Source organism: Bidens hawaiensis, unplaced genomic scaffold (genome assembly GCF_021521415.1).
Source record: "Bidens hawaiensis isolate Kalapana, Puna unplaced genomic scaffold, B.hawaiensis_p1.1 tig00016943_1, whole genome shotgun sequence".
In the NCBI taxonomy this organism is placed as follows: Eukaryota; Viridiplantae; Streptophyta; class Magnoliopsida; order Asterales; family Asteraceae; genus Bidens; species Bidens hawaiensis.
The window spans coordinates 399,626-543,804 of NW_027492567.1; the positions used below are offsets into that span (position 1 = coordinate 399,626).

General features: G+C 37.3%; 5 protein-coding genes, 1 long non-coding RNA gene, 1 other non-coding gene and 3 pseudogenes across 8 annotated transcripts in view; 6 read left to right on the forward strand and 4 right to left on the reverse strand.

The window, feature by feature from the left end:
• The first annotated feature begins 6,665 nt into the window (after window positions 1-6,665).
• Window positions 6,666-9,447, forward strand: LOC143552543 (protein CPR-5-like). Its single transcript, XM_077042733.1, has 5 exons — window positions 6,666-6,866; window positions 7,643-7,699; window positions 7,987-8,022; window positions 8,111-8,803; window positions 8,899-9,447. The coding sequence occupies exons 1-5, from the start codon at window positions 6,666-6,668 to the stop codon at window positions 9,421-9,423; spliced, it is 1,512 nt and encodes a 503-aa protein (XP_076898848.1). The 3' UTR covers window positions 9,424-9,447.
• Window positions 9,448-10,188: 741 nt separating this feature from the next.
• LOC143552535 (nuclear transcription factor Y subunit B-1 pseudogene) lies at window positions 10,189-11,454 on the reverse strand (annotated as a pseudogene).
• A 30,749-nt stretch (window positions 11,455-42,203) lies between these two features.
• On the forward strand, window positions 42,204-48,513 carry LOC143552554 (E3 ubiquitin-protein ligase RKP-like). Its single transcript, XM_077042741.1, has 11 exons — window positions 42,204-42,399; window positions 43,166-44,768; window positions 44,850-45,683; window positions 45,773-45,933; window positions 46,031-46,169; window positions 46,260-46,343; window positions 46,438-46,719; window positions 47,322-47,453; window positions 47,539-47,738; window positions 47,818-48,022; window positions 48,089-48,513. Exons 2-11 carry the CDS (start codon window positions 43,269-43,271, stop codon window positions 48,368-48,370), a joined length of 3,819 nt encoding a protein of 1,272 aa, XP_076898856.1. The 5' UTR covers window positions 42,204-42,399; window positions 43,166-43,268; the 3' UTR covers window positions 48,371-48,513.
• A 3,135-nt stretch (window positions 48,514-51,648) lies between these two features.
• Window positions 51,649-51,801, forward strand: LOC143552560 (U4 spliceosomal RNA). The gene has a single exon (XR_013138678.1). It is a non-coding gene; the product is annotated as a U4 spliceosomal RNA (small nuclear RNA).
• A 5,329-nt stretch (window positions 51,802-57,130) lies between these two features.
• Window positions 57,131-57,954, forward strand: LOC143552544 (G-type lectin S-receptor-like serine/threonine-protein kinase SD3-1). The gene is made up of 2 exons (XM_077042734.1): window positions 57,131-57,202; window positions 57,430-57,954. The coding sequence occupies exons 1-2, from the start codon at window positions 57,131-57,133 to the stop codon at window positions 57,952-57,954; spliced, it is 597 nt and encodes a 198-aa protein (XP_076898849.1).
• Window positions 57,955-58,316: 362 nt separating this feature from the next.
• LOC143552546 (annexin D5-like) lies at window positions 58,317-60,244 on the reverse strand (annotated as a pseudogene). The gene is made up of 6 exons (XR_013138674.1): window positions 60,169-60,244; window positions 59,565-59,710; window positions 59,127-59,344; window positions 58,790-59,005; window positions 58,608-58,697; window positions 58,317-58,523 (listed from the first exon to the last, which is right to left on the reverse strand). The product of XR_013138674.1 is annotated as an annexin D5-like (transcript).
• Window positions 60,245-62,318: 2,074 nt separating this feature from the next.
• LOC143552547 (uncharacterized) lies at window positions 62,319-63,659 on the forward strand. The gene has a single exon (XM_077042735.1). It carries the CDS (start codon window positions 62,319-62,321, stop codon window positions 63,657-63,659), a length of 1,341 nt encoding a protein of 446 aa, XP_076898850.1.
• Window positions 63,660-81,943: 18,284 nt separating this feature from the next.
• Window positions 81,944-111,641, reverse strand: LOC143552548 (tubulin alpha-1 chain-like; annotated as a pseudogene).
• Window positions 111,642-130,738: 19,097 nt separating this feature from the next.
• Window positions 130,739-133,392, reverse strand: LOC143552556 (gibberellin receptor GID1C-like). The gene is made up of 3 exons (XM_077042742.1): window positions 132,968-133,392; window positions 131,146-132,138; window positions 130,739-131,066 (listed from the first exon to the last, which is right to left on the reverse strand). Exons 1-3 carry the CDS (start codon window positions 133,004-133,006, stop codon window positions 130,929-130,931), a joined length of 1,170 nt encoding a protein of 389 aa, XP_076898857.1. The 5' UTR covers window positions 133,007-133,392; the 3' UTR covers window positions 130,739-130,928.
• Window positions 133,393-143,779: 10,387 nt separating this feature from the next.
• The window catches only part of LOC143552536 (uncharacterized), a 997-nt gene continuing 597 nt past the window's right edge, over window positions 143,780-144,179 (forward strand). The window contains exons 1-2 of the long non-coding RNA XR_013138673.1: window positions 143,780-143,834; window positions 143,919-143,981. This is a non-coding gene — a long non-coding RNA (uncharacterized LOC143552536). The remainder of the gene's footprint in view (window positions 143,835-143,918; window positions 143,982-144,179) is intronic.

Sequence of the window (144,179 nt, forward strand, 5' to 3'; positions counted from 1 at the left end):
CATCGACTCTTAAAATGTCTCACCTCTACGCAACCTACCAAGTCGACTATGCCCAGCTCCCACTGTTCCTGTTATCCCAACCCATGCCACACCAACACTCCATGAGATGAACCCCACTCGTACTATCCCGGCAAATAACTTTACCCAACACGAGATTATGAACCTCTCAAATGGTGTACCACTAATCACCACCAAACAAGATATAACTTCACAATTCCAAACGAACAAGAAGTAATAATCACAGTTTCGAAACCAGCTAACAGGCAAACAGCTATAACAACAGTAGAACTTTCATGAAATCAAGCGGTACCAAGGGTTCTATGACCGTACACACGATCAGTTAACTCAAACCCTAACCGAAAGATCATCCAAACGAGCAATAGTTAACATGACTTGCCACTAACCTCATTTTTTTTTTCACTTATGCCGTCACCAGCACACCCGCTGGTTCCATTTTCTCCAAGTTTATCCATCACCAGTACTCAGACTAATCTCTTGCAAACAAATCTGAACCCGAACCTAAATGGTCTTCACAAAACCCGGTTCCCTGAAGCCGAGCAACCTCCAAAGAAAAACCCTAAAACCCGAAACACCCGACCCGGTGCTTCACCTGCAACGCCCGAGTGAAACCTGCAACTCCAAGAAGTCCAAAACAGGAATTCTAATTGCAAAATCACCCGGAAAACCGTCCCAAACAGCCCTGAAAAACAGCCCCGAACAGCCCTGTTAACCAGAAAAACGAAGATCTCTGATAATACTGTTCACCGCCGGAATCACTGTTCACGGCCGGAAACACTGTTCATGCCGGATACTGTTCACCGCGGCACTGTAGCGGCGGCACTGCAGCAGCCCTTCTCAAACCAGCCTCTTCTACCTTTTTTTTTTCCGATCGATACCCGTGCAAAACCGTGTGTAAACAACGAGCCAAAGCTCTGATGCCACTTGTTAGGAACAAAGCGGCGCGCGGAAGCGAAACAGCACACACATGCACAACGATAAACACACATAAACGAAAATATAAACGACACAAGAATTTAACGTGGTTCGGTCCCCGCGAGGGGACCTACGTCCACGGGCTGCAACTAGGTTTTCTTATTAGCTCAGAACCAAGATTACAATTACATGATGGGATATATATAATAAACAAGATTAGGGTTAAACATAATTAGGAGCCAAAACCGGGCCTTCTAATAAAACCGGCCCAAAGGCCTTCATAACCCAACATTATTTTGGCTCAAAGCTTGGGCTATTGCGGCGGCCATTTCCTGGGAACGTTGCTGTCTACGCATGCGCGAGGCTTCTCTTCTCTGAAATCGGCGAGATAGCGGAGGCATTCTATAAAAATTTTAATTTTAGTTAATATCTTGGTTTTAGCACAAAGTATAACCTCGAAAAGCTTGGTTTCACGGAGTTAGATACTATCAAAAGTTAAAGTAAAATAAATGACCCTAAATGCAGACTTAATAAGGGTAACAAATTCGAATCAAGAATCGACAATTCATGTATCACCATGACTTTCCGAATTCCCAATTTAAAATATACGAGCAAACGAGTATTGGAGATTGACGATTCATGTATCACCATGACTTTTCAATCTTCAATATAAAACATACAAGAAAATGAGTATTGGAAGTTGACAATTCATGTATCACCATGACTTTTCAAGTCTCCAACCTCAGAACATAATCGTAAATGGGAATTAAAAATCAACTATTCATGTATCACCATGACTTTTCGGATTTTTAAACCCAACAAACGAATATGTAAGTAAAATCAATAAAATCGAAATTCAACAAAAATCGAAATATCGCGAAATAAAACATAAAATCATATACTGCGCAAGCGCGAGCATATTCATAAATAACGAGTAATTAACAATAAGCGCGCAAACATGAGATTTCTCTCCTGCGCGAGAAGGGACTCTTAGGTATTCTAGGCCGTTACGTCTAACCACCTATCCTAAAGTCAACGAGCTCTGATACCAATCTGTAACACCCCGACCAAAGGCGGATTATACATCGGGGCGCCACATATTGTTTCATTACTCGTGACACTATTGGGTGTCAATATTTAATAAATATATTCATTCACGCATGCGCAACGTATACATAAGATATAAATAAACCAACATAAATCAATATATTATAAATCAAAATATTCGAACAGCAATAACTTGTCTTGATACATTTTAATCTAGGTCCAAAAGTAAAAACGTCCTATGTGTCCACAAGCTCCAAAACAGCTACTGCAAACCTGAACATGTGTTAAAATAAACGTCAAACACTTGCGTGTTGGTGAGAAATCAAGTTTAATACAATACATAGATAGCAATAAATCTGCGCGCAACACGTGTATGTCTGGTGTTTAACAAGGGTGCAATCAGATTGTGATCAAGCCTAGATAGATCATAGCTCATAGTTCATAGTTCAATCCGTGCTCCCAATTGAGCACAAAAACGAGAAAACATCTGTGCAAGTGTAAACAAAGAAAACCGTAAACGATAGGTCTCCCGTGTTCATCTAATGGATCCATGAAAACTTCGGAATAGGCCGAACAAAGCGGTTAATGATACACACATACAAATAAACAGCCAAGTAAACGTCCTCAACACATGGGATACTGCGCGACTAAAGTTCATAAACAAGTTTAAGACTCTAAGTTTGTATGAACACATGAACATCCCAAAACATTAAAAATAAAAAGGGATTAGGTACGAGATTACTCACTTGATAAACGATGCGGTGTAAGATAAAGCAAGAACCAACTTTAAACAAGCACAAGTTAACCTATAATTAAAGATTATTGTTTTAATGATTTGTTTTTAAGTCTTGATTATAAGTTAGCATAAGTAAATTATTATATATAATATATATATATTACCGGAAAAGCAGGGCAGAACAGGGAGGAAGACGGAGGCAGAGAGGGAGGCGGCAGAGAGAGTAAGGAGCAAGAGAACAGGAGAGATTAAGTGTTTTGTGTGTGTAGTGTTATGAAAATATTATTATTATTTATAGAGGAACCCTAGGAGACATAAATCCAGAAAAAGGGGAAAAGATCTTTAACAGGATCAAGCAAAGGATATCAAAAGCATAAGAAAACAAAAGCAAAAGATATAGAAAGATATGGCAGCTGCAGGGGGCAAAGGAAAAGCTGTCAGGGAACAGTAAAAAGCATGGGCGGGTCAGATAAAGGTACTGGTCAAGCATGGCAAAAGCAGATCTCAAAAAGATTGTCAGTCACTTTATCTGCCAACCAATGGGGTTGGCGCGCATGCTGCGCCGAAAGTAACTTTTCAGACATAAAGCAGATTAGGTCAACAGCTCAAAAGATAAGACAACACAAAAGCAAACGGCTAGATTCAACAGAACTAAAAGGGTTTAGCGCGAGAAGGCTAAGGCGCGAAGGCAGACACAGAAGGTCAAGAGAGCGCGAGCGCGAAGGCAGACAGAAACAACCTTAACGCGTCGCGGAAAGAACTACATTTCTAAGCGCGTCGCGGGAAGAACTACCGTTCTTAGCGCGCTGCGAGAAGGATTACAATTCTTAGCGCGCTGCGAGAAGAGTTCGTCTCGCGTATCGCTGAAACAGGTGGTCTTCACGCAGGATTCCTTGTAAGGGGTCTGGCGCGTAGAGCTGCGCAGACAACCTTAGGCGGGAAGGAACAAAGGACAAGCAAAGAGTTAGAAGAAAAAGAGGGAAACAAGGCTTAAGGGCGGGACGGCGTCAAGAGGGAAAAGAAGGCGGAAAGAGAGAAGGAAGAGGGACGGGACGGCGGAAAGAAAGAGAGAGAAAGAGGCGGGAAGGAAAATACATTATTATTATTAAAAGTAAAATATAAGTATAAATAAATACTAAATCATAAAAGAAAGAGATCGGGTCAGAGAAACGGATACCTGGGTCGGGTCGGATCGGGGCAGATGTCACACTAAGTGCCTTGTGCGTGTAGCCTTGCTGCGCGGGTGGCCTTCCCTGATGGCTTGTATCCGCAGCTGCGGGAACAGGCGGAGTACTTCACCATTGGGAGGCATTTCCTGCGGGAACAGCTTGCGTACTGCGCGTAAGGACGTCACGTCTCTGAGCATGGTGGGTCCTGCGGATCCAGTTGGTTTCTGCGCAGACGTCTCTCTTCAAGAAGAGTCCTGCGGGTCCAACTGGGCTCTGCTGGGACCTACCTCTTCATGGTTTAGCTGAATGACATCGTCCTTTGACGTTAATGGTTTAGCTGAATGACATCGTGTTATACCAAAATACTCCTAGTGAAAACTGAAGACCGACATGCAAGCGCCCATAACGACATCTCATTTCCCACAAATGTATATATCAGTTATATAAATTTTAATACAAACAATTTGCGATAAACATGAATCTATGTTAAGGGCTAATATGTATCACTGAGCATGGCCTTATATTTTATTATAGACATGTATTGTGGATCATATATTATTCTAGTTTACTAACGGGCCACTTTTTTTTGTTACCAACCTTCGATTACTAATACAAATTTGTCTTGTTTTCAATTTTACTTTATATACATAACCAAATTTGGTTAAAGAATTTTGTGGATCACTATACTTATACCTATACCTATCGTTTTAATTGTAAGTCTTTTGAAATTTTATTTCTTTATCTTGCTGTATGTGATTATTTTCTCTATAATACATACAAGTGTTTATATAATATTCTTGCAGTTCTCTATATAAAACTAGTTTTTGTCATGTTTATTTTGCATCTCCATTAAAAGTAACAAAACCTTTTTAATTGCTTTCCAAAGTCAAATTTCTTGGATTCAACTTGTAAATTCAGTAAGCAGTGTTATATAGAGCTTGCAAACGTATGATACTAAAGCTATTTTTGTCACAGCCCCCGACCCCTATACCCTGGGATGGGAAGCCGTGAACATTGATTGGTGGCATCGGTGTTTATTAAATTATTTTGCAGCGGAAAATTTCATCAGAACCGTAGTTAGGAAAAATGATCAGAGTTATAAAAACACCATGATTATTATATTGATAAACCGGGAATTTAATCCCTTTTAATACAAACATAAGTTTTATAGGGTTAACCCTAATTTACAAAACACGTTTCTTTATTCTTGTGACAAGCCACTTATTTAAGCTGGAAGCCCGCATGCATCATTCCTTTGTCTCTAACAAGTCACCTGAAACATGTTTAAAATATTTGATCAGCAAGAAATACTGGTGAGTACATTCATTTGTAAATGACACATTTTACAGTTACAACATTAAGATGTTTTTACATCTGCCTGCTTACAAATTACCGAAAGGTACTTGTCACTCGACCGTATCTATGACTGTGGTCATATTACTTATTGGCTAACACTTGTCCAATAAATAGCGTGTAATAGCCCAGTATGCAAGCCTTGTATACAAAACCCCACAATACCAGTAGCAACCATCCCGTAAGTCTACAGAGACTTAATCACTGTAATGTATTTAAAATATTTTTAAAAATATATTTGAAACATTTAGACCATCTGTCATGAGTTTTATAGGTTTTGAAATTATCATGACAATGTCGGAAAAATAGTGGTCTCACGCAAATGTGAGTTGTACAAAAACTCGAATTTCTCACCTTGCAAGTTTATATATTAAAGAACACCTCCTGGTATTAAGCACCTAGGATAAACACAATGCGTATTTCTAGATTAGTATAAAACCAATAATCATAACGATAATCACGAGATTAGAAACTTTACACAATGGCACAAATGTCTTACCTTAACAGGCAGAGCTTTTGGATTCGTGTATGTTTATTTCGATCGGATAGGATATCGCTACGATAACTTGGGTATTATACTTTATAAAATACTTATGTGTGTGTGTTTTCAGAGAGAAGAGAATTTTGAGCGAAGAAATGAAGTCCCGATGCCTTTCTATTTATAGCATATTTTGGACCCCATCGCGGTATGTGATGGCTATAAATAGAAAGCCGTCGCATACCGCGAAGCATCTATAGCTTCGCTGAGTCAGCCCTAGGCCTGCTACGTGGCACGCCACGTGGCAGGCTACGTGTCTCGCCTGCGTAACCTCCACGTCGCGGTACGCGATGGGAAATCTGAACCCGTCGCGTATCGCGATGGAAGAATATTTTTTTTTAATTTTATTTTTCTTAATTCCCAACAAAAATACTAACGTGCGAAGTGTAAAGTGCGCCATCAAAGCGCTACATTGCACCCATCGCAATTCGCCCGAGCCCGTGCGTGTGCTTCGCACCCTCCGCTAGGATCACTGGGTGTGATATGTCTTATAAGAACATTTACATAGAAATTTCCTTTCTTAAGAGTTTACAAACCTATTTATACTATCCAGCTCAGGCTACCTTTAGTCAACAGAGGCCGCGTACGGAATACCCGCGTTACTTAGTTGGCCTTTCCATGAAAAAAAAAACAATAAACAACCCTAATCCAGATAATACACTTGGAATGATTTAGCATATTGAGTTTGAATCTTGAGTGGATTGACTGATGATCTAGTTATCCAAAATCTAAAACCTCCTCGTACCCAATAACCGAAACCACTTCCAACTAAAAACCCCACCAACTACGGAACCCATTTGTCCGTTATTATTAATCTCTACTCCATATAATAAAAACTGCCGCAGCAATAGCATAACTTTCAAGCTTCCCACCACCACCACCCCTACCCATGGAAAGACTCCACCAGCAACCGCCAGTTCACGATGACGTCATCTCCACCACCGTATTGAATTCAAGACCAAAGGGTATTCGTGTATCCACCAGCCGTAGAAACCCTAGGGTGGCTTTTAATTCCAAACGACGGAATGGCGGTGACGCCGACGCGCTTGCTCTTCCTCTTGGAATGTCAATTGCTGCTTTTGTTGCTCAGGTTATTATTTATTGACTTACTGTTAATTGTTATACTTTTTGGTTGTATTTGATCCAACTGTTGGTAACCCAGAAACCCTAAAGATTGCTTTTTTATTGTGTGGGGTAACATTCTTTGAGGGGGTTTTATTGTTTATGTTAAAAAGTTTGAATCTTGGTTGAAAAAGATTACGAATTGTTATTGTTTATATGTTTGTTTGTTTACAGTTGGATTAAAAGATTGGTAATTTGATGAAATTTCTAATGAGTTGCTTTAGTTAATAGGTAATGTTTGTAGGTGTACATTTACCATTCGGGTATGGTTTGGTTGTTGGGTTGGTCTGGTTCCACTTCTAGCTTTTCCCAAGCTTAATCTTGGCTGCAAGATGCAAAGAACCCGTTACAAGGTGACCCGAACTCCCTCAGTCAAGACTTTGAGCCCTATCTGTGGGATATGTCTACATGACTACATGTAACTTAAGGCGTAAAGATGGCAAAGTTATATAGTTACTTGATTTTGAGAAGCATTTGTAGTATAGAAGTTAGGTTGCTAAAATACCTTGCCAACACTTAACGTATGATCTACCTTTGCATGTTAATAGTTTACTGTTTTCTTTAATAAGCATTGCCCTTGATTTATTTTTAATAATGGTTGTAAAGATTTGTTCTTTTAAGTGCAGCGCCAGTAGCGGTAATTATTAAAACCGCATTGCATCAATCTTGTGCACTTTTTCTGTGTCTTTTAATGCCAGTACTGTTTTGTTTATCACTAAGCATGTCACAACTCTAATGTTTCAGGTGTTGGAGAAGAAAGATGCAACTGGAGAAAGGTTGTCTGCAGATCGTCTCTCTGAGGTATTTGTAATATCATATTCTCCGAATGTATTTAGAATCAGAAAGTTTCATTTGGTGCATTTGTATCTTCTTGTGCTGCTCATGTGGACAGCTTTGGCTGGAACATCCTGCTGAGAACTTTCAGCTATGGATTATATAATTATGTGCGGTTGGTACGTTTAGAGGTGTGACAACTAATTGCGTGGTTTAATGATCCCATTGTTTCTGTATATTAATGACTTAATATATTCTAGATGTGGTAAGTTTATCCAGTTTAAGTGTTGATTCGTGTTATTTTTACCTCACAGATATGCGCTTTGGCGGTTAAAGAATCATTGTCCAATGTAAGTATTTCCGCGTTTACCACTGTAAATAAATTATCAGTTATTAATGTACTTCTTGTAACAACTTATTCTCCTGTTATTGTTACAGGTTTTTGGGGACAAATTCGACTGCTTTGTAAGTAACTTTGAAAGATCATTTCAAAGCACTTTGATGACACTCAGAGTAATCAGCGAATCATCAGGAAACCGAGAAAGATATTATTCGCACGGGGAAAGCAGTTCAAATGATTTTCATTTCAATATGAAAGAGCACACATCCACAAGCAACCTTCAAGAACAAACACCCGTTATTACTTTAGATGAAGACAATAATGTACATAGAAACCCTATTTACAACGACCTTGCAGTTGCTTACGGCCCAATAAACGGTCGAAATAATCAACAGCTGGCGTCTGTTCCTCCGAGTCGACTGCATTCCCAGTCGTCTGCACTTGCCACTTTTGAAAGATCTGTAAGCGAGCAAGGTCGTGCTAATGATCTTAAGGCAATAGAACTTGGCCTTGATATGCAAAAGTTGAGACTAAAAGAAGCAAAGATTGCTGTTGACTGTGATTCAAATGTTTTGGAGAGGTTTAAGTTGTCAATGGGAATCTCAAAAGCAAATTTTAGAGCCGAAAAGTTTAAAACAGAGCTGCAAGATACGAGACATGCTCAGTTGCTTAAAAAGTGTGTTGACTGTCTTGTTGCGGGTTTGTTGATTATGGTAGCGTGCCTTGCTTATGGAACTTATATTCATTCCCATCAGAGACTCGTTGAAGCTAACGAATCGTGTATGATCAAGGTATGGATAATGTTGTTCATCTTATTCTAATGATTCTGAATTAACTTTTAAAACATGTGTCCAAACACTAACTAATCGTCCTCTTCGTTTTCCAGGAATCAAGTTCATGGTGGATCCCAAAACCAATGGCATCTTTTAGTTCAGGGTTCCAATTCCTCCGGTGTCAAGCTCAAGTTATAAGCCGAATGCTTTTCGGAATATTAATGATTATTGCAATCGCATTTCTACTCATTCAACGCTCGGGAACCACAAATCAAACAATGCCAGTTACATTCTTAGTTTTACTACTCGGTGTCGGCTGCGGTTTTGCAGGAAAATTTTGCATAGACACGTTGGGAGGAAGCGGGGCTCATTGGCTGTTTTTCTGGGAAATTATTTGCTTGCTGCATTTGTTTGCAAACATTTGTACCTCAGCGTTGTTCGGTATTCTACATGGGCCTGTTACAGTGGTTGACCAGTCAACGAGGCGGGTGGTGTTCCCGTACTGGTTCAGGCGAGTGGTGTTTTACGCCGCCTTGTTGGTGTACCTCCCGTTGCTATGCGGGTTGATCCCGTTTGCTGGAGTTGGAGAGTGGCTTGAACATTTTGCATCACTGGTGGTTGGTCGTGTATCCGAATGAATGTTCTTTTTATGTTTTGCAGTTGGTTTTTGTAACTTTGTGTTTGTAGTTATTTGAGTCAGAATAGACCAGCTGTTAATTATTATTAGATGTGTTTTAATGAGTGTTTTGTCTTGCCTTTGTAATCTCTGATCTGTTTGTTTTACTCTGTTGGTTCTGATATGTTTATTGTTGTGACTTGTGACATAAATAACTTTATTTATATGTATGAAGTTTGAAACATATTGAAAATAAACTTAATGAATGAAAAAACTTGTTAAACTTTGATTTATTATTATTATTATTATTATTTTTGTATTATTTGTTGTTTCCATCTTTGGTCTATTTATTATTATTATTATTATTATTTTTGTATTAATAATAATTATTATTATTATTAATATTATTATAATTAGTAGTAGTTTTTATATAACTGTTAAACTTTGATTTCCTTTATTTTGCTTCATACACATGTACTTAGAGCCGAGGGTCTCTCTGGAAGCCACCTCTTTATTCCTTTTGATAGAGGTACGGTGTGCCTACATCCCACCCTCCCCAGACCCTACCTATAGCTTTGCTGTCGGTGGGATTTTACTGGGTATGATTGATTGATTGATTGATTGATCTTTGGTCTATTTTTCTTTTTTCTTAAATTATAACAACTATATTAGTGTTGATACAAGTTACAACGTATCGTAAACCAAATAAACCATTGCGAATCACCTAAAATCACACACTTAGACATACCTTAATGTTAATTTAAATGATCAGTTCCAAGTATATAATTATTACAAATACGAATATCGCAAAACTCATTCCGGTTTATGTAGTTACTACATAAATTGTTGAGCATGGGTCGCCACGACTGTGTTAGCATCATGCAGCTTAACCATATTAATCAACTCATCATGATACCCCACGACACGTTCACGATACATGTCATCAGAAACTTCAGAGACCGGTTGTTTTAGTGTCCAGTTAGACACCTCACAACCGATCTCAGTAACACCAGTGACAACATCACTGGGCGTGTTAGAAGTACCAACGTATTGGTTCAAGTAAATTTTCAAACTACCAACGTAGTTCTGAAAGCCTAAGGTTGTCATGGCCCACAAGAGATCCTCGCCATTGATCGTCTTTCGCTTCTCTCTTTGGCATCTATCCTAGGCTTCACCGGTTATAAAACTAATGAACTCGGACACACATTCTTGGACGGTCTCTTTTGCTTCTTTTGATATTTTGGCATTCGCGGGGAGTGACTTTTTCATGATGCGCCCAACGTTGGCTATCGGGAGAAGCCGCTCTTGGTCTTTAGACGAGCTTTCGGAGGACGGGCTACCTGCCGGGCTCATTGGGATTCTTTTTCCGGGCATGGTGTTTGTTTTGGAGTCTTAAGGGTGATAGATTATGGGCTTTTATGGTGCAAAGAGTTAGTTAACAAACATTATTAAAAAAAGTGCAAAGACGGTTTGATTTAGACAAAAATTATATAAATAAATTTTATGAGAAGAAGCGTTAGTATATTTTGGAGCCGACTATTTTGCATTATTATATTTTAACTCGTAATATTATATTTTAAATATGCTTATTTTAGCCTTTATGAGTTACTAGATCAATTAGTTTTGTACTAGTTATAAACTTATCAGCAAAATGTTTATGATTTTTTAAACTAATTAATTATGAATAACCTGAAATTATCAAACCCTTGACCAACTAAATAATGATTATCAGACCGTCCGCGTCGCTAGTAGCAAGAGATTTAACATTCACAACCGCTCTCTCCTCTCAAGTCCTCTCTTCTCTTCATGTCGGACTTGTTTAACTTTCTTTTAGCATCGGACTAAGGGCGATTGCGATAGAGTTGATCTTAATTGTAACTTTAAGCAATAAGAGTGCATCTAAATATTATATATCATGACATTTGATTGATTGTGAAGTTGACGTATAAAGATTAAGTGCAGAGTTGTACATTTTTGTTTCTTAGGTAAGAATCCAACGTATATATGTTGAATGGTGATGTTAGAAAAGGATCAAATATTGTATAATCATTTTTTAAAAAGTAGGTTAAAACATATGTTAGAAATCTTTATGAATCATCTAAAACAAATTAATATTACGACAAACAAATAGTTTAAAGCAATATTACTGAAAGTTCATATGCAATTTAGTTACTAAATATATTCAAAGTTGTACGATTTACAAAATTAAATATCATAATATGCATTTTAAAATTAAGATTACTAATTTATAACATCTATATTAAAAAATTAAGGGGCATTTACATATTTCCCCTTCCTTAACATCCTTAATTACATATTTCCTCAATACTAAAAAAATAATTACATATTTCCTCTTCCTAACACATATAAAAAGGGGAAATATGTAATTGATTTTTGGGGTTGGGGATATATGTAATTAAGGGTATTTAGCAAGGGGAAATATATAAAAATTCCAAAAATTAATATGGAAAAGCTGAAGCCTGTAGATTCTTTCATATTGTAAGTAGAAGTATTTAATTTATTAAAATGTTTGACGTTATTATACCACTAGTAGGACATTACAAAAAAACAAAAGTTATTTAATTACTCGATCGATATTATTCATATCAGCCCACAGTATTCATCAAATATGCTTCCAACGGAACATTATATATCGTATCAGACTATGACTATCAGACGACAAAATTGTTGCTGGATAAATGTGGCTTTTTAAAGTTTTTATATATAGTAGATTAGCAACAATAACAAATATATATCAACTCTTTTTTCATTAGTGTTATTAATTGAATCATGTAATCTGTTGTTATTGAATCATCACTTTACTATATGTTTACAATCTCGGTACTAACAATCGAACACAAAGATAATTATTATAAAATGTAAAGCTAACTTTACATGTTCACGTCATGACAAATAGAAACAAGTATCAAAGTGAATCACTACAATAGATGTTCATAGTAGTGTACGTATTAAAATATCATAGGAGTTAGGATTTATAAGATATCATTCTGCTTTAGTATATTCTAAATAATTAACCTTTCAGCTCCTTCTAATACTTCTATCATACCGTTAAATAATTCTCTAACATATGTACTATACTACTTAAAAGTAAATTTATCTATATCTATATCTATACTATATATAATACATCAAACAAGGGCAAATTAAGACATTTATTTTTAAGTAATTTACAACACTTAAAACATAAGGTACATGTGTTAGCAAGGGTAAACTTGTCTTTTAAACACAATTCATTCAACTTACAAGTTTGGTCCCTAATCTATAACCATATTATGTTTTTAATTTAAGTTGTAAACTAACTTCTCACCCATGATTTTTAAACGGCTATAGCCTTTTCAAACGTTAATATTTTTATAAAAAAAATTATACCATAAAAACGAGCATTTTATTCTCTTTAATTTGGATATGATATTGTTATAATTTTTCATTTTAAATAAATTAATATGTTACGTAGGGGTGTTCAGTGTCGGTTTTGATGATTTTTAAGTTAAACTTGTGAGTTCAACCGTTAATACTGATTTTTTTGTCGTCCAAAACCAAACTCAACCATTGAAAGTTGAAACCAAATCGTTACTAACGGCCTGGTTCCAGTTTGGTTTCACAGTTTAAACTTTAATAGTAAATTTAGTTTAAAATAATTATTAATTTAAATGTACCATCAATTTTAACTAAACACCAACATAATATGATACTTGAGAGGATCATAAATAAAAAATAATAATTTTAGCCACATAAATGGTAAATATTAATGGAAGATCTATGACGTGAAATCATAACAACAAAGACCACAAATGAATCATACTGCAATTAGGTTAATTTAAAGTTGTATAGCCAAGTTATTTTTAATAAAAAGATTATGTTCAGTTAAATTTTAACTATATCAAATATATATTATAAAACATATCTAATAATTAATAATAAAAAACATTAAAATGCATTCAACATTTACAGTCTGGTCTGGTTTCTTATGGCCGGTTTCCAGTATAAACTGCGAACCAATGACCGGTTTTAAACGATTTTAAGGTTTTAACCGAACCATAAACACTTATATTTTTTACGTGATTAACAGGTTCAAACACCTGCTACATCGCGCGGTCACTTGTCTAGTCTTCAATAATAAAACAAATAAGCACATATCTTGAACGGGTGAAGAACATTCTTGTATATCTTTTTCTTTCAATTATCGTTAATAATAAAACAAATATCCACGCACTAATTTAATTAAAAGTTATTCTAAACTTGTATATCTTTTTCTTTCATTTATGTATAGACATTCTTTTTATAAACAATATTAATTTAAAAACTATGAGAAATGCATAAATCAATTATACATAGTACTTCAAGTATAATAATACACAAGGTGTTGACATAATTGTCTACCACGCCATCTTTCTCCCCCATGATAAATATCTACTAATGTAATAAAATAAAAGTATTTTTAGACAGGTGTAATTCTCACAACAGCCTTCTCTTTATTTTCACTTCCTATTATTGTGACATCTGACTACATCACAGGGAGAAACGTAGATTTAGGAACACAACAGTTTCAAACCAATGAGATTAAGAAAGTGTTTTTTTTTTCTTAAAAGAAGGAACCATCTACAAATCAGCAGTTTCCACAGGCATCAACACACCATTTGAAGATGAAAAACGCACAAGATTAGGGAAGAAATTTTCAATCGAATCACACCTCATCTATCGGCAAGGTGTTAATAAATTTCAGTTATCTATTTCTAAATTTCGATCGTTTCACAAGGTTTTGTTTGATCGATTTTAGCAACTTTCCCAGTGAAATCGAGGCCATGTGCAGCTAACTAAGCAGCCTCTTTTCTATAGAGAAACAAATCTCTAGCATAGAAAGCACACTTTATGGCAGGCAACGCATACTTTACAGGCTGCTACACATAATATTGTGACAATATCTCTTGACAGGTAAACAGGGGCATGTATGTAATTAGAGGGACCGTAAGTGGTGCGTTGCCTTTTGAGCTATGGTTTATACTCTTGCCACATAAGTATATAAAACACTTATGTCACTTAATTACATAAAAAAACTTACTGTAATTCGATCTTTATATTCTTTAATGACATCAGTATGATAAAATGCATAAAACAGGATGATGTTGATAGAAGAGTTCTAAAAGGAATGGATTGTTCAGCAGCCCACAGATATTAACTACAAAACCAAAATTCATGGATGTAAAATTTCCATCACCTTTGCTTTCAACATCTATTATGTTGGTAGAGCTCGATTGTTATTCAAGATTCAAGAGCATGTGATTAGAATATAAGGAATATTTTATCTCAACAAGTCTACGAAACCACTTGGAACCCCAAATTTGAGGGCTGTTGAATATGGTGAATAGCTAAAGTATTTAATTTTTTTAATTCTCATTTTCTTTTTCATCATCGATTTGTAATTATAGGTATGAACTTTGTCTCAATGACGATATGGTTACTCATTGATGATACGGTTTCTTATGCTCTTTAAGAGTGACGATGGCATGCAAAAACTATGGCGGTGATGTTGAAAGTGATTCCTTATCACAAGGTTCATCTTCATAGCCAATTTTTTCTTCTTAATTATCTTTTGTATAGAATTTATAGGGTGCGGATTAAATTTTAAGATCTGGTGGTTCTAAAGGGCACGGTTTGTTTGTTTGTTTGTTTGTTTTTGTAATTTTTGTTTTTTTTTTTGTTTTTTAGTGTGAACCGTTTGGGATTGTTCAAAGTAATAATCTAATTAATCTGAAAGATAGCATTTGGTAAAGGTTGGACTTTTCATTTTTTTCAATACTCTCGCTAATGCTTGGCATAATAAATGTTGCTAAATTCCGTGTTTTTACACAATTCCGTGTCTCAGTGTATCATATGAATTTTATATTTGTAATATATATTTGATGGTTTGTTTTTGCTAATGTATGTTAATCATAATTTATGTTTAGTTCATCTTTTTTGTACGTAACCCCGTGTAATACACGTGTTATAACCTAGTATCATTAATATTTAATACGCTATGTACAAACGCTTTTTATGATTCTCACATCCTTTACAACATTTTATATTTCCAAATATATAAATCATAATAAAATATATATATCTATATCTATAATATATAAACGAATACATAAAAATCCTACGTGTCGCGATGTGGTCGCTCCCCTTTTTTTGGAGTCACCAGATTTGCTTGATTTTTAAATGAAGGCTTCTCATGCATTTGACTCAAATTCATGGGTATGGGTCTTACCAAACCCAGATATTTCTTAAACGGGTTATAACATCTCATTAAATTAAAAATTATTCTCACCAAATTATTGATGTAAATATCCTATAAAATAGGATATACTAAAAATTAATATCTTATTTATTTTAAAAAAGATGTATATATTATTTAAATTGAAAAACCAATTTGATAGTCTAAAAAATAAACGGGTCTCGGGTCTCATAAACCATATGTATATTATTAACTTTCATAATTATTATTTGTAATTAAAACCCAATTTTATAGTAAAAAAAATAAGCGGGTCATGGGTACCTTTTATCATGAAACCATAAGTATATTCTTAACTAACATACAATAAATAAATTTAAAATTCAAAAAATATATATGGGTATGGGTCTTACCAAACCCAGATAAAACGGGTTATAACATCTCATTAAGTTAAAAATTATGCTCACCAAATTATTGATGTAAATATCCTATAAAATAGGATATAATAAAAATTAATATCTTATTTATTTTAAAAAAGATGTATAAATTATTTAAATTGAAAAACCAATTTGATAGTCTAAAATATAAACGGGTCTTGGGTCTCATAAACCATATGTATATTATTAACTTTCATAATTATTATTTATAATTAAAACCCAATTTTATAGTAAAAAAAATAAGCGGGTCATGGTACCTTTTATCATCAAACCATAAGTATATTCTTAACTAACATACAATAAATAAATTTAAAATTCAAAAAATATATAAATACTAGAAACAAATAATATAAAACAATCCCCGTAGTACGGGGATAAAAACTAGTATATATATATATATATATATATATATATATATATATATATATGGTTAGTTTCAATTAAGAACTTCAAATTCTTTAAGAACTCTAGGAACCAATTTACACCACTCATTATTTTTAAATTTTAAAAATTAAAAATAAAATGAGAAGGGTATAATAGTACATTTAAAACGTTTCTCTCTCCATTTAATTAATTAACTTTATTTTCTCTGTGCTGTGCTGTCTCTTCTCTCCAATTAATTTATTAGTTCTCATATATATTGTTTTTTGTATGCACATAAATCAAAAATATTAAAAGAAATCTAAATAACAATATTGATTGCAAATCACCATGTAAAACATATATGCAAACATACGTGAATAATTTTACATTCACGTATGGTTATTTACGTATATGCAATTATGCAAACAATTACATGTATGTTAATACTAAGTTAAACATATTTCAAACTAATAGTGTAAAAATATAATTCAAAACAAACATTAATGTTTTCCAAAAAATGTATATGAAATCAAAAGAACCAAAACATAATTCAAAACAACATTTACACATATGTAAAAAAGATGTTTAAGCGTTAAAATAGATGTTTACACCTGTGCAAAATAATTCAAACAATTCAAAAGTAAATTAGATTAATGTTTAGTATGATATTAAATAATTATGTCGTAATAAAAATTATTCAAAAAGTATATTTGATGATAATATACTATGATTAACATATATGCTAATTCAAAACGTATAAGTGCGTCATTATACTAGATGCATTAGCCATTCACAAATAAAGATTAATTGTTTTGAGAAAATTTTTTGATATAATTTACTTTTACGTTTCATTAGATGATTAAAAGAAAATAAATTGTTTAGAATTTAGAATAATTTCATTAAATGAAGAGTTAATTTAGGAAAAGAATCTTACGGCTTCTATCTTAGTTTTTGAACATGTCTAAACTAGCCTTCTTTGCTTTATTAATTTGTCACTAAATATTACTATAATTACAATCATGCCATTATCGTTTTAAACCATTGATCAAATGATCTAAGGGCTATTATGAGTTCTTAAGGTTCTCACAAAAATGAAGGGTTCTTAAATGATACTAATCCTATACATATATATATATATATATATATATATATATATATATATATAGAAAAGGGTTCAAATAAGAATAAAGAGTTTCTTAGGAATGGTAAGAACCAACAAATTTTTGACATTTGGCATTACAAATTATGGTGAAAGAACAATTCTATGAAACTATGTCGGTTATAATGATTAAAGAGTAATTCTAGGAAACTATGTCGGTTATTGGTGATTTTAAATCTCAACCATTGATTAACATGATCCAATGGCTATGATTTATTCCTAGTCTTCCTAGAAAACTACTTCTTTTTAGTATAACCCTCCCCTATATATATATAGGGAAATGATCAAGAGAGAACTCACTTTTAAGGAGAGAACTAAAGAACTCCTAACTATAGGGTTATAATTGTAAATTTGATTTTCCAATAAGTTTTAATATACGTCGGCTTTCCCTGTACGACCTTCCTATGTGCGATGGACTTTCCCCCTAAATCCTACAGATCATGAATCAACACATATCGATGATTAAGAGCCCTAAATCATTGAATATCGATCTTCTATTTGCGCTTAATTACGCTTGTGCAACCGTTAGTTAGATACCCAGCTTTGATTTCAGCCACTGAACATGAGAATTGAAGGTATGATTGAATTAAGACTTCTATCTTCTTTATTCATCTGTGTTTCTGCCGATGTTCATCGTTTCCATGTTAAATTGATTTAATACTGTTTTATCTGCAAGTTCTACAGTCAATAATTAAACTATAAGTCCATAATTTGGTGTTTTTAAGTCAAAACCGGCTATAATTTTGTGATTCTAAATATAAAACGGCCATAAATTGCAGATTCTAGATTAAAAATTGTCATGATTTGTTGATTCTAGGTCAAAAACAACTATTACGCATGGTAAAAAAAAGTAAATTGTTTGATTCATATATTGATTTGATAGTTTAATTGATTAATCACTGAGTTAATAGGTTTTTAGGAGATATATGAGTATTAGAACTAGGTAATACCCTGTCATACATACAGAGTATTGCATATGTGTAATACTATTAGTATTACATATGTGCAATACTGTTAGTTTTAACACATATGTCTTAATTAAATAATAAAAACAGAAATACCCTGTTATGATGCGGTATTATAGTGTTATATATGTGTAATGCAAGGTCTCACGTATGCATAATACCGAGTAGGGATGAGCAAATTCGGTACCAGTACCGATTTGATACCGTCGGTACCGAATCGGTACCAAAGTTTTGAGTTTCGGGATCGGTGCCATAATGGTACCGATACCGATACAGTAGGGTACCTGTATATCCCGATTCGGTACCGGTATAATCCCGGTACCGTACCGATACCACGAATTTGCAAATTTCGGGATCGGTATTTTTGGTACTGGTACGGTACCGAGCTCATACCTAATACCGAGTTTTGAGTATTTGCGTATGTGTTAACTAGGGGCGTGTAAGTTACGGGTTAGAGTCATGAAGCCCGTGAACCCGGTTCACATAAAGCGTTTAAAAGAATTGGTATTTAGAAACAAGTTCGGTTCCGGTACTGGTTTTCAGCAACAAAATTTGTATGCTCCGGATATGCACTCGACGGAACAGGTACAAATCCGTGAACACATGAAAATCACTTGAATAATGCTCTTTATCAGCTATGGTGAAGAGAATGGATAGGTAACTAATCTAATTAACTATTGCCATATCTCTTTCACTTTTACTTGAATAATGCTCTTTATGAGCTATAATTTTACTGTTGTTACGTTGTTTTTTTTGTTTTGGAGTTAGGACGATTCACGTGGGATTTCTACTGGAGAAAAATTTGTTCAAGTATTACTTAATCAAGATAGAGTTTCTTTAACACTTACAAGATCAATGGATATATTGTAAACCAAGTGTTGAGTGATGTTTTGCCTATTCAATCTGTCGTTGTTAGGTAGATTAAAATGTAACAACTTCACATTTTCAAACCAATATTCACTTATACAAATTAGCAAGTAGTAGTGCCTAGATGTGCCTGATTAGTTATATTTCTACATATTGTAAATTATATTTATAACATGACAACGTTATGCAGTGGTTGAAATAGGTATCATAAACTCTGGGCCGAGTGTGCAGTACATGCACTACAGGTTGCAGCATGTTATTTCCTTTTCTTGCAAACGGCTCCATGAAACCCGTTTAAAACTTGTTCCATAACCGGTTTAAAACCCGAGCCAGCCCACGGGTCAATGATCTGCATATGGGTTGGAAAATTCCTTCTACACGGTTCCCGTCTAGGTCGTACCCGTTGCACACTCCTCAAATTAACACATTTTAAACATTGTATATGTGCATTTATTAATATACGTCATTCGTGCGATACTATATGTTTGTAATACATACATTCAAAGTATATTTGTATTGAATATATGTATTGAATGGTTGTATTACATACGTGCATTTGTTGTTTTACTTGCATTTAAATATTGTATACATGCACTCGATAAGATACTACATCCGATCAACATTATATGTTTCTATTGCATAAATGCAATGTATGTGTGTACTGCATATATGTATTATATGCATTTATGCACATATAAATATGAGTTTGAACTGTAACAGTTGGCTACAAGTTTCACACTTTGATTTACAAAACCACGTAAATATACCATAACGTTCATGTTCAAATATTATCACAAGTTCTAAAACTGATACGCAGGTTTCATTAAATACAACAACATGATAAAACTATTAGAAAATCATCCATTTAACTTGTCTCAATGCATGTTCCATTTATGTTTTTTCTTGCATCTTTAATCACTCATTTCTTGCATACATTGACATCCGAAAGCAAGATAATCATGGCATATAGTGTTCTAAGAAGCTTTGACTGTTCAATCTTTCTAATATCTTCATCGCTGAAACCAGGTTAAAAAAAACTTCATTCTTACCCTTGAAACATTCCATGTGTCTCGTAGCAAGCACACCATACTTCGTGAAGTTGTCATTTTCCTATTAAAACACATGTAATGCATATATGTAAACCATCATAAACTAGCATTGCATATATGTAGTACAGCAAAGGTTACATAACTCGCTAGGCGCTCACAAGGCGGCCGACTAGAAAGTTAGGAGTACTCGGCCTAGACGGAGAGTACTTGGACATGGTGAGTTATAGAGGAAAATATTTTTAGGAGATTATATTCATGTCAAAAATTATTAATATTAACAAAACTGAATTAGTATTCAACTGTTTAGTATTAAACTTATTGTAATCAAACGATTGTTATAGCGTTAAACTAACTGTTATTAAGGTACAACTGTACAAGTTAGATTTGTTAATTTACACACCATGTCACCGTCAATAATCAAATAATTTTATTAGGACAAACCTAATATATAAATATATTAATTTATATAACAGAATATTTAAAATGCCATAATAACATAATCTAACTAAGAAACTTAAAATGACACAATGGCATAATCTAGCTTAGGAAACACAAAATGAACGGATGAACACATGAAACCATAAACATCATAAACACACAAATACAAAATGTCTAGATGTTGTTGCTAACTTGCTACTGCAAAAGCCTATACAGAACATCATGAGCACACACAAGTACAAGGAAAATATAATTTGTACCTCAAACCCGTTGGATGTGTAAAACGATCAAACGACCTTCATACTCGTTAGAGAATGGACTAAAACGTGTTGAAATATGAAGTGAGAATGGTGTGCTGTAGGTGAAATTAGTTTTTTTTTATTGAAAAGTCAAATTTTATCATTTACCGCCTAGGCCGATTCGGATCGCCTAGACGGTCCGCCTAGGCCCGAGTAGGACTAATTTCGACTATGCTCGACCGCCTAGGCTAACTTTCCAACCTTGATTACAACGTAGTTAATATGTATTTAACTCTCATAATTGAATATATGTAATACAACACCTTGAAACAATCCATATGTCGCAATCCATGAAGTTGTTATTTGCATATTAAAACAAAAGTAATGCATATATGTAATACCTCAGACAATAACATTGCATATATGTAATAAAACATAGCTCATATGTATTTAATAGTTGATAACTACATATATGTAATACAACAGATAATAGCAATGTACAAATGTAATGTAACATATTTCATATGCATGTAGTATTAAAGCAGTGCATATATGTAATACAACGTGGTTAGTATGCATATAATATCGTATAGTTGCATACTTGCATATATGTAACACCATATAGATAACACTTTTATATGTTATAAAACACAACTCATAATCTCATATGCATGTAATAACTAAGTGATGCACACATGTAATACAACATAGTTCATATGCACGTAATCGTAAAGCAATACATGTATGTAATACAACATGTTGCATATATGTTAAATAGAAATTGTAAATTATATATATATATATACATACCATACCATATATGTTTACATTCGCATGCTCGTATTCATCGTCTTCGAGTGTCATATGTTTCACCTTCTGTGGCCATTTTGACCTTCTCATGGTCTTCATATCTGTAACATAGATGCAGTATAATTGACTTAAACATATGCAATCACATTACTATACACATAAAATGTATCAACTTATGTAAAACCTACCATCAACACTCCTACATTCATCATTGTTTTACGAAACAACTTCAGTTTCGTTTTTTTGTAAATTTCCCCTGTTTTGTTATTAGTCTGGACACTATTATCCTTAGATATACTACATATATGTATTATACCTATGAAATTTTTCTAACATAGTTATTGCATCTGGACATTAGTATCTTAATATGTAATGCATATACGTATTATAACATTCCCAAAACATGGGAAATTTACAAAAAATTACAACCATCATCTCATTACATGGGAAGTTTACAAAAATTACAACCATCAACTCTGGAACAACCCACAATAAAATTTTCAGATGCATTACATATATGCAATATTAAAAAACATGCCAAAAAAACATTACAATTACTATGTTCAATTGTGCATAAATGCAGTTTAACTAATAATAAGTGAGATACACATTCATGTGTTATATTTATTGTAATAAAGGACTACTATCGATGTATGACACTAAATATACAAATCGCTCATAATCGAACTTATAATGCCTGGTCGACACTACACACACAAATAGTTCAGATTCGATGTGATAAACGCCTAATAAGCACTTATAACATACCTAATCGAGACACTACATCAACAAATTGTTATGAATCAACGCAATATATGCCCAATCAGAACTTATAATATGACTAATTGACACCGCGTATGCAAATCGCTCAGAATACACGCCATGTACACCTAATCGGCATTTTAAAATTTGAAAATCAAGTATCACGATCGTTTACCTGCTAATGATCTTCAGTTTCGTGCTTGATTTTACCACCGATTGTTCGTTATCAGAAAACCCTAAATGTCCGTTCAAGATGGAGAGGAGACTATTTGATTTCTTTTTCATTTTTAATTTCAAATTTGCCCTCTCATATAAAGCCCCACCTCCTTTTTCTTTTTATCCATTCTACTATTTTTAGCCTTTAATTTACTAAATCTAATGGTATTATTAGGAGTTCTCTAGTTCTCTCATTAATATGAGTTCTCTCTTGATCCCACCCCTATATATATATATATATATATATATATAAGTAAGTAAAGTAAAAGAATAACTCAACGTAAGTAACTTTTCTAAAAAAATGAATGTATTGTCAATAAAATAATCATAATACGATTGAAGAGCCACAAGACGTTCAAACAATTGCTTAGTTACCAAATTATGATTACATTATGATGGATACACTACACTAGGGGAAGGTTCATGTACATTTTGATCTTAACATGAGAACGTAAGAAATAATGCCAATTTATTTAAAAATGAGAACGTAAGAAACAATACCAACTACAATACCAATCTACATAAACAATGACTTATAATAACAAAGAAAAAAACCTAAAAATTACAACAAAAGAATCAAAATCAAGAACAAAATAATAACAGCATATACCAGCAAATACTTATAACAGCAAAAGAAAACATTTAATAATAACAAGAAAATATAAATAAGCAAATACTTATAACGTCTCATAATCTAAAATTAGCAAATACAAACAAAAAATAGCAGCAAACACCTATAAAAATAAACATAATCATAACAACAAATTGGTTCTCACCGTTTTCATGTTAAGAATAAAATGTATGTGATCCTGTTTTCACTACACTAACCATATATCTATTCCGCTTAGTTACCAAATTATTACTACACCGATGATGATTGTCAAGTGTATTGACAAAATCTTACTTTCGATTAAGCTAGCATAAAAAAACATTTTGCAGCCGATGACAAAGAAAAGTATAAACACGTTTGTAATGGTTATTTTATAAAAAGGTTAGGTGAGTCTATATTGATATATTTGTTTAGGCACACTTCCGTGTATATGTATATTTTTGTATATACATGTATAGGGGAGGGTTATACTAAAAAGAAGTAGTTTCCTAGGAAGACTAGGAATAAATCATAGCCATTGGATCATGTCAATCAATGGTTAAGATTTAAAATTATCAAAAACCGTCATAGTTTCCTGGAATTACTCTTTCACACTATAACCGACATAGTTTCTTAGAATTGTTCTTTCACCATATGTTGTAATGACACTTGTCAAAGTTCTATTGGTTCTTACCATTCTTAGGAAACTATTTCTTTTTATTTGAACCCTTTTCTACATGTATATGTGTTGTATGACTATAACTCAAAGCTAATAACTACCTAATCTTTATTAAAATTAATATTGTTGTTGATGTATTCAAAAGTAGCCATTTGGCATATGCTGCAAGTAACCAGCCGCTTCCCATTATATAATTTTCTTCAAATGCCTCCCAAACTTCTTGCCCCCTCAAAGTATCAACAACTAAACTCTAAAACTATATTATTGTTTTTAGTTAAGCTTATTAATCATATAAGTAAACTTCTTATCATTTAATAATAGGTCATCAACAACTAAGTGTATCTTTTTAATAAGATAATGATACATCACACATACAATATTTTTATGTGCTATGATAACATAACTCTCCTTTCTAGTGATGACATGAGCATTTACACAACACAAAAAGAAAAATAACAATAATAAAACAAAATTAACTCCGTCAAATAGCCGCTTTCAGATTCCGTATATCCACCATGACACCATCATATTCATGATATGAAAGGATAAGTTTTTAATTTGTGATCATGTATTTTTTAACATCGAATATTCATTCATGCCTTTAAATTTCGGCTGTCGCACATATTTTATTGGCTCAAATGCGGTCTGACCCAAACAAGGGGTCCAACCCATGAGTTAGGAAGGGATTGTCAACCCAATGGAGTTGGTTGTGGGCTTAAAGGGTTTTTAAGGTTATTCTTTAATGACTAAGTTAGGGTGATGGATTACTTGTTTACTAAATTGTGTAAACATTATTAATACGTGATTGAGTCTCGGGTTTTATAGAGAGTTGTAATCAAGATTTTTTAATTATATTTCCTTGATAAAATACTGAGAGTACGTTATCCAGTAAATCGTTTGCTTTATTTGGTGTCTATATCGATTCGGGACTTAATTCTTGTGTTACATTTCAAATACAAGTGTGGTACACTAAATATTCCATTTGTTTTAGAATAGTCGAAACAATAACAATTTCTGCTTTTCGTTTTGAAGAACATTTAGTTTGTTTCTTCGCTTCATATTTCAAAAATCTTTACTTTAATACGGAGTAATCAATAAGCAAGTAAAATCTTTAAGCATGATCATCTATTTTCTGAATCTTTATTTTCACTTATTAATATATCATATTTAGACTTTTAGATAAAGATTACACAACTTGTTAACTTTTATCATGTGAAGGAGTTTAATGATGCATCATTGTCTTCAATAGTCGTTAAACATCTTCTTTTGTCTCGTCTTTGATTGATCTCTTAGGGTCGTTGGGCCATTTCTTGGTTGGCCACAATGTCAAACGGCAGGCTACTTAAGCAGTTAAGCAACAGCCATCTTACAGAAAGCCAACAACATATTAGAAATTTGTTAATAGATCATGAAAATTCAAAATCATTCTCATGAGTCATGTCTAAATGATATTTTAAATTAATTTCTTAAACTTTCAATTATCTACACCAACATATAATTCAATCTTTTAAAATAATTCTAATATATTTCTCATTCTCATGTCCAGTTTTTTAGTTCATAAAAGCAGTTTACAAAAGAAAATGTGAATAATATATTAATAACTTTCATATATAAGTAGTTGAAGTTTTAGTTTTATTTTAAAAGCCAATAGTAGCTATCAAACTTTCATTATTGTTAAACAGAAATCATAAGGTTATTTATATTTTACAAAAATTATTAACAAATAAACAAAAAATGTCAAATGTCAACGAATAAGCCTAAGTTACACGTATTGCAAATCCTTTTTTTTTCCTCTTAAATAAGTTAAGCAATAGTTGCACACCTACTAATCGAGCAACGTTTGATACTATAATAGAAATGAAACACATGCAATTTAATTTATAATAGATTCTATAAGTCAAAATATTTTTTATATCTTTCCAAATTCTATAAGTCAAAATATTTTTTATAATAGTTAAGCAATTGTTGCACACCTAGTAATCGACCAACGATTCGGGTTTTTCCGCCTACTTGAGCACATGCAAAGTACCTATTTCAAAACGGATACTCGGGAGAACCTTTTAAAAGATGCTATCTCCGAGGATTTGGACCTTTTTATAGATGTTGAGGAAGCCCTTCGGGCGGGGGATAAATGGTTATGTGAGAGGTGCATGACGTTGCATGCCCTAAGCAGGGGGTGCAAGCATGTTGATGGTGTCTATTCTTTTTCTGTGGATTCTGGAGATGCTGGAGAATTTATCGTTGGGATCCAGAAACCTAATCGTGTGTCTGTGGATAGGGACCCAGGTCCATCTGTAGGAGTGGTTGGGGATGTATCCCTTTTGGAACGGGTTTTCTCCCTTCCCATTCAAACGGTTAAGAGCATCCCCCCAAGTTGTCGTTTGGCGTTTGCTCAGACTTTGTCATGTGCTTTACGCAAGGTAGTGGATTCACCAGGCTCGATTGAGAATTGGGTCAAATTACTATTGTTGCCGCATTGTACTTTAAGGGTGGTGAAACCTTCCACTAGGCAGGAACGCAGGTCAGGGAATCGAAAGTCTTTGCAATGTAGTAGCATTCAGCAAGCACTTGCGGTGTGGAAAGATGGATCTGGTTTTGCTGACTTGGTTCTTTCTCTCTTTGATAACGTGGGGGGAAGCACTTTTTCTAAAAGAGAGGTGGGAGGGGAGGAGGGTTCTGAAAACACCTCAATATTAAACAATGTCTCAGGAAAGTCAGGGATGGTCATTTCACAGCTGCAGTCAAAGTATTATGCTCAAGTGGGGTTGCCCCTCTTGGAGATTCAACCATGAAAGCCCTCATTGATAAACACCCAGTGGTGCTGCCTCCGTCCTTGCCTTCTAGCTCTGTCGCCCTGCCTACTCTCTCTGTGGATGGGGACTGTGTGCTTAGATGTGTCCGATCATTTCCTAAAGGGACCTCATGCGGGAGAGACGGGATGCGGGCGCAACACTTGTTGGACGCTCTTAGTGGTGAGGGATCAGTGACTTCCATGGGTCTGCTCTCAGCCATCACTGAAGTCGTCAACTTATGGCTAGGGGGTCTGTGCCCCCAAGGTGCTCGCTGAGTTTATTGCTTCGGGCCCCTTTACCCCTTTATTAAAGCCGGAAAATGGAATTCAGCCCATTGCTGTGGGGGCTATCTGGCGTAGGTTGGTTTCTAAAGTGGCTATGAAGATGGTTGGGAAGGAAATGACTCAGTATTTAGGGGACTTTCAGTTTGGGGTGGGGACCCCTAATGGGGCAGAGGCGGTGCTTCACAGCGCGAACTGGTTTCTTAACTCCTTTCACGCGGACGGTTCTTTAGCTTTGCTTACTGTGGACTTCTCCAACGCCTTCAATATGGTCGACCGCACAGCCCTTCTCCGGGAGGTTCATCATCATTGCCCGTCTATCTATCTATGGGTTCAGTTCCTTTATGCCCAGCCGGCTAGGTTGTATGTAACATCCTAAAATTTATAATGTTGAATAAAGAAAGTTACGTTTAGTGATTTCCGCGTTATTAATTAATTAATATCGAGTAAAGAACGGATCATGGATTTAGATTAATTGAGATGGGTTAAATGAGAACGGGCTTTAGGTCCATGGGCTTTAAGGGATATAAATATCCCCTAAACCAACCTAAAACCCTAAACCCTCATTTCATTTCCATCATAATCTCTACACACTCCAAAACACACACACACCACACACCGCCATATACGGCCGGCGGCCGAGGGAGAGAAACGGGCAAGATCCGAGAGAGAGTAAACGATTAGTTGTGATTAAACAAGTTAAACGAGATCCAAACGAGCACAAAAGGTATGTTCTTGACCTTTAAAGTTTATGTTTTATTGAATGTCCTTAAGCTAAGATCCAAGCTTTATAGTATATACGGGATATATATACGAACGAAATGGTTAGGGAACGTTAGTGGGTGATGTCGAACCATAACAAGGGTATTAAAATCGCCAAAATGCTTGATAAAAACCAAACCCGTAGCTGAACTGGGCAACTTCGCCTGCGAACTGGGCAACTTCACCTGCAAACTGATAACTTAGCCTGCAAACTGATAACTTCGCCTGCAAACTGGTAACTTCGCCTTCAAAGCTTAACTTCGCCATCAAAGCTTAACTTCGCCTACGGCCAAGTTCGCCTAGTTGGTAACTTCGCCTAAAGCTAAGTTCGCCTAAGGTTTAACTTCGCCTAAAGCTAAGTTCGCCTAAGGTTTAACTTCGCCTAAAGCTAAGTTCGCCTAAGGTTTAACTTCGCCTAAAGCTAAGTTCGCATAAGGTTTAACTTCGCCTAAAGCTAAGTTCGCCTAAGGTTTAACTTCGCCTAAAGTCAAGTTCGATTATAAAATAAATTAAAAACCTAATGGAAAATGTGTTAAGACAGTTAATGTAAATAAAATTTTTCCAAGCTGACCTGGCAGCTCGACCTCAGCCAGGGGCTCTGCCCCTTGGACCCTGCTAGGGGGTGCCGCCCCTAGACCCCGCTGCCAGGGGCGCGCCCCCGGACCCCCGTTCGTTGTGGGTTGTATAAAGATAGAAATACAACATGAGTAGTAGTAGTTAATTAATACATATAAATATTATAAAGTTAGCCGTGCACAGCTCAAGAAGGGAATAACGATTAACGGAGAGCGTAACAGGATTCAGGTGAGTTTCTAGCCCCATTTATGTGTTATGTTTTCGGGGCTGTGTGCATACTCGATGTGTTGTTAATACATTTATCCTAAGTGATAAGTGTATGCCATATGTGATATATGTGATGGATATGAATGGTTGCTTGTCGGTACGCGAACGATCTTCGGATATTGCGCGTACTGTCAAGTCAAAAATAAACGTACAAATATTACATATCGAAGATGTATGAACATTACAAATGAATACTTGTCGGGGCGTGAACGATCTTCGGATATTGCACGTATCGACAAGAGGTATTGTTGTTAAATGAATGATGTAAAGAACGCCTAGAGTGTTCTTATGCTATAATGTAATTATTGTATATGTGAAGTATGTGTCTACAGGTACACGAATGGTATGTGAGTTCTACGTTCGACATAGTAAGTTAGGATGGCAAATCCCTCTAGCTTTTGTCGGACATAGACTCGGCTGGTGATGGCGTGGTTAAGGACTGCGGGCCTTATACGTAATGTAGATGATAGATGTAAACGTAGACAGGGACGGTGGGCCTTATACGTGTTACAGATAATAGATGACAACGTAGTTAAGAACTGCGGGCCTTATACGTAAAGTAGATGATAGATGTAAATGTAGATAGGGACGGTGGGCCTTATACGTGTTACAGATAATAGACGACAACGTAGTTAAGGACTGCGGACCTTATACGTATTATAGATAGGCATCAGCATAGGAAAGGACTGTGGACCTTATACGTGCTGTATTTGTATTGTGGTAGCATAGGGGAGGACTGTGGACCTCGTACGTGCTATGGTTTAGGTTGCAACATAGGGAAGGACTGTGGACCTTGTACGTGTTGTGGATGTAGGATGGTATAGGGAAGGACTGCGGACCTTGCACGTACCATAAATGGTGAACATAGGTAAGGACTGCGGACCTTTTACGTGTTTACGACCTTAAGTACAGGTATAGACGGCGGACTATGAACGTACTCTCGGTAGATTGAGGTTAGTGATTGTAGATATGTATGTATGTATGGTAGTAAGTATGTATGTAGAACAGAAGGGTAACTAGTTAGGTATGGATATGTATCTTCGGATATGTATGTATGTGTATGTATTGTATGGCGTCCGATTAACTAGAACTCACTCAGCGTAGCTGACTTTTAGTATGCACGCAGGTGAGTAGAATGAGACAACTAGCTTGAGCGGGCACATGGTGGGCGAATAGGAGACTGGCATTTGAAGACTCAAGATGTTTTAATGTAATTGACGTTTATTTTGAAAGACAAGAATGTTTAATTAAGGTAAGTTTTGGATTGTTGTAACGTTTCATGAAAGTTTTTATATTCCGCGAAAGTTTTAATGAACTCTGATTTGTAAGAACTGTGTTTATGAGTAAATCCGACGCTAAAGTAAGGCTACCGGGTTCGGGGCCTTACATTGTACGTTGGTGATGACTGTATAGGAGCTAATACTGAGGTTCAGCAGGGAGGCCCCCTTGGGCCCCTCCTCTTTGCCTTAGCATTACACCCTCTTGTTCTCCGGGTACAAAATGACTATAACCTCCCATTTCATGCTTGGTACTTGGATGATTGGACTATTATTGGTGGTGCCAACGAAGTCGCTAAAGCTCTAGACATTATCAGCTCGGAAGGGCCATCATTGGGGCTGCAACTTAATATTAAGAAAACCGAGGTTTTTTGGCCAGCGTGTAATGGGGTGAAAGTCAAAGATGGGCTCTTACCTAGTGGGATTGGTAGACCAGAGAGAGGGGTAAAGCTCCTTGGAGAGGCTGTTAGTCGAGATCCCTACTTTAATAAGGAGTTGGCAAGGCGGAGAGCATCTCGTGCGGTTGATCTTATGAAACTCTTACCTTGCCTTAGGGATCCCCAGAGCGAACTCCTCCTACTTAGGTCTTGCATGGGGGTTGCTAAGTTGCTTTTTGGGTTACGAACATGCCACCCCACATGATGGATGATGCGGTATCCTGTTTTGATAAGGGGCTTCGAGAAGCCATCGAAGACATAGTTGTATGTGGAGGCCCGTTCTTTGGTGATCTTCAATGGCGACTTGCATCTTTACCGATGCGCTTAGAGGGTTTAGGCCTTCTTTCGGCTCATGATGTTGGGGTTTACGCTTTTGTAGCGTCGAGGGCTCAGTCTTGGAAGCTACAGAATCACATCTTAAGGAATAGCGGAGTTGTCGACCTGGACTCAGACTACGTGCAGGCCCTGGAACGCCTAAATGGCACTCTCCCAGACTTTGACATTGGCGGTTTCTCTAATATGGACACCGCCCCACCAAAGCCTCAAAAAACTTTGGCGAATGCCCTTTTTGGCAAAATCGCTCAGAGCCTGGGAGAAGTTTTTGGATTGTCCCCCCGACAGAAGGCGGTTATTGAATGCTTACAAGGTCCTCATGCCCAAGATTTTCTGACCGTTATCCCGATTGATGGCTTGGGCCAAAGCATGTCTGCGGTCGAGTATAGGGCCATTCTTAAGTACCGTTTGATGGTCCCAATGTACCCAGAAGACGAAACATGTCCGATCTGCCATAAGGCTTGCCTGGATAAATTCGGAGAGCATGCGGTTCATTGCAAGGAGATGCCTGGGTTCAAATACCGACATGATTGGGTGCGGGACGTTCTTTGGGACATCTTAAGGCGAGCTGGGATATCAGCTAAAAAGGAAGCCCCCGTAAACTTCTTTACAGACCCCACGGAAGGAAGATCCACTCTACGACCGGCAGATTTGCTCGTCTTTGGTTGGGCCGGGGGAAAACACGCTTGTGTTGACTTCACAGGGGTATCTCCCTTAGCTGGTTTGAGGGATAATGGGTTTGTAGCTGGGCAAGCAATGAAAAGTGCTGAAACGAAGAAGGTGGAGAAACATGCTAAAGCCTGCGAAGAGAACCAACATGTTTTTGTCCCTTTGGCTCCTTGGCACCGGAAGCTACCTGTTTCCTAACCAGGGTCCAACGGGTTATGCATAGCAATGTGTCGACTCCAAAGGGGCAGGGGTATGTCTTTAGCAGGTTAAGGTTTGCAATTCAGAAAGGGGTGGCTGCGCAGCTTGTTGCCCGCCTACCTGTTATGTTGATGTAATATCTATATTTCTATATAATGAAAGAAGTAAATCTAATTATTACTCAAAAAAAAGAAAATTAAAAAAATGAAACACAATTAACCTTGCTTGTATATCGTGAGGTACTCGGTTGAAAATAGCAAAAGTTTAAAATACCCGGTGGCATTATAACTTTAGATTAAACTATGTCATAATTAACTTAAAACATTTTGCTATTGTTTGTATTGAACTACCATATGTAAAATTTTAATGTATCAATGTTTTCATTTATCATTGAAATAAAATGAAAAACCTTTCCCCCGTACATTGAGTTGTGATTTCATTTTAGATAGTAATTAAGATCATTGGTTTAATTGCTATATCAACTTTAGATTTTGGGATACTATGTATTTGCTTCGGGGATGGTTTGTGTGTAGTTGCTTTGGTTTACAAAATCATTTTTTTGTTGGGATTTAAGTTTATGGAGACCGGAGATGATATCAAATGATCCATAGCTGGTAGACGAGAGTAGTGGTGACATTATATAGTACTGACGGACAGTTAGCGAAAATTGTGATGGTCAACATTGATGGTGGTAAAGGTGACAATGGTCAACATGTGATCCAAGACTCAAGAGGTTGTTGAGGACCGATGATCCGTGGTTGCAGGGCCGGCTCCGAAAAAACAAAATTTTTTTTGGGCCTTAAATAAAGGAACATTTTTTTGGGTTTAAAACATTTAATTTTAAGTGGGCTTACTTTGTTATGATTTGAGTTGTGTAAAAAACTTGTATATAAAAATAAACATAAAAATGTTTCAACTAGGACTAAAACCCACAACCTCTTGGTTAGATATCATACATCTTTGCCACTAGACCAAGCTAGTGGTTATAGAATTATGTTAAAACATTGTTTATTGATATAATGCTAAATATATATGTTTCTCTTTTATATTTTATTTAATATTTTAATAGTTTTTATTCGTTTTTAGTCGAGATTTGTATACTACTAACGTTTTTATGTTTTGTAGGTTCCGGGATTTGATCGTGATTAAAAAGGGCGAAAAACGAGCTAAAACGAGCCAAAACGGAGATCCGGAACGCGTCAGGAAGGGAACAGAGCGGTCTGACCGGCCCCCATGGAGGAGCACGTCGCGCCGCTTGAAGGGGGAAGGCAAAAAGCCCTTAGCGCGGCGCCTAGGCACATCTGGACTAGAGTTATTTCGTTTTTGCTTCTTGTCGGGCCTTGTTTTCGCTATTTAAACACCTTTGACTTAAACCTGACAGAACCTGAAAGCACCAGCCGATTTTGGAGAGTTATTGGAGATATTTTACGCGTTTGCTGGTGATTTTGAAGGTGAGAGAACATCCGGTGAAGAGCTACACGTTCACGTTCGAGTTTACGGGTTTTATAATCTTCGATTCCCCGATTCTTATACTTTCACCATGTTTTCGTTATTATTTGTTTTGTTTGATTTAGATTTTAATATGCTAGGCTAAACTCATAAACTGCTTAGGTCGTGATGAACCTTAGTTTGGTTTGATTTTATTTGGATTTTCGTTTCGTTATGGATTTTATGTTTTAAGTAAACGGTTGAGTTTGATTTAATTGATGCGTATGATTGCTTGGTTTTGTTTACTTGAATTTATTGTTTCACATTGCCCTTGTTGATTGTTTCATAGGATAGGGTTTTGTTAGGTCATTTACTGTGTGTTCTTGGCTAGTTTGTGATTAATATACATTAAAAATCATAGAAACAATAAAATCAAGTAAATAGATAAAAGTGAACTGCCAGCCTAGAAAGCTGTAAGGTGATAGGTTGTTGATAGATCTTTGCTTGTCGGGATTGCTAGATTTAGTTCTTTGTATGGAGTCCGTCTATGTTTGATTGTCAGCTTAGTCTATTAAATTAATTGAGTCTGCTTTGCTATCTTTTGAATTCCGCGTTGTAAGGTAGGTTTTCGTCATAAAAGATACTTGAACATAAATTATTAAATAACCGTAAGGAAGTTTAATTAATAACTGGTGAGTCTTAAAAAACTTGTTAGAAATCCATAGGCGTCTTCTTGAAATTCAAGGGTCCTGTTCGGGTTTTCTGTCAATGGTCTATTTTATGATCCCGGTTCCATAACTTGCGTTTTTCCATTTAAATTAATAATCGTAACTTTGGGATTCTAGCCTAGGTGGTTTTTCATCATCATCTAATTTAAATCAATTAAAATTATCTTTTGTTTATTTTAGTTATTTTTCTTAATTAGTTTAAATTTAGTTTTTAAGTAAAACCCCCTTTTAATAATATAAAATAAATAGTCGTGTCAGTTAGTTGAGTCTAATTAGTTAATTTACGTAATCTAAAGAGTCTGTGGGTTCGATATCCGGACTTACAAAACTGTACTAGAGTCGACCGGTACACTTGCCGGTTAGTAATTTTAGTTAAGTTTACGAGTCTAGAATTTATTACTTAGTGTCTAGATTAACGTGTTTTTATTTGACTACTTTTAGCATATCATTTATACATAAATATTTTTCATAAAAATACATAAACTTTAAAAGAAAAAAAATTCAGGCCTAGCGGGGTGTCAGGCCTGTGGACGTTGACTACGCAGCCACATCCCTAAGCCGGCCCTGCGTGGTCGGTGTCTTAGGTTGTTGGAGTTGGTTATAGATAGTGATTGGTGTTACAATAGTTTAAGAGGACTAGAGAGGGTATGGCTGATTTCTAGTAATAAAAATAACTAAAAATAAAGTTATGCAAAAAGGTAAATTTGTTAGTTTGATATACACGATAATAAAGCATGTAGATTCGAAATATTTTACCCTAATTTTTAAAAGACGTTAGAAAGTTAATAAAAAGCTTCAGTTGCTTTACTAAAAAGATCTTGAAAATAAGAATAATATATTTTAATATCTTAATACAAAGTTAATTTTTCTAGAAGACAGAATTATAAATTTTGTCCTTAGAAAAAAAGCCAAATTACGGTTTGTGTCCTTTTTTTAGTTTTCTTGCAGACGGTATCCTTTAAACATGTTTTTCCTACACGTTATGTCCTTTACGCTAACTGGGTTAGAAAACTAAGTTAAATGCCCTCACGTGAGATGCATGTGAGGGCATTTTTGTCTTTTCGTCTACCCTGCAACCTCTTCTTCTTCTTCTTAATAACACATTTCCCCTCCTTTTTTCTTCTTCTTTTTCTTCTTCTTTTCGTCTATGCCACCACCATCACCATATCACAACCACTCCGGCCACCATACCCCCACCCACCCCGTTGCAGATTCCATTCCATTCCCACAGCCGCCGTCAACCACCCATCTACAACCACCACCACCACTCGGTCAACTCTCCATTAAACCTCCTGGTCGAAACCCGGCCACCTCCAACCCATCCACCACCGGATCCAGCCACCTCCAACCCATTTCGCCTCTACCTCCACCACCACCGGATCCGATCACCTCCAACCATCCACCACCACCGGATTCGGCCACCTCCAACCCATCCACCACCACCGGATCCGGCCACGTCCAACCCATTTCGCCTCTACCTCCATCACTACCAGATCCGGCCACGTCCAACCCATTTCGCCTCTACCTCCACCTCCACCGGATCCGGCCACCTCCAACCCATTTCGCCTCTACCTCCACCACCACCGGATCCGGCCACCTCCAACCCATTTCGCCTCTACCTCCACCACCACCGGATCCGGCCACCTGGCCTCTCTCGGAGACCCATGCGCCGCCGCCGCCAAACCCTCAAATTCCATCAATTCAACTGTTTCCTCAACTGGGTTTTCTTTATTTAGGCCTAATTGATTAGATTTGCATATGGGTTTGTGAAAATTTCATCTTTTTAGCCGTTTCTTGAAGTCGGTTTTCAGTTTAGGCTTCTGGGTATTTCAAATTTCTTGATCTAAGTGGTTGGTTCATGAGAAAGCTTCACTGACCCGGACCCGGTTTTGAGAAATGGATCGGGTGGTTTCTTTGGTTTCAGCTGTTGTTGTGTGGTTTATATTGGTGTAGTGGCGGTGGTGATGGTGTTTGAGGAGTGGTTGTGGTATGGTGATGGTGTGGTAGAACATAGAAAGAGAAGGAAGAGAGAAGGTTGTGGTTGTGGTTGTGGTTGTGGTTGTGGTTGTGGTTGTGGTTGTGGTTGATGATGGTGGCTTAGAGAGAGAAAGGAGGAGAAGGTGTTATCAATTTGCAGGTACAGACGAAAAGACAAAAATGCTCTCACATGCGCCTCACGTGAGGGCATTTAACTGGGTTTTTCTAACCTAGTTAGCGTAAATGACATAACGTGTAGGAAGAAAATGTTTAAAGGATACCGCCTGCAAGAAAACTAAAAAAAAGAACACGAACCATAATTTGACTTTTTTTAAATGACAAAATTTGTAATTATGTCTTTCTAAAATAATCGAATCACATCAACCAAAGAATAAATATGTTACTTTTCCAAATTTGGAACACATTGCCTTTTCAATAACAGATACTCGTAGGAATCATCTTATTGTTATAATTTTAATTAACAATTATTCTTAGTATCACAACATAGTCATAAAATATGTTGATGAAAACGATAAGTTTTTAATTAAAGTATTTATTTCTAACTATTATACTAAAGATAATTATTACATAGATTAAAAAGACAGCTTTAAACACAAGTAATTGAATGTATAACAGAAAATTTTATTAGTACGTAGTAGAGTCAATGAAATCCATAGAACCCAATCAGTAGTTCAGTTCCGCTCAATCGCTCATATCAATGTATTATACCAAAAACATGTTTTATGAGAAAAGAAAATGTTATACAATATACAGTATTATGCATATGATTTCGTTCTGACCCCAAAGAACCAAAATTTTTAAATTTTAAGGTTTAGTTTTTAATACGTGATTAATTGATTATGGGGCTACTTCTTTTCATTTTTTATTTCTATTTGGTTTTAATTACATTTTTTCTTGTATGGTATACAGTTAACAAAGCATAAAATTCCGCTTTAAGAAAATACGAATTTCCTTCCAGACAGTGGCGAAGCTTGGAGAGTTCGTCGGAAAGGCCAGACTCAAAATGAATTTGAAAAAAATCATAAACGAGGGAGACCGGGCTCAAATTTTGGGCAAAAAATGGGTTATTTTACACTACGTATATAAATTTTTGAACGAAAAATGATTAATTTACACTACTACACAAGAAAAACAGGAGCACCCCGAATCCTAAAGAAGCTTCGCCCATGTTTCCCGATGTTAGTAGACTAACCAAAGGTTTCCCTTTTTAATTTTCCAATAGTATCTGGTTGATAATTGTTCTTGCCCATCCCTAATTTTATATTTCACACATTGAATGATCATGGAATAAAATATGCATAATGAGTGTTACCAACTTACCATATTCTTCTTCACTCTTCTCTCAAAAAAGTAGAAACAGATAGTGAAATCTTTACATAAATTCCCAAAATTGTTCAAAATAGAAGAGAGAAGACGGAAATAGTTAAAAAGTGATTTTAATTACCAAACTAGTCCAACCAAACTAATCGGGAACGTGAGATTGGAAATCATGACGTGAGTTTTGCTAACCACTCACAGATTGACACGTGTAAAGGTGACGTGAATTTTACAACGAAATCTGTCTGAGCCGATAGTTTTCTAGCCAAAAGCATCTTCTGAAAAACCATGGTTTTTGTAAGAAAGTTAGCGGTCCCGTGAGTTTTCAAAAGTAATCGGTCTTGCGTTTTTTTGAATTTCGTCGCCTCCGACGCAATTGAGGTGAATTTCGTCGTTTTTTTCATAAAAAGAATAGTTGTCAGAAAAGATAGATTTTGTTACAAAATATTTAATTTCGATGGTTTTTAGTTGAAAGTTATCTTTTTTTCATAAAAAGAATATTTGTCAGAAAAAGATTAATTTTGATATTAAACTCATGTTTTTTTGCATTGAAATTAGTGTTGTCAGATCCGATGAGCTTTGATATTAAATTCATCTTTTTCGATGGTTTTAATATGAAACTTATCTTTTTGTGACAATTGGGCACACGTTGTAAGATCCGATGACTTTTTTTACAAATATTTTGAATCCGATGGTTTTTTGTATAAAAATATATTTTCCGTGAGAATTAGGCCCACGTTGTCACAAATTCTCTAAGAAACCCGGGCTGATCATCTTCAAGCAGGGTACGGAACTGAACGATGTAGGTCTTCTTCCCAACCCGTGACACTATGTTGCCATCATAAAACGAACCTACAAACCCGGAACACGTATCAACAACTTCAATCCTATTACATCTCTTAAATTTCATTGTTTTACAAGAGATTTTTGTTGAAATGGAACAACATATAAAGGAATACATAACATAACAAGCTTAAAATAAACATTATTCGGATTTATAAATTTTTTTATGAAAATCAACGGAGGAGATAAAATTCATAGGTAAATTATCGTTTTTTAAAATTTTTTTTGTACATTTATCGTTTTTTTTAAACTTTCTTGAAGTTCATCGGACAAGCCAATCTTCACTGCAAAAATATCCTTTTTTTCCAACTTTTTTGAAATTTCACGAAGTAGACGAAATTCACCCGAAATGCGTCGGGGCGAATAAATTCAATAAAACGCGAATTTCGGCGTTTTTTGAAAACTCACGGGGCCGCTAACTTTCTTTCGAAAACCATGGTTTTTCAGAAGATGCTTTTGGCTTGAAAACTATCGGCTCTGACAGATTTGGTTGTAACTTTCACGTCACCTTTACACGTGTCAATCTGTGACTGGTTAAGAAAACTCACGTCACGATTCCCAATCTCACGTTCCTGGTTAGTTTGGTGGACTAGTTTGGTAATTAAAATCACTTTTGGACTAATTTGGTCTTCTCTCTCCTATTTTGGACTATTTTGGGAATTATCCCTAAGTTTAAACAATTAATGGATATAAAGAGTCGAGTTGAACTCTATTTGTTTAACTTAGTAAAGCTCGACTGATAACTAGTGGCGGACTCAGGAAACAATATCACTGGGTCGGAAGAGCCGAAGAGGGCCGGTGTCCAAATTTCATAGGGTCAATCGGGATATGAACATTTATATACCTTTAAAGTTATTTTTTTTCAAAGGGGTCGGCCAACACCTACACTTGTAGGTCTGCCACTGCTCATAAGTAGTCTTCAAGCTCAAGTTCCGTTTGCTCGATTATTATTTATAACCTAGTTGATTATTATATCTATATACTATATTGTCATATATATACAAGATAATATATATTATGGTTGTAACTTTATTAGCAATAATAATTATTACGTATATATGTAATACTAATAAAAGTTATATTAATAATAAGTTATTGAGTTTGAGGCCGATATGTGAAATTCAGGCTCAAGCTGTTTTTCTAATGTGCCCCATTATTACATTGTAGGCCCATAGATTAAAGTGTTACACTGATCTCGTGTAACTCACGAACAACACAAATATTTTACACCCTACATAGTAAATATTAGTCGAGTTGATTTTACACTAGACATTTGAATAAAATATAAAATATATGAGTAAGCCTTGAGAGTGGTATAATAGTGAATCTCTAAGTTGTGAGAGAAATCACTTGTTAAGCTTATTAACCTCTCTGGTTCGTGAGCTTGATTAACCTATCAGTTGATGAACTTAGGATTGTTTGGTTGAGATTGAAACAAATTTGTTTGAAGATTTGTATTGTTTTAGAATGACAAATTCACAAACCCGCAAATCCAAAGTTTAAATCTACACACTTATCTACGATAGAACGCTCAATCACTTGAAGTGGAACACCGTTATATACACATATTGAATACCGCTATGCTAAAAGCCCTTTCATTTAGAAAACTTCGTTAATTACTAATAAAACTTTGTTACTAACTAATAAAAAATCTTATGGATTTAAAACATGTTATAGTGACCAAGTATGAGCCCTTCGTTTTTACTCCCAAACAAAACATGTTCCTAAGTGAATCGATAAGATCATGTTAGGCCCAAATAACCTAGAGTTAAAAAATATTTTATTGAGGTCACCTAGACCGAATTTCTGATCCGATTCAGTGGTTCGACCGAAAATATTGTCATTTTCGGTGAATAGCCCATACTTAGTTTTTTATGGCTGACGGTGAACATACCGGTTTGGCCGTAGCAGCCACGGGAAAGCTCTAGGGACAACAAATTGCTGGTCTCCAGTACCGAAAATATGGTCAGATTCGGTGAATAGCCCCACACTCAGTTTTTTCGAGCTGACGGTGAACATACCCCTTTAGCCGTAGTAGCAAAATTTCGAAAAGTGAATCGATAAGATCATGTTAGGCCCAAATAACCTAGAATATAAAGTTAAGTGCCATTTTAGTACCTGTGTTTTGCTCAATTACGCAATTTAAGTACCATTTTTGAATTTATTGCAAATGACTACCTCAGTTTTGTAAAACTTGCAATTTTAGTACTTTTAATCTAACTCTGTCTATTTTATCCGTTAAGTCAGGGGTACTTTCGTAACTTCGTTATTTTATGTATTCTTTTAATCAAATCCCCACCTTCTTTAGATAAAACAAACCCTCCATTAACACCCCCACCTTGCTCTCTGCAACTAAACCCATTCCTCTACCATTACAATAACCACTAACCACCACCACCATGATGCTTTTTAAATACAACCCAAAGTGAATTTTGAGCCCAGGGAAGAGATGGGATCTGAGACCCACCAACCTCCCTCACAACCTCACTAAGCCGGAGACTCAAAAACAGTGACAACATCAAAGGCAGCGCTTCGCCGGCGATGTTCCCCACCACCGCCAAGAAAAGAGGAACCTTAGAGAACACTCCCTTGATGGGTTTCCTTCAAAAAGTCAAAATCACAAAGAAAGTTTGAATCTTGGGTCAAAGGGTAGTCAAAGTCAAATGAAGAGAGTCGGATTCATTTTTCGGTGACAGTTTGTGAGGGCTTGAGAGCATTTGGATTTGAGTTCACAAGCTTGATTCCTTGCTAGACGGGAAAGAGAAGAAAACAGTGACGATGTTAGGTGAGAATAGTAACCGTCAAGGTTCTTGTGGCAAGTAGTTTACACGGTGGCAGTGCATGATCAAGATGCGGGTGGTGAGAGAGAGATTGAGTTGGTTGTGGGAGATGAAGAAGATGAAGAGGATAGTTTTAGGGATTTAGGGTTAGGAAAGTATAAAAAAAGGGGAATTTTGTTAAAAGAAACAGAAAATTATATAAAAATAGCAAAGTCATTAAAGTACCCTTGACTTAACAAATAAAATAAACGGAGTTATATTAAAAGTACTAAAATCATAAGTTTTACAACATTGAGGTAGTCATTTGCAATAAATTCAAAAATGATATTAAAGTTGCGTAATTGAGCAAACAACATGTACTAAAATGACACTTGACTCCTAGAATATATTCCCCAAAACTACTTTTTGGTGTGGTGGACTAGTGGGGACTAACAAGATTGCACATGAGGCACTTTAAGTGACCCTTGGCTTCTGTTGTTGTGGCCAAAGCCATAGAACCAACACTTGTGGGTTAAAGTGGGTGTTCTTTTGTGCTTTTTGTAGCCTTCACATGTGACTTCCACTTCTTGAGCTAGGCAATACAAGCCATTGTATGTGCCTCCACTATTATTAATCCATAGTAAATAACTCGATTCAAGTACTTTTATTGTTAACATTTGTTTTTTGTTTATTAATGTATGGTTTGTTAGATATGTCAGATATAGGTCATAATTAGTCAATAATTGTTAACGATGAAATAGTGATGCACTTGTAGAAGCTAGAAAGTGAGTCAACTTCGAGATTAACTTCATTTTCACTCATAATTTATGTGTATGTGGTTATTAGTGTTACTTGCATTTGCGTTCAAGTAGGGTATTGTGTTTGGGTGTAAAGTTAACAAGTATATATTCTAAGTCTCTTTTATAGGAGAGTAAAAAGATTACATGACAAAAAATATATATTTTAAAAATAGATGGTGTAAAGTTAACAAGTATATATTCTAAGTCTCTTTTATAGGAGAGTAAAAAGATTACATGACAAAAAATATATATTTTAAAAATAGATGGTGTAAAGTTAACAAGTATATATTCTAAGTCTCTTTTATAGGAGAGTAAAAAGATTACATGACAAAAAATATATATTTTAAAAATAGATGAGATATTTAAAATCTCTCCTGTAAATGTACATATAGAGTTAAAATCAATGAATCCAATAAACAAACAGTGTGGATGAAAGAAGGAAGCCGCCGTTTGATCTGGCAAATAGAGCCGCCACGTGTGGGTGAAGGATCAAATAGGGTTATTTGGCTGCAATAGTCAGTCAGTCAGTCAGCCACTTTCACCTGATTCTTTTACTTTCCTCCGTCACTTCTCAATCTTCCAATTTCCCATATTCTGGCACAAGTCAATTCATAATCTATAAACCCTAATTTCTCTCTTCTTCTTCTTTCAATAATAACGGCTTCTGGTTTTTATAATTCCTCACCTCTGTACGATTAACGGACTCCATGTCCATGGCTACATGATTCGTAAGTAATTTGATGTTGAGCTTATTATTGTAATCATAACATGATGATTAAGATTGAACTAGTTATGAGTTTTTAATCTATTATGCCTATTTGTTAGGTTTTATGTTTTTGTTTTAACTTTGATCAATTCCAGCTTCATTTCATTTCAGTTGTTTGTGTTTTTAAATTGAAGCAAACACAAGTCCAATTTCTAATCTGTATGTGATCATGTTTTCAGTCAAACTTAATCATAACTAACATAAGGTCTATGAATTTTTTTATCTATGGAAGATGTTATGTGCTCTGGAGAATCGGATTTCATTTGTTGATTATTGTTAGGGCTGTTGACTTACTGAAAGTTCAGCCAACTGTATGGTGGGAAGTTAGTTCGTTTATTAAATGAACGGACATGAACAAAGACTTCCGTTCAATTAATAATATGAACGAACATGAACAGAGGTCTCGTTCATTTAAGTTCCTTTATGTTAGTTTGGATAAATATTTTTTAAGTACTTAACTTGATTATGGCGGGTTTTATATTATGTTTGGGATTATTATTAATATTATTATTGTTATTATTTTGTTTCATTTTATTATTTTTTGTATTTTCAGATTTATTTGTGTTTATTTATATCTCTATGCTGGTTTGTGTTTGTTTGTTCGTTTATGAAGTTAACAAACGAAGTCACGAACACGAGCAAATGTGTTTCCTTAACGAACAAACACAAACAAGGTCTCGTTCGGATTGGCTTGTTTACAACCCTAGTTTATGTTCTTTAATTTTCAGGGTGAGATTTGATCCTAAGCTTTTAAAATGCTGTTGTTATAACTTATAACTGCTATTGGTAGTGGTTTTGGAGTCACTGCGGGTGACTTTTATTATTCCACCAATGGGTGATGATAGTCAACATACAAACTGGCTTTCTTCTGGTTTAGCTCTAATATTGGATGGTGAAGATAAGAAGGAAGGTAGTCAGAAAAACCGTCTCGTTTCATATTGTGATGATTTTGGTGAACAGTCACTTGAACGAACGCTTGAACACGTGTTTGACCTCCCGTATAAAACGATTAATCTGTTGACCTCTCAAGTTGATGCTGATGTAATCCGTTCCGTTATAAGAAATGATTACTTAAAATATCATAAATCCTTATTGACTGTTGAAACCTCACGAGACGGAGTGTCTGCCTCTGTTGATGGTTCTAGACCTTGCACCATTAAAATTGAAGAATCGAGCGTGTGTGGTGAGTTTCAACTTATAAAACCGCCTTTGTTAGTTGAAAGCCATGCAGTATTCAGTAGTGCACGAGCAAATGCATGTGTATGGAAAGGTAAATGGATGTATGAAGTAACCCTAGAAACTGCTGGTTTACAGCAGCTTGGATGGGTGACTGTTACTTGCCCTTTTACAGAACACACAGGTGTAGGTGGTGCAGATGATTCATATGCATATGATGGAAAACGTGTCCTCAAATGGAATCTGAATGCTGAACCGTATGGTCAAACATGGGTTGTTGGTGATGTCATTGGATGCTGCATAGATTTAGATGCTGATGAAATCTCATATTCTAGAAACGGTGTTTCACTTGGTGTAGCGTTTAATGGAATAAGGAAGATGGTTCCCGGGCTAGGTTATTATCCAGCAATATCTCTTTCACAAGGCGAACGCTGTCATTTGAATTTTGGGGCCCTCCCGTTTAGATATCCAATTCAAGGATTCCAACCGATTCAAATCCCGCCAGTAACAAACTCGTTAACTGTCGGTTTGCTTCATTGTTTTTCAAACTTGTTGAATATGTGGCGAGGGGAGAATAGTAGTTATAACTCTATGGAAAAGCTAAGAAGTTTAAAACGGTTTATGCCTGTTAACGAGTTGTATAATCCCGTTTCTCGTGGAATTTGCATGGAGTTATTCTCGGCTCTTGATGCAAATGCAGAAAGTGTGGAATATATAAGTTGGGGCCCACTTTTGTCTTTTCTCATGGATTTTTTCCGGGATCAAGCACCTCATGATTATGAAAGTTTGGATAGAGTACTTGATGTTTTACTCGATTTCCCTGGGTCCATGCTGATGTTTGAACATCTCATATCTGCACTTTCTTACAAATGTAAGACTGCATCTATTGTTTTAAGAGAGAGTCCATATTCGGGTTCGTATCCATATCTTGCATTGGCGTGTCACATGTTAAGGCGTGAAGATTTGATGGTGGTTTGGTGGAAGATGCCGGATTTTGAATTTTTATTTGAAGGGTTTTTATCTCAAAGATGTCCAAATAAACAAGATCTTCAGCATATGATACCTGCTGTATGGTGGCCTGGTTCATGTGAAGATGTTTCTAATGAAAGTAGCATGATGTTGACTACTAAAACTTTGTCCGAAGCAGTTAATAAGGTATGTTTCCTCTGATCCATATGATCTAGACCTATACTCTTGACAACATAGTACTTATTTTACTTATTCTCCCTTTTGCAGATTGAGGAGAAACATCGGGACCTGTGTTGTCTAGTCATGCAATTCATTCCACCTGTAACGCCACCCCAGTTACCCGGCTCGGTTTTCAGAACATTTTTACAGAATATTATATTAAGAAATAGGGGAGCAGATCGCAACATCCTGCCACATGGCATATCAAGCAATTCTGTTCTTGTGTCTTTGTTTACTGTTCTACTTCATTTCTTATCAGAAGGATTTGCAGTGAGAGGGTGTGGTTGGATGTTTGGTTCTGGAACTAGTGTTGGGCCCACTGTTGGGTTTCTACACAGAGGTGGTCAACAAGGTTTTCCGCTTCCACTTATTCTTAAAAACGATCCTCACCGAGTTGAGATTCCAAGGCTTGGTGGGTCCTACAGTCATGTAGCTAATGTCCACCCTGTAAATGTGGAACCCGAAGCTGAAGTGATTCGGTGGGAAGAAGGATGTGTTGATGATGTGGACCCAGAAACCAGAATAACACATGTGGGGATTAAGAAGCCGTGCTGTTGTTCAAGTTTGGATGTTAATTTTTCAAGGATATCTAAGAATCCGTTTAGATATACAGCTAAAGCTTCTCAGAGCCATTGCAGGTCTATTCCAGAGAGATCTGCTCAGGTGGCAGCTGAGTGCAGTGCTGCCAATTTGAATGATGACATAGCGGATAAACCTAGTACAAGTGACCAGTCAGATTCTGAGTTTGGTTATCGCCTGGTGCAGCAAATGAGGGTTGTAGCATTAGAGAGCACTTCATCTTCCTCAAGATTAAAAGAAGAGGAGCTTTTGGATGCCATGCTTTTGTTGTACCATTTAGGCCTTGCACCAATATTTAAGCAGGTTATATATACGTATTATCCTTTATATATATACATACATATATGCATGCAGATACAGTATATGTCTAACATGAGTTGTTTTGAGTGCAGGCATCAGGCTACATGACTCATCAGTCACATTCAATATCCCAGCTGGAAGAAACAGATAGACAAATAAGAGAACGAGGTGGCGGTGAACAGTTAAGGCGGTTGAAAGAAGCCCGAAGTATCTACCGTGAAGAGGTTATAGATTGTGTGCGCCATTGTGCTTGGTAATTATTTTTGTTTTTTTCTCTAATTGTTTGAAAATTTCCTATTACAAAGTATTGTATTGTATTTATTGAATTCATATCCATGTTTGTATTGTAGGTACCGCATCTCTCTATTTTCCAGCTGGAAACAAAGGGGAATGTATGCAACATGCATTTGGCTTGTCCAGTTGCTTCTGGTTCTTAGCAAAATGGATTCAGTTTTCAGTTATGTACCTGAATTTTATATAGAAACTCTGGTACGCTATTAACCCTTCCATTATATTTTGAAATATATAAAACCCTCTTGATTCAGTGCAGTAAATTAACCGTTTGATCTTTCTTTGCAGGTTGATTGTTTTCATGTTTTGCGAAAGAGTGATCCTCCTTTTGTCTCAGCAGGAATGTTTATAAAACAAGGACTTGGTCCATTTGTATGTTTCCCTAAGTCTCCATCTATTATAATCAGTAATATAAATTCTTTATATATAATAATATAAGCTAATTTTTTGTATCTTATTTCTTCAGGTTACTTTTGTTGTTACTCATTTCAGTGACCCAAGAATATCAAGTGCAGATTTAAGAGATTTACTTCTGCAATCAATTTCTGTGTTAATTCTGTACAAGGAGTTTTTGGCTGCTTTTGAGAACAACAAAGCAGCGACTCGTAGCCTGCCAACATCACTTTTATCAGCATTTGATAATCGATCATGGATTCCGGTTACAAATATACTTGTAAGATTATGCAGAGGTTGTGGGTTTGGATTTTCAAAGCACGGAGAGTCTTCATCGGTTTCTAGTGTGTTTCAGGTGACTTTTACCACATTGCTTTTAGTAGAGGTGGCAAAAATGAACACAAACGGAGCATGTTTGTGTTCATTCGTTTAACTTTAATCAAACGGACGATCGAAGACGAACAACTAAATAAACGAGGTTATCTTGTCCGTGTTCGTTCGTTAAGAAAACGAATGTGTTTATTTTCGTTCGTTAACAGTATAAACAAACAGTTTACGAACGTAAATGAACTGACATACCTAAAGTCTAAACATAGATAAACGAACATAACTGAGCTAAAACCAATGGAAATTAAATGTGAACAACAATGTGTTGGGCCTAAAAAGTTATTAAAATCAGACTAGATTATAACGGGCCTAAAATTATTTATGAATATATTAATGAACGTAAATGAACGAACTTAAGCAAACGTAAAGTAAAGAACATACATGAAAGAACAAGACATGTGCTTATGTTCGTTCATTGAACTAAACGAGCAAGAACCTTAGTTCATGTTCTTTTGTTTATCAAATAAATGAACTTCCCACCGAATGGTTCACTCAACGTTCGGTTCATATACCCTCCTACTTGCTAAGCAATTCTTGATCTTGACTAACATCCACATTTTTGACCAACAGAAATTACTACGTGAGGCCTGTTTGAAAGATGAAGAATTGTTTTCAGCGTTCCTCAATCGTCTTTTTAATACCCTAAGTTGGGCAATGACTGAATTCTCGGTTTCCGTACGTGATATGCAAGAAAAAGGCCAGGTACATATTACAATCATCTTTATCAAACAAATGTGTTTTATCAAGTGATAATTTATTAAATTAAAAAAAAAACACTCTTTTGCAGATGATAGAATTTCAACAAAGAAAATGCAGTGTTATATTTGATCTTTCAAGCAATCTAGCAAGGGTACTAGAGTTTTGCACATGTGAGATTCCCCAGGCTTTTTTGTCGGGGGCAGATACGAACTTGCAAAGATTAGTTGAGGTGGTTGTTTTTGTTCTCAATCATTTGACTTCAGTTGATGACCCGGAGTTCTTTGACTTGTAAGTTTCTTCTTTTTGTTGTTGACTTGTAAGTTTCTTTAAATGCATGAAGTAGTTTCATTTTGGTTTCTTCTAACAGGATACTTAGAAGACCTGGTCAAACTCCAGAAAAAGTCAACCGAGGAATGATGTTGGCACCATTAGTTGGTATCATTTTAAATTTGTTGGATGCGAGTGTTGTAACCGACGCCAGCGAGCAAAATGATATTGTCAGCATTTTCGCCAGCATGGAGTGTGCAGATACTCTTATTTCTGGATTCCAGTACCTATTAGAGTTCAATTGGGTTAGTAGCCTGTAACTTATTGTTGAAATAATATAATATTCTCACATTCTTGCATTACTTTGCCAGGCTGGCAGCTTTAAGGGAGATGTTCATCTCACAAAAATCAGGCAGTTAGAAGATTTTTCTAGTCATCTTATTTCAAGAACATTGTTGAAGAGGGTGGCCCACAAAGAAGAGAGCGAAACTGATGATAATGTGTGTTGCATATGCTATAGGTGTGAAGCGGACGCCAAATTCTTACCATGCACACATGTTTCATGTCTTGGTTGCATAAATCGCCACCTCATCAATTGCGAAAGGTGCTTCTTTTGCAACGCGGCGGTACTCGAAGTATGCAAAAACTTGTGAAACATAACTTATTTCATGAATTCAAGAATCAAATTTAGTTTTATGTGAGCAAAAGGAAGTGGATAAACTTGTAAGACTACTTAGTTATAGAAAGTGTAAATAAATAGACTATGTTAGTGGGTATAAGGTTATATGGTTTGGTACTCGGATGGTTATGAATTTTGTAGGATCCGAGGGCGATTAGTTTTCAGTATAAGTTCTTTATGTCAAATTCAGAACAAGTCAATTGTGACAGTTTGCTACTGCTGAGGTACAAATAAGTAAAGAGTTAATTTTCTGGAAATGAAACACAAGGGTTTAATTTTGTAAAATAGAGTTTGAATAATGCATCTGATGTATCATAGTGGCAATGTGATCTAGCAGGTATGTCATAGGAATATAACCTGCATTTGGATTATTTTGTAGTGTTGTATGTTGTTTACTGTTCTCAATTAAGGTTGTAAGAGAACTGAACGAGCACAAATATGGCTTGTTCTATTCGTTTGTAATGAACAAACAAATACATACGAGCACCTAAATGGCTGTACTGTTTGTGTTATTTTACTAAGAAAATATGTAATATGTTTGTTCCTCAATTCAGTTAATAGATAAATGAAACATGGAAAGTAGCACCTAAATGGCTGTACTATTTGTGTTATTTTACTAAGAAAACATGTAATATGTTTGTTCCTCAATTCAGTTAATAGATAAATGAAACATGGAAAGTAGCATAATATTGTTTGAAATTCTTTTTTAAATATATTATAAATATCTTGTTTTAGTTATTTTGTTATTTTATTCAAATTCGTTAAGTTTAAATCAACTTAGTTTAATTTTCTTTTAGTTATATGCTTCTATTTTATTAGTAACTAGTTTTTAACCCTGTATTACGGGAGTTGTTTTACATTACTCGTTTTTAATATTTATATACTTTTTTGGGTTTAATTTTATTTGTAATGAAATTTATAACATACTTAGAGTTTGATGATAATAAGGTTTCACAAATGACTAAGATGTTATAACCCGGTTTAAAAGTTATTCGGGTTTGGTAAGACCCAAGACCCGCTTATTTCTTTTACTATAAAATTGTTTCTTACTTATAAATAATATTTTTAAAAAAATCATATAATAATTTTTAGTATATCATATTTTATAGGATTTTCAAATCAATAATTTGGTGAGAATAATTTTTAATTGGAAAATTGGATTTTAATAATCCCAACTTAATGCAGTTGGCTGATAATAATCCCAACTTTGAAAGTAGCTGTCACTGGTCCCAACTTTCACACTATTTATTTTCATTGGACTTCCGTTAAAAAAAACTTAACAACGTTATGTTTTTTTCCAAATTTCAAACTGATATTTTAGGGCTTTTGATCGGAATGAGAATACGAGTCGATTGATGTAAAACTTAACTCGAAACGACGCTTCAAACAGCTTGATTTTTGTTAATTAAAAGTTTAAACACCGAAATTGAAGCTTCCTTTAGTCGTTTGGACCACCGTTTGGAAGTAAGTTTTACATCAATCGACTCGTATTCTTATTCCGATCAAAAGCCCTAAAATATCAGTTTGAAATTTGGAAAAAAACATAACGTCGTTAAGTTTTTTTAACGGAGGTCCAATGAAAATAAATAGTGTGAAAGTTGGGACTAGTGACTACTTTCAAAGTTGGGATTATTAAAATCCAATTTTCCTTTGATGTTATAACCCGTTTAAGGAATATCTGGATTTGGTAAAACCCATACCCGTGAATTCGGGTCAAATGCATGAAAAACCTTCATTTAAAAATCAATCAAATCCGATTACTCCAAAAAAAAGGGGGGGGGGTGACCATATCACGACACGTAGGATTTTTATGTTTTCGTTTATATATATTATAGATTGGCAAGTTTATTGTCTATTATTGTATGAATAAATACCAGATTTAATAAACGTATGAGATTTCAGGTAATTATTATCCTATAAAAGAACACTACACTTGGCATATAACTACGCTAAACGTTAACGAATGATAACTGATAATTACTAATAAAACTTTGTTACTAACTAACTAATAAAAAGTATTATGGATTTTAAGCGTGTTATAGTGAGTCAGTGACCCACTGTTACACTGTAGGCCCATACATTTAGAAAACTTGGTTAATTACTAATAAAACTTTGTTACTAACTAATAAAAAATATTATGGGTATTAAACATTAACAGTGACCAAGTATGAGCCCTTCGTTTTTACTCCCAAACAAACATGTTCTGAAAACAGTAAAGAATAATGAGAGAAAAACTAAAGAGAGAAAGTAAGTATTTCATTAAATGGTGTTTTGATTAATTTACAATGAATAACAAGACTCTCTATATATAACTAACTCTAAGAGTTAGTTAGACTTGTAACAACTCAAAGTCAACTGTAACAAACTCATGGTCAACAACAGAATACTTTCTAATATGTTCCAAAGTGAATTGATAAGATCATGTTTGGCCCAAATAACCTAGAATTTATTCCCACAACTACATTTTAGTGTGGTGGACTAACAAGATTGCACATGAGGCACTTTATGTGACCCTTGGCTTCCGTTGTTGTGGCCAAATCCATAGAACCAACACTTGTGGGTTAAAGTGGGTATTCTTTTCTTTTGTGCTCTTCAACAAAACAACCACCTCACATGTCATTCACAGGTCAACTGTGTATAGGAAACTTTTCAAGAATATATGTTTTAAGTTTGGAGTGAAATATTTTACTTTATTGATCAGTGTCTTGGCCCGAGAATAAAAACAATAATCAGATTTTGACTTATTGAAACGAACATAATTTTTCATGTGAATAGACCAAGCACGCTTGGATCGTGCCTTCAACCAGTGATCATAGCACATCTTAGTGAGAAGTGAAACATTATATTTTAGAAATAATTGAATGGCTGAATATGATTGAAAAAGTTATGTTATATCGATGTATGCATCGATCTAGAAGGCTTTATGCATTTAAACTGCAGTGCTTAAAGCTGCACTGCTGCTTATAGTTCTATAGTTTCTAGTTGCTAATAAACCATCACTTTTTAGTTTTTATAAAGAAAATGTCAAGCTAGAACAACATTCATGGATGTTTAAAACAAAAAAGAAGACTCGCTTAATCTTACAAAATGCTGTCTTATTTTGTTAACTTGATAATTATTTGCACATCTGGTGCTATGCTACGTTCTGCCATATAAGTTTTTGAGTTTGTGATTGATCCCACATCGGTGGGATGATAAAATGGAGGCAAGACCTGGTTGTACAAAAGAGGGGTCAGTGTGAGGTTAATAGGCATCTTTGCGCTTGGGGCAATGACGCAGCTAATGAGGTAATAACTGAGGCGCGTCAATTGCTGGTTGAAAACTATTTCCAAACCCCCTCCTTGGCTTTGGGTCTCCCTTAGCCATCGAGAATTTCTGGAAGGACTCCCTCTTGAGGGTAAGGTCCTACAATCTAAGTTTTTTAAAATTTTCTAAATGTGTATTATTTCGCTGTTTAATAGCAGAAAATAAGAAATATAATTTTGTTAAGGGTAAAATGCGGTTTTTGTCACTGTGGTTTGTTTAAATTTCGTGGTTTTAGTTCAATAGTTTCAAATTTGCGTTTTTCGTCCCTGTGGTTTTATTTCATTTGCAATTAAACCCGACTCCACTAACCGTTAAGTCTTGTCGTTAAACCTATCAGCGTGCCCCTCACGTGAGGGCAATTTTTTCGTTTTTTTCCCCAAGTACACCCCAACCCCCTACGTGAGGGGGCTTGTGAATTAGGGCTGTGGGATTATTTGAGGACAAAAACGACAAAACATGGGTTTAACGACAAGACTTAACGAGGTTAGTATAGTCGGGTTTAATTGCAAGTGAAATGAAATCACAGGGACGAAAATTGCAAATTTGAAATTATTGGACTAAAACCGCAGATTTGAACAAACCACAGGGACGAAAACTGCAGTTTACTCTTTTGTTAACTAGTTCTAGAGAGTAAGCATACATACACTAAGAAGTAAACTATTTAGATAGATATGTAGCATAACATAAAACCCACATCAACAGTTTGTTACTTTGGAATAATACAGTTTTCTGCATCTGTTCATCATCGTCTACAACGGAAGCAACATAATCTTGAAGCACTTCTTTTTCAGTAAGAGAATCATCTTCCTTTTGTGGGGTCCATAACACATCAGCTGCCTGTAAAATATATATCAAAAACTTAGCAAACAAACACTAAACACTCATATTATATGATCAGCTAGCACAGAACACAATAGTTGTCACCTTAATATTGTTTGAAGGGATAGATGCAAGCTTTTCCAAAGCTATCTTAAAAAATTCCCTGCTTTTGACCGACGGCAGTTCATGAAAGCCGCTAGCAGCCACAACGATCGTAACCTTTTAACCACAAAACATATGCTATTAGTCGAGGAATGTTTGAAATCTTTGTGTTTCGAGAAAGATTATGTGATAATGAATAATTAGAATCGGATAATTAGTTGTAATAAAACATACTCACCACGATATATTTGTTACAGGCCTCATAATCAAATAAATCCGTATAACTGGTGCACTTTGTTTTCTGATGTTGAAGTTGACTAGAGTCTCCTTATTAAATTTAAGCCTCTCTTCTATAGAAAGTTTATTAAATCGTTTCTCGCATTCGTCTGCTCCCCTCTTCACTTCCACCTGCAAAATGTTATTAAACATAGATTCGGATATATAAGGTCCACGTGGCAGGTAAAAGGGTCTAATGATCTTTGATTATGCAACAAATAGATACTTACCGAAGAAAACCGGAAATGCCATTATCAAGATGTTTAAGCATGGATAGAGTTGTCTCTATAACCAAACATAAATCAGTGTCAATTGCTATTAACAAAATGTCACATCTAGCCTAAATTTTAGTTGCAATGCGCGAGTCTTGGAATATTCCAAACAAAAGATAATTTCGTGACAAAAAAACGGTGTTTTGTAGTAGAAAACAAATTTAAAGACTGAAGTAAACATTTACATACTTGAAGCTTAAGAAGACTTGTCTTGTGACGATCTTCATGCGCATACCTTGTTAATAACAAGTAAATTGCAAAAATAATGCCAAAATCAAGGAGGCCAAAGTTATGATCAGACACATGATGAGTGGTAGAAGAAGAACAACATCCATAACAACTAGAGGATCTTACATTGCAACTTCTCACATGTGAATTATTATGCCCTTTAAAAATATATATTATATAAAGGAAGTTGTGGGACTAAAATGCTATTACTTCAAAGTATAAAGTTGAAGGTCATACGGTCCGTATCTTATGCAAATAAGTATGGCTGTTTCGAAGGCTATACGGACCGTATCATTATGGTCATAACCGGGCCTGAGACCAACCTGCAAATTTTGACAACACATCCTATATTGTATAAAAAGTACATATGATCAAGTACGTGTTAATTATATATTTCTAATAAATAATACGTGAACTCTAGAGTAGAAAAGATCCTCGATGTGACCGTAGACTGATCGTCGCATGCATGCATGCATGAACATATTTTAATTGTACAATTTTCAAGAGTAGATGAGATATGAAAAAGATCATTGACAAGAATATAATGAATTTTAAACAAGTTCAAAGAAATAAAAATGTAAATTAAACAAATTCTTCTACAATTAAATGAAAACATTTTGTAAAACTAAAATATGCATGTAACTGAGCCAAACAATAAGCTAACCGTTCGTAATTCATTCGACACAGTGCCGGCTATGAGGCAGGTCTGGGTGGTCGACTGACTTTGGCCCGACACCCCGATAGGCCTGAATTTTTTTTTAAATTATATATTTTTTTAAATTATCTACTTTACACCTACTTAACTTTTAATATCATTATTTGAATCCATATAACCATTTAATTGGAAGCAATGAAAAACCAAACATAGAGATTTTAAAGAATATATATTCAACTTCAACTGGACTTAAACATATATAACAACACAAATCTTTTTGTTCTAATTTTCTCCAAACATTCAAGCTTTATAAATTGTACTTAGTTAAAGAATGAATGCACATTATTTTGGATTAAAGAAAAAGGAAAAAAAAAAGAAGCCTACATCCCATTCCCTATATATCTCCGCTGCTTTTGCTACAAATGAATCAAATTAAGATACAACCATCTGAAACCACCATGGTCACCAACGTAAGCACACAACTGCTACTGTTTTCACTTTTGTTCATACTCATTTTTGTTCCACTTCCATCATTCTCTTGTCCTTCTCATAAAAAACAAGCACTTCTTCACTTTAAATCCACCCTCACCAACGCCATCAATAATTCTACTTCTTATCAGTTTGTAGAACTAAAATCATGGAATTCGACTTCTGATTGTTGCTCCTGGGAGCGTGTTAATTGCGACAGAACCAAAACTGTCACCGAGCTCTATCTGGATAGCTTAGTCATTCCTCATCTGGATACTAAACCAGCCCATGTATTTTCCAATATCTTGGCTCCGCTTTTCCATATCAGGTCACTTAAAGTACTTGATATCTCACATGATTATTTGCATGGAGAGATAGATCCCTGGAGATGGGTTTGTGAATCTCACCGCACTAGTTCACCTTGACATGCAAGACAACTATTTCAACGGCTCCATCCCCCGCCAACTTTTTCTGTTGACGGATTTACGCTACTTAGACATGAGCAACAATATTCTTGATGGGAAGCTAGGACCTGAACTTGGGTCTTTTCGAAGATTGACGACACTTAATTTGAGTTTGAAATATTTTCAGGGTTACTTCTCAACTTTTCAAACTCAAATCTCTACAAGTTCTTGATCTGTATGATAATGAACTCGAGGGGAAACTAAGACCCGAAATAGTGTCTTTTGGGAATTTGACATCACTATGGCTAGGTAAGAATAAGTTTGAAGGTTCGATTCCTTCTCAGCTTTTCAAACTTGATTCTCTTCAAGTTCTTGATCTAAGTCATAACAATTTTGAAGGGAAACTAGGACCTGAACTAGAAGCTCTTCGAAATTAACTTCCCTGTGCTTAAATATGAATCGTTTGCATGGTACGATTCCTCCCCCGCTTTTTCAACTCAAATCTCTTCAAATTCTTGATCTAAGTGACAATAAATTCGAGGGCATCCTACCACCCAAATTAGGGTCTCTTCAAATTTTGACTTCGTTGTTGCTAGAAAACAATAGTTTCCATGGTCAAATTCCTTCACAACTTTTCAAACTTGATTCCCTTCAAGTCCTTGTTCTAAGCCATAACTATCTTGAGGGTAAAATAGAGCCCGAACTTGGGGCTCTTCAAAATTTGACTACCCTCTGGTTAAATGGGAATCACTTCCATGGTCTCATTCCTAATCAACTTTTTGAAATCAAATGTCTTCGAGATCTTGATCTAAGTGACAATATTCTTGAAGGGGGTTTAAGCCTTGAAGTTGGCAAGCTTCTATATCTAGAAAGACTTTTGTTGAAGGCCGATTTTCTTTCAGGAATAATCCCTGAAGAGATTGGAAATTTAACCAAGTTAAGGGCATTCTATTTACAAAGGAACTTTTTTTCTGGCGAAATCCCATCTTCAATTGGTAAAGCTCAACAAGCTAGAAATATTGGATCTATCTGAAAATTCTCTCTCAACAAAAATTCCGAATTCTATAGGAAGACTACCCAATATGAAAGCAATTGACCTAAGCAGGAACCAATTTACTGGACTAATACCACCATCGATACAAAATTTGAGCAAGTTAGAAGTTCTTCGGCTCCATGACAACATGCTCACCAGAGAGATCCCAGCTTCGTTATTCGAAATTAGAACTCTAAAAGTATTGCACATTGGTGGAAAAGGAAGCAACTTAATTTGGAATCACAAAGCTAATATTGTCCCATGATGTAGTCTACAAGAGATCGATCTCTATGCCTTATTGTGGAATTTCAGGTGAAATTCCTAAATGGGGTTTCATCACAAAAAGATTTGTATTATCTTGATTTGAAGGGGAATCAATTGGAAGGAAGAATCCCAGATTGGCTCCCACGGGATGTTGAAATAATATTTCTTTCCAATAACAACCTCAATGGATCAATCCGTCACAAATATTTGAAAACGTGTATTTATTATTTCTTGATTTGTCTCGGAATAATATTTCTGGGGATTTACCAGAAAATATAGGCAACGCCTCTAGGATGGTAAGCCTATGGTTAGGTGAGAATGAGTTTTCTGGAAATCTGCCTAGCAGTTTAAGTAAATTGGTCAACATGATAATGCTAGATTTTCATGAAAACAATATTTCAGGGAATTTACAAGATACTCTCCCTCAAATCCCAACTCTTGAAGTGCTTATCCTTTGAAACAATTGCTTTCAAGGATATATCCCTATCAACATATCCTACCTTAGTTCTCTCCGAATTCTTGATCTCTCCCACAACAACCTATCGGGACATCGATAAAAAGAAACGTTGTACCTTTGGTATTGGCACCGGACATGTTTCTTGATTTGCAAACCTTGACCCCGTCTTGATCTTGAATAATTTCCATAAACCCTATTGTTTCAACCCAATTGGCCCCCAACCCATAATCAAGAACCCAATCAGACCCCAACCCAAAAGAAGACCCACCCACCTCAAGTGAGGTAGACACAACTGACTCAAAAACGTAAAAAATAAAAAGGTCTCTATTCCTATAATGGGTTCTCACATCATAGTCAAGTTCTATAAACATGTAAAAAATATTTGGGGTGGAGATAAGCGTCCTAGTCGCTATGATGTGATCCTTCCTGAACACCTTGGCTTGACTCCCCATGAGCCCCTTCCATCCTAACCACCAATCACATAACGCAGAAGCAATCACCCGGGTTAATGTACCGGAACAGGTGATCACAAACATAAAAAATGGGTTCAAATTTCCTAAAAAAGGAGTAAAAAAATAACCAAGAAATAAGTGAATTCTAAGGTTAAGGACATTTAGTAAGATCTCTACCCAATGGCTTTTCAGTCTCCTTATTCCTCATGGTTCCCATGACTTCTTTTAAGTTCTGCAAAATCCAACAACTTCCACCTACAAAAATGCATGAAAACACTGTTTGATTGAACTCTGAAGCCTTTTGTGGTTGGAGTTACATGCGCACTCGTGTATCTACACACCGAATGTCAGCTATGCATACCTCACGGGAATTTGAAGCTTGAAAACGTATTGCTTGATGAAAATTTAAGCCCAAAGGTGACCGATTTTGGGATTAAGAGTTTGTTGCAAAGTGAAGGCTCGTGTTCATCTAACGAGTCACCATCCGAGAGAGATATATACATGCTCGGGAAATTGTTGACCGAAATTGTGTTGTTTAGTAGGGAAGAAGTTGGAGACAATTTGGATCAAGTGATGGAGAAAGTGATGCAAGAACAAAAGTATTTAGATAGTGAGGATTTGAGAGGGGTAGAAAGAGTCGTGAGAATCGCGCTGTGGTGTATGCAAAATCAGCCATTTTTACGACCTTCAATAGGCGAAGTGATGAAGGTTCTTGAAGGTACACTTTCTGTTGATAGACCTCCATCTAACTTTGCTTACAGAAATGATGGTGATGCAGAGATAACAGTTGCAGGTGCTGGAGAAATAGAACCAGGGTCCTAAAGGGTAGTTTTGTAATTTACATGACCTTTGTAGTCTAACTTTAGATTGTAGTTTACTAGCTTTTAAGGGGTTCGGATTCTTTTTTTCACAGATGGACCCAAATGAGTATGAATCTTGGAAGATTTGTTGGTAGTCTTGAAATATATAATTCAAGATCTTTAACACACTATGTTGTTAAAGCACATAATTCCCCACTATTCTATTCTTTCAAAACATAATACCAAACACCCCTTTAATATAACATGACAAAGTAAAGTACAACTTGGTGTGCAAATATCCAAACAAACACAAATCAGAACCTTAAATTACACTTAAACACAAGACAACAATTCAAGAAATTACATGGATCATCATTTATCAATCTAATGATGATTCGGGCCAAGAAGCGAGAGAAGGAAAGCCTGATAATGGCCGGATGTTTCAGAGTGAACTGCATCATTCAAACTCTTCTTGTACTTCTTATGGTATTCGGCCTTAATGTACTGCATATCGATTTCAGTTCTTGTCACAATCACCCTTATAAGTGTTGTGTCATCGGTCCCCAAACCTTTCATTGATTTATTTAGCACCTACAATCATTTTATAAACTCCATATAAACATGAGAGTATCATATTATAACTTATACACAACTGTGGTCAACTAAAGATTTCACCTTTGCAAAATACTTTGCGGGATTTTCAGCACATTGTAAGATTGTCAAAAGCGCACTCTCAAATAACCCCGATGTTTCCTTCTTTATAGCCTGCAAAATGTCGTGTAATTCAATGGTTAGCGAAGAAAATAAAAAAAAAAAGATAAAAGAAAAAAAGGAATGTTTTCATGTTTCCTGAGAACCTTTTTGAGTGATCCACCATACATGTCATGGTAACATGTGTTTATAGCAATCAAATGTGCATAGCTTCTTTCACTGAAAATTTTAACAAAAACTTTTTCATCGGTTCCTAGTTTCTTTTCACCAGCTTTAAACAAAGCCTTTGCATCCTTTGCAGCCATTTCTATATCCACTTCCATGCCTTCATAACGCGGGTTCCTTACACAAGCAAGCAAAAGCTGCACGAAGAAAACCAGTTTTCAGTTAAAAGATGTCTTCTCACCACTCAAAAAACCAAGAAAATGACACTATATGAAAAATTACAACTTGGATAAAGCAAAAAAGGGGTAAAGATTCGACCTTTTGGTGATCGCCGGAAGCTTGTAGCTCGATGTCGTCTTCAAGATGAGTTCCATAAGTCGAGTGGTAAGTTGCTTGAGAGTTTGTAGTTGCAAAGAAGTTCGAGAGCATATGATTTCAGTTACAGCTTCAAGATTTATAAAACCTGGGCTCAATGAGTCACTTAATATAGCTGCATCCCTTCCTGCTGGATCATGCATCCAAAGCAGAACTGCAGTCTATGACATGAATTTCAATAGTCAAACATAATGATTTTCCAGATTCAAATTCATTTTGATAGATTTATGCAATGTGATCAATCTTTTTTTAGGGTAATTGTCTTTGTAAAAGACCATCACAGAATGACATCTCTGTAAAGACAGTTATTCTGATTGATTTTGAAATTTATAATTAGCATGTTTGACTTTAAAAGTCAAAATCTAGCTCTGTTACCGTTACCTCTAATTTTCCACTAAGTTCCGAAGCCAAACGTTTACGGATGTCATCGGAATACATTGCTCGGTATTCTTGCTGGATATACGCCCTTTGCGTAGCATCCCGATGAGCAAGAATACCGATCACTGTCGCATTGTCAGACCCAAATCCTGATTCATTTACATAAAAGAACAAAGAAGTATTAGGGTGATCTTGAAACCGAGATAACTGACCCAAAACCAAACCCAAACCCAAACAAAAACCGATGGTTTGGTTTTGTGTTTTTCAAAAAACCAATTTTTCAGTTCGGTTTCAGTTGTTTACATCACTACTTTTAACACGCCAACATTTTATATTTAAAACCAAAACAATCCCAATCAATAAAAACTAAACATATAAATATATAAAATAATAAAAACTCTAAAAAATCAATACATAGAGTACAAAAACTTGGTGAATTCCTTCAACATTCGAAGCTGATGAGGAGTTTGCATAGACCCAAGTGATTTAAGTTTCAGGGTGAACATTTTGGTTAAGTTATTTTTATCATTTTGAAAAACTCGGACTGGAATGAGTATAAAACTAGTTATTCAACCTGGATCAATTTAAAGTTAAACGTCAAGTTTACCTTTGAAAGCTTTATATAACTGAATCGCGTCCTCTCTAGGAGAAACTGGTACCAGAGGAACCGTTAGAGTCACCATAATCGATCAATTGATTAAACAGAAGAATAGAGTGAGTTTAGAGATAAAGAAACGAAGAGATTATATAGAAACTAAGGGGAATTGATTTGTTCAAAGGGAGACGTGCCATTATGAAGTCAATCTTTCTCCACTGTCATTTAATTCGTTTGACCCAATATAGAGGTAGGGTACTGAAAAGACCCAAATACCCTTAAGTATCACCCGTGGGTCAATCAAAAGTCCCTCATAAGGCACTCGCGGGACATATGGACCACCCGCATAATTATTTGAGGAAGAAGCACCCTCACAAGACATGCGGAAACATCCTGGCACCCTCAGAAGTCATCCGCAAGACGGAGTACCTACCCGCGTAAATGACCATGAGGTAATGCCCCGGGACAGCTGTCATTAACCAATAACATTCTAGAAGATCTACCAAGATGCTTTCTTGAGCAATACGTGACCTCTTGACCAATCAGTAAAGGACACCTGGCAAGGCCGTTATAACCGTGCACATGGCCAGGGTTGTCTACCATCCTATCCTATGAAGACATGTGTCCAGGTTGTTATACATGCACATGCAACGTATAAGTTGAACCTATCGTATGAGGACACGTGTCCAGGTGGTTACGAGAGCATCTTCCTAAGGGAAAGCTGGCCCAATCACCTTCCCACACCCTTCGGCTATAAATATTTTCTCAATCTTCTTAAGGTATTCATTCACTCCCACTGTACTCTCACTATTTACTTAAGTGCATTATCTTCATCAGAATTGTGCTTATTCTCACGCCAGATGGTGGTTACGGGAAGACACCCCCCCCCTCTTGTCCTTCCTGTAACGAGCTCACGGTGTCTGTTTTGCAGGTTCGTGTCACTGAACTTTGGGAATTGAGTTCATATCGTATTGGCAGTTAACCGTATCCTACCCTGTTGAATCATTAGATCTAGGACCCGTCAAAGGGAGTAGATCTGTGTTTCTTCATAATCGATCAATTGTTTAAACAGAAGAATAGAGTGAGTTTAGAGAGAAAGAAACGAAGAGATTATATAGAAACTAAGGGGACCAATGGGTTGGCCATAATTGATTTGTTCAAAGGGAGACGTGCCATTATGAAGTCAATCTTTCTCCACTGTCATTTAATTCGTTTGACCCAACTAGAGGAGACTTGCTAAAGTTATGCAAGTGGATCAAGTCGTCTAAAACGATAAAAGTGTATATGAAACAAATGATTAGGTGGAATTTAAAGCATTTTCTTTTTGACTTCCTTTTGGCTTCTATTCACACCCATTGTGTAGTTGCTAGCATTTTCATAGTTTTGTTTGAGTAGTGATGGCCGATGGGTGAAGGAGAGTCGTTCGTAAATTATAAGTACTTTTATAACTGATATAAAAGAAATATAAGAAAGAATGATATTAAGAACAAAACGGATTGTGGTCAGCCATTTCGTGTGCAACACGGATCCTTTAAAAAAATTCGAAGTTTTTCAAGAGAATTCGTTTGATTTATAATTGGTGGGACGTGGAGAACACGACTAGAGTCAAATGGGTATTTAGAAGCATGTTTTTGGTCTACTTGGTATTTTTGTGAATTTCCCTAACCGGTGCTTCTTTCTTAGTAAAATCCCGTCACGCCTAAATATGTCAAAAAGAACACCCCTTACCAAATAATGTTGGTACTTGTACTCGGGGATCTCTTCACAATGTATTGCATGCTTCCCAAAGGAGTCCAAACACGCATTGCGACATATGAGGTATGTCTCATCAACCGGAAAAAAAATGGAATCATGAGGCGATACTTACGAAATAAAATGTATTCCACCGGCAACATATGTTGGCCTAACCCATCTATGAACCCCATATTATGATTTATTTGAAAGTGAGAGAGACTCGGACACCAAGTTGGGGTTGTTGTACATTGCTTAAATTAAGATTGCTTAAATAACCAAAGCGTGAGAATTAAACAAATATAAATGATTAGTACGTATTATTTAATTTAATGACGCTTTCCACTTAGCTATTATAAAATCATCATATATTCATGCAATTTCTGCACAAACACAAACACAAACACAAACAAACTTTCATCCATCGAGCCATGTCACTCCCAAAATATTTCGTATTGGGGTCGGGGGAATATTACAAGCTCTCAGAAAGCAGCCTCCCAACAGGTTCACTAGAACAAGACGAAAAAGCAATTTTTAGTCCGCGTGCAAAGTTTGCAACAGAGAAATCAGAAACGGGACTAGTGCACATAAGATGTTGCTTCAACAGTAAGTATTGGGTGGTACAAGAATATCAAAACGATTTTTATGTTACAGCTTCTGCAGACAAACCATTAGAAGACCAAACCAATCCTGCATGCACCTTGTTCCGTGTTTCTGGTGATATTTCATCAGGTTTCCAGTTGCTAAGCATTGGCACGTCTAAGTACCTACGGCGCGCCACACTGCTAAAAGTCAACTCTGCTGTAGACACTTTGCAAGTGGTTGATTGGGAAACGCTGGTGATACTTCCCTCTCAAGTCTCATTCCGATCCGAACAACTTGAGGGCAACTATCTTTGCTCCCGTGTCATTGGCACGAACAATAATTATCATAGGTTCGAGTCTGGCATGGACTTCGCAGATCCACTGGTGGCACATCAACTCTTCCCCACTCAATATGGAGGCTACCGTATAAAAGACATGTACTTTGGCAAGTTCTGGAAGCGAAGCTCTAACTGGATATTGGCTGATGCGGAAAAGGATGACAACTCGGTTGACACCTATTTTACGTTTGTGAAAATAGGTAACAACACCCTTGCTCTTCGCAATTTGGGCAACTACTACTTCTGCGGTCCAGTGACCGCAGAGGGGAAAACAAACTGTTTAAAAGCGGATTATCCACTCACGTCAAGACAGACAAGGCTGGTTGTTGAAGAGCGCGTCTTGAAAAGGGTAATCTCAGATGTCACATACCGCCTCTCTGACTCCAGGATCTATGAGGAGGGAATCCAACAAGTTTCCAAAGCTTTTGCGGTAAACGACAACCCTGACAAAGACGCCACAATCACCGTCACTTTTACAATAACTGATTCTAGGACCACTAGTTGGAATAACAATGTGTCGGTGAAAGGTGGTGTAGCGGTAGAGTTCGACACCAATATTGTTCCATTTATTGAGGAGGCGAAGGTCCAAGTGTCGCTTGAGATTGGCTATGCGCATGAATGGGGAGGATCCACAACTACTACTTTTGAGAGACAAGTGAGTTACAATGTGGTAGTGCCACCGTTAACTAAAAAAACGGTTGCACTCATGGCTACAAAGGCTGCTTGTGATGTGCCTTACTCCTACACGCGACGCGATCTTCATACAGATGGTTACTGGGCTACCACCATCGAGGATGATGGAATGTTTACTGGCATCAACTCCTACAACTTTTATCTTCAATCCTCCTAATCGAATTGCGCGCATCATATCATTGTTACATACATATATGTAAATATAACGGATTGTGTGTAAGTTGTTCATGGAGACGAACTTGATCGGTCCCCATTCAAATAATCTTGTATAATTCAATAATTGTGGCCCTTGTTACATGTAATATATATATATATATATATATATATCGTCCTAGCATTAAAACTGTTAATTCCTTAAAATCTATGTATATACATATTCTAATGCACGAAACAAGATTCTTGTATACCAAAATTGTTGTTGTACTCACTAGTTTTTTCTACTTATATCTCTATAGTGTAAGACTTATCATGGCGAATGATGTGACATAGCTTTAAAATGTAGAAACAAATCGTCTTGAACTAACTAGAAAAGCTCACACATGTACAACCGGAAACATCTAAGGACGGCTTAAGAGGAGTGAAATAAAACAATAACTTTGGGCACCCACCTTCTTATGGTCCCCAAATTCTTAAAAATGGTTATATATAGGTAATTTGGGTTTACAATAGTTAACAATGAGATTTGTGGACTTGTGGTTTGTAAGTATACATACACAAGAATTATATAAGAATCACATGATAGAAAGTTATTTGTTTATTTGGTGAAAAAAGAATCAGTTCTATTATATGTTTTGAACCGCTAATAAGCTTAAGACGGCCCGGGTAACAACATATATTAGCCTTAATTTAGGGACGTGCAAAGATTCTAAAATCAAATTCTATTTGTAACTGAAAATAACCGAACTAAAATGTGAATTTAGTTTCGGTAATCAAACCTAATAAACCAAACGGTTAAAACAAACTAACTTATATAACTATATATGTATGTGTATATATTCTTAAACTTTTTTATCTGTTTATTTATAAACCAAAGATACATATACTTTTTGAACACTGAAAACCCAATCGCTCGAGATCATCATGACATATAGATCACTCTTTCATCTAAAAAGTGGAAGGTGGTGGTTCGGTTGGACCGGCGCATGGGAAAAATCCATGTCTCGATCAGAAGAAGACTTAAACCGAAAACCTCCCACGTACACGAAACGAATATTATATGAAGGAAAAAAAAGTGAATCCACCGTCTGATGTGGATCCCAGTGTCCACCTCCTTTATATTCTTTCTCAGTCCAACACGACTCAAATGAAAAACAAATCAACAAACAAACACTCATCTGACTTAAAAAGATTCTTCATTTTAATAAAACCACCTTTCTTTATCCATCTGCAAGGTAATCTTTTTCATCTTCTTAAAGATTCTCTGTTACAAAATTTTGATTCACTGTGATATATGCTAGCCTTTAATCTTTACTTTGCATAATATATATTACACCCAGCTCGTAAAGTTCTTTAATTTGGGTTTTATCCGTTTGATTGGTTCATGGGGTTTTGTAATTGTGTTCATGTTTTGTTTATATCTATCTCACCTTAGAAAGATAACTTGGATTTCATTTACTAATTTGATCACTCAATTTCTTGTTTTTGTGTATATTTACTTTTATAGACTGGTATTACACATTGGTATATCGTCTCTCGTACCAACAATATTGTCTGGTGTGACCACTAGTAGCTCATCGGTTTGTTTTTAGTTGCCCGGGTGAAAACTTTCTAGGGGTCATCCGTATCTGGGTTACTCTCACCTTAGCACGCTTAACTGTAGATTCCACCTCCACTGCCCATGTGTCCAAAAACCCGTTGGTATTTGTGTCACACCCCGACCAAAGGCGGCGGAACATGCCGGGGTGCAACGTGATTGGACAAATACACAAGGCACTATTTAAAGTGACAATATTTATTCAACTCAATTTATTTCAACAAATCAATAACAACACATCTCGTTCATATAAACAAGTAGCAATCATATTGTTCGTTTTACTAATACCCTAATAATCTTGGTAACGTTTTTCATCAAGCACTCGAGTCAACAAAAGTCAAACCTGTAACATTTCATAAAATAAAGTTTGTCAACACAAAGGTTGGTGAGCAATTCATAAGTTTGAGCATATAAGTGTATAGTATGAAAATCCACAAAACTTGTATACAAAACAATAAATAAGAGCTATAAACTGGAATAAATAGTTATCGCTAAACAAGTTAGCGACACCTAGCTATTGGCAATTAGTCTAGGATTTTATGACAGTTGCTAATAAGCTTACATTAGCACCACCTAGTTACAAGAGGATGCCGAGTAGTCTAGGATTTATAGTTATCGTTAATAGCATACGTTAACGACACCTTGCCATTGCCAAATGGTATAGGATTTATAGTTTCACCATCCAAAAGCTGTAAACACATAGTCAAATAAGCATACAACACCAAATCGAGCAATTATTCGAGTAAGGTATACAATCACGTTTGTGGGTTTAAGATGCAAATAATTAAAGCATTTAGTTTGATAAGTATAAAATGTCACCCCAAAATGAAAGATGGAAAAAGGGTATGAAAGTACTCACCTCGATTGATGAATTGAGAAACTAATAAGTGATTGACATAAAAGGAAGCTTGTAAACGAAACGAACGAATCCGACTTGAAAGCTAATTGAAAACGGATAAATAAATCATATTAATGAACTTGAAATTTAGTTGAAACTACATTTGAAACATTGGACGAGACGGTTCGGTTGTTAATCGGGTTACCGGTTAGTTTGTCAATGATTAGGGACTCGTACATAATTAATAATAAAATATTATTTTATTGGGCTTTGAAATAGCTAAACCAATATTAAAAGAAAAAAAGACGGGTTTAAATCAAGAGTTCGGTTTTATGAAAATGAATCTATAATGAAGCTTATAATAATATTATTTATGATGATGATAATAATGATAATGATAATTTTAAAAAGAAATGTTTCATATATATATATATGTAAAATAATGACGGTAAAAATAATAACCGTAATTATTATTAATAATCCTACTAATAATAGTAAAAGAATAAAGATCTTAGTATTAATTAAAATGTTGTTGACAAAAATAATAATAAAAATAAATATAATTGATAGTAACTAATGATACTATATTCGATATCGGTTTGATTTCAAAACGAGTTCACAAATATATATAATTATATCATTGTAAATAAATAAATGATAGAAACATGATCTTTAATAAAAATATTAACAACTTTAATATTTATAATAATAATGATAATAACAATAACATTAACCATAATACTAATACCAGTAATAGTAATAATAATAATATAGTATTAATAACTTTAAAAATAAGTCTTTTATATTATATATATATATATATCTAATGATAATAATAATAATAATAATAATATAGTGATAGTAATATATAATAGTATTAATATGAATTAAATCTAAAATAATATTTTAATATAACATTTATATATATTTATTTTTATATATAAATCCAAGACCGATTTTAAGTGGTTAGTAACCCGGGTGTATTCCGTCTAAATAACCAAACCCTATTTGTTTAAGTTTGTCGACAAAACCATTTTTCCCCAAATCAAAATAACACCATAACCCTTACCCGATCAAAGTATATAACCAAATATGTAAAGCCGATTAATAACCATTTGAATCCGATAATCGATATACGAAAAACTAATAACACCAAAACCACAAATTAATTTACCTATTAAACGTCCCCGAGTCGTGGCTCTACACCGAGAAGGAACCGAGCCGAACCCGTTGGAGAAGAAGAAACAGCAGGTCACCGGAGTCGTTTCCGGCCGAAGAAAACAGAAATAGAGAAGAGAGAGATGAGAGAGCCGAGAGAGATGAGAGAGAGAGAGAGAGAGAGATGAGAGACGAGCAGGTGAGGCCACGGCAGGGAGAGTGAGGCGGAGCTGCGGTGCCGGGGAGGCGGCGGCCGATTTTCCGGTCGCCGGAAAACGAAATCGAAGGAGAATGGGGTAGCGGGTGGCTGCGGGGGAGGGTTTGCAGACCGGAGGGAAAGAAAGCTTGTGGTGGTGCGGTGGGAGGTGGTGGCCGAAGGTGGCTTTTCGCCGGAACGGAGGTTCGCCGGAAAAACGCTCCGGCCGCCGGAAAATAAAGAGAGAAAGAGGGTGGCGGCTGGAGTTATTGTGATGAAGGTGGTGGCCGGAGACGGGGGTGGCGTCGGCTGTGGCGGCGGCTGACGGAAAACAAAGGGAGGAAGAAGATGATGGAGGTTGTATGTTAATGTGGGTAGGGTTAGGGTTTTTGGGTTGGGATATATGTATGTATATTTTCATAACAAGCCCTCCAAGTTCTAATTGTTGTTTAAAACGAGTTTAAAGGTTTCTAATGCTTATAACAACTTTACAAAACTCAGTTTGAACCCTTTATGTTTTCTTAACGACACTAAAATATGACAAACATCGATATTATTTGAGATCGATGTCTATTATAATATTATATAATAAATAAATAAGGTTCTAAAATGTTGAGTCGGGTTCACGTAATAAAAGTTTACAAAACGAAAGCAACTCGAGACTCGAATTTGTCGGATGTCACAGTATCCCCAACTTTTTGGAAATTTCGTCCCGAAATTAAAATAAACTTAAAGAAAAGTAATTATTAACGAATGTTGTCTTTAGTAAGTTAATTGCATGAACAAATTTTAAGCAAACGAATAACGTCAAATCCTAGCATGACTTGAAAAAAACGCTACAAATGAGAACATAATAAAGGCACTTATATATAGGAAGTACCAGCGGCGTATCCACCATGCCTTTATCACGATTCGCATTTCCATCGTTTTTTTACCATCATCCTTAGGTCTGGGTTATCGCACACAACCGTACTTACCATGGCTTCCATACGGGGATTCCGATAATTAAGTGTGCACCCATAATTATTCGATCGCCGTATGGTCCACATGGTTCGTTCCATTGTGTGGTTTAAGAGACATATTTATTTTGAAATCTTTAAATAATAGATGCGTAAATAAATTTGTTGAATTTTTACCAATATTGACCAAAACAGTACTAGTGGTTGAGAATTTCGGGATTGACTTTTTAGTAAGTAGGAAAATGGGATAAATAAATGAAACAGTTAAAATCTTAGAGTATAACCAAGGTGAAAATAACTATGTGGTTTAAGTAAGTAAAGACGATCAAATAAATAAAATCCATGGTAAAAATTACGAAACGTGATTTAAAGTCAAATGTCATCAAGATAGTTACCAAAGTTTATAAATCGAGGTAATAAATAAAATTGATAAGATGAAACTCGATAGATAGAAATGAAAAGTCCAATAAATGATCACATAGAGTTAGGATAAACGATTATATAACTTACAATAACGTCGTATGATGAATTTCACACGTGAACACACTTGAGGTTATAAGTATTTGAGGATATGATTTCAGGAAATGTGATAACATGAGAGTGAGGTGAGTTTCTTTGGGTGACGCATACGTGCATCAATATAAATAAAATAGCATTAGATTAACAAACAAAACAATCGATGAAATGTGATAAAACGTGAATACGACCACTATTGTGAAACCATTTATATAATCGTCATTATAATAACGGTTTCTAATAGCGCCAAAACTTGTAGACAGCCACACATAGGCCGTTAATAGATTAGATGAAATAATATAGAATAAGGTATAAAATCGAGTTTACATAAATGCTCAAATATAACAACATAGTCATGAAAATATCGTTTAAAAGATAAACGATATTTTTGGCGAAGTTAAAGTTTTGAAAGTATTACACAAATTGTTATTGAATAGCTTGGATTCGGTCAAATCAAACACCAAAATGAAATCTCATGTGCATAAAGTTACCATTGAAACATCTCATCAAATGAAAAGAAAATCACAATAATCGTGAGACTCGAATTAATGTCTAAATATGTAAATTGTGTTTTATATGCCCATTGAAAATATAAGAATAACATTGAAAATGAAATCTCATGTAAAGTCGTTTTATTGTTTCCAAGAAAATGAATATAATAAAATCAATATATCGCGGTATCGCGTAGCTAGAGAAACGTTTTGGTCATTATCAAGTGTAAATCTTGTAAGTTCAATTTGTTTGAGGAAATTTGGTATACATAAAGCGGCTGTGATGAAAAATATTTATAAACTGATGATTGCGATAATAAGAAGAAATAGTTTGCGTAAATCGTTATTGAACAAAATTTTGTGTAACAATATGAAGTATATAAAGTATTTGTAATTGCGTCCCAAAAAGATTTGCAAAGCCATGGTCATTTAGTTTATGCAAGATGGTGAAAAGTTGTAATTTGTTATTGAATAAATCCCACATTTATCATTCAAAATGAAACCTCGTATTTATAAAGTTATTAAGGGATTTATCACCTTAGGTGACAACATTTAAAATCTTGAAATCATACATATAATCGTTTAATAATCTTTGAAACAAATCCTCATAATAATATTTTTTTTTGTTGTCATGGCAATACAATATATACATATATATATACATATTTTTTGAGTGTATAATTTAAAAGTGATTATTTGAACACATGAGGTCGTTGTAAATACGCTAGTTGTATATATATAAATAAATAAAAAAAATTTAGGGAAAAACGAAGCTTGCATGCGTAGGAAGGGGTCTTAGGCTTCGTACGGTGAATGGGTTGAAAATTTGGTGATGTGTGAGTATGTTTCGGTTGGCTTGTGTAGTTGGGTTTTCTTGAGTTGGATTTATGAGGTTTGTGGAGTTTAGGTCGTTTGAGTGGTTTAGGCTTGGATGCTTGAGTGAGTAGTGGTTGGGCTAATAGGTGAGGTTTGGCTTATTTGAGCTCGGGTTAAGTCGATGGGTTGGATAATTTTTTTGATCTTGGCTAGTTTGGGGTTGAGATTTGGTTTATTCATGTATTTTGTAAGGAGTGTTTGGGGTTGTTACTTTTGATATCAAACTCTATGGTTGGATGGGAACGGTGTGGCGATATGGTTTGTGACTCGACATAGTATGGATCGAAGGGTTTTGAGTCTTAGTTGGGTAAACTTTGGTTTGTTTATGTCCAAGGCATTCGTGAGTGGGGTTGTCGGAGTCTTTGAAGCATTTGGATGGTAAGTTTGATGGGTTTTCGTGGCGTAAAGGTGTCGGTAGTTAGGGCCTTTTGTTGGGTTGTTTTTTGTATATCTTAGGCTTGCATGGGGTTTGAGTAGGTAAGGGTATATCGTTGATGTGTTAGGTTTCGTTTATATTGAGGAAATATTTGAGTGCGCGGGAGACTTTTGAAGTGGAAAAGGTGGTTTGATTTAAGGCGGTAGTTTGAGATGGATTACGGGTGATGGTGAACTTGTGGTTGTGTTTATGGAGATTTTTTAACTCATAATAAGTATTAAATTGAAAATATCATAATTTATAAATAATGTGTTAAAACATCCATGAAAATTTTGATAATTAAAGTTACAAGTTAATATATATATATATATGAATATACACATATATTATATAAATAGAATTTTTTTTTGAGATTCGAGCATGTGAATCATACAAATTTTTTTTTTATAAAGATTAAAATAAATTTATTTATTTATCGCTTATTTGGAAATTTAAAATACGTAAATTGAATGTTAAAATTTGTTATGAGGTTTCAATATTAAATGATGATTGTCGTCTTTGGGAAAACAAAGCTGCGAACTGAAATTTTTTTACCAAGTTCGTTATTTAATATCGTGTAACAAATATATCATGGTAAGTTAAATGACCGGCATTGTAAATCGAGAAATCATAAGTAAACGATTTTTGATCTTTAAAGTAAAATTTCTATGAAGTGTTGCATGAGAGTTTCAAGAAGATTACAAACTATAAGTTTATGACTACAAACTATAAGTTTGTGACTTTCTTGAAAGATCTTGGCAAAACTATCATAAGAATTTTAAAACGCGTAAAATCGTATGATGTAAATTTTTATTTGCGAAAATTTATAACGAACCAAATATTGCATGATGAAAGTTGTTATGAAAATAAATTTGGGTAGTGAAGATTTTACCACGTGTATTATATAATATAGTATAATTAAAAATGTCGTGAAAAGTTTAAATATTTAAAATTTTGAAGTGATCATTCAAAATAAACGGAATAGTTATAAAAATAAAATTTTTATAAACTTTTTGTACAAGGACTTTAAAGACAATTTATAGTTTATACAAGGAAAATTTACTTGAAAAGTTGAGGTGAAATTTATCATAAAACCTTTTTAATATGATGAATTTTATATAATAAGATTTTCATTTTGTAAATTGTCTTAATAAAAATAAATGGCATAATATAAATTATTATGATAGATCAAAATCTATATATACATATATTTATTTATTTATTTTCCTTTTTATAACGAAGAGATTTTAATGAACGAAATTGCAATAAAAATCCTTGTGAAATCAAAATGAGAAAATTGATATAAAACTTTACTACATAAAATCGAGGTATAACAGAATTATTCATAATATAAAATTACCTTTATAAATGAAGACTTGTGATAAGGATTTATAACAAAATAAAGGAAAAATGGTATAAATTCTTGAAATTCGTAAACAATGTCTTAAGAATTTAAAGATGGAAAAATCGTGCATGAACCACCATGACTTGATATTCTAGCTCTAAAAAAAATACATTTACAAAACACCACGTTGAAGTCCAAACATGTGCACGAACCACCGCGACTTTTCATGTTTTTGACTCAAATAACAATAATAACACAATAAATCGAGATACAACGTCATGTCAAAACTCTAGTCCACGAACCACCGCGGTTCTATTGTTTCAACACCGAAAATTTGGATGGCAAGCGGAATGCCCACATTCGACTACTTAAAGTGGTCATCTCATATGAGACAATCTTTAAGGAGATTTGAAACAACGGGATCCAAGTTAAGCTCGTGATCCATAAAACACAATAAAAATCTAATGTTTTTGCGTTTTAAGGTAAGGATACCTTGGAGTACTATAAAAGTGTGTGTATGTGTATATTTATGATTTGATAAAATAAATAAGTATATAAATAAACAAGTGCATTGAACAATCAAGTAGGGTAAACACGTATAGGCAACACGTATAAGGACCCTAAAGTAAAGACTATACTAGGCCGTTACGTCTAACCGCCTATCTTATAGTCTTGTGGCTCTGATACCAATCTGTCACACCCCGAACAAAGGCGGCGGAACATGCCGGGGTGCAACGTGATTGGACAAATACACAAGACACTATTTAAAGTGACAATATTTATTCAACTCAATTTATTTCAACAAATCAATAACAACACATCTCGTTCATATAAACAAGTAGCAATCATATTGTTCGTTTTACTAATACCCTAATAGTCTTGGTAACGTTTTCCATCAAGCACTCGAGTCAACAAAAGTCAAACCTGTAACATTTCATAAAATAAAGTTTGTCAACACAAAGGTTGGTGAGCAATTCATAAGTTTGAGCATATAAGTGTATAGTATGAAAATCCACAAAACTTGTATACAAAACAATAAATAAGAGCTATAAACTGGAATAAATAGTTATCGCTAAACAAGTTAACGACACCTAGCTATTGGCAATTAGTCTATGATTTTATGACAGTTGCTAATAAGCTTACATTAGCACCACCTAGCTACAAGGGGATGCCGAGTAGTCTAGGATTTATAGTTATCGTTAATAGCATACGTTAACGACACCTTGCCATTGCCAAATGGTATAGGATTTATAGTTTCACCATCCAAAAGCTGTAAACACATAGTCAAATAAGCATACAACACCAAATCGAGCAATTATTCGAGTAAGGTATACAATCACGTTTGTGGGTTTAAGATGCAAATAATTAAAGCATTTAGTTTGATAAGTATGAAATGTCACCCCAAAATGAAAGATGAAAAAAGGGGTATGAAAGTACTCACCTCGATTGATGTATTGAGAAACTAATAAGTTATTGACATAAAAGGAAGCTTGTAAACGAAACGAACGAATCCGACTTGAAAGCTAATTAAAAACGGATAAATAAAACATATTAATGAACTTGAAATTTAGTTGAAACTACATTTGAAACATTGGACGAGACGGTTCGGTTGTTAATCGGGTTACCGGTTAGTTTGTTAATGATTAGGGACTCGTACATAATTAATAATAAAATATTATTTTATTGGGCTTTGAAATAGCTAAACCAATATTAAAAGAAAAAAAGACGGGTTTAAATCAAGAGTTCGGTTTTATGAAAATGAATCTATAATGAAGCTTATAATAATATTATTTATGATGATGATAATAATGATAATGATAATTTTAAAAAGAAATGTTTCATATATATATATATGTAAAATAATGACGGTAAAAATAATAACCGTAATTATTATTAATAATCCTACTAATAATAGTAAAAGAATAAAGATCTTAGTATTAATTAAAATGTTGTTGACAAAAATAATAATAAAAATAAATATTATTGATAGTAACTAATGATACTATATTCGATATCGGTTTGATTTCAAAACGAGTTCACAAATAAATATAATTATATCATTGTAAATAAATAAATGATAGAAACATGATCTTTAATAAAAATATTAACAACTTTAATATTTATAATAATAATGATAATAACAATAACATTAACCATAATACTAATACCAGTAATAGTAATAATAATAATATAGTATTAATAACTTTAAAAATAAGTCTTTTATATTATATATATATATATATATATATCTAATGATAATAATAATAATAATAATAATAATAATATAGTGATAGTAATATATAATAGTATTAATATGAATTAAATCTAAAATAATAATATAACATTTATATATATTTATTTTTATATATAAATCCAAGACCGATTTTAAGTGGTTAGTAACCCGGGTGTATTCCGTCTAAATAACCAAACCCTATTTGTTTAAGTTTGTCGACAAAACCATTTTTCCCCAAATCAAAATAACACCATAACCCTTACCCGATCAAAGTATATAACCAAATATGTAAAACCGATTAATAACCATTTGAATCCGATAATTGATATACGAAAAACTAATAACACCAAAACCACAAATTAATTTACCTATAAAACGTCCCCGAGTCGTGGCTCTACACCGAGAAGGAACCGAGCCGAACCCGTTGGAGACGAAGAAACAGCAGGTCACCGGAGTCGTTTCCGGCCGAAGAAAACAGAAATAGAGAAGAGAGAGATGAGAGAGCCGAGAGAGATGAGAGAGAGAGAGAGAGAGATGAGAGACGAGCAGGTGAGGCCACGGCAGGGAGAGTGAGGCGGAGCTGCGGTGCCGGGTAGGCGGCGGCCGGTTTTCCGGTCGCTGGAAAACGAAATCGAAGGAGAATGGGGGAGCGGGTGGCTGCGGGGGAGGGTTTGCAGACCGGAGGGAAAGAAAGCTTGTGGTGGTGCGGTGGGAGGTGGTGGCCGAAGGTGGCTTTTCGCTGGAATGGAGTTTCGCCGGAAAAACGCTCCGGCCGCCGGAAAATCAAGAGAGAAAGAGGGTGGCGGCTGGAGTTATTGTGATGAAGGTGGTGGCCGGAAACGGGGGTGGCGTCGGCTGTGGTGGCGGCGGCCGGAAAACAAAGGGAGGAAGAAGATGATGGAGGTTGTATGTTAATGTGGGTAGGGTTAGGGTTTTTGGGTTGGGATATATGTATGTATATTTTCATAACAAGCCCTCCAAGTTCTAATGGTTGTTTAAAACGAGTTTAAAGGTTTCTAATGCTTATAACAACTTTACAAAACTCAGTTTGAACCCTTTATGTTTTCTCAACGACACTAAAATATGACAAACATCGATATTATTTGAGATCGATGTCTATTATAATATTATATAATAAATAAATAAGGTTCTAAAATGTTGAGTCGGGTTCACGTAATAAAAGTTTACAAAACGAAAGCAACTCGAGACTCGAATTTGTCGGATGTCACAATTTGTGACTACCATCTCTCCCATGGTCAGAAGTAGAACGATGTGAGATTTGCCTAAGTTGTTATTATTTTGGCCTTGGACGGCGAAGGTGTTGGGTTTATAAGAATATTGGCCTCAAATATCACCGACACGTTTTGGGCGTAATGATTGTTGATGAGAGGAGAACTCCACAGTAGTGTGCTCAGGTTGGAGTAGTGCCAGGATGGATGACAACCTGGAAATCTCCATCTAGGTAACCAAAAGCAAATACGTGAGCTCCCTTTGGGCAAAACAAACTATATTGGTTGGTATGTGAGGTCGGATGCTACAATTATAAATGATTTAAGTTGTATAATGCTTTGTAGCTTGTGAAATCTAGTCTTAAATTGTTTAGTACTTAGTACCTAGCATTCATGTAAACTTTGTACAGTTAATTACTGCCCTCATCCAGAAAGTGGTCAATGTTTGATTTTTTGGGTGTCATATGTGATGCAGTTTCGACTAGCAATCAAATGGCTCAAGAACACATTGATTTCATTCAAACGATTCAAACCGAATAATTCGGTGATCAAGCTTAAAAGCTTACAAATACTTTAATTAAAAACAATCAACTAACTAAACAAATGACCTAAAACCCTATTTATAAATAAATAAACAGTTGGGCCGGGCTGACTTAATGGACCGGATGCTACTGCATCAATATGACTTGTATTTGACTTTACAGTTGACCAAAGTGAATTTCAAGTTGTCAAAACATATTGAATATTTTTTTCAAGATGTAAGATATGGGTTTGTGAAAAAGTTGTTTTTTTTTTGTTATTTTTAAGACAGGTGGAATACTTTTCCTCACAAGCATTTCTTTCGTTTGAGGTTTCAAGTAAATGTCTGGTGGAGAGGTTAGAAATGTATCTCCCGGAGATATACAAATGGTAAGGTTTTTGAGCCATATGTCGAAAGTATCATTTTTTTTTATATTTTAAAACGTAATCATATATAGTGTTGCAATCACTCGGTTTCAGGTTCAAAATCTGATAGAACAATGTCTGCCATATTACATGACTCAGAAACAGGTCATAGATATTATCTATCAGCAAGAGAAAATAGAGCTGAGCTTTACCGAGCTTGGTATGTAATTTACAACTTCCTTATCTAATCTCCATGTCTATGTTTATGCCGATAAAAATAATGTTATTTTTTTCTTTCTTTTTCTTTTTATAGTTTGGCAGAACTTGAAGAACAAAATCAATAATTTTTTAAGGGATACCATTCGAGATTGATGGTGAAAGATCAAATAATGGGATTTAATAAGCTTCTTGATAGACAGGCTGCATTGATGCAGCAATTGGGCCCATATGCAGTCAACTTCCAACATCAGTCGAATGGTTCTCATCTGCCACCAAGTAAATACCTTTAGGCTCAAATTACACTTAACATGACCAGTATATGTAGACCGTTTCAGTTTATCTAATGTATGGACGTCATTAAACTTACGGTCGTATATTGATGTCATGTTATCATTTTTTTTCTTTTTTTACAGTGCATCAGAATTCAACATGTTATGCACCCGAGAATACTGGTATTCCACTGAAGACAGAGAACACTGCCGGCTTCTCAAGAGGATTTAACAATCGAGGACTGCCAATACCATCAGGGGACCCACAACCTCATTCTAGAAGGATTGATGTTCCACCAAGTATGTTGTTGCCTCACAATTCAAATGTTGAATTAACAAATGGGGTGTCTGTGAAAACTGAATCAAATTATGTGGGAAATTCAAGGTTTATGTATGGAACCAATGGCAATGTTCTAGAAGCACGGCCCACTATAGGAGATGCATCTGCTTCGTCTTTTAGTTGTTTGGAATCTGGCCCACCAGTTGAGTGGATCACTTCTTAATGACGGCTCTTTGTTCGGTATGTTGGGTCCTATATCTCCAAACTTTGGCATATCAGACTCGACCCCTAACTTCACGAATAGTTCTGGTACAGTCCTTTTTCTCATTCTTTTTTCGTATAAATGCGTCGATATGGGTTGTGTTTTATCTAAGAAATTTTGCCATCATCAAAAGAAATAGAAGATTAGACTTGACATAATTATGAGTGAAAGTTTAATTATCGTAAATTTGGGCGTGAATATGCAAAGAAAGGAAATCGGTATAGTTTTATATATTTATCTTATCGAAAACAATATCTTCACTCCTAAATTAGTCAAATGTTGAACACTCACTTCTTTGGATGAAAGAAAATTTCTTGTTTCCCACATTGTCAAATTTGGAGTTTTGGTTACTTTTCATTGCAGTTTCCCTTTCTATATAACATGAGTCAAATAAGGAAGCAGGGCAATCCATATTTCTCCTGTTAAATTTCCAAAGTTCATATGTATAGTATCAGTATAGAATATAAATGTTATAAAATAGCATGAATTCTCCATAAAAAATATAATATTTACCCGTTACTTAGCAGATAACACTTGACAAGTGAAGATAGCATCATGCCTTGAGACGTTTCACAATTAATAACGTTGTTTTCCTACTACGATCATGGGCGGATCTACGGTAGTAACGGGTGGTTCCTCACAATTAATAACGTTGTTTTCCTACTACGATCATGGGCGGATCTACGGTAGTAACGGGTGGTTCCGCGGAACCACCCGAGTTTCGAAATTATAGTGTATTTATATATAGAAAATAATAAAGGAACCACCCTATAAATTATACAGGAACCATCTTAAAAACATATAAAGTGCTTGCCCGGATGGTAGTTTGTGGGTTTTGTAACCCGGAGGTCGCAGGTTCTATTCCCGTTTTTAACAGTTTTTTTTTTTTTTTTTTTTACTAAGTTACCCTAGTCCTGTTAGGGTTTTTTATAACATAAGCTGATAAGCAAAGCAGGCAAACCCCTGAACCAATCCGTGTCCTCATGGTCCTCAGCAGCTGCAGCCGCCTCTGTCCTCTGTCCACCGCTCCACCCTCAGGCTCAGCTCAGCCACTCCGGCAGTGGCACACCGCCGTCCGCCTCCGCCTCTGATTGAATCAGTCACTGGTTTCAAACCCCTGAACCAATCCTTGCCCCCATAAAAATCAATTCCAACAAAAACCTTTTTTTGCTTGCTCTGCTCACTAGTCCGGCAGTGGCACACCGCCGTCCGCCTCCTGTTAGGTATTTTTTTGCTTCTTGTATGATTCATTTTATTTAATCCATTCGAAATGATTATTGAAAGTAGTTTGCTTTGTGAAAATCTTTTTGAAAGAGAGTGTTGTATTCTAGTTATCCGATTCATATTGATCCAACCCAGTCCTTCTTAATTCTTATGAGTTATGACGATTCCCGAATCCAGGGATGCCCTCCACCTGTTCGACGATTTGTCTGAGTGAAAATTTGTTTTGATATTTGTAATTGTAACTTTATTTTTTATTTATTTCACTAAATAAACTTATGTGAATACCTTTATTTTTTTTATTTATTTCAAATAAAGCCTTAATGATTATTGGTTTTAATTTGTTAGTTTGTTAGTTTTTGTTAGTTTCTTAGTTTTAAATTTGTTAGTTTGAAATTGTTGATTTGTAGGTATTTTGAATATGAAGAGATATTATCAAAGTGAACCATCGAACCTTGGATCATCATCTTCAAGTAGTAAACCATTAAAAATAAATTTGGATGATCTACCATGGGATCCTTCCGAAAGGCAACCAATTTCATCTTATCACCCAAGTCAAAAAGATGAAATTAGACGGGCATATCTACTTAGAGGTCCATGTCAACCAACCGTGCATGATTGTCCTCTAACAAATTTTAGTGGTAAATTAAGACGCTTTAATGAGGAATGGTACACTAGTGAATTTGGAAATTGGTTGGAATATAGTGTCAAAGCGGATAAAGTGTATTGTTTGCATTGTTACTTGTTTAAGGAAAGTGGACAAAATGATGCAATGATGGTAAGAATTTTTTTTAATTCATAAAGACTATTGTATTGATATTATGTGTTTTTTAATTTCTAATGACGGTGTCTCTTTTATTATTTTATCGTATTTTTATTATGTAATGAACTTTTCCCGAACCATCGAACCGACCCGAACCTCAAACCGACCCGAAATTTTATATACCCGACTCGGTGAAATTGAAACATATAAAAGTAGTGAACCACCCAAAAAAAATTCCTGGATCCGCCACTGACTACGATAGGACAAATATGAGATTTTTTAGTATTGAGAAAGTAAATAATTAAGGCTATTTGAAGCTTAATATAATATGTCCAATGGTTTGAAAGTAATGAAAAGTTATATATTTAATGCATACAAGTATACAACCTCTTAAATCGTTTTACTCAGAGATACGGATCAAAAGTTTAATAATATTGTATATGTAATATTGATCAGCATACTAATCATTTTTTGATAATGGACAACTATAACTGTATGAAACTGACTCTTAATACGACCCCTTACCCGCTCGAACCGCCCATCACGCCACCTCCATTTACAGCCATTTGTATTTATTTAATAATATTTTTTGTTGATTTTCAGAGAGTTTTTAATCAAAATGGGGAAGAGGGAAAAAGTATTTACCTAAATAGGTGAATTGAAAAGGATTTACCAAAATAAGTTTTTTTAACTTATATTTTCTCACTCCTAATCTTATATTTTTTATTAAAAGCTTCTATATAAGTAAGGTAGACAAAAAAAAAATGAATTAAAATGTTTATTTTCTCGTTTATATCAAGCCTATTAAAAAAATAAAAAATATTCTCGGAAACTCTTATTTATATTCATATTTTTATTTAACAAAACGATTAAAGCAAAAGAAAATTGTTTTCATTTTTAATTGCTTTATTATATGTTATTTTTGTTGATTTCTTCATTCTTTTTTTTTTCTTATATAGGAATTTTCAAAGAATTTTCAAATATTGAATTGGATATGATATTGATATCGGTACTGATATTGTTTAGTCGGAATCGGTTCAAGTAATGGCGATACTGGTATCGATGTTGTTCATCCAAAATTGGTTTAGTTCGTCATGGTACTGATAAAATACCGATAATCGTATAGCATATAATGATAATAAAAAGTACTCTAGTTTGAATACAACTTTGTATTCAACAAAATTTGTAACTGAATGTTGAGAAAAATATCATGTATTATGTTTTTATTTTTAAAGTTAGCGATTGTAAGTTATTTTTTCACGTATATTATTTATAGCATAATGATTAATACGAATTTTTAAAAGAAAATAACACTGTAAAAAGTTGTTTTCATACATCAGTTTTGATCATAAAAACAACCTAAAGAAAATTTGTATTTCTATCATAAAATAGTGGTACTATCAAATCATACTATGCCCAATATAAAAAGAAAAGGCTAGAAGAAAAAAAAAACAAAGGAAAAAACAATAATAAATTAACGAAAATAATGAAAAATACGAGGACATGACTTTTATTTTAAATTAGTTTTGATAAATAAATAATATGGATATAAAAGTCAGTTTCCAGAAACATTTTATTAATAATTTTGTTTTAAACTAGATAAAAAAAATATAGGTTTTATTATCATTAATTCATTTCTTTATCTATCTTTTGGTTTGCTTGGCAGTGTATGACATAAATCTTTGTAAATAGCTTTATAGTGGGAGGCTTCAAGTGTTGTAGATTGGTGTGTGCAATGAAGAGGTAATCATTACTCTAAGATGATTATTTACAGTTATAGCCATTAGGAATGTCTTTTTAAGAGGGTTAAATACCAAATGATTTGATATAAAATGTTAATGTTGTTAACATGGAATGCCCATGAATATGATTGCCACCCCCATTTCGGATCATCCTAAAAATATAAAAAAGGTTGTTTGATTGTTGTAAATTATGATGTGTACAAGGTTATATGTTGTTTTTATCTTTATCGATCGTCTTTGAATCTTTTAACAATATGTTTAGAAATGGCTTAAATCCCATCAAAACCAACATCTTTCTTATTTGTCACGAAAAAGTTTCTTCAATCTAATTTAGGATTTTAGTATATAAAAGTCCCTAAACTTATAATAAAAAATACACAAAAAAGTCATAAACTAGTTTTTTCTAGATTTAAGCCTCTAGATTTGCATAAAATGCACGTACCTCTGATTATTAAGAAGGTATAACAAGTCGTTATTCAATTTCTTATTCACAGGTACTTGCATTTTGGACAAGTTTATAAACTTTCGTATGCAAAAATTAGTTTGTGAGTTTTTCGTACGTTTAGGACTTTAATATATACATAAAAATTAGAAAGTAATTTACCTTTCTATGGTATGTTTCTATATAAATATGATTATTGGTTTTTGACAAAAACAACTAAAAAAGATGTTATTTTTCATTAATAATAATACATACACACACAATTAAGTATATAAATCAATCCACAAATTGAAACAGAAGTATCTCCACAATCAACATAATGAAAAGTAATTACCATAAAATTTCAATTTTAATATTCATAATCTTCACCATCACCTTCATCATCCACACCTTCAGCTCCACCTTCCTCATAATCCTTTTCAAGAGCTGCAAGATCTTCACGGGCTTCCGAGAATTCACCTTCCTCCATGCCTTCACCAACATAGCAGTGCACAAAAGCCCGTTTGGCATACATAAGGTCAAACTTGTGGTCAATGCGCGAGAAAACCTCTGCAACTGCTGTGTTGTTGCTGATCATGCAAACGGCCCGTTGCACTTTGGCAAGATCACCACCTGGTACCACTGATGGTGGCTGGTAATTTATTCCACACTTAAAACCAGTTGCGCACCTGTTAATAATAAAACCAGTTTAACAAAACATATCCAAGCACGCGCTAACGAAAACAATAAACAATACTTAATTTCTTATTAGTTTCTTACCAGTCGACAAACTGAACGGTCCTCTTGGTTTTAATTGTGGCAACAGCAGCGTTAACATCTTTAGGAACAACATCACCACGATACATTAAACAACACGCCATATATTTCCCATGTCGTGGGTCACATTTAGCCATCATGCTTGCAGGCTCAAAAACCGCGTTTGTAATCTCAGGTACTGACAGCTGTTCATGGTATGCCTTTTCAGCTGATATCACAGGGGCGTACGAAGAAAGCATGAAGTGAATACGCGGGTATGGGACAAGATTTGTCTGGAACTCTGTAATATCAACATTAATTACTCCATCAAAACGTAATGAAGTTGTTAAAGATGATATTATTTGAGAAATGAGTCTGTTTAAGTTTGTATAAGTTGGTCTCTCAATGTCTAGTGATTTCCTGCAGATGTCATAAATCGCTCATCGTCCAATAGGACCACGACATCTGTATGTTCTAGGAGAGAATGCGTAGACAGAACACTGTTGTATGGTTCCACTACTGCAGTTGAAACCTGCAAACCGAAAAATTGGATGTTTATTCAATTAAAATATATAAATTTGGTAGATTTGAAGCTGCAGGTTACCTGAGGGGAAGGGTAGATGGTGAACCCGAGCTTTGACTTTTTTCCATAGTCAACAGACAAGCGTTCCAAAAGCAAAGATCCTAAACCAGAGCCGGTACCTCCACCAACAGCATTAAACACCAAAAAGCCTTGCAGCCCGGTGCAGTTATCGGCTAATTTTCTAAGTCGGTCAAGGCAGAGGTCTACTATCTCCTTCCCCACTGTAAAAAGTTTAACCAAATGAATCCAAAGTCTAAAGAAAACACTTGTTTAACTGTAACATATAGAGTCCCTATGTAAAATATTATGCATACAATCAATGTGTAAGCATATCAACCTGAAAGTACAAAAGAAAGCAATTTGTTATCGTTATTAGACTAGTTATGTATAATGTTTATAACAGTAATTTATGGTTTAACTTTCTAAGTGTTTGATTTTATAAGTACCTGTATAATGACCCCTAGCAAAGTTATTAGCAGCATCTTCTTTTCCTGAAATAAGTTGTTCAGGGTGGATGAGTTGGCGGTAAGCCCCGGTTCTCACTTCATCGATGACAGTTGGCGCGTGGTGCATGCTTTCCTGCACCAGTTTCACTAAATAAAGTGTTGAATGCATCATGCCCACCCCCTAATGTTGTGTCACTGCAAAATTTTTAATATGTTTTCAATCAAATTGATATTTAAGCAGTCAGTATGATGACAAGAAGATTTGATACCAGTTATGTTCCCTTGCACAACTTTAAATTTGGGGGAATTTGTTCTAACATCAGATATTCAGTTTTATGGTAATTTACTAATGTGACTAGCGAGGCAGTTATCATCTGTATGATAGGTCGAGAATTTTCTTATGACCCGTATGATTTTGTATACATACGGCTAGCATGAGGTCATTTCGGTTGAATTGCTCATATGATATGTTTGATTGACATTAAAATGATTGGTATAATAGTTGGCAGAGTACAACCATTTTTCGCCTTATCATACAACGGTTGTACGACTCGTATGATATGTTTAACTGACATTGAAATGACTGATGTGACAACTGACAAAGTCTTACAGCTTGTATAACCATTTTCCGCCTTATTATACGGCAGTCATGTATCCCAGATGATATGTCTAATTGACATTAAGATGGCTTATGTGACGCCTAACAAAGTCATACAACTTGTATAATCATTATTCACCCTATACTACAACGGTCATACATACGGTATGATATGTTTCGCTAACATTAAAATGACTTATCTGACTGATGGCACTCCGCTAGAAAGCTTGTGATGCGTACATATTTGGTGATGGTGTTTTTTAGCATCTAAAATAATTTTGTAAAAAAATCCTAGTAGATCCATTAATCTGCGACTCTCTGAACAGAATATGTGAATTCACAAAGAAAGCTATACTTGATCAATACCAAAAACATCAACAACAATCATTCCGACACGAAATTACGATCCAAACTAGTCAAATTCAGGAACACGATCATAGCAAACTGTAAAACGATACGAAAACATACCTCGGCGTCTCATTACCATTAAGAAACGGACCACAAGGGACACACTACATGTAAGCCCTACATATGAAATTTTGCATACTCATCTACGGTGATGGTTCGGTGTATTGCTTGATAACGGGGTATGTCATGTTGTGGGGAACACTAGCTATTAATTAATTATACCGTAATTGTATCTAATGGCTGCTTGGATAAACAATACCATTGATCGTCGTAACTATTCAGAAAAAAATAGAGCAACAAAAGTTTTAAATATGCTAATTTTGAGGTTTAAGTCAAGTTGGGGTGGTCTGGCCCGGTAAAAGCTGAAAATAAGCGGGTCCCGGTAAAGATTAAGGCATGGGTTTAAGTGGACAACAATATCGGTGATCGCGGTTTTTGCGTTCTTCTAAGCTTTAAAAATTAACCTATATGTTTGTAAGACTGTAATTTTCAAATTCTGATCCAACTGCATCAGACTTTTTCAGGGACGAAAAAATAGTAAGTGTGGGGATATTTGATATACATCTATTTATACATCTCGAGTCCCTTGTAAAGTTATGTTTATTTAATGTTTTGAGTTCGGTTTAGTTCGTGTTTTATTCTTCTTTTATTATTTAAGGTTTTGAGTCAAGTTTATTTATATTTATCGTGTTTTAGATCTTTTGGTGTCTTGAATGTTTAATCTAATTCTTTCTATCATTTCATGCGAAGTTATGTTCATTTTGCTCGTTAATGATTACATGATTAGTTCACTTAGAGTTTTGATTTGTTTTCATGTAGATGGTGGCTTAAGAGTTAAGGTAAACAAGTTCTAGAAGTTTCCTATCGTTTCTTGGAGTTCAAGGAAGAGATCTAGTGTGTTTTGGCAATAAAATAAAAAGGCAAATAAACGAGTCCCTCCTTAGGCACGCCGCGTCGCGAGACGAGGGAGGCCAGGCCCGGTCGCGCGGCGCCTAGGCCTTCTGGTCAACATATTTTTGCAAATCCAAGCCCGTTATGCACTATATAAACATCTCATTGCAAACCTAGGCGGGAATATGCATTGTGGCAGCCAATTTTGATAGATAAACTAAGGTTTTGAAGGTGTTTTGAAGCTAGGAATCAAGGAGGATCGAGAGCGCTTTCAAGGAGGTGTTCAAGGATCAATTGCTAAGGGTTTTATCGCTCTAACTTTCATTCCTTGTTCATTATTTATCATGTCTTGCTTCTTTGTTTTCAATACTTGTTTGAGATTGTTTTTAATAATGATTCTAGGCTAGACTTCATGTCTACCTAGGTTTGATGAACATGTTTGACGCTGGATTCTTACTTTGGACTAATATTTTGATTATGGTTTCGTTTTATTAATAGTAAAAGACTTGATTTTGTTTTCATGATGCATATGAGTGTTTATTATCTTGATTGATTATTAACTATTGCTTCACATAGATGTTTTATCTCTTGATTTTGTTCTTTAAATTTAGGGTTTATGTTTAATCATTAGTTGATGTTTTGATTATTCTGATTGAATAGGCCTATTAGATCATAGAAGCTTGTTGATCGTTGATTAGGATTTTGAATGTTTTGCTAAATTCCAATAGCTGTAAGGTGAGGAGTTGTTCATGTATCTTGGTCAATCGCATGCTAGGTTAGATTAGTGACAATAGTCTCGCTTATTGTGTTGATCCTTGTTCATGATTTCATGTTTAATTTATCAAGTTATCTAGGGCTTAGTGTTTCGTGAGATTGCTTGCTTTAGATACTATTAATTAACCCTAATTGATGACTGTAAGGAAATCAATAATACTGATTGCTTACTAATCTAATAATTATTCTTTGGGATGTCATTTGATCGGTCAATGGTCCTTTAGGGTTTGTTAGATGAATATGTTTAGAAATCAGTTTCCATATCATGTTATTTGTCCATTGTTTGATGATTGTTGATGCATGGATTCTTACCTAGGTAAATTCCTTCTCTTATTAGTTCCGATCTTGTGTTTGGTTGCTTGTTTCTCGTTTACTTGTTTATTTATTTTCTTAGTTTAATACTAGTTTAAAAAACCCCCATTAAAACATTAATAATAAATAGTTGTGTCGTAAGTAAAGTCTAATTACTTAATTAACGTAATTTATAGAGTCCTGTGGGTTCGATATTCCGGACTTACTTAGCTTTAGTACAATTGACCGGTTCACTTGCCGGTGTTTTGTGTAGTTGAGTCTTAAGTGTAGTTTTTATTACTTTTTAAATTTAGTTAATATTTAATTGTCTGTTTTCACCACATCACTTACCATGCTGCTCGTTTCCATTGCCATCGTATGCAGGTGGTATTGCCTATCAATCCAAAAAAAAAATCAATAATTAATTTATCTTTCTTTCCAGATTATGAATGTAGAGAACAATAATATAAAGTTAAAAACCTAAATATGACACTCTAATTTTGTAATTTTCATCTTGAAATGTGCCACCTCGTTTTATAATATTTCCACCTTAAATCATAAACCATGGATTGATACCTGTTTTGATTGCCAAACAATGAAAATAGAGAAACTAAACGAAAAATAATAATGATAATAATAATAATAGAAAAACATTTAAAACTATATGAGAGGCAAAACAATATGTAAGAAATGTAAGCAATATACACTACAAAAAAACTGATCATTAGAGACTAAAGTTTCAAGGACTGACATATCAGTGACAAATACATATTATCAGGGATTGGTTTATCAGTTACTGATAATATTAGGGACTGATTTTTATATGACTTATGTTAGTGACTAATCTTTAGTCGCTAATACTGTGCCACACTATTTGAGACTGAATTTCAGTCATAAATATCTGAGCGCGGTATTAGGTTTTGGAGAGAAAATAATTGGCGACTGAATTTTTAGTTCCAGATACATTCACTTTGTAATGAAAAATGATGAAAATGTATGGGCGACTGGTCCTTAGTCTCTAATAAAGAGGAAACATATTAGAGACTGAAAATTATTTCTTAATACTCCTAAATCGAATTAAATTAATGACTGATATTTAGTCTTTAAAGTCTTTTTGTATATAAATAAATCGAATATTGATTTTCAGTCTCCAATTAGTTGGTGCGAAATTTATTATTTTTAACAAGTATCGAAACAAAAAATCAGCCACAAATATGTTGTATCTTTATTTGGTATCAAGAAAGTTTTGTATATGAAAAAGAATTAGAGGCTGATGTTAAGTCTTTAAAAATCGATGCATATTGTACTTTTTGTGAAATATTTAAAAACTAAAAGTGGGTATTTGATAGGAACTAAAAAATCAATTCGAAACCGAAAAAATCGAATTATATATGATTTTTATTTGTTAGTAAGAATAAAAATAAACCTTTTTAATTTTCTTTTCATACTCAAATATTTGTTTATAAATATATTCGTTTTTTTAAAAGAAAACAAATATTATGTATTTCCTTCCTTTCACTCCTTTAACCATCCCAGGAAAAAAAATAAAAAAATTTATATTCCCGCTCTTGAAAATCCTTCCCAATTCTTATTCAAAATTGTTTCATACTCCTTGGCCTCAACCCCTCAATCCTAACTTTTCCCTTCCCTTAATAATCAACAATTTACAATTCCCATCTTGTCAAATCCACAACCATGGCATCTTCCAATATCAATAGCAGTGGTTGAGTCTAGAGCTGCCATCAGTCGTCAGTACCTCCAATTTCAACTCGTAAAATGCTAATTCCAGTGGTGAATTTTTAGGCAATAATCCCTATTTCACTGTCGGATCTGATACTATTCTTCTATATACGTTTATTAATTAGGTTGTTTTCTGTTAAGATTGGGGGTGACTCTTGTGTTTGTCTTTGCCTTTACATGTTTTTTCGCATGATAGAATACAAACTACGCCTTTATTAATTGTTCTGCCTTTTAGGATGATGTTTGACACAACCCAAATATTTTATCCAAGTCATTAACTGATCACCTTTAAATCTCTAATTACATGTGAAAAAAATACTAACCTTAGGACAAACCCAACTATGCAATTTATTTAGGCATTGTTTACTTGTGTTTTTTTTCAGTTGATCAGTACCAACACTAATTTGTAAACAGTTATCTAAATTCGAAATGCAACTAGGATAATCTATTTTATCTGCAAGGGATTGAGTAATTTGTGCTGTTGTAGTTTTCATCTTTGAATTAAAGAATATATAACTTTCTACGCTTTTGATAATTCAAGTACTTCAAAATAAGACTAGAATTCAAATCATATGATGTCATTTATGTAACATATTTGTGACCTAATATCATGTAATTTATCTACTTTGTTATAGACGATATCTTTGGAGATTTTGACTATTAGACACATAATGTAACCCTCAGATTCAGGTAGTTCATAACACAATACACTTATCATTCAACATTATGCCATTCATTTTTACAATTATATATAGCTTCTAGGTGTGGTCTATCTTGGTGCAAATTCACTAGATACCATATTATAAATTGTTTTTGCATTGCCATTGCTTTTAATTGTTGATGCCTCTGTTTTTAGCCAAATGTTTGTTTTAGAACTTATTTTTTTGCATTATAATTATGGTTGCAGAAAGAAACTGCAAAAATCTAGATGATTAGCCAATAATACATGGTTCAATGTAAGTTTGTTAACCTGACACATTACTTGCATTATAAATTTTTATACTTTATGGCTAACGTTGGATGTTACTTATTTACAATCTATCAAAGGGTTTTGTTTATTTTTTTGACTTTTGAAGTTATAATCTATTAGCTAGTTAGGGTACTAGTAAGAGCTTATGGTAGATCAAATTTTTGGGATAATCTATCAGCTGGTTATAATCTAACGCTTATGTTCTATGTGGAGATAATAACTGATCTCCAAAGATATTTTAAAGTTTTGGTGTTATTGGACTTTGAACTTATTTTTTTGCCATTCTAATAGTTCTTTTTTCTTATGCTACAGAGTTCGTTCTACAACTTCATATACCAGCAAAAGGTATACTAACATTTTAGTTTTTACAACACATCCTATTTTTACAATAATTTTATATTGCTTGCAACATTTATGTCTTAATACAATTAAATATTTTTGAACTGCCTAGAGACTGTTTTATTGATTTAAGTTTCTAGAATTCTATTTCTAGAAATTCTTTGTTGATAAAATTGTCAGTATTTGGCAAGTCTTTATAAATTTGTAGCAGATGACATGAAATCTAATGAAATGGAACTCTTATATTTTCAGGTCAAAGATATCACTCGTTTTCATAGGAGCAAATGTTAATCAAAGCTGATGGGAGTTCTACTGCTTGAAGCGACATGCAAGATATACGTTTATATGTGATCCTGTATAACCTTTTTCTTGGTTTGATTTGTGTTTAAATATATATTTATAAATGAGATTTTGGATATGTTTGGTTGATTTGTGCTTAAATAAACATATTGAAGACTGAAAATATAAGTTATATCAGACTTGAAAGGATATGTTAGGGACTGCAATAACGCGGTATTTAAGATTAACTTTTAGTCCCCATAAAAAACATATTAACGACTAGAATCGGGTGATAGCGTGGACTAGTTGGCAGTCTTTAAAACATCTTATTGGAGGAGACTAATTTGTTACGAAACGTATTAGAGACAGTTTAGTCATGTTTAGGTGACTAATTTTTAGTCCATGAAGTTATTCATTAGGGATTGAAATATCATAATATTTAAGACTGATTAGTAGTCACTATATAAATGTATTAGGGACTGAAATGATGTGGTATCGGGGGACAAATTAAAGACTGAGTTATTCTATATCGGAGACTGAACGTTAGTGTCACACCCTCAAAATCCACTAACGGAGTTTTACCGTCAGAGGGTGTGAACTAACAGGATCGGAATCATTAGTTATAATCAAACCATAAATAAAGTTTTCAAACCACGAAAACGTTTAAGTGTAAATAAGTGCGGAAGCGTAAAAACCATAAGACAAATGTTGCGTCACGCAGGACGACTTAAAAACCCAATTGATAATAGTTAAAACGAGTTTGTGTAAACAGTAATGTTCAAATTAATGCATGCTCCTATACCGCGCGCCCGCCTCGGCTACCTGAGAATAACATACTAAAAGTGTCAACACGAGGTTGGTGAGTTCACAAGTTTATATAAAATAAAGCGTTTAGCGTTTGCGTTTAGCTTTTTGCGTTTAGCGTTACCAGATAGTGTTAAATCGATTATATATCTATAGGTAGCTAGCCTATAAAGCAAGTATTACTAAGTGTTCGACACCGAAGCTGACTGTTTATCATGTGCCTTGCCACTAGGTCTATCCCGACCATGGTAATGTGTTAGCCAAAATTACACCCACTCGACCTCCAGTCGAGCTTAGCGTTGGGTGGGGTTTGTCAAACCCAGTAGTACTACTCAACAGTGACTCGCTATTTTCCAATACTAAACGGTTCGATGTGTGAAGGACTTCAATTGTTTCGTTTGCCACTTAGCCTTTACAAGTGATATATAATTTCATAACAAAATCTAAAAGCGTTTTCGGAGTATGTTATCTCCCCCAAGTGAAAAGCGTTTAAAGAGTTTAAAAGGGGAAAGTGAAACTCACTGTTTGCGAAGAATTCCCAAAAACAAGTCACCCAAGTGATGCGCGTCGCAGAAAACTCTCACTAGCGTTCTAAAACAACAAAGAGATTTTCTAAGTGTCGGAACTATTATCGAGTCTCTAGACTCGGCACATAACACCTATGCACAAAATACGTTTCGTGTTTCGTTTGTGAATCGTGTGTGTCTCAACAAGCACATTAGTGATACGTTACGTGTGTGAACAACTATTTACGTGTCACGTGTTAATAGTGTACATTACTAGCAATTATCCCCCGCAAGGGCAATTTGGTCAAAACATAACAATTATCTAGTAATTACTCCCCGCAAGGGCAATTTGATCAAAACATAACAATTATCTAGTAATTACTCCCCGCAAGGGCAATTTGGTCAAAACATAACAATTATCTAGCAACAAGCACGTTTCAAGTATTTTCACAAAGTTCAGCAGCTAGTTTCATCACGACAGAATTCTACTTGAAAGATTACTCTATTCAACAGATCATAGCATCTCAATTAATTCACCAAAAATCGTCACAAAAACATGCATGAGTTAGGTTTTCAGAACATATTTTATTGTATTTTTATTCTTCATAGATTTCTCACAATGATCAAAACATTACAGCAAACTCACAACAGTCAAATTCATGCGCAACAGAATGTTATTTGTTATTCACGTTAAGTGAAAAATCTAATTAATGCAAGACCAACTGGGTTAGATTCTTAACCCAACAAGTTAACTTCCAGAAGTGTAACCAACCCATTTAGTCTTGTAGTTCATGAGATATGCTAATTACAAAACAACTTAACAGCAGGTCTCACAACTCAGATTTGCACTACAGTTTTGTAAAATCATAAAGATTAACTTTTACTCGTCCAAAAATTACAAACTTGGACTTTATAGAAACTAGACTCAACATAGCACCCTGTAGTGTTAACAACCTCAACCAATTTCCACATTAACAATTCGTTACAGTTGTCTAAACATAACTTACAATCTGTCCAGTACTTGTTTTGACCTTTAATCACATTTAAATCATTTGACTAACCAAACCACCTCCAACTTAGGCGTGGTTGGACTTTCTGAAAACTAGACTCAGAGTACTACCTTATAGACTCATAATTAGCTCAGTTTGCTTTTATATTCAACAAGTTACACATCGTTCAAGTTTAACAATCACTGCTGTCAAAACTCAGCAAGCATAAACCATCATCTAACATGCATCCTAAGCATACGACATAACTCAAAGCATGTAATACACATAATTAATCATAGAAATCAGTAGTAACCCCCTAGGGTTTACAAACAATCAATGATTCAATGATCTTTCACCGTTCAAAATCACATATGATCATCAATATCAATAACTAACACATAATCAATCATCATCTAGCATAAATCAACCCTAGTTCATCTTATTCATCAATTTCGTGACTTAGGGTTTTAGATTAACCCATTCAAAATCAAAATTAAACATAAAGGATGCATAGAATAGTTGTTTATACCTTCCTAGCACCGTGATTCTTCAACGAAAAGCTTGAAAAAGATTGTATGTATGTGTGTGTATGTCGATGGCAGCCAAGGGAGCCAGGGGGCCCGATCGGTTGAGAGGGAGAGAGGGAAGAGAGAGTTAGGGTTTATTATTATTATTAAATAATAACATGTTACACATAGGTCCCTCAACTTCTAATTTGTACTTTTCTAGCTTATTTTAACTAGTTTGCATATTGAGTTAACGTTCCATACAATGTTATCACATAACACATAAGTCTAACACATAACTATCACATAATTATTGTTTTGATGTTTTTCGTTTATTCACCAATGGTTTGCATCGACTCGTTTGCGTTTCGGTGCAAATCTCGAAAGACTACACATGTAGTAATTGTCAAGCGTCATTTAAAACCTTAGTTTAAATGTAATGAGATGTGCGTTCTAGATCAAGTGATCTTAAGTTTGAATTGACGGAGTTTGAGTTAACGGAGTTAACCTGAAATTGACGAGTGTCACATCATTCCCATGTTAAAGAATTTTCGTCCCGAAAATTTGAGTCAAGTCGCGATGAGTGTCTGAAAAGTAAGAAAAATTTCAGTTTGTCATATCATCCCCTAGTAGAAAAAAATTTCGTCCCGAAATTTAATTCATACCTCCGGTGATTTCTGACGGTTTGCCGGGTTTCGCGGTTTTCTGTGTTTGGTCAGCCCTTCAAAAAGGTGATGATACTTTTTCATCATTTGATCCTCGCGTTCCCACGTGAACTCCGGTCCACGTCTCGAGTTCCAATGAACCTTAACGATTGGAATCTTGTTGTGCTTGAGTGTTTTGGTTTCCCAATCCAAAACTTCGACTGGTTCTTCAATGAAGCGTAACTGTTCATCAAAGGGACTGCTTGGGTTTCATCGGAAAGGCATTTCTTCAAATTGGATACATGGAATACATTGTGTACGCCACTGAGTTCCGTTGGTAAGTCCAGTCGGTACGCCACCGGACCAATGCGCTCAGTTATCCGGTAAGAACCAACGTATCGTGGGTTGAGTTTGTTTCGCTTCCCAAAGCGAACCACACCTTTCCAAGGTGAGACTTTGAGTAATACTTGGTCGTTCACTTGAAATTCAAGAGGCTTTCGGCGCTTGTCGGCGTAACTCTTTTGGCGATCTCGTGCTGCTGCCATGCGGTTTCGGATTTGAACAATCTTTTCAGAGGTTTCGAGTACCAATTCTGGACCAGTGATTTGGCTGTCACCCACCTCTGCCCAGCAGAGAGGTGATCGACACTTCCGTCCGTACAACGCTTCAAACGGCGCTGCTTTAATACTTGCGTGGTAGCTGTTATTATACGAAAACTCTACCAAAGGTAAGTGAGGTTACCAACTTTTTTCCGAAATCCAACACGCATGCACGCAACATGTCCTCCAAGGTCTGAATGGTGCGCTCACTTTGCCCATCTGTCTGAGGATGGTATGCGGTGCTCATATCCAGACGGGTACCTAATGCGCTTTGTAGTGACTTCCAAAAGTGCGAAGTGAAACGGGAATCTCGATCAGAAATGATTGAGACAGGCACTCCGTGTCTAGACACTACTTCCTTCATGTAGACGCGAGTCAGTCTTTCCATTTTGTCCGATTCCTTAATTGCTAAGAAGTGTGCAGACTTAGTCAATCGGTCAACGATCACCCAGATGGTATCGCATCCCGTCGGTGTTTTAGGTAATCCCGTGATAAAATCCATTGAAATGTGTTCCCATTTCCACATTGGAAGTTCTGGTTGCTGTAGCAGGCCAGATGGTTTCTGATATTCTATCTTGACTCTCGCGCAAGTCAAGCATTTGCTCACGTAGGTGGCAATGTCGGCCTTCATGTTTGGCCACCAGTAAAGTGCCTTTAAGTCATGATACATTTTATCTGAACCAGGGTGGATAGAATATCGGGACTTGTGTGCTTCGTCCATCACTAGAGTTCTCAACTCTCCGTATCGTGGAACACAAATCCGGTTCTCAAAATATCGGACCCCATCTGATTTGGTTTTGAGTTGCTTGTTCATGCCCCGCATGAGTTCTGATGGAAGATTATCATCTTTCAAGGCTTCGAGTTGCGCATCGCGAATCTGATCGGGTAAGTTGGCATGAATCGTAAGTTGCAATGCTCGCACTCGCCTGGGTTTATCGTTTTCTTTTCTGCTGAGAGCGTCGGCCACTACATTGGCCTTTCCAGGGTGGTACTTGATGGCGCAATCATAATCCTTAAGCAGCTCGACCCAACGACGCTATCGCATGTTCAGCTCCTTCTGATCGTAGATATGTTGGAGACTCTTGTGGTCGGTGTAAATGGTAAACTTGGTACCGTACAAGCAATGCCTCCATATCTTAAGAGCAAACACCACAGCTCCGAGTTCCAAGTCATGGGTCGTGTAGTTCTTCTCGTGAATCCGTAGTTGTCGAGAGGCATAGGCTATAACTTTCTCGAGTTGCATCAGCACGCAACCGAGACCTTGTATCGATGCATCACAACCTCAAAATTTTATGTTCCCTCGGGGAGGGCTAGAATAGGGGCGCTACAGAGTTTGGTTTTCAACAGTTGAAAAGCGGATTCTTGCGCGTCACCCCAATTGTACTTAGTACCCTTGTGAGTCAAAGCGGTGAGAGGTTGAGCAATCTTTGAAAATCCCTCGATAAAACGCTGGTAGTAGCCGGCCAGTCCTAGGAATTGCCGCACCTCAGTCGGAGTCTTAGGTGCTTCCCAGTTTTTGATAGCCTCTACCTTACTGGGATCGGCATGGATACCATTCTCGTTGATCACATGTCCTAACAAGTGAACCTCGCGAAGCCAAAATTCACATTTCGAGAGTTTAGCGTACAGTTGTTCCTTCTTCAGCAATTCCAGAATTAAACTCAAGTGTTCTTCGTGGTCAGCCTTGTCCTTGGAGTAGACGAGAATATCATCAATAAAAACAATCACAAACTTGTCGAGGTACGCCTTGCATACTCGATTCATGAGATCCATAAATACGGCTGGTGCGTTGGTTAAGCCAAAAGGCATAACCGAAAACTCGTAGTGACCGTACCGAGTTCTGAAAGCCGTCTTTGAAATATCTTCTTCGCGCACTCTTAATTGATGGTAACCAGATCTCAGATCGATCTTCGAGTAGTAACTCGATCCTCGAAGTTGGTCGAACAGATCATCAATTCGGGGTAAGGGATAACGGTTCTTGATCGTCACCTTGTTCAGTTTTCTGTAGTCGATGCACATGCGGAAAGTCCCGCTCTTCTTTCGGACAAATAAGACAGGGGCTCCCCATGGCGATGAGCTAGGTCGGATAAAACCTTTATCCAACAAATCTTGCAATTGAGTGGACAACTCCTGAAGCTCCGCCGGTGCAAGCCGATACGGGGCTCGGGCTATGGGTGCTGCACCGGGGGTCAGTTCGATTTGGAACTCGACTTGTCGAATAGGAGGGAGTCCAGGCAAATCCTCCGGGAAAACTTCCGGAAAAACTCGCACAATCGGTATATCCTCGATTCGCTTCTTCCCCGCGGGTTTCTCGACAATATGCGCTAATATTGCCGGATGACCCTTTCGTAGATACTTCTGCACCTTCATGAGGGTGATGACGCTGGTGGTCATGCCGCGCTTCTCGCCCTGAATCGAAATAATCTCGCCGGAAGGGGTAGTGATGTGGACTATCTTGTCGTGACATATAATCTCCGCTCGGTTCTCGGATAACCAGTCCATGCCGACAACGACATCGAAACTACCAAGCGTAAAAGGTATGAGGTCGATATCAAAAATATGACCTGACAGTTTCAACTTACATCCCGCAAGTACATGAGTTGTTTCTATAGACTTACCGTCAGCTAATTTAACAGGAAACTTAGCATCTAACGGGGTTGGAGTTAAGTCTAAGAGTTTACTAAAGGTTTTCGACACAAAACTCCTATCAGCTCCAGTGTCAAACAAAACAGAAGCAAAACAGTCGTTCACAGGAAACTTACCAGTCACCACATACGGATCGTTACGGGCTTGGCCCGACCCAATGACGAAAGCTCTTCCCTTACCATTACTTCCGCCACCGCTGCTGCCTCCATTGTTCTCGTCCTGTTTTAGTTTGGGACAATCCTTCCTGAAATGACCCTCTTGACCACACTCGAAACACCCCTTAGTCGTCATAGGTGGTTTAGGAGCACCCTTTGCCGCTAGGTCTCCCCTACATTCCTTGGCCTGATGACCCATTTTTCCGCATCTCAAACACTTGACGCGATCACACGGGCCAGCATGGTGATAGTTGCACCTATTGCATTTCGGGTGTTTCCCAGCATAGCCGCTTGAACCCTGCCCGCTACCGTTGTTGTTATTGTTGGGAGCCTGATTATTGAAGCTCCGAGTGAGTTCGGGCTTACGGTAGTGTTGTTGCTGTGGGGGGTTCGAGGATGAGGACCTGACGTTGTCGAACTTTCTCTTTCCATTACTCGGGTTGTTGTTGCTGTTGTTGTCAGTGCTCGGGTTGTCACGGGCTTTAGTGGTTGAACCTCTAGGTGGTAACACACCTTGGGTCACTGCTTGATCCGTCAGTTTGTGAGCTAACCAGATCGCTTGTTGAATCGTAGCCGGTCTGGAAGACGTCACCATGCCCTGAATTTGCGGTGCTAACCCATCAATATACATCTCAATCCTCTTACTCGGCGGATCTACCATCCGTGGACACATCACAGCTAACTCGTGAGAACGGGTGGTGTAGGCTTCAATTTCGGAACCCACCATCTTCAACGACCAAAACTCGGATTCCAACTTTGCAATCTCCTCTATTGGACAATACTCTTCCCGCATCATATTCTTGAACTCCTCCCAGTTCATAGCGTTCGCCAATTCTAATCCAAGAATCTGCACATTCGAATTCCACCATGTATGAGCAGAATCTTCCAGTGTTCCAGCAGCAAATTTGACTCTACTGGCAGGTGGACAATTACACATCTCAAAAGCTGATTCGGCCTTCTCAGCCCAACGCAGGAAGCCTATAGCTCCCTCAGTGCCCTTAAACGAACTGGGCTTGCAATCCAGGTAGTTCTTGAAAGTACACGTTCCAGTTGGACCTCCAGCTTGATTCTGGACATGTGCGGCTAGAGCGGCCGCCGCGTGGTCATTCAGCAGAGTTTGGAGTTCTGCTGCAGTCAAGTTGATGTTACCGCGACCGTGTCCAGCGTTTCTTCCTGCCATTTCCTAGAATCACAACATAATGTGTCAGACATGAATTCTCGGTTTCATATGCAACACACCATACATGTAATAAAAAGATAGGTAAGAAAGAAATAAAAAGAAACAAACATCACATCACAACCATATATTAATCCAAATAATAATTCATGATTAAAACCATTGTATTCGCTACAAAGTATTTAAAATCAATCCTTAAAATCATAGAAAATAATAGTTTGGATGAAGACAACCCCTCCATCTAGGTGTTATCATCCTTAGATGTCATCGTCTGAGGACACCTCTGAGTGTTCCTCTGGCTCAGCCGGTTCTTCCTCCGGTTCCTCTTCGGGTTCCTCCTCGGGATGTTCCTCGGGTTCCTCCTCAGGTTCCTCTTCAGGTTCCTCTTCGGGATCTTCCTCAGGTTCTACCTCAGGTTCCGCTGCGTTCTGAGCAATTTGCATTTGTTAGACATCGCAACGCTCTAAAGCTATCTCGGTTCGAGTCCTTGCCACTTGGAGTTGCTCTTGCAAGTCTATCATCTCGGCTTGCATTTTTCTCATAATCTTCATCTGTTGATCACTAGCCTCTTGCATTTCCTTCATAGCCGCTGTCAGGCGGGAAATTTCCTCCTTAGTTTCGGTTCCATCTTTTAACAGTCCTGAAACGTTCGCTCTCGTATAGCGCATAAAACCAACGTCAGGCTCCAAACAAGAAACAACAGCTGCGAGAACACGCTCTATAGGTTCGGTTATGGGTGGTAGAGTGTTGGGGTAAGCAGGACGACTCGGGTGGGGTAGTGGGGGAACTTGTTCGCGACAAACCATACGCCTGATCATATTCGGGTACCAATCCCAGCTAACTTCGTCTTCGTACATGCCTCCGGATAAGCGATACCTCTTCGGTGCAGGGGCTTCTAGTTCCGGGACTACTCGGGGGTGGCGACGAGGTAGGTAACTGCGGTTCCTTTCCATGAGCATGAGTCATCTGTTCGGATGATGATGATGGTAGCGTCGACATCCCTACAGGTAAGCCGTGTATGCGCGCGTATGAGTGAATGAGGTAAAGAGATAAGACAACAAAGACTACACAAAACATATGCAGTGCGTATCATTATAACTAATGGGTCGTTGCGGTTATAGTTTAGTATGCATGCAATTTCTAGTTCGCTATAACCAATGGCTCTGATACCAATCTGTCACACCCTCAAAATCCACTAACGGAGTTTTACCGTCAGAGGGTGTGAACTAACAGGATCGGAATCATTAGGTATAATCAAACCATAAATAAAGTTTTCAAACCACGAAAACGTTTAAGTGTAAATAAGTGCGGAAGCGTAAAAACCATAAGACAAATGTTGCGTCACGCAGGACGACTTAAAAACCCAATTGATAATAGTTAAAACGAGTTTGTGTAAACAGTAATGTTCAAATTAATGCATGCTCCTATACCGCGCGCCCGCCTCGGCTACCTGAGAATAACATACTAAAAGTGTCAACACGAGGTTGGTGAGTTCACAAGTTTATATAAAATAAAGCGTTTAGCGTTTGCGTTTAGCGTTTTGCGTTTAGCGTTACCAGATAGTGTTAAATCGATTATATATCTATAGGTAGCTAGCCTATAAAGCAAGTATTACTAAGTGTTCGACACCGAAGCTGACTGTTTATCATGTGCCTTGCCACCAGGTCTATCCCGACCATGGTAATGTGTTAGCCAAAATTACACCCACTCGACCTCCAGTCGAGCTTAGCGTTGGGTGGGGTTTGTCAAACCCAGTAGTACTACTCAACAGTGACTCGCTATTTTCCAATACTAAACGGTTCGATGTGTGAAGGACTTCAATTGTTTCGTTTGCCACTTAGCCTTTACAAGTGATATATAATTTCATAACAAAATCTAAAAGCGTTTTCGGAGTATGTTATCTCCCCCAAGTGAAAAGCGTTTAAAGAGTTTAAAAGGGGAAAGTGAAACTCACTGTTTGCGAAGAATTCCCAAAAACAAGTCACCCAAGTGATGCGCGTCGCAGAAAACTCTCACTAGCGTTCTAAAACAACAAGGAGATTTTCTAAGTGTCGGAACTATTATCGAGTCTCTAGACTCGGCACATAACACCTATGCACAAAATACGTTTCGTGTTTCGTTTGTGAATCGTGTGTGTCTCAACAAGCACATTAGTGATACGTTACGTGTGTGAACAACTATTTACGTGTCACGTGTTAATAGTGTACATTACTAGCAATTATCCCCCGCAAGGGCAATTTGGTCAAAACATAACAATTATCTAGTAATTACTCCCCGCAAGGGCAATTTGGTCAAAACATAACAATTATCTAGTAATTACTCCCCGCAAGGGCAATTTGGTCAAAACATAACAATTATCTAGCAACAAGCACGTTTCAAGTATTTTCACAAAGTTCAGCAGCTAGTTTCATCACGACAGAATTCTACTTGAAAGATTACTCTATTCAACAGATCATAGCATCTCAATTAATTCACCAAAAATCGTCACAAAAACATGCATGAGTTAGGTTTTCAGAACATATTTTATTGTATTTTTATTCTTCATAGATTTCTCACAATGATCAAAACATTACAGCAAACTCACAACAGTCAAATTCATGCGCAACAGAATGTTATTTGTTATTCACGTTAAGTGAAAAATCTAATTAATGCAAGACCAACTGGGTTAGATTCTTAACCCAACAATTTAACTTCCAGAAGTGTAACCAACCCATTTGGTCTTGTAGTTCATGAGATATGCTAATTACAAAACAACTTAACAGCAGGTCTCACAACTCAGATTTGCACTTCAGTTTTGTAAAATCATAAAGATTAACTTTTACTCGTCCAAAAATTACAAACTTGGACTTTATAGAAACTAGACTCAACATAGCACCCTGTAGTGTTAACAACCTCAACCAATTTCCACATTAACAATTCGTTACAGTTGTCTAAACATAACTTACAATCTGTCCAGTACTTGTTTTGACCTTTAATCACATTTAAATCATTTGACTAACCAAACCACCTCCAACTTAGGCGTGGTTGGACTTTCTGAAAACTAGACTCAGAGTACTACCTTATAGACTCATAATTAGCTCAGTTTGCTTTTATATTCAACAAGTTACACATCGTTCAAGTTTAACAATCACTGCTGTCAAAACTCAGCAAGCATAAACCATCATCTAACATGCATCCTAAGCATACGACATAACTCAAAGCATGTAATGCACATAATTAATCATAGAAATCAGTAGTAACCCCCTAGGGTTTACAAACAATCAATGATTCAATGATCTTTCACCGTTCAAAATCACATATGATCATCAATATCAATAACTAACACATAATCAATCATCATCTAGCATAAATCAACCCTAGTTCATCTTATTCATCAATTTCGTGACTTAGGGTTTTAAATTAACCCATTCAAAATCAAAATTAAACATAAAGGATGCATAGAATAGTTGTTTATACCTTCCTAGCACCTTGATTCTTCAACGAAAAGCTTGAAAAAGATTGTATGTATGTGTGTGTATGTCGACGGCAGCCAAGGGAGCCAGGGGGGCCGATCGGTTGAGAGGGAGAGAGGGAAGAGAGAGTTAGGGTTTGTTATTATTATTAAATAATAACATGTTACACATAGGTCCCTCAACTTCTAATTTGTACTTTTCTAGCTTATTTTAACTAGTTTGCATATTGAGTTAACGTTCCATACAATGTTATCACATAACACATAAGTCTAACACATAATTATCACAAAATTATTGTTTTGATGTTTTTCGTTTATTCACCAATGGTTTGCGTCGACTCGTTTGCGTTTCGGTGCAAATCTCGAAAGACTACACATGTAGTAATTGTCAAGCGTCATTTAAAACCTTAGTTTAAATGTAATGAGATGTGCGTTCTAGATTAAGTGATCTTAAGTTTGAATTGACGGAGTTTGAGTTAACGGAGTTAACCTGAAATTGACGAGTGTCACAGTTAGTCTTTGTTGGTGACATACAACAAAGACTGATTTTTAGTTACTAAAACCACTCTCTAGGACTAGGCATCCGTCACTGGCTAGGGACTGGCAAATAAGTCTTTGATACCCATTAGGTACTGATTAAGAAGTATCAGAGACTAATTTTTTAGTCCCAAATACCACTCTTTTTTGTAGTGATAATATAACATTATCACTTATATACAATATTATTTGAAAAGTGCACAAAAAAAGAGAAAAAAAGAAAAAAGAAAATTCAGATTCTCGATTGCGTTGGAGAAAATAAAAAGGGTATGTCAAGTTGTCACTAAGTCTCAAGTACTAAATTATAGAGATATGAGTTAAAAACTGATCAGATATTTGGCTAGATTAATATATTTATAAAGTTAGTAGCAACATTCAAATTTTAAATGGTAAGTCAACACAAAAGTTAAGCCTAAACAAATTGGTGTATTTTATTAAATGAATTGTTTTGAACCGAACTCACTTTAACTGGAACTCATTTTTCTAAGAAACCATATTGACCCGAACCAAATTGATGTTTTCTTTTAAAACGACCCATTTTGACATTAACCCATTTGGACGATAACTCATTTTGCTAAGAATCCATATACGAAACCTGCAACTTTGACCTATTTAACAGCTCCTAGAGTCGGCTACCAGAGATAGTTGAGTTAACAGGATCAGAGATACGAAACCTGCAACTTTGACCTATTTAACAGTTCCTAGCGTCGGCTACAAGAGATGGTTGAGTTAACAGGATCAGAGATCACTCCAAACATCCAACCAGAAAACCGATACACAAGTATCTCAAAAACGATACCAATAATAAAAAATATTTTTAACTATGATGGAAATAATATTAAACAAAGTTACGATGATTCTTGGCAACACTATGATTCTTGATGACAGATTTCTTTATTTTTTACTGTTGCTACCAGAGACGGTTGAGTTAACTCGAGATCAGAGATCATTCCAAGCATCCAACCAACAGTTCCATCAGCGCTTACAACATAGACATCATATACACATATCTCATAAACGATAATAAAAAAATAGTGAAAACAAATAAAAAAATAATGTGCATAAGGTGCATGAGTTGGATCTTAGAGATTAACAATCAAGATTTCATACCTAAGAGTGCCACACTCAGTATTAACAAAACAAATCATTAGTTTCTTACATTATCTAATGAATTTCTGTCACACCCCAAAACACGGCCTAGGAGTGTGACGACTATGTTGGTACCACATTTGTAAATAAATCAGAGTTACGTTAATTTAGCGGAAGACTTATAAACATGTGGATTAAAGTTGTAAATATTTACAGAAGTCGGGATTATAAAAGGTTCCCGATTGAGTTTACTTGTTTTACAAAACCACCATGTATATATATATCTTAAGTTTATACAAAACAAATCCGAGCCATCGGATATTCATAGCACTTCGTCACTCCAAGCGCTAGCTTTGTTCACCTGCAAAATGTAAATAAAATACGTCAGCAACGAATGTTGGTGAACACGCTGACGCTAAATAATTTCTTTTACTTTATTACCCCTCGAGACTACGCCTGCCTCGGCCCATTGTGGCTTAGGAATAACAAAGTCAAAACAACACAATTATAAATTCGAGCCTCTACACTAGGTCACCTCAGCAAACACCGCAGCGTTCGACTTAGTTAAGTACCTGTAAGTATACACATAGTCGTGCTTCAAATAGGAAAGCGTCCTACGACCAAGCGCGGTGCGCGTACTACCACATATGTAAGGATCCAGACAAACGTATACTACCGCCTGAGGTCTAGGCTTATTGTAACACCGCGTCTTAAACCCTATAAATTTTAGACTAATATACTAACTTAGAAAGTATAGGGACCAAAATTGTAAATTTTGGATATCTTCTCCTGTCGCGGTACGCGACGGGATAATATTAAGCCCATCGCGTAGCGCGATGGACTTGCTGAGTCAGTGGACACGTGTCCAACAACGTGTCAACACATGGCACGATATGACAGGCCACGTGTCACGAGTTGGTAAGGCGACGTCAAATTGCGGCGCCGCGGTACGCGACGGGTCCCAAGGAACCCATCGCTGTCACACCCCCATCTTAGGTCTAGGAGCGTGACCCAATAGTTGGTACCACATGTGTAAATAAATCAGAGTTGCATTTAATTAGCGGAAGACTTGTAAGACTTGTGGATTTAAGTTGTAAATATTTACAATACGAAATTCGGGATAAAAGATTCCCGAACTAATTCAAAAGGTTACTTGTTTTACATTACAAAACCACCACCATATATATTAAAGTTTTAACAAAAGATCCGAGCCATCAGATTTAAATATAGCACTTCGACACATCCAAGCGCTAATCTTGTTCACCTGCAAAATGTAAGAAAATACGTCAGCAACGAATGCTGGTGAACACGCTAATGCGAAATAATTTCTTTTACTTTATTACCCCTCGAGACTACGCCTGCCTCGGCCCAACGTGGGTTAGGAATAACAAAGTCAAATAACACATTATAAATTCGAGCCTCTACTCTAGGTCACCTCAGCAAACACCGCAGCGTTTGACTTAGTTAAGTACCCGTAATTATACACAACGGTCGTACTCACTGCAGGAGAGCGTCCTACGACCAAGGGTGGTGCGATGTGCCCATTCATCGCGTAGTACCACCTATGTAAGGATCCAGACATACGTATACCACAGCCTGAGGGCTAGGTTTATACTCTTATCTATAACGGTTTTAGGAACACATAGTTCCTTGTAAACAATTTCATATAACATGTCTGACTCATTTTAAAACAAGTTTAAAAGTTTGGGGGCGTATTCACCTTATCTCTTTAGGATCGGCATCACTCACCGTCCAAGGGTCTTTCCCTTCTTTATCTCGCACCTAAGTACGAGTATAAACATTTGTTAGTCGGATACACGATCCGACTTAAGACCTTTAGTGTTATTTTATATCTCAACCTCGATGAACCTTTAGTTCATTTTCTTTTACTTGAAAACCTTTAGTTTAAAAGTAAATTATAAACCTTTAGTTTATATAGAAACCCGACGTGTCTTCTTCTCCAAGAAACGTATTCTTTTTCTTTTATTATTTAAGAATACTCATTATTCTTTAAATAATATTTTCATAACAAAGAATATATACATATATACTTACACACATATATACATATTCACAATATTCAATATTCATTCTTTCATTCATTTCTGTTATGTTTTCTTTTCTTTTATCGAGGTATTGAGTATAATCTCGACTTAAGACTTAAGCCTTTAATATAATATTAAATTATATTCATTGGTCGTTACACCTAACCTTATTGGCGTATTGGAAACCCTACGAAATCGAGCAGCACTCCGACGCTGCTTCACTTCTTGGTCGTCAAACGTAACGTCAAACTTCAACACTCGTCGACACACTTTACGAGATTCATCATCAATACAACAAACGCCTTCTTGGTATGTAGGTGGAGGGTGGCATGCACTTCGAGGAAACGTTATACACAAACAAGGAATCGGGGCACGCTTATCGAGGTGGATTGTTTATATGATTGTGGGAGTGTAGAGAGATGTTAGAGAGAGTGGAAAGCTGGTTTTGGTGTGCCAAGAATGAGATCCCGACCTTGCTATTTATAGGCAAAATCTGGTGTTCCGTCGCGTACCGCGACAAGTCCTCTGGCAAGCCCATCGCGTACCGCGACGTAGGCTTGCTGAGTCAATGTATAGGCTTTCCACGTGTCGACACGTGGCGGACGTGTTGCCACGTGGTGACACGTGGCGACAGACAGTGCCATCGTGTGCCACGTGGCACACGTGTCACAACTTGTCAGACACCCCATCGCGTATCGCGATGGGTGTCTCTTTTGATCCATCGCGTACCGCGATGGGTCAAGAAAACAGAATTTTCAATTTAAACCCTAGAGTTTGGAATTTGGCATTTTCAGTCCCTCATCTTTGGAAAGTTTATATTTTGAACTCGAAATTTTCACGATGTTACATCCTCCCCACCTTGAAACAAATCTCGTCCTCGAGATTGCTTTACAAGAACAAGTGGGGGTATTTCTTTTTCATTTCCGATTCGAGTTCCCAAGTATATTCAGGCCCTCTACGCGAGTCCCATTTTACTTTCACTATTTTCAAAGTTCGTCTTTTTAATTTCTTTGTTTTCAAATCTTCAATTTGTATTGGTCTTTCAAAAAATTTTAAATTTTCGTTAATTTCAACATCTTTTAATGGCATAGCCAAAGATTCATCGGTTAAGCACTGTTGCAGATTCGAAACATGGAATACATCATGTATCCCTTGCATTTCCTCGGGCAGTCGCAATCGGTATGCAACAGTGACGATTCGTTCAAGTACCTCAAACGGTCCAACGAATCGAGGACTCAATTTTCCTTTCTTACCGAAGCGAACAACGCCTTTCAAAGGCGAGACTTTCAAAAAGACCTTGTCACCAACATTAAATTCTAACGGCTTACGACGGACATCGGCGTAACTCTTTTGGCGATCACATGCCGTCTTAAGTCGTTCTCGGATTTGGAGAATCTTGTCGGTGGTTTCTTGGACTACTTCGGGTCCATACAATTGATTATCTCCGGTAACACACGGGCGTCCTACACTTTCCACCATATAACGCCTCGAATGGTGTGGCTTGAATACTTGCGTGATAGCTATTATTGTACGAAAATTCCATTAGGGGTAAGTGGCCATCCCAACTTCCTCCTAAATCAATCACACAAGCCCGAAGCATGTCTTCCAAAGTTTGAATCGTCCTTTCGCTTTGCCCATCGGTTTGCGATGATAGGCATTGCTAAGGTTAAGTTCCGTACCAAGAGCTTGTTGGAAGCTTTTCCAAAAGTGAGACGTAGAACGACTAACTCAATCAGAGATTATAGACAGCGGTACTCCATGCAAAGCAACGATGTTGTTCACATAAATACGCGCTAGTCTATCCATAGAGTACGACTCATTGATAGGTATGAAGTGTGCGGACTTCGTTAAACGATCCACAATTACCCATATTGCATTGTGTTGTCCAGTCGTCTTAGGGAGTTTGGTAATGAAATCCATAGTGATTAACTCCCACTTCCAAACAGGAAGTTCGAGTTGCTGAAGCAATCCCGAAGGCTTTTGGTGTTCAGCTTTGACTTGTAAACACGTCAAACATTTCGCAACATGCGAAGCGACATCCCTTTTCATTCCATTCCACCAATAATTCACCTTGAGATTATGGTACATTTTATCACTTCCGGGATGCATCATATATTTCGACTTATGAGCTTCATTCAAAATTTTCTCACGCAATCCCCCAACGATTGGTATCCAAATCCTATTACCGAGTCTAAGGATACCATCGTCACCCTTGACTAACGAGTCAATGGTGTCGTTACGTTTTTCGTCGGAAATTTGGTTTTCATTGATCGCTTGAGTTTGAGCGGATTTGATTTGTTCGATGAGATCAATTTGAAGTTCTAAGCGCAACGCTTGGACTCTTTTGGGCTTCTCGTGCTCTTTACGACTTAAGGCGTCAGTCACAACGTTGGCTTTACCTTCATGATAAACTATTTCACAATCATAGTCGTTGAGCGTTTTCATCCATCGCCGTTGGCGCATGTTGAGATCTTTTTGATCAAAGATATGTTTCAAACTTTTATGATCGGTGTACACGGTAAACCTAACTCCATAGAGATAGTGCCTCCATATCTTAAGTGTAAAGATTATGGCGCCTAACTCTAGATCGTGAGTCGTATAGTTCTTTTCGTGCGCATTGAGTTGACGAGAGGCGTAAGCGATTACTTTCTTGCGTTGCATTAGTACACATCCCAAACCAGAATGGGACGCATCACTAAACACAACAAAATCCTCAGTACCTTCTGGCAGAGCCAAGATAGGTGATTGAGTAAGTTTTTGTTTTAGTATATCGAACGCCCCTTGTTGCTTTGTTCCCCATTCATACTTGATGTTCTTGCGAGTTAAGGAAGTTAAGGGAACGGCAATTCGAGAAAAGTTTTCGATGAACCTACGGTAATAGCCGGCCAAACTTAAGAAACTTCGGATCTCGGTTGGCGACTTTGGGACCTCCCACTTAGAGATAGCTTCAATCTTAGCGGGGTCCACTTGAATACCGTTCACGTTAATGATGTGACCAAGAAATTGTACTTCGTGCAACCAGAACTCGCATTTCGAGAACTTGCGTACAACTTCTCGGTTCTAAGAATTTCAAGTAACGTTCAAAGATAGACTTCATGATCAGCCTTGGACTTAGAGTAAATAAGTATGTCGTCGATGAATACGATAACAAATTTATCCAAGTAAGCCTTGCAAATACGATTCATCATATCCATGAACGCGGCTGGCGCATTAGTAAGTCCAAACGGCATGACCGAGAACTCATAATGTCAATACCTTGTTCGAAACGCGGTTTTTGGAATATCTTCATATTGAACTTTGAGTTGGTGATAGCCGGAACAAAGATCGATTTTAGAAAAGAAACTAGCACCTTGAAATTGGTCAAAAAGATCATCGATTCGAGGAAGTGGATATCGGTTTTTGATTGTGACTAGGGCTGGCATATCGTGTATACCCGTACACGATAAGACACGAACACGATAGACACGAACATGAAATGTGTATACCCGTACACGACACGAAAACTTATCGTGTACCTATAACCCAAACACGAACACGAACTTGTTACTACCTGGTATACACGATAATACACGATAGTACATGATAATAGCTATTTAGAAACACATATTGGACAACCTTTATACGGGAATGATGACCGGAAAGAGATGATTGACGGAACTAGTGGCGGAGAGAGAGATGGCCGGCGACGGGTGATGGCCGGAAAGAGATATGGCCAGCGACAGGAGAATGACCGGCGACGGGAGGAAGGCCGGCGATGGGAGGATTGATGATGACTTGATGAGAGGCTACGGCTGGGATATAATATGGATGATGACGGGATGGTTGTAAGAATGATTAGGGTTAGGGATAATAGGATATAATATAATAACATAGATTATATATATATACGTATTTAATTTAAAAATAACCATATATTAACATGTAAACATGTATTATACCTATTTAGACAAGAAAATTAACAGGTAATTTGTGTCTACCTGTCTAGTACATGAAACTTGTTAAGGCCTTACCTGTTACCTGTTAAAGTCGTGTAGGTACGTGTCGTGTATTCGTGTCTCGTGTATAAATTGTCAGCCCTAATTGTGACTTTGTTTAATGCACGATAATCGATACACATACGCATGGATCCATCCTTCTTTTTGACGAATAAAATTGGCGCTCCCCAAGGTGACGAACTCGGTCGAATAAAGCCTTTTTCAAGAAGCTCGTCGAGTTGTTTCTTCAACTCCTTCATTATGGTTGGCGCTAAGCGATACGGAGCTTTGGCGATCGGAGAAGTACCCGGAATGAGATTGATCCTAAACTCTACTTCACGTTCGGGAGGGATTCCAGGAAGTTCATCAGGAAAGACGTCAGAAAATTCGAAAACAATAGGAACATCTTTGATTTCTTTTGGTTTGGACTCTTCAGTGACATAGGCCATGAATGCGAGGCATCCTTGATTAAAAATTTTTTTAGCCCTAATCATGGAGATTATGCTAACTTGGCCAGCGTCTTTGTCCCCTTCAATTCGAATCGTTCGTTTATCGGGGGCTTGAAGTTCAACGGTTTTGCTATTGCAGATGATACGGGCTTGGTTATCGGATAACCAATCCATACCAAGTACAATATCAAAACCAGCCAGACTCATGGGTAACAAACAAATAGGCAGAATATAACCAACTAGAAGTATTTTTCCGTTTTCAAGGGCCTCGGAGATCTTACGATTTCACCACTAGCAGTCTCGACGCTTAGAGTTTTATCTAACTTTGTTAATGGTTCGTTTAATAGACTACGGAAACTATAATCTATAAAACTTAAATTGGCACCCGAATCAAATAAAACTCTAGCATAGGTGTAGTTGACTAGAAACGTACCGGTAATGGTTTCCGGCATGTCAGCGGCTTTCTTTGTGTCGAGTACGAAGACTCGAGCGTTTCCCTTCTTATCCTTGCCACTTCCACCCGCACCACCAGCAGCGGGTTTGTTCTTTGGGCACTCAAAACTTAAATGACCCATCTCCTTGCAGTTGAAGCAAGTCATTTTCTTCTTCCAACAGTCAGCAGCCACATGACCCGTGCGATTGCATGATTCGCACACTTTAGGAGGCAGGGCAAAGTTGCATCGACCCTTGTGGTACCTTCGACATGTTTTGCAAGGCGTGGCGTTTGAATTGAATCGACTTTGGTTTACGCCTTTGCCTTTGAAATTGGCACCTCCTCCAGTTCTTCCTTGAGTTGTTGTCGTTGTAACCTTCTTGTCCTCCTCTTTGTTGCGGACCATGCCGCCCATCAAGTAACCAGCCAACTCCATCACAGAGTCAGCGGTTTGAGGTAGGTGAGACCTCACCATATCGCGTATTTCCCGCGGTAGTCCCCATATATATCGTGTGACTTTGCTAGACTCAGGGTTAACCAGCTGGGGAACAAGGCGACAGTATTCATGAAACTTGGTATTGTACTCTCAGAGGTTTGTCCCTACGACCTTAAGATTTAGAAATTTCGTTTGGATCTGATCAGTTTCGTGCATGGGACAAAACTTTCCCATCACCATGGCCTTGAACTTATCCCATGTCAGGCCATACATCACGTCTCTTCCCTTACTCATCAATAACGCATTCCACCACTCGTGCGCTTCTCCTTTGAACATTAGAGCGGAGTATTGGATCTTTTCTTCCTCAGAACACTTACTTGTGATTACAATCGTCTCCATCTCCTCAAGCCATCTCATGGTTGTGATGGCTCCTTTGTCACCATGGAACTCTTTCGGTCCATAGTATTTGAAGTCCTTAAACGAACACCCACTTATCTTGAGTTTCTTGAACTCATGCCTAACTCCTCCATCAGCGTTAGACTCATGCACACTCTCCTCGACACGAGACGGATTCGGACGGGATTTCTCGGATTTTCGAGAGGGATGAACAGAAGGATTAACAGATCGGGAATGTTTGGATTGTCTAGATTGAGATCTAAACTCGGATTCTTCCTTAACAGCTTTCTTAATCATCATTTGAATTTTGTTCATATATTTCTCGGGAATTTTTTCCTCTCGCTCGTTTTCATTCTCGGGGCCTTTCCCCTTGTCTTTTATTTCTTTTTCTTTATGAGCATTGTTGTTACTTTGTTCAGACATATTTATTTTTCTTTTTCAATTTATATCTGAAATTTTTAACAACATTTCTTTTATTAATCACATATTTTATTACACACACACACACACATATATATATATCATAAGGATATATATATTTATTTCATAATACACATTCATATATATATCGTTCCAACGATATATATAACTTATCCTATCATTACATGAGAACGTTTCAAACGTTCTTTATTTATACATATAACATACAAGACTATTTTTACACACATAACTTCACATGGCCTCCTTTTCCATCGTCTTCAATCTTTCAAGAACTTTTTCACAACCCTTGTCAGCTTGTTACATTTCAGAAGAAGCCTCTCTCCTATCTTCTTCTTTTTCTTTTCTTCCCCGGCTACCTTCTTCCTCCAATCGTCAGTTTCATGTAGAGCACGATCCAAATGCTCTTCATATGACTACGGAATTACGTTGGGGTATCCATACTTTGGTGGTGGGTCACGGTAACCCAGTGTCACCATCTCGTAATGATTCCTTGGTTCAGGATACGGGACGTAATACATATTGGATGAAAGGTAGAGGTATGTCTTGGCAACTCGATTTTGCTCTCGAATTTCATCGGCTTGTTCTTGGATTGATGGAATTTTTCCATGGAATGGTGGGAAGCTTGACGAAGCTTGGTTCCTTAGTTTCTCAAGGTGTTGAACATATGGATCCACGGAACCGTAGCTTGCGTTTTGGGAAGTGAGTGATCCTTCCATTGGACTTGACATCTCATTGGGATTCTCAGGATGCTCTTCTTCCTGTTCTTCCTCAGATTCTTCCTCGGGGTCCTCCTCTTCTTCAGGTTCCTCCTCTTTTTCAGGTTCTTCTTCTTCCGGTTCATCTTCTTCCATGGGTTGTGTGGTTTCAATATTTATTGAGGGCATCTTGAAAGTCTCAAAAGGCACCATTATCCTCATTTTTTGGTTTGCGGGATGGCCCTTCATTATTGATTGGTTGTGAGCTGAATTCATTAAAAGTGGAGCTTTCAGTATACCATCAGCATAGATCGGAGTGACATTGCATCCAGTCGGAGGATGGGGATCTTGATTCTTCCTTGATGGGTGAGTTGGATAGGAAAGCATATGACGGATGTGGATTTGGCGGTACATATCCAGTCGGGAAGTATTGTGGTACCTCCGATGGTTGGTAAGTTGGAATCTCCGAAGGGTGGTATGTTGGTACTTCGGAAGTTTGATACATTGGCATGGTCGGTGGATGGTAACTTGAGTGTCTTGGTGGCTCAATTCTTTGTTTTGGTGGACTATCAGGAACGTTTATTGGATAGTGTCTACTTCCGGGATAGTATACGGGCTTGGTCAGGTCATGTTCCATATCTTGATTAAAGTACGCTTCATAGTAACCATCACTCATATTGTCCTCGGGGTATGGTTCGGTGATTCCGGCCTCTTTTGCCTTGCGCACATAGTTCTCCATGTGAGCTTTGAATGACATCTAACATTATGGGTGGTTTAGAATGTAGAGTGGGAAAGAAAGGTTACCAGCCTATCTTATCCCTAAAACACATAAACAATTATTTCCTATACTTGGATCGAAGCTTGGGTATTGTTTTATGATACCCAATTCGCTAAGATCGATGGCTCTGATACCAATCTGTCACACCCCCATCTTAGGCCTAGGAGCGTGACCCAATAGTTGGTACCACAAGTGTAAATAAATTAGAGTTGCTTTCAATTAGCGGAAGACTTGTAAAAATTGTGGATTTAAGTTGTAAATATTTACAATACAAAAGTCGGGATAAAAGATTCCCGAACTAATTCAAAAGGTTACTTGTTTTACATTACAAAACCACCACCATATATATTAAAGTTTTAACAAAAGATCCGAGCCATCGGATTTAAATATAGCACTTCAACACATCCAGGCGCTAATCTTGTTCACCTGCAAAATGTAAGAAAATACGTCAGCAACGAATGCTGGTGAACACGCTAACGCGAAATAATTTCTTTTACTTTATTACCCCTCGAGACTACGCCTGCCTCGGCCCAACGTGGGTTAGGAATAACAAAGTCAAATAACACATTATAAATTCGAGCCTCTACTCTAGGTCACCTCAGGAAACACCGCAGCGTTTGACTTAGTTAAGTACCCGTAAATATACACAACGGTCGTACTCACTGCAGGAGAGCGTCCTACGACCAAGGGTGGTGCGATGTGCCCATTCATCGCGTAGTACCACCTATGTAAGGATCCAGACATACATATACCACAGCCTGAGGGCTAGGTTTATACTCTTATCTATAACGGTTTTAGGAACACATAGTTCCTTGTAAACAATTTCATATAACATTTCTGACTCATTTTAAAACAAGTTTAAAAGTTTGGGGGCGTATTCACCTTATCGCTTTAGGATCTGCATCGCTCACCGTCCAAGGGTCTTTCCCTTCTTTATCTCGCACCTATAGTACGAGTATAAACATTTGTTAGTCGGATACACGATCCGGCTTAAGACCTTTAGTCTTATTTTATATCTCAACCTCGATGAACCTTTAGTTCATTTTCTTTTACTTGAGAACCTTTAGTTTAAAAGTAAATTATAAACCTTTAGTTTATATAGAAACCCGACGTGTCTTCTTCTCCAAGAAACATATTCTTTTCCTTTTATTATTTAAGAATACTCATTATTCTTTAAATAATATTTTCATAACAAAGAATATATACATATATACTTACACACATATATACGTATTCACAATATTCAATATTCATTCTTTCATTCATTTCTTTGTTATGTTTTCTTTTCTTTTATCGAGGTATTGAGTATAATCTCGACTTAAGACTTAAGCCTTTAATATAATATTAAATTATATTCATTGGTCGTTACGCCTAACCTTATTGGCGTATTGGAAACCCTACGAAATCGAGCAGCACTCCGATGCCGCGTCACTTCTTGGTCGTCAAACGATAACGCCAAACTTCAACACTCGTCGACACGCTTTACGATATTCATCATCATTACAACAAACGCCTTCTTGGTATGTGGGTGGAGGGTGGCACACACTTCGAGGAAACGTTATATACAAACGAGGAATCGGGGCATGCTTAACGAGGTGGATCGTTTATATGATTATGGGAGTGTAGAGAAATGTTAGAGAGAGAGTGGAAAGCTGGTTTTGGTGTGCCAAGAATGAGATCCCAACCTTGCTACTTATAGGCAAAATCTGGTGTCCCGTCGAGTACCGCGGCAAGTTCTCTGGCAAGCCCGTCGGGTACCGCGGCGTTGGCTTGCTGAGTCAATGCATAGGCTTGCCACGTGTCGACACGTGGCAGGCGCCGCTCCACGTGGCATACATGTTGCCACGTGGTGACACGTGGCGACAGACAGTGCCACCGTGTGCCATGTGGCACACGTGTTACAACTTGTCAGACACCCCATCGCGTATCGCGATGGGTGTCTCTTTTGATCGTACCGCGATGGGTCAAGAAAACAGAATTTTCAATTTAAACCCTAGAGTTTGGAATTTTGTATTTTCAGTCCCTCATCTTTGGAAAGTTTATATTTTGAACTCGAAATTTTCACGATGTTACAATCGCGTACCGCGATGGGGACCATTTTATGCCTATAAACAGAGGGTTACGGGATTGAACCCATTCATCCCAAAACAAACCTCCATTTTCACACATATAACCTCGTAAGGTGTGCCCCATTGCCGTAACAAGCCGACGTGTCATTTTCTCGAAGTTCGTGCAAGAAACGAAGTCATAATCAAGTAGCAATCACATAAGCGAGTAGATCAAGATCCTGCCTTTCTTATTACCAATCTAAGTATCCGTATTAAGGTAGGGGTTTTGTTTAAGTTATTTGAATTATAGCTTAGATTATTAATCGAGGCTATGGCCTTTAACCTTGATCGCATTTTGCAAACATTCATTCACAATCAAGTTTTCATATAACGTTACTTCTTGATTAAGTAATGTTAAACAAAAGATATATTTTGACGGGCATGTAGTAACTGGAAGGGGGATATCACTAGTAGTAAGTTTCTCGCCTAAGGAAAAGTAATTCGTACAAATCCCAATCAACCGAGGGACCCGTTTACTTATCTGGAGAAACTTACCAACGTGTTAAAACCTATTAGGCCAAAGCATGCTATATCAAACGTCACATAAAACTAAGTGTTTTCATTCTCAATAAAAGATAAACGATTTCAAGGTTAAGCTTACAATCATAGCTTAATCATCATTCAAAACATTCATACAAACCTATTTATGTATAGGTTAAGTATCATTCACAATCAATCAATCAATCAGTCAAGGTTTTCAACACCGACGGTACAGGTGAATACGTAAACCTTTTTGATCAGTCAAAACATATTTATACTCAATAAGACGAACGGGTGTTTGTCTTAACGAGTCAATCAATGTCTACATGAGATCGTGTAATCTCTAAAACGTTATAATACAAAGTAGAAAATAAATCAACTCAGACCGAATATGCATGTATATGGATCCAGACATAACTGTTAAGCCCAATCAATCAGTCAATGGTCAGGTGGTCGTAAGGGCTAAACGGTCACGACCAGTTCTCTATTCAGGGCCGTGTGGCTCGGAGAATACCGTTGTGTGTGTAGGGCGGTGGTACATATACCAGAAGTAGTAATGCTTCCGCTGAGTTTGTCGAGAAAATTATATTTGTATTGTAATCGTCATTCAAAATATTTTATTGAGTCACACGTGTTCACCAGCATATAGCTGACGTATTTTTCCAACCCATTGCAGGTAATTAAGCATAAGTAGCATTAACAAGGATTGGAGTCTTAACGAAGATAGAAGCACGTACAAGATGGCTCCGTTTTTGATATAAAAATCCTTGTAATATGAAACATATATTTTGTAAACTAATACTCGGGTTTTTATTTCCCGAGTAAAATTTTCAATGTAAATTAATATTATATTCAACCTAAAGTCTTCCGCTAAAAATTAACCCATAAACTCTTATATATTTACAAAACAGGTACCAACTTGTGGTCACACGCCTAGGCCCTAAAATGGTGTGTGACACTTATACCCTTATTTATAACGTTTTGGGAACACGTAGTTCCTTGTAAACAATTTTCATTTAACATGTTTGACTCGTTTGAAAACAAGTTTGTAAAAGTTTGGGGCGTATTCACCTTTTCTCTTTGGATCAACTTCAACACCGTCCGAGGGTCTTTCCCTTGCTATCTCACACCTATAGTACGAGTATAACCATTTGTTAGTCGGATATACAATCAGGCTTAAGACCTTTAGTCTTATTTTATAAACTTTACCTCGATGAACCTTTAGTTCATAAATCTCTTTTACTTGAAAACATTTAGTTTAAAAGTAATTATAAACCTTTAGTTTATATATATATAACCCAACATTTCTTCTTCTCTAAGAAACATATTCTTTTTCTTTTATTATTTAAGAATACTCATTATTACTTAAATAATATTTTCATAACAAAGAATATACATATATACTTACACACATATATACATATTTACAATTCAATCTTTTATTCTTTTCTTTGTTATTTTTATTTCTCTTTTATAGAGGTATCGAGTATAACCTCGACTTAAGGCTTAAGCCTTTAATATAATAATATATTATATTTATTTGTCGTTACGTCTAACCTTGTTGGCGTTTTAGGAAACCTAGAAACTTGAGTAGCACTCCAACGCCACTTGATCAACGTTCCTCCTTGTCGTCAAACACCAATATTTAACACTCGTTGGCACGCTTCTCGAGACTCATTGCCATGATAAACGAACGTCCTTTTGGTTGAATGTGGGTGGAGGGTGGCACGAACTTCGAGGAAATGTCGACATGGAAATCGAGGATCGGGACACTCTTATCGAGGAATTATGGCACGTTTATCGAGGTGGATCGAGTATGTGATTATGGTATTGTAGAGAGATATTAGAGAGAGAGAGAGGAATGAGCTGAAATGGTGTGGAGATGGCTGGTCCCGACCTTGCTATTTATAGGCAAAATTTAGGATCCCATTGCGCTACGCGACGGCCTTCAGAGCACCCGACGCGTACCGCGACGTAGCCCTGGTGAGTCAATACATAGGTCTGCCACGTGTTGACACGTGGCAGACAACGTGCCACGTGTGGCCACGTGTCGAGACACGTGGCGACTGGTATGCCACGTGTGGACACGTGGCGTGCCACGCATCTTGCTGTCAGACACCCCATCGCGTATCGCGATGGGTCTCTTAGCTGATCCATCGCGCAGCGCGATGGGTCAGAAAATCAGAATTTTTATATTTAACCCTCGGGTTTGAATTTGACAGAATTGATCCCTAGACTTTGAAAAACTTGACATTTTGAACTCGAAATTCCTGTGATGTTACAATTTCAGAAAACCAAATGGTATATCTGAAAAAAAAAAGAAGATATATATTCATAATACTTACTAAATAGTGTAAACCATTTGCTATAAATATATAGATATACAATAAAAATTGATTAACAAATATGTTCTACCCAGTTGCTTCTCCGTTTCGGCAAAGCGTTTAGCTGCCGTCATGATGGCATCCCACGTGGATGGCATGCCATCTTTACCTGTCAACGTGCGGATGAGCTCTGGGTACTCAGCGCCCTAGATGAAAGCGGCGCGAACAGGATCTTCGCTTATAGTGCCCAGACTTAGCTTCTTTGAGTTGAAGCGAATGATGAAGTCTAGCAAAGATTCGTCTTCCTCTCGGATGCAGTTGAGGATCGTCCATTGCTCTTCAGTATATTTTCTTTGTTGACTGAAGTGCTGGCTGAACTTGTGCTGGAAGTCTGCCCAATCATAGATGTGGTGGACCGGTAGACGATCAAACCACGCTCTGGCTGCCCCGACGAGCGTCATCTGGAACATGTAACACCATGTGGGTTCCGTCCAATTACTGACGGTTGCCCCCGTAAGTGCCTATGTTGGACATCTGTTTGGCACTCTTTGGAGCGATTGCTTCCGCAATGTCCCTTGCGAATTTGGACGTTCCCGCATTCGCAACAGTTGGTCTGAAAGTTTTGGAGAAGTCACGTGGGTTTCCCCCCGTGTTCTTTGGTTTGAAGGTTCCCTCGAAATTTCTTCTCGAGTGGAAGTCTGCTTCTTTACGCTTCCCTTTCGCTTTATGACGAGGGTTTGCGTCACTGTCAGATTCTTCCCAATATTCATCGTCCAAATACTCGCAATCATTGCTCATGTTGAGCTGTTGTCGAGTGCTTCCGAATTTGTCATTGGCCTTTTGGAGTGAACGTAAACGTTCGTCCAACTCGGCTTGGAATTCTTTCTGACGTGCTTCCGCCCAAGCTTTAACTTGATCTAGTGTTTGTCGAGGAAGCCTCGTCTGTTGTTTCTCCAACTGGGTATCAATGAATCCCAGGGGAGGATTGTTTACTGCACTTTCCCCGGCTTGGGTAACCGGGGTAGTGTTCGTAAAAATCGTGTATTCACCGGTGTTCCCCCCGGTAGCTGGGGTTGTGGTTACCGGAGTTTCTTGGTCACTCGGTGGCTTTGGCATCGGAGTAACCTTAACCATCTTTCCAGAAGTTTGAAAAAACTGAGAAAAAGAAGAATTAGTTCTAGCTTAATGCACGGATGGCGCCAATGAAGAAACACTAAGTGACCCCGGCAGATTAAGGATAATCTTAGGGTTAAGTAGGTGTTTCCCACGAGGGTTAGGTCCGGCAAAGATGGTTATTCTTCTCAACCTGCAAAACAGACACCGTAAGCTCGTCACTGAGAAGGGGGGGTTCCTCCTTGTGACCACCCTCCGGCGTGAGAATCAGACTAGATTGCTCTGAATATAAGTGTATATTGAGAGAAATAGCTAGAGAGGAGATAAGATAAGATGATGATATCGTTCCAAGGTGTTGGAGTATTTATAGCCGAAGGTAGGTTTCCAAGCAGGTACGGCCAGCTGTATATAATATTCCTTTTCCACCAACTATGGGCTACGTTCGTGCCACGATGGGAGTTGGTGGGTAGGCAGCGGCTGATAGTGACATTTTGTACTGGAGCGTGCTCCTCCTCGTACTATTTGTCGGTGAGCTGTCACCCTGTGATTGGTTCATGGGTCGCTTTTGTCAGATCTTGTCTATTTGTCCATACCTTGGTAGGTATAGTACAAAAGATCTTCTAGAAGCGTACGGACTGGCTCTTTTGGGCGGGAATATTCCCGCCCTGCTCATTCCTTCTTCAGGTGACATTACTGAAGTATAAGAGTTAGTGCCTTATGCGTGTAGCCTTACTGTTAGTGCGGGTAGCCTTCCTTCTTGGCTTGTACCCATAGCTGCGGGGACAGGCAGGGTACTGTACCAAGGGAGGCTTTCCTGCGGGAACAGCTGGCTTACTGTGTGTAAGGTCTTCATCTCTCTGAGCATGGTGGGTCCTGCGGATCCAGTTGGTCTTTGCGCAGACGTACCTCTTTAAGGTGAGTCTTGCGGGTCCAACTGGGCTTTGCGGGGACCTACCTCTTCAAGTCCCCCCCAGTCCATTGTTCTTCTCATGAATTGTTAGTGAGGTGAACTTTTGGACTTTAAGCAAGGGGTTTTAAAAGGGTTTTCGTTTTCTAAGGTTCTCCGTGGGGATTCTTCCCGCAGTTTTCCTAATGTCACTTGCAGAAAATTCCTGACTTTTTCTGCCTGATCCTTGGGTATGATGCGGGTAGGTGCGTAACCTCTCCGCAAGTCGGGAGCGTTGAGTTTCACTTGTGTAGATTCTCCACGGGGTATTGGTAGTTGTAGACATAGTGATCAGTTATGTTAAATAACCAATTTTACCTTGAAGCTTCAAACAATCTAGTTCTCAACGTTCCCGCCATGCGGGGGTGTTATTTCCCTTTCCGCAAGCATGACCCATAAGATCCATCTTGGGTTCAATTCCCTGCAAGTGCTAAGTATGTGAAGGGTTTCGCCTTGACACTGTACCCGCACTTGTCTTATGGTTTCTTGTTTTCCAAGGTATCTTCTTGACTTCAATTCCCTGCAACTGCTAAGTATGTGAAGGGTTTCGCCTTGACACTGTACCCGCACTTGTCTTATGGTTTCTTGCTTTCCAAGGTAAGGGGGTATATTCTCTCTTATTTTTGAATCTTTTTCGAATAGTTGGTGAAAGGATAAGGACAGTCCAAACGGTTGAAGGGACGTTGGCGTCTTCTGACGGTTTCAGGACGTGCAGGAAGTTATGACGACGTGACAACATGTGGTCAATCAGGACGCTTTTTCAGGCTCGTGGGCGCGAGTTTTATGGCACACGCCCTTTTGACACCTGTTGCCAGCTTGCTTTATCCACACGTGTCGCCGTGTCATTGCTCCTGCGCCTTCTCTCTCATCCGCATTAAATTCATCGCATTCATTGCGATGAGTATATAAGGGGGAGAGGGTGTATTCAATCCATCATCTTCACTTCACTCTCCTTTTCCTTTTAAGCGATTTTCGGCGAATACTCATCTTTTCCGGCGAGCATTCTCCTGAAACCGCTTTCTTAACACTAAAAAATGTCTTCTACTCATGACCCAGAGGTTAAAGTCAAGGAGTCCGACGTTTACCTCGAGAACCCGACGTCTACGTCCGATAAGGACGATAAGAATACTGCTGGCGAGTGTCAGTGTACTCTTTCTGTCGATGTATACCATTACATCGTCAAGAAGTACCTGCTAGAGCCTTATGAGGCTGAGTTTCCGGAGGCCAACCAGACGGTATACGATGCCCCTAAGGGCAAGATAGGGGTTTAGGCTTCGTTCTTCCTATATGGGAATCTAAGATTCCCATTAACGAAGTTCGTATACCGTGTTTTGGAGAAACACGGTGTTCATCTGACAGAGGTGCACCCAATGGCAATTGCCAAAGTTCGCCATTTCGAATGGGTGTGCCGTATTTTGGGTATCGAGCCCCGAGTCGACCGCCTGATGACCTTCTATACCTGGAGGTGCATCCAGGGTTGGTATACCCTTGTCACTCGGATCAAAGGTTTGAAGATCTGCGCTACCGAGCGTAGTCTTCGCTCTTGGAAGCGGGAGTTTTTCTACATCTCCGTTCGCGTCGTTCTTATCGCGATGACGTTCAAGAATGGGAGGGCACTTCCTAACCTTCACGCCTCCAATTACCAGGAAACGGAGTGGTTCACCAAGATCTCCCAGATTCAGACTCCTGTGTATCGCTTCGCGGAGTCTGGGATGGTCATGCTTGGGATGAGCCGTGTGTGGAAGGATGCCGGGTCAGGGACGCCGCAAATGCCCATCGTTCTCGAATACGGTTTGAACTATCTTCCTTTTGGTACGCCCCATCTTTTGTGTTGATTTAGGGTTTTCCTTCTAACATTTTTATCGTTTTTATTTCAGAAGGGAACAACTTACAATCGCTCTTGCATCCGCGGGAGACTGGTGGTCCCGCGCGGTTGGGTACTCGTGGCCTTGATGAAAACGAGTTGCCCATTTTGGAGCAGACTGCGGATAGATTCGTAGAGGTCTACCCGCCAGGCCACGAGATTTTGAGCGCCACTCGGCCAGGTAAGGAGTTCTTTAATCCTCGTCCTCTTCATGCTCAAACTTCTGCTGGAATTCCTCTGATCTTGTCATCTTCTGATGAGGGATCCGCAGATGGGCCTTTCATTGTGAGGAAAAAGAAGGCGGCTGGCGTGAAGGTCAAAGCGAAGGTTGCTTCCTTCGTTGACCTGGGGAATCAGTCTGATTCCGAGACTGAAAGTGAGGAGGCGGGGGGGAACCTTGGTGGTGACGAGACTATTGTCTCAGAGGTTGAGACAACGGCTGTCACTTCCGAGCCGCCAAGCGTTGCGAAGATAACTGGAGTGAAGAGGCCAGTTTCTTCGGGTCCATCTCCGCCTGTCAGGGCTTCCGAGCCGCCAAGCGTTGCGAAGATAACCTTTGTGTGCCTTTTCCGCATTTCCTTCCGCCTTTGTTTTTTATATCTTTGGTTTTTCTTCATGCAGGAGTGAACTTATCTGCTTTCGAGAGAGGTGCGGGAGGAAGCGGTTCAGGACCCACGACGATAGGTTTGGTCAACCTATCCGAGGCGATGACCCAGGCGGCTGCGCCTGTTTCTGGTACCGGTTCAGTTGCTTATACTGTTGAAGCAACTGTTCCGGTTATAACGTCATCTGTCATGGCTGCTGTGCCGACGATGGCGTCCAGTTTCATTGCTGCGTTAAGCAGTTCAACTTCTCCGCCGGCCGTCAGTGCCATCTTTACGACATCGTTCACCGGACCGGCGATGACTTTTTCTGCGAGCTCATCTGCAGCGGCTACCACGGTTATGAGTTCATCTCAAATGAGTTCATCTCCGATGGTCTCAACCTCAGTGGCTTCTACAGCGTCACATTCGGCGTCAGCGACTACCTCGTCCTCGGCCGGTTCTTCAGGTATGTTTAGAGTTGGGACCTCTAGACTTACCTCTGTTGATGAGGGATTCCAATCTTTGCCTCCTTCCCATCTCCTTGACCTCTTGGATGGATATCCTTTAGGTTCAGGTGATGGGTTTAGCGGCTATCGGCCTGTTATCGACCCTACAGGTGCGTGGGGTTACTTTGACCTCTTATCCATCCTTGTCATTTTATCCTAACTGTTTTTTGTTTTCGCAGTTTCGGATTCCAATGAGGTCTATGCGCCAAGGTGGAATATCCGCCGAGGGACAACTCTGAGGACGGCTGCAGACTGCATCGACTGGGCGCGCCATGCCGCTCCAAGTGGTGCATTGGGGGAGGCGATGATTAGTTACCAAGAAGGCCGGTTGTCTACCGAGCTTCGAATTTTACTCGCCCGGATGCAGCCGCGTGTCGAATTACTTTGTCGTGAAAACGATAAGTTAAAGACTGCGTGTAGCTTGGAGGTGGCTCAGGTGAGATCGATGCGGAAGGAGAACAAGAAACTTGCCGCCACCGCTGCTGAAAAAGAAAAGGCCTTCAAGGATCTTGAGGCCGAGATCCAAGCCAGGCATGAGGCCCGTTCCAAGGCTATTCAAGCTGTTAACGAACAGCTTAGGTTGGCCAAGGAAACTGCGCGTAATGCGACCGAAAGGGCCACCAAAGCTGAAGCCGTTGCTGAGCCTCTGCGCGCTGAGAATGAAGAGCTGAAAGCCAAACTGGAGAAGCTTCAGCAGGCTCATGAGGCTTTGGATTTAGAGGATGCCAAGAAGCTACAGGAGCTTTTGGATCAGAAGGGTGTGCTTGATCGCACTGAGCGCAAGCTTAAAAAGCGTTGAGGAGGCTGCTGCCAAGGAAGTGCTGTTTGCCAACTTAAACAAGAATGAAGCAGAACGCGCACGCGATCAAGCTCACGCTACCCTTCAAGAGGCTCTGTCCAGTAAGGATTGGCTTCTACGAGAAGCGTTGCCGCAGGTACGCATAGCTCCATTATTCTTTGCTTATTGCTTTTTTCTTTATACTTAGAAAATTTTTTTTTTTTGTAGGTTGTGCATCGGATTTTTGCGAACACATCCTATGATGATGCCATGAGTGCAGCCCTCAACGCTTCTCATGAGGATGGAGAGAAAGCTTGTTTCTTGCTTGGTTTAGGATTTACAGAGAAAGGCATCCCGCCTTCCAAATTTCCTCTACACGATGTTGACACTGAAGCTGCCTACGACCAAGCTGTGAACCAGTACGCTGCTTTCTCTCATCCGGTTGTGGAGAAGGTGAACGAAGTTGCTGCTGCTGATGACGAGCTAGCTGTTCTCAAATCTTTCCTTGAACAGCCGCAGCCAACTGATGGTGCGGGTTCAAGTGGGTTTGCAGGGAGTGGTCCCGAAGCCTGAATCTTGAGATTCCTCCCAGCCGTTAGGATAGATTTGTATTTTTTGTAGGCGGGTAGAAACCTGGCCATTTTGTAATGTTTGAACAGCTTTTAATGTGAATATAAATGTTTTGTTAACGCCTTGCCTTGTAAACATTATATGATTTGTTAATGCATATTTTAGTTTAACTTAGCAACATTCTAAGTGTTTTGAATAAGTTAACCTTTCGACGCGTGTCAGATAATAGGTTAATGTTCTGTTTCCTCTATCATGATTGTGCGGGTAGGACCGTCACTTTCACTTAGTAGGATGACCAAACTTCATCTATGTCTGACCTGCGTGAAGGTTTTCCTCATCTTCCCCTTAGAAATTTTTGCTGTTTTTGTGTTTATGCGGGTTGTGCCGCTTTCCACACGCAACGACTTACTTCCTCCCTCACTTATTTATGCGGTGAATACCGGCATATCAGTGTGGTCAGTTCATAAGTATAAAGGTAAGGCTATTAACATCAATGTGATAAGGAGAATCATTTCCATTAGAAGTGGCTCTAGGCCTTTTCTTTACAAGTTTGGAATTGATCTACATGTAACATCTGCGTAATTGAGCTCCATTCCATGTTCTTGGGATGGGGGTGCCATCGAGCCTTTCGAGCCGGTATGCGCCCTTTCCCAGAACTTCTTTAATAATGTATGGTCTTTCCCAGACCGGGGCCAGCTTTCCTGGGCGCTCCTGGTTCGAAGCCTCGTTGTTACGCAGTATGTAGTCTCCGACATTGAAGTTGCAGAGTTTTACCCGCGTGTTGTAGTACTTTTGCATTTGTCGCTTGTAGTTATCTTCACGCGCTGCGGCTAAGTCTCTGCGCTCCTCGGTTAGCATAAGGTCTAACCGTCTTTCCGCATCATTGTCTTCTGGTTGAGTTATGACTCTTGGTGAGGGTAGACCAATCTCGATTGGAACCATGGCTTCAGTGCCATAGGTGAGGCTGAACGGGGTTTCGCCCGTGCTTGCTTTTTTCAGCGTTCTGTTTGCCCAAAGGACATGTGGAACTTCGTCCACCCAGCCGGATCTATGCTCCAAGAGTCTTTTCTTTATGCCATTGACGATGCTTTTGTTTGCTCTTTCCACCTCACCATTACCCTGCGGGTGTGCCACTGAAGTAAAGGTGTGGGTGATTTGAAGCTCTTTCAGCCACTTTTGTAGCTTCTGGTCAGCAAAGTTGGTGCCGTTATCGCTCACCAAATTCTGTGGAAGTCCAAAACGACAAATAATAAATTCCCAAATAAATTTTTTGATATGTTTTGCGGTTGTTTGGGCTAGGGATTTTGCTTCTATCCACTTGGTGAATTAGTCGATGGCTACCACTAGGAACTGAACGTTCCCTGCTGCTGTGGGAAATGGGCCTGTCACATCGATGGCCCACTTCTGGAATGGCCATGAAGAAGTGACTGGAACAAGTTCGTTCTTCGGGCGATGCGTGTTGGGTGCGTAGAGCTGGCAGGATCTACATTTTCTGATGTAGGCCAGCGCATCCGTATGCATCCCCGGCCAAAAGTATCCCGCGTTGTTTAGCTTGGCTACAACTGCGCGTGGACCTGCGTGTACTCCATAGATGCCTTCGTGTACTTCCCTTAGGAGGTAGTCGGCATCTTGGTCGTCAACGCATCTGAGGAGTGGGCCAAGAAAATTACGCCTGTAAAGTAAGTCATCAACAAGTTGATAGTTCAGTGATTTACAACATATCTTTCTTGCCTGTGTCTTTGACTCTGGTAGTACACCCGTCGCAAGGTAATTTATGATTGGCGTCATCCATGTTTCCGTGCCGGTTTGGATGACACAAATTTCCTTGTGCGGGACTGATAGTGCACCAAGAAGTTCAACGCGGATGTCCTTTCCCAAGTGGGTGAAGGCCAACGATGCAAGCTTGCTTAACGCATCCGCAGATTTGTTTTCGCTTCGCTTGATGTGCACAACTTTGCAATCGTTGAAATCGCGCATAAGGGTTTTTGCTTGTGCGAGGTACAGGGCCATTGTGTCGTTCACGGCCGTGTACGTCTCGTTTATCTGGTTGGCTACTAGCATGGAATCCACGTGGGCTTCCAAGTTTTTCACTCCCATCTTACGCGCAATTCTTAATCCGGCCAAGAATGCTTCGTACTCCGCTTCGTTATTCGTGCTTGGGAAATCCAGCCGAATAGCGTAAGTGTATTCTTGGCCTGCTGGGTTAGTTAGTTTCAACCCTGCGCCTGAACCCTCGTTGTTGGCTGCTCCATCAGTGTAGAGTCGCCAGACATCGTTAATGTCTTGTGCTGGGGAGGGTTGAGCCTCTTCCTGGCACTCTTTTTCCCGCGAAGCGGGGACTTCTGCAATAAAGTCGGCCAAGACCTGGCCTTTTATGGCTGGTCTTGGCTTGTACTTTATCGCGTATTCTCCCAACTCAATTGCCCATTTGGCTAGGCGTCCTGACAACTCGGGTTTGCCTAGAACGTTTGCAAGTTTGAAGTTGGTGAGAATGGTGATTGGGTGGCCTTGGAAATATCGTCTTAGCCTGCGTGAAGCCTGTACAAGCGCTAAGACTAATTTTTACAGGGTGGAGTACCGGGTTTCCACGTCTGTTAAGACGCGGCTTACATAGTAGATGGGCATATGGATGCCTTTTCGTTCTACTAGTAAGACTGCCCCGGTTGCTCTGTCTGTGGCGGAGAGGTAGAGAATTAATTCCTCCCCCACTTCTGGTGCTGTGAGCGTTGGGAGTTCGATCAAGCGTGACCGAATCTCTTGAAAAGCTGCTTCCGCTTCTGGTGTCCAGCGGAAGTGCGTTTTCTTCAAGCAATTTCTCAATGTTGACACGAATGGGAACGACTTATCCGCACGGTTTGCCAAAAAGCGGTTAAGTGCGACTAGTCGTCCATTCAGTGTCTGAGCCTGTTTGATGGTAGTAGGTGATTCCATTTTCATAATGGCTTCGAACTTTTCAGGGTTCGCTCTAAAGCCATCTTTGGTAACGATGACTCCTAAGAACTTCCCTTCTTCCATCCCAAAGGAACACTTGCTAGGGTTGAGCTTCATGTTTATCTTTCTGAGCGTGTTGAAAGTTTCTTCGATGTCTTTTAACATCGCTTCTGGCTCGAGGCTTTTGATGACCAAGTCATCCATGTAAACTTCCAAGTTCCTCCCAATTTGGGCATGAAACTCTTTGTCCATCAGGCGTTGGTATGTGGACCCGGCATTCTTAAGTCCGAATGGCATCATTTGGTAACAAAATATGCCATCGGGCGTCCGAAATGCGGTTTTATCCTGATCGTCAACAGCCATGTGGATTTGATGGTACCCTTTATACGCATCAAGGAAGCATTTAAGGCGAAATGGTGCTAATGAATCTACCTTAAGGTCAATTTCGGATAACGGGTAACAATCCTTGGGGCATGCTTTGTTTAGGTCTTTAAAATCTATGCACATGCGCCATTGTTTGTTGGATTTCGGTACCATGACGGGATTTGCAACCCATGTTTGATATTTACTAACGCGTACGATGCCTGCGTCAAGGAGTTCCTTGACTTGGGTTCTACACGCGTTAGCCTGTTCAGCACCCATTACGCGACGCTTTTGTATGACCGGCGCAAATGCCGGGTCACATTTGAGCTTATGCTCAGCCTTACTTCGAGGTACACCAGTCATGTCAGCTGGTGTCCATGCGAAGATGTCGGCATTTTTTTGCAACAAGCGTTTGAGTAAGGTGCGTGTGGGGTTAGTGATCGTTGGGCCAATGGTAACAGCCTGGTCAGGGTATTTGCCATTGAAGGCCCATTCTTCTGGTTCAGAGGTGGTTGGTTTAGCCATTTTTGGTTTGGGTTTAGATGAGACAGATGCGATGCATACCTGGGGAATGCCCGTGATCATAGCAACGCCCTCGGCTGTTGGCCATCCCATCATCCCATGGACCGAAAACACTACGGCATTAAATCTTGCCATCCCATCTCTCCCGAAGAGAATGTCGTATGTGTGGTGTGGCTTCTTCATTACAACGAAGTCCACGTCTTCTGTGAGGGAGTACTTCCCGTCCGTGAGAGTGACGGGGAAGGATAGGATACCCCAGGGGGTGTTTGTGCTGCCATCGAACCCTTCCATCGAGGCGTAAATTGTTTCTAGGCGTTCTCTATCTTCGTCGTGTAGCTTGTCGAAGAACTGCCTATACATGACCGTTGACGAAGCGCCATTATCAGCAAGAGTGCGGGAGGTGATGTAGTGCCCCAGCTGGCTTTTGATGACTATGGGGCCTTCTTTGTTGGGCCCTCCTGGCACACGCGGGAAGCGCACTCCAGCTTCGTTCCACGCACTTAGCTCTGTTATTCGTCGTTTTCTTCCTCTGATGTTGCCATGAACCATGTGAATGCTGATGTCGACGGGTTTTCGTCCATTGCCCTTGTACCGATTGTCATTCCTCCCTCCGTTCTTGATTGACGCCACGAGGTGTGTGAGTTTCCCATCTTTGACGAATGTTTCGACGATATCCTTCAAAGATGTGCACTCCTCCGTGGTGTGGCCTTTTGTCCCGTGGAAGTCACAGGATTTGCTCTGATCAGCGTTATGACGCTGTCGGATTATTGGAGCCTTTGGCCATGGGAGCTTCTCGGTGGCAAATATCTCGGTGACGCTTTTGGTGAGTGGCGTCCATCTGGGATTCCGGTTCGACGAGTGCATGTTGTCCCTTCCGCCTAAGAGAGGGCAAGAGCTGGATGAGGTGTCAAAGTTTATCCTTGACTGCCAAATACCAAGCTTCCTCTTTTTGTTGTGTCGGGCGGTACGGACGTTATTTTCTCTTGTTCTCTGCGTGTAGAGGTTTGTGCTCTGGGGAAGATTTCTACCCAGTTGCTTCTCCGTTTCGGCAAAGCGTTTAGCTGCCATCATGATGGCATCCCACGTGGATGGCATGCCATCTTTACCTGTCAACGTGCGGATGAGCTCTGGGTACTCAGCGCCCTAGATGAAAGCGGCGCGAACAGGATCTTCGCTTATAGTGCCCTGACTTAGCTTCTTTGAGTTGAAGCGAGTGATGAAGTCTAGCAAAGATTCGTCTTCCTCTCGCATGCAGTTGAGGATCGTCCATTGCTCTTCAGTATATTTTCTTTGTTGACTGAAGTGCTGGCTGAACTTGTGCTGGAAGTCTGCCCAATCATAGATGTGGTGGACCGGTAGACGATCAAACCACGCACTGGCTGCCCCGACGAGCGTCATCTGGAACATGTAACACCATGTGGGTTCCGTCCAATTACTGACGGTTGCCCCCGCTATAAATCTGTTCAAGTGATCGTCCGGGTCAGATATGCCATCGTAAGTGCCTATGTTGGACATCTGTTTGGCACTCTTTGGAGCGATTGCTTCCGCAATGTCCCTTACGAATTTGGACGTTCCCGCATTCGCAACAGTTGGTCTGAAAGTTTTGGAGAAGTCACGTGTGTTTCCCCCCGTGTTCTTTGGTTTGAAGGTTCCCTCGAAATTTCTTCTCGAGTGGAAGTCTGCTTCTTTACGCTTCCCTTTCGCTTTATGACGAGGGTTTGCGTCACTGTCAGATTCTTCCTAATATTCATCGTCCAAATACTCACAATCATTGCTCATGTTGAGCTGTTGTCGAGTGCTTCCGAATTCGTCATTGGCCTGTTGGAGTGAACGTAAACGTTCGTCCAACTCGGCTTGGAATTCTTTCTGACGTGCTTCCGCCCAAGCTTTAACTTGATCTAGTGTTTGTCGGGGAAGCCTTGTCTGTTGTTTCTCCAACTGGGTATCAATGAATCCCAGGGGAGGATTGTTTACTGCACTTTCCCCGGCTTGGGTAACCGGGGTAGTGTTCGTAAAAATCGTGTATTCACCGGTGTTCGCCCCGGTAGCTGGGGTTGTGGTTACCGGAGTTTCTTGGTCACTCGGTGGCATTGGCATCGGAGTAACCTTAACAATCTTTCCAGAAGTTTGAAAAAACTGAGAAAAAGAAGAATTAGTTCTAGCTTAATGCACGGATGGCGCCAATGAAGAAACACTAAGTGACCCTGGCAGATTAAGGATAATCTTAGGGTTAAGTAGGTGTTTCCCACGAGGGTTAGGTCCGGCAAAGATGGTTATTCTTCTCAACCTGCAAAACAGACACCGTAAGCTCGTCACTGAGAAGGGGGGGTTCCTCCTTGTGACCACCCTCCGGCGTAAGAATCAGACTAGATTGCTCTGAATATAAGTGTATATTGAGAGAAATAGCTAGAGAGGAGATAAGATAAGATGATGATATCGTTCCAAGGTGTTGGAGTATTTATAGCCGAAGGTAGGTTTCCAAGCAGGTACGGCCAGCTGTATATAATATTCCTTTTCCACCAACTATGGGCTACGTTCGTGCCACGATGGGAGTTGGTGGGTAGGCAGCGGCTGATAGTGACATTTTGTACTGGAGCGTGCTCCTCCTCGTACTATTTGTCGGTGAGCTGTCACCCTGTGATTGGTTCATGGGTCGCTTTTGTCAGATCTTGTCTATTTGTACATACCTTGGTAGGTATAGTACAAAAGATCTTCTAGAAGCGTACGGACTGGCTTTTTTGGGCGGGAATATTCCCGCCCTGCTCATTCCTTCTTCAGGTGACATTACTGAAGTATAAGAGTTAGTGCCTTATGCGTGTAGCCTTACTGTTAGTGCGGGTAGCCTTCCTTCTTGGCTTGTACCCACAGCTGCGGGGACAGGCAGGGTACTGTACCAAGGGAGGCTTTCCTGCGGGAACAGCTGGCTTACTGCGTGTAAGGTCTTCATCTCTCTGAGCATGGTGGGTCCTGCGGATCCAGTTGGTCTTTGCGCAAACGTACCTCTTTAAGGTGAGTCTTGCGGGTCCAACTGGGCTTTGCAGGGACCTACCTCTTCATCGACCTACTCCACGTCAAGTCTCCATCGCCCCACCTTAACAGCATTCATTAATGGAACATTATTATTGGACTCATTGCAAGTGGGAAGACATGCAACGTTCCATCATCTGGTACGGCCACTAGTGGAACAACTAGCTTGATACTAAATATGTACAATCATAAAGAATATTTATATAAATAAAACCCAAAATGTCTTATATAAAATAGCTTCTAACGCATCATCAAATTAAAATAGATAGAACATATATATATACACATATAATGCGGGTCTTAAAATATGTATACACACAATAATATAGAGCTCTCAACAACACATATGTTAAAAAGTAAAAGAAACAAAGTTACAGTCACAATATATCGCTAAAAAGTAAAAACCATGAGGAATTATATATTCCTCTGCTTTGGATCCAAATTATAAAACACCAACTTCAACTTCTTGTATTTTCTTGCAATCCACATACTCGTAGATCCAAAACAACAATAATCAGTAGTAGTAATAGTAGTGGCACGCGATCTTACAAGCTGCAAACCGAAACCTCAAGTTAATCTAACGAAACTAATAGAAATAGAACACTTATTCACAGTCGGGAATCGGTCTCACAAAGTTACTTATCTCATCCATCACAACATGAAAGTGGTCATTATTGGGCAACAAGTAGAACCCGATGGTGGCTTTCTCGAGGTACAAAAGTTTAACATCTTGATCAGCCCGTTTAAGTCCGTCTGCATAAGCCAACTGCCAGTCTTGAATTAGGTCCAGACCCGCGACCACCACAAGACTCTTGGGAAACTTAACCCCTTCAAGGGTTATACCCCTTGGGCCAAAAGGGTTACAAGCAGGATGGTCCCTATCTTCACCTTCAGGAAGAAAAGCCTTCCAATACCAATCTCTATCTTGAATTGTCACAAAATACTTAGCATCCAAACGCGTCTCGGATTCGGTCCTCGTTTGTCCACCAAACATTGGGTTCAAAAGAATATTTCCCAAAATATTGATTTTAGATTCGACCGAGCGTAATGCTACTTGATGCACTATGTTACCACCAGAGCTATCTCCAGCCAAGAATATGTGAACTTTTAAGTCTTTACTCTGGAGCCATGGTCTAGAGTTGACCCATTCAAGGGCGGTCCAGCCATCATCATAGGCACTGGGGTACGGGTGTTCAGGGGCGCGGCGGTAGTTCAGAGACACCACCACCGCCTTGCAAAGGCCAGAAAGGCGGCGGCAAAGGATGTCATAGATTGCACTGTTTACAGATGAATGTGCAAAGCTACCACCATGGAAGAAAATAATAACAGGAACAACCTCAGATTTGGATACAGGCTCCTCAAGCCGAGCGAAGCTTTTAGATAATGGTACTCCGCCTTCAGTATCCGGTGCAGCCGGTCTGTAGATTCTAGACAGAAGGTTAGTTGACCGGTCAATCACAATATCAAAGGAGAAAACTCCATCCACAGGGTTCACATTGGCTGGGACTTTCCGGTCCAGGAATTCCGCCAGGTGGCGGTTAAACGTGCCGTCTGGTCTCCGGAGAAGATTGTAAGCCAGCTTGAAGTTAGACATGAGGATCCATGTGTTCAACGGAACAACTCTCTGCATGAACAAATGAGAATTTTCAGAAAATAAACCCTAATCTCGATTGCTACCGTCAAAATCGAATGAATAACAACTTTAATCATCTAATTCACAACTTAAACCAGTTCAATCAACTTTAATTCATCAAACACATAAGATTGAAGGAACAACAACCTCAATAATCTAATTCATAACCTAAACCAGTTCAATTAACTTTAACTCATCAAACACATAAAATCAAATGAACAACAGCTTCAATCACGTAATCCATGACTAAACCTACCCAATTAGCTTCAATTCATCAAGCACACAAAATCTAATGGCAACAACTATAATAACCTAATTCATAACCTCAACCAGTTCTACTAACTTTAACTCATCAAACACATAAACACAAACAAACAACTTCAATAATCACCTCATTCATATCCTAAACCACTTCAATCAACTTCCATTCAACAAACACATAAATGATAAAACTAAATGAATAACAACTTCAATCGCCTAAATCAGTTCAACTAACTTTAATTTTAATTCATCAAACGCGTAGAATCGAATGAATAAACAACTTCAATAACCTAAACCACTGCAATCATCTTCAACACATCAAACACATATAAATAAACTTATAAAAAACTTTAATCACCCAAATCATAACCTAAACCAGCTCAATCAACTTCAATCCATCAAACACACATTATACGTCATTACGTCACGTAAATCCTAACTCACAGATCTAAACGCAATAAACAGAGTCCGATCAACACAAGTAATTATCATTCACCAAAAACCGTAAATCACAAACGAATATCCACAAAAACACGACGAACAGATAGTTATATTATACCTTGGATTCACAGACGCTGATTTGATCGCTTCCCGCCATAACAACACAGTAACTATAACTAAGTCCGAACGAACTCTAACCGTATAACGTAAAACTGAAACCCTAAGCTGACGATGAAGATGACGTGTCACATTTGGATGAGATATTTTTAGTAAGAGTTGTCATTAATTATTAATATGATCAGCCATGGAGAGGAGGTTGACAGGCGGATGAAGGATAAGGTGAAAGAAAGAAAGAAAAAGCGCAGGTTAGCAGGAAAGCATGGGATAAGGCTAAAGTGTTAGGTGAAGATGGGGGGTGTGGTGGGGTGTAGTGTAGTTATAGTTAATGTTAAACACAAGGGACGGACAATAGAAAGGATGAAAAGAGAGGCCCCAATTGTTGTACCGTACTACTGCTACTGCTACTGCTACTACTCCCGTGTGTTGTGGTTACGTTTAGAGGAAGAAGGGTGCCCCGGTTGGTTACGTACATCTTTATAAAGTTTTTTATAATTTTCTGAATCTTTATTATTGTAGGGTCATCACTCATGAATGAGTTTTTGGGTTTGTAACTATGTCACATTATCGTTTTCGTTTGGTTTTATTTATTTATTTATAATTTTATATGATATGATTTGTGTTGTATAAAATACGCAGAGTGTAAAATGGTAAATTTGAGAGCAGATCACGGTTGGTAAAGAGTCTATTTTTATGATATCACATGGATTGTTTTTTAGTAACCAAAAAGTAATATCAAGTTACATCAATAGTATTTTTATACATTTGACATGTTAATAAAAGACTTGTTATTTGTTACCTCATCTAAGTCGGATAAACAATGATAGATTTACCATGAAATTATATATGTAATTTTATGATATAGTGTTTTGGAAGAGTATGAAAGGTTCTGCAGACTTTTCATGAACAACACCATCATTCTAGAGTTAATTAGATTACATGAATGCTGCTATGTGGCATGCAAATTTTATGTATTTAATCAATTTAGTATATTAAGGATTTATGCCCAATTGTTGGTTAAGAAAAAGAAAAAAGTACCATTTTCTGATGGAAAATTAGGCATCGAAATAATCAACCAATACTATTACTTAACTCTTCATATTATTCGTATTGTTTTTTCAATGAGTCAGTGTGATGAAATTCACGTCTATATTCTTACAAAATACATAAAGAAATACTACACCAAATAACCTAATAATATTTCTAGCGATCTCAATATTGGAGCATTTAATTTTATCTAAAAAGGATTTTAACTACCCTTAGTGTGCGTTCGATCTTTTCACATGATTCATGGAAATTCAATTATAAATTGAAATTAAAATTCCATGAGATGGCATGTTCGTTTCGTTGAAATTGGAATCTTAATTCCATTTTTGCGTGTTCGTTGTCAAAGAATTGGAATCAGAATTCAATTTCTTCAAATGAAGGGATTCTAAATCCTTATAAAATGTAAAGGAATTCAAGTAAATTTATTGAAATCTTTTGTCAAGTTTTGTTTTTTTTTTCTTTTGTTTTTTTTAACGAGGACGACGAATAAAACATTTTAGATTTTTTTTTTCTTTTTTTTTTATTTATATTTTGAGTTATGAATTTTTTATTATTATTTTTGAATATTTTTTGATTGATTTTTTATCATAAGGCTATGTGTAGTGGAGGGGCTACAAAATGAGGCGTTTTGTGTCATATGACGCTCAGTCAGCAAAGATAGAGTTTTTGTTTTAGGGGTGTAATGGTGTTGTAGCCTAATACATACACACACAAATATATATATATATATATATATATATATATATATATATATCACACATTTATAATATAATAATAATATTTCCAACAAACAAGTCGGCGACAAAAAGAAGTCGCCCAACCCAATTTCGCCCATTTTGTCGGCCCCATGGCAGTGTTCTCGCCCCTAATCGCCCAATTTCGGTCATATTTGTAGCCCACTACACATGACCTAATATAAAACCATAAAAAAATACAAAAAATATAATAAAAAAATCATGACACAAAATATAAGTAAAAAACAAAAAATCTATAAAATTAAAATGTTTTCGCCGTTATTCTCGTTAAAAAAACGATTCCAAATTATTTGTGGTTTATAATTCATTTGTTAAACAAACACATCAAGAATGGAATTGGATTTCAATTCCAATTTCTATTGGATTTACAGATTCCAAATCTTCCAAATCATATATAAATTCCAATCCATTCTGTAAAACGAACGATCCCTTATTCTTTTCCCATAAAAATAACTTCAGAAACACACACCTACATAATACATAAAAGACAGTTTGCAAAGATATATTTCCAAAGTAATTGATTGGTGATGCACAGCTTGACATCCGATGATGGTTCTAGGGTTCCAGCGACCTCAATAATTGGGGTTTTTATTAGAAAAATGTTCCTAAAGGTACGATACAAAGTTACCATGATGTTTGGGACAAAATTGTTGAGTTTTTGGGAAAAATGTGTGTTTTCCGGCCAAAAACGTTTTTCCGGGGACCTGAAACTAACGACGTTATAATTCTATTAGTCGCGGACCGTTAGAAACAAATAAGTTAAAAGTTGGGACCGCCAGCAACCAAATCGTTAGTTAGGACCGACAATGACTAAAAGATGATAGTTAGGACCACTAAAAACCAATTTTCCTTATAAAAAACAAAAGTAGCAAATTAGATTTAAAAAAATATTAGGTTTATATTATTTTTAAGTTATTGTAGGAGACCCCGAAATAATAATAAAACACAATTGCATTAATATGACTTGCGATACAAAATAAAATAAGCAGTAAATTACAATTCTTTTGGGCCTAGAGTGGTACAACTATATGGAATAAAATTGCAAGAAACAAATAAAACAGAATATTGTGGTTTAGAATTCGTGTTTAACACAGGTCCCTTGGTATAATCAACTCAGATCCCTTCTCTCAGCCTTTCATGTCTAATGCAGTCGCACCAACCGAAGTAGCAACAACTCATGTGTGCAAGTGCGCGAGTAAATGCTCATTTTTATAAACCTTTTAAGATTTTGTCTCATCACCGATGTTTGACTAGTTTCTACTTATTACACCATTTCATTAATGTATTTGACAGCTTAACATTCCAAACATCAATTTTGAGCATCAAACAAAATAGTTAGTATTTATATTAACCACGATTACATATATTTAACTATGTTCAAATCAAAAGTATGCAAAACACATTTTCGTACTTGGTGAAAAAAAAGTCAATTTTTCACAATTTTCCAACACTTATTAAATTAATAATTTATTTTACAAAGATGTTAATAACTTAAGATAGCCGCAAAAGTTTGTACCTTGGGGTTTTAATTGCGAGATGTTAGGTAACTTTTTAAACCCGTAACTCACAAAACACAGAGTTAAGTAACTTTTTAAACCCGTAACTCACAAAACACCACTGTATACCTCTCTTAATAGTTGATACCGGTGGAATGAAAGCCTTTTAGACACTTTAATTTCAAGTACTTTATAGAATGATAGGGATTTTACAAAACACAAATTAGCAAGACGCTAGATATATCAATAAAAGTTACAAAATTAAGTTGGAGAAGATCGGAAAAACACCAATTTAAGGCTGAGGGGTGTGGGGGGCGCGAGAGGGGGCGTGAGTGGGGGCGCGAGCCAATAATATTGTGACGTGTGGCAGAGAGAGAAACTTGATAAGATGGGTGTTGGTAGTGGTGATAGCGCCCCGGGCCATGGTGTGGAGGGGCGCGAGAGGGGGCGCGAGCGGTTTATTTTTTTATTTTTTTATAAATGTATTAAAAAAACGTATTATTAAAAAAACAAGAAATTATTTAAAAAAACACACATTAATTAAAAAAACACATTAATATATAAAAAAAAATTAAAGTACTAAAGAAAAACATTATTCTTATTCTTCGGCTTCGTCTTCTTCGATCAACCTCTTCCGGATACGTTCCTTTTGTTTTTCCATCAGCATTTGGTCGACCGGATTTAGGTGGCTGAAGTCTCTTGCAAGGAAGTCCAAATCTCTCATTCTTTTTTTTTCCTTTTTGTCAATAGAGACCACCTCCATGGTTTTGTTGAATTTATTGAGGGATTCAACAAGATCGTTGATGTTTACGGCTTCCCCCTCAGCCGGTTTTTTCCCCCTGGCGTCCCTTCCCAATGGCCGCCTCCTCGGCGGTGAAGACGTTTCCTCCCCCGCAACGTTTAGGTCGAATCCAACCCGGCAATCCGACCCGGCGGAAGTGCTGTACGCTCCAAACGAACTAGTTTTAGTCCGTTTCGGCCCTACTTCCGCATCAAGGTCCGGCGCCACCAGCTCAACCCACTTGGAACACCTTCTCAACCTCTCCCACACCTTTACACCGTCCCACGTCTTCACCGTCCCATACCTCCGCAGGCACTCCTGCCTCCACTCTTCGACAGTGAAATTATAGACCGCCAAATCGTCACTGCCACTTGGTCTCATACGACCGGCGTTCCTGTTGAACAGATTAGTAAACAAGCCGACAAATTTTCTGATTTCGGTCCACCGACCCGAAATCATATCGGGGTTCTGCTCTGTACTCCCAACGAGCGAATAGAACGTCTCCCTAACCTTTGTCCAAAAGACCTTGCTCTTTTGGTAGTCGGCTGCAAAATGCATAAATAAATTTGTAAGTCATTTAACTTTTTTATTTAACTTTTTTTTAAAATCATTTTTAAAAACGTTTAAAACAATTACCGCAACGCCGATCCTCAGAAATGGCTATCCAAGCCCGACACAGGGCTTCCTTCTCATCCGATGACCACAGAGTGATTTTCCGTTTCGCCCTTCCGGTCGAAGCCGAACCCGACCCGTCCGTTGCAACTTGTTTTTTCCGGTGGACGCGTCTTCTTTGTCCCGCAGCTTCACCTTCTGGTTCTGGTTCTTGTGTCTCCGGAACTACAAAGTTAGGAGACGGTTGTATGTTGGATGGTTGAAAGCCGGATGGTTGTTGCGACCCCGAATAAAACATCGGTTGGTCCGGTGCCGACCATAAATCGTCGTAACTGTAATCTGATTCTAGGTTTGGGTACCAATTTCCAGCCATGTTTTTAAAAAAAGGTTTGGAAGATGGGGTGATTTTGGGTTTTGGGTGTGGTATGTGATATTGGTATGTGATATTGGTGTTTGTTTGGGTTTGATATAGGTTGAAAATCGAGTTTGATTTTGTGTTCCGGATGGTATGTTAATATATAGGGTTTGAAAATTTTTTTTTTTATTAACAAAACCCACCCAACGGCTCTTTTTCACGCATCTCAAGCCACATTCACGCCCCCCCCCCCCAGCCGCTAGCCCACCCGCGCCTGCCTCTTTTTCCGCGCTCGCGCCCCTCTCGCGCCCCTATAGCGCCTCGGTGGTGTGGTCCTCGCGCCCCGGGGCGCAACCGCCTCGCCACTTGCGCCCTTTCTCGCGCTCCGCACCCCTCAGCCTAACAATGACAAAGTAGTAAAGTACATAGCTTATGATTTCGTACGCATGAGAATATTATTATCTAACTTTTACAAATTAATATTAAATTAAAAAAACCCTGGTTTTCAGTCATTTACAAAATGACGTGTTTGTTTTCAAAAACAAATATGAAACAAAATGTCCAAACATGGTATCAACTTGAGGCATAACTTATTTACATATCTGAAATAATAAATAACCACTAGTTAGGATATTGAATTTGAATAACGTTAGGTTTTGGTTTAACGGACTTAAGTTGATAGATATCCTAGTACCGAAAATTAGTGACACCTATCATACATGTGACATGCGTATAGAGAGTAGTATTACACTCGTATAAAAATTAACTAGAAAAAGAATACGAGTACATTATAAAAATTAGGTAATGTATACATAGGAGGATGGGGTTAAGTAAATAAACATAAGTTGTACGTAAGTTTTTCAACGACATATTTTCAGGGATGACCAAATGAAAGAAGCTAGTCATGCAAATTAATTAATAACAGCCCGAGAATAGAGATCGATGCGTGATTTGCCATTGAATTTGGATCCTGATTCAGAAACATAGAGCAGAATTAAGCATTTCGGTTATTAATGTTTCTTCGTTTTTGGAACAACTCAAAACCAACAATCTAATTCGTTACTGCCCGTCACATATCGCATCAAAACAACTTTGTATGTAACATTTTCATCCCCATCAATATCGCACCAAATTGTCAATTTCTTCCTTATTAGTGTAATTATTATGTTAATATGCATCGTGTTATTGCATCATATTGACGCACTACATATTGTTTAGATATTTGAAATACATAATATCTTCAATGTCCCATAGCTAGTGGAGAATCATATTTGATAGGGTTCATCAAATATGGGATGACGTCTCAATTCTCACGTCTCATGTTTGATCAGGCCACACGGGTCCACCGTCACGTCCATTAATGTCAAGGTCTAAGATTTGATGTGTGCATGACATACGCCAAAGGTGAAATGTAGTTTATATTTTCCAAACTCACACTTTGATCTGTGTAAGATCAGTAACAAGAATTGTAATCATGTATAACAATAGGCGATATGCATGTATCATATATGACCGTGGTTTTAACGGTAATTCACATAGATGAAACAATATGCATGTATCATGTATGTTGTTGTATTTCAGTATTTTTCCTTTTATGGGTTGCTGTCTTCATCTATTTTTATAACTTTTGAAGTTTGCGGTTTATATTAAGCTTAATAGACACCTACTGTTTTTAGGGTCCTTGGTGTCTATTAAGGTACATTGAAGCCTGACAGTTATTTCAAATCAGACACTGTGCAACCATATGGAAACTCTAGTTAGTGTCTGAAAAGACAAAAGTTGATTGCTGGTTTTTGTTTTCTTACTTCTTTCCCATTTCATCTACAGGTAGATGCAACATTACAGTAGTTAGAGCACCCAACCATAGGTAGCTTATTAGTTAATGCTCATCTAGATTGAATGAGAGTTTAATCTAACCTTGGATCATTATCAAGATATTGATTTTTAAAGAAGAAAAGATAAAAAGTACACAAGTAGAAAAATCTAAATAATTGAAGGGTATAAAAGGAACTACAGTGTACAGGTACTAAAGAGTTTGCTTATCTCATTTAAAGAAAGTTCATGTATTCATCAAAAGTTGGTGAATAGCAATTTGATTCCTGTGCATGCACTAAGTGTGGGGTCGGATCACAAATGTTAGTAAAAGATTGTTACAGTTTGCTAGTAATCTAGAATTTGTTTTTAAGTATAGGTTTGCAAATCTTTTTAAACAAGGTTTAAAAACAACAGTAAAAACATTACAAATTAATCTAGAAGATTATTTTGATTCTACTTTTTTTTACTGCAGATAATGGGAAATGACTCGGACGAGGATAAGACGTCACAGGTAAACCCGTGATGGTAATTAATAGTAGCTGTAAATAAATCTGTTCATTCGTCACCAAAGTTTTTACCATGAAGGACCGCCACCAAAGTTTGAACCTAAAAAGGTACTTCATGTTATTCTACTTTCTTTGCTTAGACGAATAAATAACATATTGTACGCATTTTCCTTTGCAGATACCGTTGACACGTGCCAAATCACCCAGGTTGACCCCGAGGAAGGAGTTGCAACGGTTTCATACCATCTGACCACTGACAACAAGTCACAGAACACACCCCTCAGGGGCGACGTTCTGTTATTCCAAATTCCAAAAGGAACAGGAACAAATAATTACAAAAGATTAGGGTCACCCAACCCGTAATAAAACTTCATTTTGTAAGTCGATCAAGTAGAATAATTCAGGCGTTACTTGTCATTGTAAGTACATGTATGTTTTAGGATATAGATTTTTTCTTTTTTTTAATTTTATTATTATTATTTTTTTTTTGTATAAAGTTATTATGGGCATATGCATAGCAATGTTTTACTAGTCATGGTAGAAGACAACTATCTTGGTCACAAGTATGTCCTATAAGCCTATCATATAAGAATTGTAAAATGTAAGTACAAGTAACAACACACTAATGTGTCTACATGACTTCCTAGTACTCGGACTACCACATATGCATACTATTTACTCCTCTTCCCACGACACTAATTACTTCATGCTATACAAGTACCATGTGTTTACAACACTAGCTTACTATAGTTTTCAACACATTGTCTTCATGATCTTGTTTGTTAACACATCATGCTTCAATGTTAGTTACGTATCAAATTAGAATGATCGAAGATTAGGAGAAGAACCAGAGCCCAGTGGAGAAGAAGTACTCAAATCATTGATACCCATATCTCATTCATCAGTTTGTTTATTACATATTTGAACTAACCCGCTCTACTATTAGTTGATACCTAACAATCAAGTTACAAAGCTAGGTCCAAATAAGATAAGTACACAACAGAACTTATTTAAAAGTAGTGTTTGCACGTTATCAACAATCTATATCAGTTGGGTGTAAGTTGTGACAAGATATGTATTCAAAGAAGCTCTATAACTAACAAATATTCCAAACACTTTGTAAAGCTCCCATTCAAATTGTAAAACTTTCACTTTCAAGCTTACGGCCCAATCCTTCATCAAGATGATTTCAAGTTTGCCCAAATGGTCAAAATAAGCCCAGACCTAAAAGTCGGCCCCAAGCCCAAGATGATTAGATATTTAGAATTTAGATGAGGTTTTTAGCTTTACAAAATTAAAAGTAACATAATTTTTATTGGATTTTGTTAACAAACTGTATGATTATGGGTTAAGAATTTATGAGATGCATAGATTTTTAAATTTTAAATATAATTTCTTTTTTTTAAAGGTAAATTTCATTAAACACGACCGAACTAGTCATGAGCTGGACGCTAAAAAAAAGATACAAGAGAAAAAACTAAAAAAATAAATAAAATAAATTACATCAATCTTCCCAACTCAAAGCTTTAAACTTAGACCTATTTCCAATTCAAAGAAAATCCAATTGATCTTAGGTTCTCGTGTCATCTTAAAATCCGAGATATCCTTGTTGAGGGACATTGTTATTGTTATTGTTGTTGTTATTGTTATTGTTATTATTAACTAGGAAACAATTTTCACTTTGAAACCAACTTATATTTATCTTCTATATTAATATATATATGGAATATAAGAAATCGTGTAAAACATTTATCTTTAGTTTTAAAATAAAAATAAATGATGATTCTATAAATTTGTTTAAGAATTGGTAATTTGATAATATATATAAAAAGAAACATGTTTAAACGGGCAGGAAAATCACAAAAAATAAAGAAATGACCGGGTTGAAAAACAAATCAATCAATCAATCAATCATACCCAGTAAAATCCCACCGACAGCAAAGCTATAGGTAGGGGTCTGGGGGAGGGTGGGATGTAGGCACACCGTTACCTCTATCCAAAGGAATAAAGAGGTGGCTTCCAGAGAGACCCTCGGCTCTAAGTACATGTGTATGAAGCAAAATAAAGGAAATCAAAAGTTTAACAGTTATATAAAAACTACTACTAATTATAATAATATTAATAATAAGGTCACAGTTTAACAGCTATATAAAAAGCTAATAATAATTATAATAATATTAATAATATATGTAAGGGAAATACCATTATGGTATGTGACCTAAATAAGTAAAGTCTAAGCCCTAAGATATTCAATTCTCTCTAAAAATCCTTAACTTTAATTCTACTTCTCCACGAATTCCTATCCTCAACCATGTCCTCGGAGAGGTTTTAGGTCTATCAAATCATGCCTAATCCTCTCATCCCAAGTCAATTTCGGTCGGTCCTCTACCCCTCCCCCCTCTATAGTAATGTTTTCTACGGATCTAACAGGATTCGTCGACTGTCTTCTCTTTACATGTCCAAACCATCTCAATCTCCACTCTCTTATCTTGTCTGCTATGTTCGCCACCCCTAATCTCTCGCGAAACACAACGTTTCTTATTCGGTCTAGCCTTGTGTGCCCACACATCCAACGTAGCATTCTCATTTCTGCTACCTCCCATCTTCCGCACATGTGCCTTCTTGATGGCCCAACAATCTGTTCCATATAGCATTGCAGGTCTAACTGCCACTCTATAGAATTTTCCCTTTAGTTTAGTCGGGGAAACTCTTGTCGCACAATATACCTGTGGCTGCTTTCCATCTACACCATCCTACCTGAACTCGGTGGGGTCACATCACTGTCTAATTTCCCCATCGCTCTGTACAAATGATCCTAAATACTTGAACTTCGTTACCTGCGGGACCACCTGCCCTTCAATTGTGATGTGGTGCGTTTTTCATTGTCGTTTATCCCACCAAAAATCACAGTGTAGGTACTCCGTCTTTAGATCGGCTAATCTTTAAACCTTTTGTCTCTAAGGTTGTTCGCCACTCCTCAAGCCTCATGTTTAGATCTTGTTTTTTCTCAGCAAGTAACACAATATCGATAGAAAGTTAATTGAAGATTAAAAAATACAAATATTCAAATTACAAACAACTAATTACTTATTTTTGACTTATAATTGTATGTTGGCTTATAACTCTTTTTAATGTAATGGAAAACGTTATTTCATTATAATCAATTATAATAAAATTATCTATTGTATTTTGTTTATAACTCTTCTACTCAAAATTTTCAAATTTTTTTGATAATTGTATGTAAATTTTAATTGAAAAATCCCTTTATAGTACAGGGTCTTAAACCAAACTATCATAAAAGATTATTATCGATGTTTATTGTAATTGTAAAAAAATATAAAAAAAGAGTTATTAACGTTGACAAAACATATAATAAATATAAAGCCCCTAAAGTTCCAGAAAGCCCCGTGTGATTAGGGTTTTAACTTGTAGTTGTTATATCTATCATACAACATACACACATACAAGACATGGCTCCAGATGCTTCTGAGGCTCTTGCAGGTTAGTTCAATTCAATTCGTTCTTTATGTTATGTTAATATTTATACATACAGCTAACCGATGATCTTTCCAATTTCAATTTCAGTTAGAGAGAAAGTTCAACAGTTCCTTAACTCTGCAGTTACCGGAAACCTAGACTTCTTAAAGAGTATGATTTTCAATTCTACAATCAGTTGTCTTATCAAATTGAGTCATTTAATTGGGATTTATGCGTATTCAATTAAATTGTTTGGTCATGCTGAACAACTTGATATGTGTAGCTGCTAGGCCGGTTCGGTTGGGTTAAACTATTATAAAGTACTTAAAATATAAAAATCTATAAGTTCGGTTCGGTTCGTTTTTTTTT

Excerpts from the sequence above, each read along its gene's own strand:
- LOC143552543 (XM_077042733.1), top strand. The coding sequence starts at position 6,666 with ATGGAAAGACTCCACCAGCAACCGCCAGTTCACGATGACGTCATCTCC. Across the intron at positions 8,023-8,110 it reads TTAAAGAATCATTGTCCAAT|GTTTTTGGGGACAAATTCGA; the intron begins GTAAGTATTTCC and ends TTATTGTTACAG. Across the intron at positions 8,804-8,898 it reads ACGAATCGTGTATGATCAAG|GAATCAAGTTCATGGTGGAT; the intron begins GTATGGATAATG and ends TTCGTTTTCCAG.
- LOC143552554 (XM_077042741.1), top strand. The coding sequence starts at position 43,269 with ATGGGTGATGATAGTCAACATACAAACTGGCTTTCTTCTGGTTTAGCT. Across the intron at positions 46,344-46,437 it reads AACAAGGACTTGGTCCATTT|GTTACTTTTGTTGTTACTCA; the intron begins GTATGTTTCCCT and ends TTATTTCTTCAG. Across the intron at positions 48,023-48,088 it reads ACCTATTAGAGTTCAATTGG|GCTGGCAGCTTTAAGGGAGA; the intron begins GTTAGTAGCCTG and ends TTACTTTGCCAG.
- LOC143552544 (XM_077042734.1), top strand. The coding sequence starts at position 57,131 with ATGAGCCCCTTCCATCCTAACCACCAATCACATAACGCAGAAGCAATC. Across the intron at positions 57,203-57,429 it reads GGGTTAATGTACCGGAACAG|CCTTTTGTGGTTGGAGTTAC; the intron begins GTGATCACAAAC and ends TGAACTCTGAAG.
- LOC143552547 (XM_077042735.1), top strand. The coding sequence starts at position 62,319 with ATGTCACTCCCAAAATATTTCGTATTGGGGTCGGGGGAATATTACAAG.
- LOC143552556 (XM_077042742.1), bottom strand. The coding sequence starts at position 133,006 with ATGGCGGGAAGCGATCAAATCAGCGTCTGTGAATCCAAG. Across the intron at positions 132,139-132,967 it reads TCAGCGTCTGTGAATCCAAG|AGAGTTGTTCCGTTGAACAC; the intron begins GTATAATATAAC and ends TTGTTCATGCAG. Across the intron at positions 131,067-131,145 it reads TGGATGAGATAAGTAACTTT|CTTGTAAGATCGCGTGCCAC; the intron begins GTGAGACCGATT and ends TTCGGTTTGCAG.